This window comes from Globicephala melas, chromosome 1 (assembly GCF_963455315.2).
Source record: "Globicephala melas chromosome 1, mGloMel1.2, whole genome shotgun sequence".
NCBI lineage: Eukaryota > Metazoa > Chordata > Mammalia > Artiodactyla > Delphinidae > Globicephala > Globicephala melas.
The window spans coordinates 160,413,118-160,557,296 of record NC_083314.1 but is presented as its reverse complement, the minus strand read 5'-3'; the positions used below and the strand labels follow the sequence as shown (position 1 = coordinate 160,557,296).

Genomic DNA, 144,179 nt, shown 5'->3' with positions numbered 1-144,179 from the left:
TGGTCTGATTTCACTAATAGACTCAGCAGGCACTTATCAGCCATGAGTGATTCCAAGTACTGAAGACATAGCAGTGAAAATGAGAGATAATGTCCCCACTCTCAAACTTACAATCTAGTGGGAAGAAGACAACATCCAGGAAAAAATAAATAGCAACATCTATACCAGATAGTAAAAGATGCTATGCAGAGAGGTAAAATAGAGTGATGAGATAGAAACCAGATGCCTAATTTATAGCTGATGGATCTCTCTAAGTTGTTGACATTTAGACGAAAGTAGGAAAGGAAGATGGAAACCTGTCATGATAAGATTGGGGTGAAATCGTTCTAGGCAGAGGGAACAGATAATACAAATGCCCCAGATTGGGAACAAGTTTGTCAAATTTGAGGAACAGAAATCAGACCAGTACAGTGAAAGCACAGTGGAAAAGGAGAGAGGCAAGTCATGTAAGGATGACTTCCTTATCAGAAAGATAAGAAAAGTTCAAATCACATGAAATTTTGAAAAGAAGATAAAATGTCAAATGTTGTTCTCATACCATGGGAAGATGTAAAAGGATTTTTAAAAGAGGGACAGACATGATCAAATGTGTGCTTTAAAAATCTAATTCTGACTACCAAGGAGACCAGTTATGAGATGCTTGCAGGATCCAGGCAAGAAATGAAAGAGGCTTGAACAATGGGAGATACTGGAGATGGAGAGAAATAGATGAATGGTAAAGTCTGAAGAACTTGCTATTAGTTGGATTGGGGGATAAAAGAAAAGAGTTAAGGATAACACTTCAATTTGGGATATGAACAACTGAGGGATATACTGCCATTTTTCAAGATAAGGAAGAAGAGGAAGAGTTTTAGTAACAAAACATGAGTTTTATTTGGGCAACTTTTAGTTTGAAATGCCTTTATTAGACATCCATTTGGATATATAAGCTGTTGGATATAGGAGTTTGGAGTTCCAGCGAAAGTACAGTACTACAAGTAAAGATTTATAGGTCATTAGCATATAGGTAAAACTTAAATCTTGGAACTGGATGGGCTCACCTAGAGAGAGTATGTAAATAGAGAAATGAAGAAGCATATCTCTATGATGTTCCAACATTTAAAAGCAAAATAAAAAATGAAGAACCAATCAAGGAGATCATGGTATCATGGAAGGTAGCAGAAGAAAGTGATTCAAAGATGAGAGAGGATCAACTGTGTTAAATGTTGCTTAGAGGACAAGATAGAAAGAACAAATAGTGACCAGTGAATTTTATTAATGGCCTTGACAAGAGCCATTGCAGTTGAGTGGTGGGGGCAGAATGCTGAGAAGTGTAGGTTGAAAGGAAGGGAAAATGAGGAATGGAGGCAGTGGTCAGAATCAACTTCTTCAAGAAGCTTTCTGTAAAAGGAAGCAGATAAATGGAGTATAATTGGGAGAGATTGGGGTCAAATGATGGTTTTGTAAATAGGAGATATGAGATACAGTGGGAGAAGGTGGTAATTCAAAGAGAGGACATACTCTGAAATTCACCTCACATCCTATATTTGAAACCTAATCTTGACTGTGGTCCTCACAGTCTAACCACTTAGGGTGGGCCCACGGAAAAGAAAGCTTTCTTCCAAAGTCCTAGAAAAGGAGTCTTTCCCAGGATGCACACATATTTTTAATCAGGACGCAGCTCCAGGTCCACCTTAGTGCAGCATATCCACAGGAAATAAATACTCAAAGAGCAAGCCAAAGGGAGGTCATATACCCATAAGATATGCCCTATGTTTGCAATTGCTCTTAATCTTTATCTGCCTTCATGGAAAGCTGCCCATATGCCCCCCTACCACAGGCTCTTAAGCATCCTATTCCACTGAATATCCTGGCTTTTCTTTGGGTGAGGTGCAGGGAAAATAGAGGAGTTCTCCCTAGAGGTCAGAGAATGATGTGTCATCTTATATAGTTGCCACTCATTCACTTAAATACTCTTACGAGCTCAATAAATGCCAGTCACTGTGCAAAGGGCTGGGGAATATAGCTATAAGCAAGAAAAATAGCAACTCTGAGCATCCTGTGCATCTTTCATTCTATTGGGGAATACAACCTGGAAACAAATAATTGTGTAAGTAAATATTTATTACAATTGAGATAAACTATAGGAACAAGAACCAGATGTTTTAAAAGTATATAATAGGTGAAAAAACAAACTAAACTTTTGTTTGAAAAAAATTGTTTAATATAATATATGGTTGTGTAGTATTAAACAGTTTACAAAGAGCTTGATCATTCATGAAATTATTAAACCTAAGGGTAAAGAATGAAGAGATGAGTAAGAGCAGAGCTCAATTTTACAGACAGGAAAGCTAAGTTTCAAAGAGGTTAAGTAAAAATCAACTATCTCCATATTTTTGAACATATGTTTCCCTTTGTCTATTGATTAAACAAATCAGCCAGAACTCTAAATTACAACTCAAACCCAGACTAATGCACATAACTGAAAAGGTCAAAAGTAATAACAACATACAGTTCTTCCTTCCTCCATAGTGATGTAATTTCAGCTTGGCACATGGCAACCCAGCTAGACTTCATTACTCAGCTCTCCTTATAACTAGGTGTTACTGTATGACTAAGTTCTGACAATCAAATGTTAATAGAAGGGAGATGGGAAAATTCTGAGTCTTGTGAGATGGGCAACTTCTGAGTCTTGCCCTTAAAAGATTTTTCCTTGGAGGACTTATGCTTCTTTTGTATAGAGATTACCTTCTCACCATAAACAACTAGAAAAACAGACAAAATATATAAGACAACTTTTATAAGACATTGGACAACAGACCGAACAGGATTGTGATCCCTGAGGGAAGGGAAATAAGCAAGCTTAGCATAATAGTGACATTATTTACTGTCTAGAAGCATTTTCCAGGATATAGCACAGTGAGGGGCAATCAGAATGGATCAGTGGTCCTGCTGAGTTGAGAAGACAGAACAAAGATTGGGGAATCTGAAGCAGCCAAATTTTTTAAGGCACAGTATCAGAAAGGAGGAAGCTGCACTCAGAGCCTCAGACGTCAGCCAAAGGGTCCTTTTCAGTTTGGAGCTGAATACTAACCTAGGAATCCATGGGATAAGACTCCTCAAGGCCAGAAAAAGAACCACTAGTAATCAACAGGCCAACGAATGGTCAGAACTCACACAGGCTTGGGAATAGTTCACATTCCCAAAAGCCAGAGTGGAGAAATCATGGGTAGAATCCTCAGAAGTTTCAGGACTTCATTATGAGGTTAAATTAGTCCTCAAGTAAAGCTATCCTGGACTTTAAATAATAAAGCTTAAAAGCAAACCACAAAAGATCAAACAGATCCTCAATAACTTAAATTTGCATCAGAAAAAATCTAAATTCTTTAAAGGAAAATAACAAAATCTAGCATTCAAGAGTATAGTATAGCCAACATCCAGAATCCAGTCAAAAATTACCAGGCATGTAAATAACAAGTAACTATAACTCATAATGATTACTATAAATTATAAATCTTATAATAGCATGTGCTCAGAGATGTAAAGGAAAATACACATAGAAAGAGAAACATAAGATATAAAGAGACTCAAACAGAACTTCCACAGATGAAAAATACAGTATTTGAAATAAAAAATAAAATAAATAGGATTAAGAGCAAATTAGATGGCAGAAGAAAAAAAATCAGTGAACTTGAAGATATACCAGTAAAAACTATCTCGAAGCAAAGAAAGAAAAAGAAAGACAAAAAAAATAGCTTAGTAATCTGAGATAACAGCAAATGTCTAACATTCTAGACTCAGTAAAAAAAAAAATTAAAAAATGGGGGGGCAAAAACTATATGAGGAAATAATAGCCTTTTTTCTAAATTTGACCAAAAATTCTATAGATAAAGAAGATCAATTAACACCAAGGAATATGAAGAAAACAATACTGAAGTACATAATAATCAAATTGCTTACAACCAGTGAGAAAGAGAAAATCTTAAAATCAGCTACAGGGAGAAAAAAAGACATTATGTGTGTAGGACAAAAGATAAGAATAACAGCAAACTTCTCAACAGAAAAATGCAAGCTACGGGATAGTGGAACAACATCTTTAACATGCTGAAGAATATGTCACTATACTCAGGGAAAATAGCTTCCAAAAATGAAGGTAAAACAAATACTTTTTTTAGACATACACAGCATAAAAATTCATCAACTTATGAGCACTACAAGAAATATTTAAAAAAACGCTTCAGACAAAAAGAAAGTAGAAGAAGTAAATCTGAATCTACACAAAGGAATGGAGAGCCCAGAAATGGTAAATATATAGTTAAATATAAAATACTTATTTTATTATTTAACATTTTTAATTTTTTAATCACTTTACAAGATAATTGACTGTTTAAAGCAAAAACAATAAAAATGAATTTCTGGTTTATATCACACATAGAATATATAACAACTGTGCACAAAAACCAAGAGTTCTTATGTTATATGTGAAATGATATAATACCTTAAGTTAGCTTGTGATAGGAAAATATGTACACTCTTAAAACAATTGGTAAAATGAAATAAAACATAGGCATATACTAATAAGTCAAAATTGGAAATAAAATAGAACTATAAAAAGATACGTGATCTAAAAACAGGCAGGAAAAGAATAAAGGAGAACAAAAAATAGATGGGATGTATAGAAAACAAATAGTAAAATGGTAGTTTTAAATCCAGCCATACTGACAATTATATTAAACTTAAATGGCCTAAACACTCCAATTAAAAGCAGAAATTGTCAGCTTAAGGAAAAAAGTAAGACCCAATGACATGCAGCCTGAGACAAACTCACTTTAATTGTAAAGACACAGATAGGTTGGAAACTAAAGATGGAAAAAATTAGACCCTGAAAACTTTAATCAATATAAAGTTTGGGTGGCTATATTAATAGAAGATAAGAAATAGAGCAATGACTAGTCCAGGGACAAAATGTGACAATTCATAGTAGTAAAGGGACAAAGTCATTAAGATAATATAATAATATTGAATGTTCATGCACCTATTGGTGTTGCTTCAAAATACATGATGCAAAACAGATATAACTGAAAGGAGAAAAAGACAAATCCATAGTTATAGTCAAAGATTTCAACACACCAATTTGAGTCATTGAAAGAATAAGTAGACCACATAAAAAGCATAAAGATTTTAACCTCACTATCAAAATTTTTATTTAGTTGACATTTATTGAACACTCCATTCAACAGCTGCATGCACATTCTTTTCAAGTGAACAATGAATATTCAAAATATAGACCACATTCTGTGCCACAAAACAATTCATAATAAATTTAAAATGGGCGGAATCTGACCATACTGAAATTAAACTAAAAATCAATAACAGAAAGATATCTGTAAAAACTCAACTACTTGGAAATTAAACAACATATCTGAATAACACACAGTCAAAGAATAAATCACAAAGGATAACAGAAATTATTTTGAACTTAAAAACATAATATATCAAAAAGTGTGGGATACAGATAAAGTAGTGCATAGAGAAATTTTCATATTAAAAAATGTTTATATTAGAAAATAAGAAAGGTCTAAAAACAACAATCTAAGCCATTACCTCAAGATATCAGGAAAAAGAACAAAAAAGAGAAGAGCCAAAACCAATGAAAAATAAAACAGAAAAAAATAGAGAAAAATCAATGAAACTAAAATTTGTTTGGTTAAAAGAGCAATACAGTTAATAAACTTTGGCTATAATGATCAAGAAAAGGAGTGAATACAAAAAATACCAATATCAAGGATGAAAGAGAGGTATTACTGCAAACATTAGAGACATTTAAAGCTTAAGAGAACATTACAAACAACTTTATGCCAATAGATCAACAACTTTGATGAAATGGAAAAATTCTTTGAATGACACAAACTGCAAACACACACTCAAGAGAAAATGTGTGTCCTGAAAAACCCTATATCTATTAAATAATTTGAATTTGTAATTACAAATGTCACCACAAAGAAAACTCCAGGTCAAAATGCCTTTACTGGTGATTCTACAAATCATTTAATAAAGAAATAATATTAATTCTACACTAGCTCCTTCAGAAAATACAAAATGGGGAACACTTCCTAACTTATTCTATGAGACCAACATTATCCTAACATCAAAATCTGAGAAAGATATTACAAGAAAGGAAATATAGAATATCCCTTATAATTATACATGCAAAAATCCTTTATATATTAACAAATCTAATTCAACAATATTTAAAAGGATCATCATCCATTTAGCATCATGACCAAGTGAAGCTTATCCCAGAAATGCAAGATTGGTTTAATAGTCAATCAATATAATTCAACATATCAACAGACAAAGGAAGAAACATTATGATTATTTCAGTAGATTCAGAAAATCATTCAACAAAATTTAACTTCAATTCCTGTTTGTTTGGTTTTTAATGTTCAGCAAACTAGAAATTAAAGAGAACTACCTCAACCTGAGAAAGGGCACCTATTAAAAACCAAAAACTAACATTATACTTAATACTGAAAGATTAAATGCTTTTCCTCTCAAATTAGAGACAGGGCAAGGATGGTCATTCTCACAATTTCTGTTCAGCCTCATACAGGAGATTCTAACTAGTGCAATTAGGCAAAATCGACAAACAAGAAAACAAATAAAAGAAAGAATAGAGAGGAAGGGGCTTCCCTGGTGGTGCAGTGGTTAAGAATCCGCTTGCCAATGCAGGGGCATGGGTTTCATCCCTGGTCTGGGAAGATCCCACATGGTGCAGAGCAACTAAGCCCGTGCACCACAACAACTGAGCCTGCGCTCTAGAGCCCGCAAGCCACAACTACTGAGCCCACGTGCCACAACTACTGAAGCCCGCGTGCCTAGAGCCTGTGCTCCACAACAAGAGAAACCACCACAATGAGAAGCCCATGCACTGTAATGAAGAGTAGCCCCTGCTTGCTACTAGAGATAGCCCATGCACAGCAACAAAGACCCAACACAGCAAAAATAAATAAATAAATATAAATTTTTTTAAAAAAGAATAGAGAGGAAGAAACAAAACTGTTTCCACACAGATTATTTATTTAGAAAATTCCTAAAAAATTACCAGAAAAAGCTACTAGAACTAATAAGCAAGTATAGCAAGGTTAAAAGATATAAGGAAAATACACCAAAAATCAATCTTATTTCTATAATATATAGTAGTAACCAACAATGGAAATTTATTTTTAAAGTACCATTTATAATAGCACCATAAAATCTAAAATATTTAAATACAAATCTAACAAAATATGTGCAAAATCTGCATGCTGCAAACTACAAAATATTGATGGAAGAAAAACAAGAAAGACAAATAAATAGAGAGATATACCATGTTCATAGATTAGAAGTTTCAATTATTAAAATTTTAATTCTCCCAAATTGATCAACATAGTCAACACAATTTCAATTACAATTCCAGCATAGTTTTGTATAAATCTACAAGCTGTTTATGAAATTTACATGAAAAAGCAAAGGAAACAGAATAGCCAAAGCAATAATAAAAAGGAAGAGCAGAGTTGGAGGATTCATACAACCTGATTTCAAGACTGACTATAAAGTTACATTAACCAAGAACTGTGCTGTGTAAATAGATATAGGCATGTAGATCAATGGAACACAAGAGAAGCCAGAAATAAACCTTGAATATATGATCAATTTATTCTCAAAAAAAGTGCCAAGGAAATCCAATGGAGACAGGATAGCCTTTTCAACAGCTGGTGCTAGAAAAATTGAAAATCCATAGGACCCATTTTTGAGTTAATTTTTATATATCATATGAAGTATGGATGAAGCTTTATTTTTTGTATATGGCAAAAGATTTGAACACCAAAGATATATAGAGAGCAAACAAAAACATGAAAAGATGCTCAATATAATTACTAGGGAAATCAAAATTAAAACCACAATGAGACCCCACTACATAGCTATTAGATTGGCTTAAAAAAATCATAACAATTTTTAAAAACTGAAAATATCAAGTGCTGGCAAAAACGTGGGGCAACTGGAACACTCATATATTGATGGTGGAAATGCAAAATTGTACAGCCATTTTGGAAAACAGTAGAGCAGCATCTTACCAACTTAAACATACACTTATGACAGAGTAAATTCATTCCAAGGTATTTACTCAAGAAAAATGAAAGCAAATAACCACACAAAGACTTCTACTCAAGTGTTCATAGCAGCTTTATTCATAACAGTCAGAAACTGGAAATGGCCCAAATGATTATCAACTGGTGAAAGGAAAAATAACTTATGGTAGATGTTTACAATGGACTATTACTCAGCAATAAAAAGAGACAAACAATGAATGATACATGCAATACTATGGCTGAATCTCAAAAGCATTATGTTAAATCAGAGAAACCAGATAAAAATAATACATATTGTGTGATTCCATTGATATGAAATCCTGGAAAATACAAAGCTATAGTTACAGAGAATAGGTTGGTATTCCTTGGGGCTGGGGTTGGGGAATGGGATTGACTGTACAGGGTGGAAATGTTCTATATCTTGATTGTAGTGGTGGTTACATGACAGTATCCATTTGTCAAGTCTTAGATTTTTAATTTTGGATGTAACTTATACCTCAATAAAGCTAATTAAACATTTTTTAAAGTTCCCCTGCTCACTTTCTCTCTCCAACGAGGGAGAAGACAAAATACTGGAGTAGCTGCCTTGGACCTAGGGAGAGAAACCGTGAATTGAGGATGGATCCCTGGATCACTTATCTCTCAGCTATGACCTGAGAGGGGAATGTATTTTGTTGACACCATTGCATATGTCAGCCTCTTTATTACGGCAGCTTAGTCTGCACACTAATGAATATGCCAGCTCAGGTTCAGCATAGCTGGTTTCAGAGGCTCAACAATGCCAGGACTTGAGCTCTGTCTCCAGCCTGACTTGGTCCTCCCCATGCATTGGCTCTTTTCTCAGGCTCCATCTGGAGGCAAACTGCTCATGCAGCCCCAGATTCCTACTCTTTCATGTTTCACCAGTCATAAATTGAGTATCCACTTCTGACAGTTCCATCCAAGCCTCCTTACATCTCATTGGTTGTGTCTGGGTCACATGACTATCCTCGGGCCAGTCACTGTGGCCCGTAAACACAATGCTGTGATTATCCCCATCTGAGTCAAATGCTCTATCCAGAGTATCAGGGATAAAGCACCACAGAGAGTGCCATATGGGGAGGGAGGAGTGAGTTCCCCAAAGAAATCTGGGGTGTAGTTATGAAGGAAAGGTAGCTACTGGAGAGCCAAAGTAACAGATGGCCCTGTCAGAGAGTGAGTAAATGAGCAAATGACTTACCCACTGTCACCCAGCAAGAAAGTGACAGGTGTTTGAGGCTTGCCTCCTGTAGCAAAGCATAAACAAAGATTACATTTTTGTTTCTTTTATATCACACCACAATATCTGGCACAGAGCAAGCCCACAGCAGCGATTCCATCAGTAACTCCTGACTTGACTTTTTGTCTGGATTTGTTTGCCCTTGATTGGAGTCAAAAGTACCATGGCTGAGGAGAGATTACCAGAAGGAAAAGACCAGGGCTTGACTGTGGATGTGTCTGCGGAGGAAGAACATGGCGACTCAAGTTACTAATGACTTTTTACAAAAGCTACCTCAGGCTGAGACCTTACTCAGACTTCACCTGTTCAATGCAAATCAGAGTCATTCCTCCAAATTGCCATCCTGCTCCAGCAGTTCAAAGCTGTGTGGCCTTGGACAAGACACTTAACCTCTCTGAATCTCAGATTTGTCACCTATAAAACATGAACAGTGCTGCTTCCCAGGATCGTTGTGAGAATAAAATTTGATGATGTATGTGAAAGCACTTTATAAGCTACAACCACAGCTTGAGGAACAATCACCGCCCAGCTGCTCCCGTGGGCACATACCACTTGTTCCGTTCCATCACTTTCTTCTACTTCACACTCTCCGCCTGGGATTTCTCAAAGTCACCTCAGCTTCAATCTCCTACTCTCCATCAGATCTACAGCATGGAGTAAATGCCCTCCTTTGGAGAACATGTGGCCTGTTTGCTGTGCCCACCCTGTTTGCAACATACTAAAATGGTTTAGTGCATTGCAAAAAGTTGCAGACCAAGACGGTGGTGATGGAGGGGCAGGATCCCAGGCTCAGTCCCTGGTGACCAAATCCAGAAGGAATCTATATAGACCATGTTCCCTTGCTCGCCAGGAGGCACCAGCTGAGATAGACAACCTTCCTGGATCTGGTGTGCACAGTGGCTTCCCAGGCCAGAAAGCTCTGGGGGAGGGCTGCTGAGAGCACTCTGGCCAAGTTAAGGGTCTAAATGCAGCTGCACAACCATGGGGCTGGGATATAAGAAACTTGTGGCCCAACTATCAAGATCTTTTGCTGAACGGCCTTGTTGTTTGGGCATCACTGAAATTGTGCCCGGGAGGCTTGGTCATAAAATACCAGGCTCTGCAAACAGGAGCCGGAGAGACAACATTGAGTCTGTTTAATCAGGACCGTTCACTGAGATACAGAGCACGGAGATGCGGAATACTGCCCTGCTCACTCCCACCATTGCACACACACGTAAGCTCACACCTGGGCAAGCACAGTCACATAAATCCTCTCACCGTGCACACATGTGTTCTCACTCCCCAAAGCATGTGTTTTTACTCTACCCCACTATTCATGCATAAGGCACACTCACCTGCACTCATGAAAGCACACTCAGCACACACTCAAACACACCTATGCACACACTCACACTCCAAAGCCATTCATTCACCCACTCAGAGGTTCACATCAGATTTTACACACCTCACAATACACAAGTAGTTGTGGAATTCACCTGTGGTCACACAGACATATTCCAACACACATGGTCAAGCATGCGTTGCACACACTTAGACACACACACACTGGAAGTTCTACATTTGGAGGCTAAGGGCTCTTCTGTGCCTATCCCAGCCTTCACTTCTTTGCAGATTTATGTTTTCACTTGAAATCTTGGTTCAAATGGGTTCCCACTGAGCATGTTATCTGAGGGTTCCCAGCCATATGCTTGCTACAAAAATTCTGCCCATGTGTCAGAGTCTGGCAGAAATGCAGCTCACACACGTGTATCCATTGCAACAAGAGCCAGAATGTAGTTCTCGCTGTGGGATGGATGGGAGCCTGAGAGAGAGCCCTGGTACCTGGCCAGGAAGGGTATTCTGGTTGGGCATAGCTTCCAGGCAGCTCTCCCAAGGCTGCCCTCTCTGCTTTGCCTGCTAGGAGGCCCAGCATCCTAGCAGAGCTGGAGTTCTTTTTACTACGTGCAGGAAGGACTCATCTGGGGGCTCTGCGGCCTGAGCCCCTGCCTCTGGGAGAGGCCCCAAAGCTAAGCTTCTTCCAGGTCGGAGAGAAGACGATTAGAAAGGAGTTCAAGTAGGTCAAGGCTTTGACTTGGGCAATTTGGCCCCAGCAACAGGCAGAGCTTTGCTGATAGAATAAAACAGCCACAAGGAAGCATTGAAGTTTGCTGAGAATAGAGAAGGGGCAGACGGGTGAAATGTGCAAAGGCAATCCTCCTAGGATAAAGGGAGAATCCAACCACGTGACATAAAAGTTAGAGACAGACGGCAAATCCAGGCTCTGCCGCTCACTAGCTGTATGATCTTGGGCAAGTGACTTAACCTCTTTGTGCCTGTGTGTTCTCATTTGCAAAAAGGGCTTAATAACAGTGCTCACAGAATAGGGTTGTTGTGAGGATTAAATGAGTGACCAGAAATAATGGATAAGTTTCTATAGGTAAGGCACTTTGAACAGAGCCTGGCACCTAGCAAGTGCTTGTATTAGTTTCCCATTGCTTCTGTAAAAAAAAAAAAAAAAAAATGATTACTCTTCATGGATTAAAACAACAGAAATTTATTCTCTTGCTGTTCTGGAGGTCTGAAGTATGAAATGAGTCTTACAAGGCTAAGACCAAGGTGTCAGCAGGGCTGCTTCATCCTGGAGGCTCCAGGGAAGAATGCATGCCTTCCTCACCAGCTCCTGGAGTCTGTTCGCATTTCTGGCCTCGTGCCCCATCACTCCAGTCTCCGTTTCTGTTATTATATTACCTTCTCCTCTGTCAGATGTTTCTCTCTTCTTCTTATGAGAACTTAGGTGATTAAATTGTGCCCACCCAGATTATCTCCCCACTAAATATCCTTAAATTAATCACATCCACCAAGTCCCTTTTGCTGTATAAGGCAGCATATTCACGGGTTCTGAGGATTGGCACATGGACGTCTTTGATGGTGAAGAGAGCGTTATTCAGCCTACCACAGTGCTCACTAAGTGTGAGTGATTATGACCAAGTCCTCCCAGCTAACTTGCCCAAAGTCACACAAATGGGAGGTACCAGTGCTGGGAGCCCCAATCTCCCTGATCCCAAAGCTGTTTTCCTTTCCACTAAGCCAATGGGCTTCAAACTTAAGGAACATCACCCAGAAGGCATGGTTGCTGGGCCCACCCCTAAAGTTTCTGATTCTGGGGTGGCACCTGAGAATTTGCATTTCTAAGAGGTCCCCAGGTGACGCTGAAGCTGCCATACAAAGTTGCATGTACGATACTTTGAGAACCGCTGCACTATATAGTATGCAGTCTGCTGGGAGGAGTGAGTTCCCCGTCTTTGCAAACATTCAAGCAGAGGTAACAGAGGTGGTAGATGGGCAGAGTCCACCAAACGTTCTTTACAGAGAGTCTGGGCCCTCGATGGGAAGGGTGCCCAGGATCTCCTGGGGACAGGTGGGCTCAGCTCAGCCTGTTAATTGAATGCCCATTTGAGCTCGGGTCTCTCTGACTCCTTTGAAGGCAACCTGGTACCATAAATAGTCTGGAGTCCTGGTACCATGGACTCTGGGGTCTGAGCAGACTGTGTTCCAGACCCCTCGCTCCGTCGCTCACAACAAAATTAGTCAACCTTCCAGAATCCAAATTTTCTCCTCTGTAACATGAAAACCTCCATGCCTGCTTCGTCGGGTTGTTTTACGGATTAGAAAAAAATAATGACGTTGATACGACTTACACAGTATCCGGCACACGGTACAAGCCTTAATAAAATGTTAGGTCCTCTCTCCTTGAAAGAACGAAATGGAGTGTCTGGTCACATCATAGTGAACAAGACTTCACATACAGCAGGGCAGGGGATGTGGAACATAGGAGAAAGCATAGAGCAAGGCTGACAGAGGCACACAGACAGTGAAAGCCCAAGATCTAGGAAGCAGAGAGCACTGAGCTGGGCAGGGAGCGGTCAGAAGCGGAGGAGATAGCACTTGAATGGGAGGCATCCCCTTAGCCTTTGGTGACACCCTCAATTATTTTCAACTGGCACATTCAAGGGGCCAGATCTAACCCAAGTGCTTCCCCTCGGGTTTCTCCTCTTCATCTCTTGAAAAAGCATCATTGGTTCCCTCTTCAGGGCCTGGGAGAGGAGGCCAGGAAGCCGGCTGGAGGAAATGCAAACTTTAATTCTTGGCACATGCCTAGAGGAAGCGAGCTGGTATGGGGCAAGAGGAGGCTGACCGGTTGCTCCAGGAGCAACTTAAAGAAGGGATGGAGACTGATGCCATGGCCATGAGCTCTATAGACCAACATCCTCAGCTAAGACACCAGACACCAAGTGGGGAGGAGAAAACACAGAAACTGCAATACTGCTGACAGAGCTCCTCCTGGGGCCCTGACCACCACCTTTCATGTGTACATTGCCACTGTGCCTTATATATCCCAGCACCTGGCTGCAGGGGACATGCCTGGGAAATTGGTGCACAGGCTTTGGAGCCTGAAAGGCTTTAAGAAGAGGCTGGGGTCTGCCAGCCTCTTCTTAAAGGCCCAGATGGTACGTATTTTAGGGTTTGCAAGTCAAGAAGTCTCTCACAACTACTAAGTTCTGCCATTGTAGAACCACAGCCACCATACACAGTATGTAATTGAACGGGCATGGCTGTGTCCTAATAAAACTTTATTTACAAAAACAGGCAGCCTGCCCTCAGGGCATAATTGGCCCCTCCCTCCCATCATCCTTCCAGTTCAGATGCAACTCACAAAACTGGTTATAGCCACAGGCGCTCAGCCCAGTTGCTCAAAGGAAAAATGCAAAATTGTGAGAAAGCAAGTACACATGGTACAGCCTAGTGGTCAAAACCGTAGGCTAGGTTCAAGCCTGGCTTTGTCACTTACAAGCTCCGTAACCTCAGAAAAGTCACTTACCTGTTCTGTGCCTCAGCATTATCTGTAAAATGAAGATGCTAAACAGCGGGTGTGTGTAAGGACTTGATTATTCAGCTCATGTGCTAAAACAGCATCTGGAAGATAGTACGAGCCTTATTATCAAGGAGTCTGGTGAGACTGCGAGATGGGTAACAGAAGGAGGCTTTCATGTGACGGCAGAGGAAGGCCTCTTAATCTAACCTTAGGAGGGCTTCCCAGAGGAGGTGCCCTTGGACCTGAGGCACTGACAATAAGTAGGAGTCGCTCAGGAGAAGAAGACGGAAGCATGTTTGTGCATCTCATTAAAGGCAAGAAAAAGTAAGTCTTTTTTAAGGCCTCACAAGGAGGCTTGGTATTCCCAGGATTTGCTGCAAAGCAACCAGGCAGAGGCCAGGCTGGAGAGATAAGCAGGGGCCCAATCATGCGAGACTACGTGTGCTATGCAGCAGAATGTGGGTTTTATCTTCATGACACCGGGGGCTATGGAAATGTTTTAACTGGAGGAGATTTGTACCTAGATGTGTGCTCACTGTTGCTGCGGTCTAGAGGATGGATTAGAGCGGACACAGGTAGAGGCATGGGGACCACCAGGAAGCCCTTGCATAGATTAGGGCAGGGAGGAGGTGGCTGCCCTAAGTCAGGGACCTGGGAGGAGAGAAGAGGCACAAGCAGGAGATGTTAAGGAGATAGAAGCAACCAGATACGGAATCCTGTTGGACATATGGAATGGTAGAGAGGGAGGAGGCTAGAGTGACTCCCAGGTTTTGACCTAACTAAAATCATGACCAGCAGAAGCAATTGACATCACCACTCGCCTTTAAAATTCTGACACAGCAGAGCTTTATCACAGACTGATTTGGGGCCAGAGCTCAAAAACCATCATGCAGACATCTCTTCAAGATCCTGATATCAATTATTTTGGACATATACCCAGAATTGGGATTGCTGGATCATAGGACACTTCTGTTTTTAATTGGGAGGAACCTCCATACTGTTTTCATAGCTGCTGTAGCATTTTGCATTCTCACAAACAGTGCACAAGTGTTCCAATTTCTCCACAACCTTGCCAACGCTTATTATATTTTGATTTTTTTAAAAGAGCCATCCTGGGCTTCCCTGGTGGCGCAGTGGTTGAGAGTCCGCCTGCCAATGCAGGGGACACAGGTTTGTGCCCCGGTCCGGGAGGATCCCACATGCCGCGGAGCGGCTGGGCCCGTGAACCATGGCCGCTGAGCCTGCACGTCCGAAGCCTGTGCTCCGCAATGGGAGAGGCCACAACAGTGAGAGGCCTGAGTACCGCAAAAAAAAATAAAATAAAAGAGCCATCCTAACAAGTGTGAATGATATCTCCCCGTGGTTGTGATTTACATTTCTCTGGTGAGTAGTGATGTTCAGCACCTTTTCATGTGCCTGTTGGTCATCTGTATGGCTTCTTTGCACTCCCACGTTCAATGACGTATAATACGCAATAGCCAAGATATGGAAACAACCCAAAAGTCCATCACCAGACAAATGGCTAAAGAAAATACACATCCAGTGGAGAATGACTTAAGCTTAAAAAAGAAAGAAATCATAGCACTTGTGATAACATAAATGGACCTTGAAGACATTATGCTAAGTGGAATAAATCAATCACAGAAGGACAAATATTACATGATTCCACTCGCATGGGGAATCTAAAGTAGTCAAACTTACAGAAGAAGAAAATAGATTGGTGGTTGCTAGATGGTGGGGTGGGGAGGAGGGAGAAATGGGAAGTTGTTGCTCAATGAGTATAACATTTCAGTTATACAAGATGAAGAAGTTCTAGAGGTTTGCTGTATAACATAGTACCCATAGTTAACAATACGATATTGTGCACTTAAAAAATAAAAAGGGTAGGTCTCATGTTAGTTGTTCTTATCACACAAAAAAGCAAAGGGACACAAGGAAACTTTTGGAGGTGATGGGTGTGCTTATTACCTTGATTGTGGTTATTGTATCACAGGTGTAGGCATATGTCCAAACTTAAATTGAATATATTAACTATGTGCAGTTTGGGGTACATTGATTATACCTCAATAAAGCTGTTTTTTAAAATAACCTGAGGTAGTAAGGAGCCTGTCAGAGGCCGTTTTATACATCCCTCTGCCTCAGGACCCATCTGCATTCAACCCATCTAAATGGTCAGCCACGGGTGCAGTAAAGGACAGATGCTCCGTGAACACACAGGTTGGCTCTGCTCTCAAGAAGGAAGCTGCTCCTACATGGAGGTGAAGGTCTTGAGGACCTGGAGAGTCAGAGCTTTTAACTATTAGGCACTACCGTGGTCGCTCCCGCCACGGAGCACAGGCTCCGGACGCGCAGGCTCAGCGGCCATGGCTCACGGGCCCAGCCGCTCCGCAGCATGTGGGATCTTCCCGGACCGGGGCACGAACCCGTGTCCCCTGCATCGGCAGGCAGACTCTCAACCACTGCGCCACCAGGGAAGCCACCCGTTTCCTTTTATTTCTTGTAAAATTAGCCAGCCAGGTCAGCTTCCTTGCTGTAGGGGGAGGGAGGGTCTGGCAGATAGCCACCCCAACTGCATCACAGTTAAACTCCATGGCCTCAGCCACGACAGATGCAATTTATCTACAGCCAAGGCAAAGAGGGAAAAAAGAGGCCGTTTCTTCCCTTCCTTGCTGTTAGAGGCCATTTATCACTTTCGTTATTTTTATAGCAGTGTGGAGTGCTCAGCCCTCACCGCTGCCCCCCAGGAAATGTGAACAAATGAGGAATCTGGAACCCATGCTATCAAGGAAGGCATCAAAGCACAGAGGGTGATTAAGAATGGGATGTCAAATTCCCACCCCCCGCCGCCTCTAGTTCTTATTTTAACTCCCTCCCAAGCGCCGGAATTCCCCAGAGAATCTGAGTTGTGGACCAGAATGGAAGAGTTGGTCTAAAACACCTGGCGCATCAGTAGACTTTGAAAACGGAGTTTATTGTAATGCTCATGCCAAGTGACCTCTGATTTAAGCCAGCAGAGTAAGCAAAACTGACTCAATGAGAAAATTCGGTGTGAGGGCTGTAGGACTTAAACTTTTGCTGGAAAGATGGAAAGGTGGAGAAAGAAAATGGAACCTACTCTCATTTGGGTGAAGGTTGGTGTTGCTCACCTCAAAGCAGAAGTGAGTGCTTTAATGCATTGAGAGATTCTATTTGCCTTGCTACAATGGGGAAGGTGTGTATAGTGGAGCTTTGGTATTATATGAACCTGAAACTGAATCTTGACTTCTCCAGTACCTCAGGGATTTATAAACTGGGAATAGTTATATCCATATCATAGGGTTGTTATTTTTTTAATTAAAATACCAGCATTATTTTTTTGCTGCTCAAATGGTTCAAGCTTTAGCCATTGGGAGCTCCATCAAGTTGGCTCCTATCTTCTTTCAACAAGCCTCCAGATATTCTAAGCTCATCTTGTATTTTCCTTTCCTCACTCCTGGAATCAACCACTTCTTCTAGGACCCCCAGTTCCTTTTAATGGAAAATGGTGTTTAGAGACCAAGATCTGAGCATTACATGTGCTCATGGTTACTGAGGTGTCATTGATTCTAGGCCCTCTCATCAGACAGAGCTAAGAAATATAGGTATGTATGCCAACCCATGCATATATGCATATCGATATTTCTTCATCTATCTATATTGTGGTTTTGCAAGAAGAAAATGAGGTAGGTAACTTAAGAGAATGTTTTATCTTTGCAACTTTTCTGTTCACTCAAAATTAAAGGTTTTTTGAAAGTATATGAAGAATCTAGAATGTAATAGGCATGCAATAGCTTCAGATTCCCTTTCCATCCCTCCACTTCTTGAACTTGACTGCTCTACCTCAAGAATTTATAAGTGGCCCCATAGGATTGTTGCAAAACATACTGGATGTGTTTCTGGATGTGTTTCAGGATGTGCCCTATTACAGCCAACTAGCAGCAGGAACCATTCTGGCCAAGCTCTTTGAGCAATTAGCTGACTCTATCCAAAGTTTGAAGCAGAGTCTTTTATAATCTGGAGGGGGATATAGTTTAGGCTCCCCTAGAAGCAGACCCTGAGACAGGATTCAAGTGCTAATAATTTATTTGGGGGGCACCAGGAACACTATATGGAAACGGGAAATCATCCAGAGAGAGGAATGCAGCCAAAATGTGTGCATTAATAAGCCAGCTTCCCCAGTGAGGATCTGCAACATAATCCCATAAGGAAACTCCAGGAAATGCTATAAAGCACACGCCTCAAAATTAACCACACACACCCAGCAAAGTAGCTAGGGGATTTTACATACAAACCCACATTCATCATTGTTTGAAGGCTGCTCCCAGGGTTGTTGCTTCCCCAGCACAGGCAGAGTGGCCTCCTGTGGTTCTGGGGAAAGATGGGCCTTAGCTTGCCCCAGACACCAGTGGCCATGGCAGGTCCAAGTTCAGTCTGCTTGTCTCCATATCCTCAGCTTCTCCAGTTCTCCTGAGCTTCCTTGAGAAGACTATGTAATGGGAAGAGAATCACGACATCTCCTGAGCTTTTCGCTTAGGAGGAGAAGATTTGTCATGGAAGAGCCAGTTTCATCTAACCAAATATTCAGTAAACTGTGACAAGGTAGCCAGACCCACAAATTTCCTCAAAATGATATTAAAGTGTATTTATATAGAGAGCTAAGTGGCATTTCTCTATATATGAATGTGTAAATTTCTGGATTTGTAAGTGTCTGTGGTTGAGAATGAGAATGAGAGTGAGTACAGAGCCGTGAATTCATAAAGACGTTTGAAAGAAGCTCTTTCCAACCTTTTGGTGTGTTACGTTATTAAGGTACAGTAGACTTGCAAAGTATCTTGTAAACTTAAAAGTTTAATGCATCATTTGCAGAAGTTTTCCACCGAGTTTGCTCTAAGAAAAGTCAATGAGGGGAAAGGGATGTCATCTCAACCTTTCCCCTTAAGAAGAGCTGCATGGTTGGCTTCCCCAGCTGGAACCAGCATCCCTCCCTGCAACCTGAGGGTCCAGAGCTTCTTGCATGGCAGGCTTGCCATGTAAAGATGCAGACTGTACCCAGCACAAGCACACCCAGCCTAGGGATGATGGAGCACTGAAATCTTGCCCACACCCCCGTCACCAAGCCAAGCACCCTGATGCAGGATTGCAACTGCCAAGAAGAAGAGATATCTTTTATTAATTTGCACAAAAGCACCATGTGGGTCAACAGCATTCATATGTGTAACATGCATTATATACAAGCACCAAAGACAAGGAGTTATCAATTTAAGCATTGCAAGACCAGGACACAGAGAGGAAAAAGACTTGTCCAGGGTATATTCGTTTGCTGCGGCTGCCATAACAAAATGCCACAGACAGGTTGGCTTCAACAACAGAAATTTATTGCCTCACAGTTCTGTAGGCTAGAAGTCCAAGATCAAGGTGTCAGCAGGATTAGTTCCTTCTGAGGTTCTCTCATCGGCTTATATATGACCGTCTTCTCCCTGTGTCTTCATATGGTCTTCCTTCTATATGTGTCTGTGTCTTCATCTCTTCTTCTTATAAGGACACCAGCCGTATTGCATTTGGGCCCACCCTAACGACCTCATTTTAGCTTAATCACCTCTTTAAAGACCCTATCTCCAAATATAGTCACATTCTCAGGTACTGAGGAGTTAGGACTTCAACATATGGGTTTTGGAGGTGGGGGGGGGGCACAATTCAGCCCATAACACAGGGCAACACAGAAAGTCATTAATGATTCCAGAAATTGAACTTAATATTTTCTGACTTCCTATCTATGAAACTCTGGGGCTTATTCCAAAGTTGTCGCGTCCCAGTCAACCCTTGTTTTTGACAGAGGTGTAAATGGAATTGCAGACACTAAGAAGAAAAAAAGCAGTCTGCTTCACTGCTGTTCCTGCTTAGCAAGTCATGTTGCCATCCCTAAATGGAGCCAGGATCTCCTGTGACACCCACGTAATACCCACCTCCACTGGTTCCTTCAGCAGAGGAGGGGAATGTCATTCCAGAGCCAAGAGCTCACAGGTGCCTGTTAGATACCCACTTCCCTCCCCTGAGCAGCCACATCCCACCTGGTCTACACAGAGAATGGGTTTCCACAAACCCAGCTTTCAGAGACATTTGTGTCATTTCTGCATGATGAAGAGGTCACCACGGTGAAGCCCCTTCCATGTCAAACTTCTGCAGGGAAGAGGCTGTGCTCACCTCCACTCAGGGCTTTGGATGATCTATGTAAATGGAACCTCCTAAAGTAGTGCAGTGCACAACCAGCATAACTGTATGGGGCAGCCCTGCCACAGTATCAACACCTGTTACCCCATAAGTTGTTTCTATCTGTTCCCTCCTTTTCCCCTCCTCTCAACTTCTTGCCCCTTCCCAGTCTTTTGTTATGGTAAAACTGCTTCTTCCTTACAACCAATCAACCAACGGACAGCATTGTATCCAGTCTCCCAGACTGCCCCCAGTTACCGCCACCTCCTGGAATTTATACCCCCAATTTGTACCAGGGTGATTGATAGAATACTGCAGAAATGATGGCATGTCACTTTCAAGATCAGGTTATAAAAACAATGTGGCTTCTATCTTGATCAGTTTCTCTCTCTTACTCTCTTGAACCTTTTGCTCTGGAGGAAGCCATGTCATAAGAAACCATTTGGTAAGATCCGCCTAGCAAGGAACAGGAGCTTCCTGCCAACAGACACATGGGTGAGCTCAGATCCCCCAAACACAATCTTCAGATGACTGCAGCCCTGGCTGACTCACAGCTAAGCTGCTCCTGGATTTCTGACCTACAGAAACTATGAGATAATAAATGTTTATTGTTTTAAGCTGGTAAGTTTGGGGTCACTTGTTACGCAGCAACAGATAACGAATGCAAGCAAACCACATGTGGAGTCAGATCAACTCAGCCCCTCATAGAATCACCTTCACTGAGCTGAGTTTGGATGTTCTGCCCCAAATTTTATCAGAAGTGGTTACAAGAAACAGCCACATAGAATGTGCCACCAATTCTGCCGCACACCTGTGATTAAGCATATTGTTTACTGCTTCATTAACTTCGTGGTTCTCTTTGTAAAGGGCCATATGAGAAACACTTTAAGAGTTTAGAACAGGGTTTGCCTTTATCCAGGTATTCATTATCTGAACTCCTACAGTTACATGTTTACCTAGGGAAGCAAAAGTCTCCACATATAATATTAGTCCTCTCTCCTTAATATTCCTCCCACATGCACACTAGGATCTATGCCTTCCTTTCTTATCAACATCTTTGGTGCTCAACCTTTCCCTGGTTGACAGAGGATCAATACCCTGGGAATACAATGCAAACTGATTGCCAAGTATAATTGCAAATATTGCAGAGGAAGGGGGCAGGATTTCATAAAGTCTATGAGAGTGAAGTTGAGGAACTGCTGGCATCGTGTGCGAAGGCTTTGACGAATGTGTATTTGGGAGCGTTAAAGCAGTTAACAGCTGAAGAGGGGAGAACAGCAAGGACGATGATACCATGAAGACTTTGAAAGGGATTGGTTTGAATATGAAAGGAATAAGAGAGGCTCTGGAGAAAATTTATAAAGCGCTCAAAGAGTTTTTGCAAAAAATAACACTTTTATGATCATGCTGAAAAAGTCAAACATGAATTTGAGAATGTTATTTCATTCTACCATATACTTTTGTTGGGAAAATTCCACCAAAAAGTCAGCCCTTGGTTTCTGCTGTTCATTCAAAGAGCAGACTGATAGTATCATGTGCAAATCCAATTTTGTTAAGTTTACAATAAAATAAACTTACTTTTAATAATTTTTGCTTTCACATTTCAAGGTACAGTCTAACAAAGCTCTGTTTTAAATATTAACTGTGAGATGTTTGTCCCATCTTTAAGGCCAATTTTTTTTTGAAATTTATTTTTTTTATATAGCAGGTTCTTATTAGTTATCTATTTTATACATATTAGTGTATATATGTCAATCCCAATCTCCCAATTCATCTCACCACCACCACCGTGCTCACTTTCCCCCCTTGGTGTCCATACGTTTATTCTCTACATCTGTATCTCTATTTCTGCCTTACAAACTGGTTCACCTGTACCATTTTTCTAGATTCCACATATATTTGTTAATATACAATATTTGTTTTTCTCTTTCTTTTTTTTTTTTTTTTTTTTTTGCAGTACGCGGGCCTCTCACTGTTGTGGCCTCTCCCTTTGTGGCTCCAGATGCGCGCAGGCTCAGCGGCCATGGCTCCCGGGCCCAGCCGCTCCAACGGCATGAGGGATCCTCCCGGACCGGGGCACGAACCCGTGTCCCCTGCATCGGCAGGCGGACTCTCAACCACTGCGCCACCAGGGAAGCCCTGTTTTTCTCTTTCCGACTTACTTCACTCTGTATGACACTCTCTAGCTCCATCCACTTCTCTACAAATGACCTATTATATTCCTTTCTATGGCTGAGTAATATTCCATGGTATATATATATATATATATATATATATACCACATCTTCTTTATCCATTCATCTGTCAATGGGCATTTAGGTTGCTTCCCTGACCTGGTTATTGTAAATAGTGCTGCAATATACATTGGGGTGCATGTGTCTTTTTGAATTGTGGTTTTCTCTTGGTATATGCCCAGTAGTAGGATTGCTGGGTCCTATGGTAATTCTATTTTTAGTTTTTTAAGGAACATCCATACTGTTCTCCATAGTGGCTATATCAGTTTACATTTCCACGAACAGTGCAAGAGGGTTCCATTTTCTCCACACCCTCCCCAGCATTTGTTGTTTGTAGACTTTCTGATGATGCCCATTCTAACTGGTGTGAGGTGATACCTCATAGTAGTTTTTTTTTTTTTTTACATCTTTATTGGAGTATAATTGCTTTACAGTGGTGTGTTACTTTCTGCTTTATAACAAAGTGAATCAGTTATACATATACATATGTTCCCATATCTCTTCCCTCTTGCGTCTCCCTCCCTCCCACCCTCCCTATCCCACCCCTCCAGGCGGTCACAAAGCACCTAGCTGATCTCCCTGTGCTATGCGGCTGCTTCCCACTAGCTATCTATTTTATGTTTGGTAGTGTAAATATGTCCATATCACTCTCTCACTTTATAACAGCTTACCCTTCCCCCTCCCCATATCCTCAAGTCCATTCTCTAGTAGGTCTGTGTCTTTATTCCCGTCTTACCCTTAAGTTCTTCATGACATTTTTTTTTCTTAGATTCCATATCTATATGTTAGCATACGGTATTTGTTTTCTCTTTCTGACTTACTTCACTCTGTATGACAGACTCTAGGTCCATCCACCTCACTACAAATAACTCAATTTCGTTTCTTTTTATGGCTGAGTAATATTCCATTGTATATATGTGCCACATCTTCTTTATCCATTTATCCAATGATGGACACAGGTTGTTTCCATCTCTGGGCTATTGTAAATAGAACTGCAATGAACATTTCGGTACATGACTTTTTTGAATTATGGTTTTCTCAGGGTATATGCCCAGTAGTGGGATTGCTGGGTCATATGGTAGTTCTATTTGTAGTTTTTTAAGGAACCTCCATACTGTTCTCCATAATGGTTGTACCAATTCACATTCCCACCAGCAGTGCAAGAGTGTTCCCTTTTCTCCACACCCTCTCCAGCATTTATTGTTTCTAGATTTTTTGATGATGGCCATTCTGACTGGTGTGAGATGATATCTCATTGTAGTTTTGATTTGCATTTCTCTAATGATTAATGATGTTGAGCATTCTTTCATGTGTTTGTTGGCAGTCTGTATATCTTCTTTGGAGAAATGTCTATTTAGGTCTTCTGCCCATTTTTGGATTAGGTTGTTTGTTTTATTGTTACTTTGCTTCATTTGCAAATATTTCTCCCATTCTGAGGGTTGTCTTTTGGTCTTATTTATGGTTTCCTTTGATGTGCAAAAGCTTTGAAGTTTCATTAGGTCCCATTTGTTTATTTTTGTTTTTATTTCCATTTCTCTAGGAGGTGGGTCAAAAAGCATCTTGCTGTGATTTATGTCATAGAGTGTTCTGCCTATGTTTTCCTCTAAGAGTTTGATAGTTTCTGGCCTTACATTTAGGTCTTTAATCCATTTTGAGCTTATTTTTGTGTATGGTGTTAGGGAGTGATCTAATCTCATACTTTTACATGTACCTGTCCAGTTTTCCCAGCACCACTTATTGAAGAGGCTGTCCTTTCTCCACTGTACATTCCTGCCTCCTTTATCAAAGGTAAGGTGACCATATGTGCATGGGTTTATCTCTGGGCTTTCTATCCTGTTCCATTGATCTATCTTTCTGTTTTTGTGCCAGTACCATACTGTCTTGATTACTGTAGCTTTGTAGTATAGTCTGAAGTCAGGGAGCCTGATTCCTCCAGCTCCGTTTTTTGTTCTCAGGATTGCTTTGGCTATTCGGAGTCTTTTGTGTTTCCATACAAATTGTGAAACTTTTTGTTCTAGTTCTGTGAAAAATGCCAGTGGTCGTTTGATAAGGATTGCATTGAATCTGTAGATTGCTTTGGGTAGTAGTGTCATTTTCACAATGTTGATTCTTCCAATCCAAGAACATGATATATCTCTCCATCTATTTGTATCATTTTTAATTTCTTTCATCAGTGTCTTATAATTTTCTGCATACAGGTCTTTTGTCTCCTTAGGTAGGTTTATTCCTAGATATTTTATTCTTTTTGTTGCAGTGGTACATGGGAGTGTTTTCTGAATTTCACTTTCATATTTTTCATCATTAGTGTATAGGAATGCAAGAGATTTCTGTGCATTAATTTTGTATCCTGCTACTTTACCAAATTCATTGATTAGCTCTAGTAGTTTTCTGGTAACATCTTTAAGATTCTCTATGTATGGTATCATGTCATCTGTAAACAGTGACAGGTTTACTTCTTCTTTTCCAATTTAGATTCCTTTTATTTCTTTTTCTTCTCTGATTGCTGTGGCTACGACTTCCAAAACTATTTTGAATAATAGTGGTAAGAGTGGACATCCTTGTCTTGTTCCTGATCTTAGAGGAAATGCTTTCAGTTTTTCACCATTGAGAATTATGTTTGCTGTGGGTTTGTCATATATGACATTTCTTATGTTGAGGTAGCTTCCCTCCATCCCCACTCTGGAGGGTTTTTATCATAAATGGGTGTTGGATTTTGTCAAAAGCTTTTTCTGCATCTATTGAGATGATCACATGGTTTTTATTCTTCAGTTTGTTAATATGATGTATCACATTGACTGATTTTTGTATGTTGAAGAATCCTTACATCCCTAGGATAAATCCCACTTGATCATGGTGTATGATCCTTTTAACGTGTTGTTGGATTCTGTTTGCTAGTATTTTGTTGAGGATTTTTGCATCTATGTTCATCAGTGATATTGGTCTGTAGTTTTCTTTTTTTGTAGTATCTTTGTCTGGTTTTGGTATCAGGGTGGTGGTGGCCTCATCAGATGAGTTTGGGAGTGCTCCTTCTTCTGCAATTTTTTGGAACAATTTGAGAAAGATGGGTGTTAGCTCTTCTCTAAATATTTGATAGAATTCACCTATGAAGCCATCTGGTCCTGGACTTTTGTTTGTTAGAAGATTTTTTTTTTTTTTCACAGCACGTGGGCCTCTCACCCCTGTGGCCTCTCCCACTGTGGAGCACAGACTCCGGACGTGCAGGCCCAGCAGCCATGGCCCACGGGCCCAGCCGCTCCGCAGCACGCGGGGTCCTCCCGGACCGGAGTACGAACCTGTGTTCCCTGCATCGGCAGGCGGACTCCCAACCACTGCGCCACCAGGGAAGCCCTAGAAGATTTTTAATCACAGCTTCAATTTCATTACTTGTGATTTGTCTGTTCATATTTTCTATTTCTTCCTGGTTCAGTCTTGGAAAGTTATACCTTTCTAAGAATTTGTCCCTTTCTTCCAGGTTGTCCATTTTATTGGCATAGAGTTGCTTGTAGTAGTCTCATATGATGCTTTGTATTTCTGCAGTGTCTGTTGTAACTTATTCTTTTTCATTTCTAATTTTATTGATTTGAGTCCTCTCCCTCTTTTTCTTGATGAGTTTGACTAAAGGTTTATCAATTTTGTTTATCTTCTCAAAGAACCAGCTTTCTGTTTATTGATCTTTGTCATTGTTTTCTTTGTTTCTATTTCATTTATTTCTGCTCTGATCTTTATGATTTCTTTCCTTCTGCTAACTTTGGGTTGTGTTTGTTCTTCTTTCTCTAGTTCCTTTAGATGTAATGTTATATTGTTTATTTGAGATTTTTCTTGTTTCTTGAGGTAAGATTTTATTGCTATAAACTTCCCTGTTAGAAATGCTTTTGCTGCATCCCATAGCCTTTGGATCATCGTGTTTTCATTGTCATTTGTCTCTAGGTATTTTTTGATTTCCTCTTTGATTTCTTCAGTAATCTCTTTGTTATTTATTAACGTATTGTTAGGCTCCATGTGTTTCTGTTTTTTACGTTTTTTCCCCTGTAATTGATTTCTAATTTCATAGTGCTGTGGTAAGAAAAGATGCTTGATATGATTCCAATTTTTTTAAATTTACTGAGGCTTTATTTGTGATCCAAAATGTGATCTATCCTGGAGAATATTACATGTGCACTTGAGAAGAATGTGTAATCTGCTGTTTTCGGATGGAATGTCCTATAAATATCAATTAAGTCCATCTTGTTTAATGTGTCATTTAAAGCTTGTGTTTCCTTATTAATTTTCTGTCTGGATGATCTGTCCATTGGTGTAAGTGAGGTGTGAAAGTCCCCCACTATTATTGTGTCACAGTCAATTTCTTCTTTTAGAGCTGTTAGCATTTGCCTTATATATTGAGGTGCTCCTATGTTGGGTGCATATATATTTATAATTGTTCTATCTTCTTCTTGGATTGATCCCTTGATCATTATGTAGTGTCCTTCCTTGTCTCTTGTAACATTCTTTATTTTAAAGTCTATTTTATCTGATATGAGTATTGCTACTAAAACTTTCTTTTGATTTCCATTTGTGTGGAATATCTTTAACCATCACCTCACTTTCAGTCTGTATGTGTCCCTAGGTCTGAAGTGAGTCTCTTGTAGATAGAATATATATGGGTCTTCTATTTGTATCCATTCAGTGAGCCTGTGTCTTTTGGTTGGAGCATTTAATCCATTCACATTTAATGTAATTGTCGATATGTATGTTCCTAGTACCATTTTCTTAATTGTTTTGGGTTTGTTTTTGTAGGTCCTTTTCTTCTCTTGTGTTTCCCACTTAGAGAAGTTCCTTTAGCATTTGTTGTAGGACTGGTTTGGTGGTGCTGAATTCTATTAGCTTTTGCTTGTCTGTAAAGCTTTTGATTTCTCCATCAAATGTGAATGAGATCCTTGCCAGGTAATCTTGTTTGTAGGTTCTTCCCTTTTATCAGTTTAAATATATCATGCCACTCCCTTCTGTCTTGTAGAGTTTCTGCTGAGAAATCAGCTGTTAACCTTATGGGAGCTCCCTATGTTGTCATTTTTCCCTTGTTGCATTTTTTTTTTTTTTTTTTTTTTGCAGTATGCAGGCCTCTCACTGTTGTGGCCTCTCCCGCTGCAGAGCACAGGCTCCAGACACACAGGCTCAGTGTCCATGGCTCACAGGCCCAGCCGCTCCGCAGCATGTGGGATTTACCTGGACCGAGGCACAAACCCATGTCCCCTGCATCGGCAGGCGAACTCTTAACCACTGCACCACCAGGGAAGCCCCCTTGTTGCATTTTATAATTTTTCTTGGTCTTTAATTTTTGTCAGTTTGATTACTCTCTGTCTTGGTGTGTTTCTCCTTGGGTTTATCCTGCCTGGGACTCTCTGTGCTTCCTGGACTTGGGTGGCTATTTCCTTTCCCATGTTAGTGAAGTTTTCAACTATAATCTCTTCAAATGTTTTCTCAGGTCCTTTCTCTCTGTCTTCTCATTCTGTGACCTCTATAATGTGAGTGTTGGTGCATTTAATGTTGTCCCAGAGGTCTCCTGGGCAGTCTTCATTTCTTTTCATTCTTTTTTCTTTATTTTGTTCTGTGGCAGTGAATTCCACCATTCTGTCTTCCAGGTCATTTATCTGTTCTTTTGCCTCAGTTATTCTGCTACTGATTCTTTCTAGTGTATTTTTCATTTAAGTTATTGTATTGTTCATCTCTGTTTATTTGTTCTTTAATTCTTCTAGGTGTTTGTTAAACATTTCTTGCATCTTCTCCATCTTTGCCTCCATTCTTTTTCCAAGGTCCTGGATCATCTTCACTATCATTATTCTGAATTCTTTTTCTGGAAGATTGCCTATCCCCACTTCATTTAGTTGTTTTTCTGGGGTTTTATCCTGTTCCTTCATCTGATACATAGTCCTCTGCCTTTTCATTTTGCCTCTCTTTCTGTGAATGTGGTTTTCATTCCACAGGCTGCAGGATTGTAATTCTTCTTGCTTCTGCTGTCTGCCTTCTGGTGGATAGGCTATCTAAGAGGCTTGGGCAAGCTTCCTGATGGGAGGGACTTGTGGTGCATAGAGCTGGGTGTTGCTCTGGTGAGCTGAGCTCAGTGAAACTTTAATCCAATTGTCTGCTGATGAGTGGAGCTGAGTTCCCTCCCTGTTGGTTGTTTGGCCTGAGGTGACCCAGCACTGGAGGCTACAGGCTCTTTGATGGGGCTAATGGTGGACTCCGGGAGGGCTCATGCCACAGAGTACTTCCTAGAACTTCTGCTGCCTGTGTCCTTGTCCCCACAGTGAGCCACAGCCACCCCCTGCCTCTGCTGGAGACCCTCCAACATTAGCAGGTAGGTCTGGTTCAGTCTCTTATGGGGTCACTGCTCCTTCCCCCTGGGTCCTGATATGCATACTACTTTGTGTGTGCCTTCCAAGAGTGGAGTCTCTGTTTCCCCCAGTCCTGTGGAAGTCCTGCAATCAAATCCCATTAGTCTTCAAATCTGATTCTCTGGGAATTCGTCCTCTGATTGCTGGACCCCCAGATTGGTATGCCTGACATAGGGCTCAGAACCTTCACTCCAGTAGGTGGGCTTCTGTGGTATAACTGTTCTCCAGTTTCTGAGTCACCCACCCAGCAGTTATGAGATTTGATTTTATTGTGATTGCGCCCCTTATACCACCTCATTGTGGCTTCTCCTTTGTCTTTGGATATGAGGTATCTTTTTTGGTGAGTTCCAGTGTCTTCCTGTCGATGATTGTTCAGCAGTTAGTTGTAATTCCAGTGCTCTCACAAGAGAGAGTGAGTGCACGTCCTTCTCCTCTGCCATCTTGAACCAATGTCACAGCCAATTTAAAGTAGGCCTTTTCTACTTTCAAGTATACCAAGGTATCAAAGGCTGAAGCTAGCAGAGGGAAAAAATCATTCTTGTCCTGAGGAACTGGTCTGTGGCCTCATTTCTGATCATCTGTGTTTTGTAACTTCCATATTTGACTTTTTGCCTGGACTTCTGGGAAGCTAAGTATGGTTCTGCTCCCAGTTCCAGTGTGTGGGTTTTTCCCACACCACCAAGCAACTCTGGGACATCAGCAGGCTGTCCTACAATTCTACTCAATTCTGACATGATCTATCAAGTGATACCATTAGATCCCACAGGTTAATGGCTCAGTCCTACAAAACTGCCCCCCACCCTGACACCAATCACAAGTCCAAGTTGTCACCTGTGCTTCCAACTGACCAACTATAGATTGGAGGTTTCAACAACCCCTTCCTTGGATTCAATCAATTTGCTAGAGTGGCTCACAGAAACATTTTACTTACTAGGTTACTGGTTTATTATAAAAGGCTATAACCCAGGAAGAGCCAGATGGAAAATATCCACAGGGCAAGGTACATGGGAAGGGACTTGGAGCTTCCATGCCCTCTCTGGACATACCACTCTCCAAGTATCAACACAGTTAACTGGAAGCTCTCCAAACTCTGTCCTTTGCATCTTTACAGTGACTTCATTACATAGGCATGACTGATTAAATCACTGGCCATTGGTGATTGATTCCATCTCCAGCCCTGCTCCCCTCCCCTGAGGTCAGGTGCGTGAGACTAAAAGTTCCAACCTTCTAATCACCCAGCTGATTCTCCAAGCAACCAACAACCCCCATCTTTAGATGCAGTCCAAAACTCACCTCATTAACATAACAAAAGAGCACTTTGTCTCTCTCATCACTTAGGAAATTCCAAATATTTTAGGAGCTTAGTGCCAGAAATGGGGACAATATCTATTTCTTATTTATATCTATATTTCTTATTATAAATCACAATATAACACTGTCAAGCTTTGCTGTTGTCATGTTTAGTTTCTCTTTTATCCTTGGTCCCAAATTTTCCTTAGTGTCCATCCTTCACTAAAACAATTGAATATGTATGTTGTAGACAAAGTGCAGCACAGACTTTCATCAGCCTTCTCAGCCTCTTTACTGCCTTTGACTAGGTTAGTCCCACGGCCCTTCCCCCAGCCTCCTTTTTTGCTTTTTCTAACACATGGTACTCCAGCTAGTTTTCTTCCTACATTTCTATCCTTTCTTTCTGGGTCCCCTTTTCCCAATGTAGAAATTTCCTTGCCTGAAACATTTGCTCTCTTTTCATATGTGTCCAGTGGTGTCTAGAAAGCTAGGATGGTCCAAAAGCCATCTTGTCACATCAACAAAGTTTATCTTAAGTCCACTCTAGAGTTACTTATTCTTTTTTTTAATTTTTATTTTATATTGGAGTATAGTTGATTAACAATGTTGTGTTAGTTTCAGATGTACAGCAAAGTGATTCAGTTATACATATATCTATTCTTTTTCAAATTCTTTTCCCATTTAGGTTATTACATAATATTGAGCAGCGTTCCCTGTGCTATACAGTAGGTCCTTGTTGGTTATCTATTTTAAATATAGCAGTGTGTACATGTCAATCCCAAACACCCAATCTATCCGTCCCCCCCAACCCTTCCCCTCTAGTAACCATAAGTTTGTTCTCTAAGTATGTGTGAGTCTGTTTCTGTTTTGTAAGTAACTTCATTTGTAACATTCCATTTTTAAATTATGCATATAAGAGATATCATATGATATTTGCCTTTCTCTGTCTGACTTCACTTAGTATGATAATCTCCAGGTCCATCCATGTTGCTGCAAATGGCATTATTCGTTCCTTTTAATGGCTGAGTAATATTCCATTGTATATATGTACCACCTCTTTTTTATCCATTCATCTGTCAATGGACATTTAGGTTGCTTCCCTGTCTTGGCTATTGTAAACAGCACTGCAATGAACATTGGGGTGCATGTATCCTTACAAGCAATTTTTTTCTCCAGATATATGCCCAGGAGTGGGATTGCTGGATCATATGATAGCTCTATTTTTGTTTATTAAGGAACCTCCATACTGTTCTCCACAGTGCCTGTACCAATTTACATTCCCACCAACTGTGTAGGAGGGTTCCCTTTTCTCCACACCCTTAGAGTTACTTATTCTGATGCCCATTCTCTCAACCTGCCCAGACTCATTTTATTTTTTAGCCTATTATGTAATATTTAAGGTAGACAAAAGGTTTAAAAATAATGCAATGAATGTTGTGCACCCTATCCAGCTTAAGCAATAAAACATGGCTACAGAGGTAATGCTTTCTACCTCCAGCTCATTTTCAATTATTAGAAGAAGTGGGGAGGGAGTCAATATGGCATACTAGGAGGATGTGGAACTCGTGTCTCCACACAACTAGGGCACCTACCAGGCACCAGTGGGGGACCACGGACACCTAAGGGGACGGGAGGAACCCCCAGTGACCGGGTAGGACATGGGGCATGGGGGGAGTGAAGGGGGAGGAGAAGTGTAGGCAGGAAGGGACTGGCGCCCCAAGGGGTGGCTGGGGGAGGGGAAGGGTTTCCCACAGCCGAAGGGGGAAATTGGGGAACCACTGGGAGGGCAGAGGATCAAAAGGGAGCATGGCCAGGTTTCCCCTGCCCACTTGGTCCCCCAGTAACCTGCTGAGATCCCAGGCCTGATCCTCTGCCCACCAAGGCCCCCTCCAGCCGGGCATGTCCTGAGGGAGTGAGAGGGAGGGAAGAGGGAGCAAAAGTAACGGCTGGACCTCCAGGACAGCACCCCTGAGGGATGGCTGGGGGAGGGGAGGAGCTCCTATACCCAGCAGGACCCACCCACGTTCGGGGTCCAGCGGCAATGGGGGAGACCCTGGGGGAGGGAATGCAGCCAGTGCTTTCCCTGTCCATTTAGGCACTGGGGAGCCTGTTGGGATCCTGGGCTTAATCCTCTGCCCTCAGAGCCTCTCTCCTGCCGCACAGAACACAAGCCCTGTCCCTACACCCCCAGCCAGGGCCCTACCTCTACATTCGGAGACCCCCTCCAACGATCTGGGCCTAAACCCCACCCACACACCCTCACTCAGGTCCCTACCTCCGAACTCTGGAACTCCACACTCCATAGGCCTTCCTTGCAACCGGCTGCCTCTCCCCTTCTGAGCAGGTCCTCAGCAGAGGCCCCGCCCCATGCTTGAACATAGCCCCACCTAGGCCCCGCCCCACAGAGCCTTTTCCGGCTCCATGGGTCCTGAGCCTAGGCCCTGCCCCACGCTCAAACGTGAGCCCCCCACCCACCTAGGTCCTGCTGCAGCCTAAGTTCCACCCCCGCCTAAACGCTGCCCCCATAGCCAAGCCTTTTTTTTTTTTTCCTCTTTTAGATTGGGGCTCTGTTTTACCTTGTTGATTCATTGTTGCTCATTCTTTTATATTTTTATTTTTCCTAATAAATCTTTTATTTTTCTACTTTTATTTTATTCTTTATACTTTGTTATTGCTCTCTCCATTTGGTTTGTTTCCCCCCACCCCTTTATTTATTTCCTTTTTTCTGTTCAGGTTTTGCTATACTTTGTTGCAATTGTTTCAATTATAGTTTTATTTTTCCTAATATATTTTCTATCTTTCTAATTTTATTTTGTTTTTTATTCTTTGATATTGTACTGCTTTCTTTCTTTCTTTCTTTTTTTACCATGCCACAAAGTATGCAGGATCTTGTTTCCCAGGCCAGAGGTCAGGTCTGAGCTCCTGTGGTGGGAGCTCCGAGTCCAAAGCTCTGGACTAACAGAGAACCTCAGAACCCAGGGAATATTAATTGGAGTGAGGTCTCCAAGAGTTCCTAACCCAGCTCCATCCAACTGCCTGCAAACTCTAGTGCTAGACGTCTCAGGCCAAACAATCAGTAAGACAGGAACACAGCACCACCCATCAAAAAAAAAATGAAATGACAAAACAATATGTTACAAAAAAAGGAGCAATGTAAAAACTTACAAGACCAAATAAATGAAGGAAAAATAGGCAAACTACCTGAAAAAGAATTCAGAGTACTGATAGTAAAGATGATCCAAAATCTCGGAAATGGAATGGAGAAAATACAAGAAATATTTAACAAGGATCTAGAAGAACTAAAGAACAAACAAACAGTGACAAACAACACACTTACTGAAATTAAAAATACTCTAGAAGGAATCAATAGCAGAATAACTGAGGCAGAAGAATGGATAAGTGACCTGGAAGATAAAATGGTGGAAATAACTACCAGGGAGAAGAATAAGAAAACAGAATTGAAGACAATCTCAGAAACCTCTGGGAAAACATTGAACGCACCAACATTCGAATTATAGGGGTTCCAGAAGAAGAAGAGAAAAAGAAAGGGTCTGAGAAAATATTTGAGGAGATTATAGTCAAAAACTTCCCTGACATGGGAAAGGAAATAGTCAATCAAGTCCAGGAAGCACAGACAGTACCATACAGGATAAACCCAAAGAGAAACATGCCAAGACACATATTAATCAAACTATCAAAAATTAAATACAAAGAAAAAATATTAAAAGCAGCAAGGGAAAAGCAACAAATAACATACAAGGGAATCCCAATAAGGTTAACAGCTGATCTTTCAGCAGAAACTTGGCAAGCCAGAAGGAAGTGGCAGGACATATCTAAAGTGATGAAAGGAAAAACCTACAACAAAGATTACTCTACCCAGCAAGGATCTCATTCAGATTCGATGGAGAAATTAAAACCTATGCAGATAAGCAAAAGTTAAGAGAATTCAGCACCACTGGCCTTCCCTGGTGGCACAGTGGTCAAGAATCCACCTGCCAGTGCAGGGGAAACGGGTTTAAGCCTTGGACCAGGAAGATCGTACATGCAGCGGAACAAGTAAGCCCATGTGCCACAACTACTGAGGCCACATGCTGCAACTACTGAAGCCCAGGCACCTAGAGCCCATGCTCCACAACAAGAGAAGCCACCGCAATGAGAAGCCCGTGTACCACACAGAGAGTAGTCCCCCACTCACCACAACTAGAGAAAGCCTGCACACAGCAACAAAGACCCAACACAGCCAAAAATAAAATAAATAAATTTTTTAAAAAAGAGAGAGAGAATTCAGCACCACCAAACCAGCTCTACAACAAAGGTTAAAGGAAATTCTCTAGGCAGGAAACAAAAAAGAAGGAAAAGACCTACAAAAACAAACCCAAAACAATTAAGAAAATGGTAGTAGGAACATACATATCTATAATTACCATAAATGTGAATGGATTAAATGCTCCAACCAAAAGACATAGACTGGCTGAATGGATACAAAAACAAGACCCATATATATAATGTCTACAAGAGACCCACTTTGGACCTAGGGACACATACAGATTGAAAGTGAGGAGATGGAAAAAGATATTCCATGCAAATGGAAATCAAAAGAACGCTGGAGTGGCAATTCTCATATTAGACAAAATAGTCTTTAAAATAAAGACTATTACAAGAGACAAAGAAGGACACTACATAATGATCAAGAGGCCAATCCAAGAAGACATAACAATTGTAAATAGTTATGCATCCAACATAGGAGCACCTCAATACATAAGGCAAATGCTAACAGCCATAAAAGGGGAAATCGACAGTAACACAATCATAGTAGGGGACTTTAACATCCCACTTCCACCAATGGACAGATCATCCAAACTGCAAATAAATAAGGAAACACAAGCTTTAAATGACACATTAAACAAGATGGACTTAATTGATATTTATAGGATATTCCATCCAAAAACAACAGAATACACCTTCTTCTCAAGTGCTCATGGAACATTCTCCAGGGTATATCTTGGGTAACAAATTAAGCCTTGGTAAATTTAAGAAAATTGAAATGGTATCAAGTATCTTTTCTGACCACAATGCTATGAGACTAGATATCAATTACAGAAAAAAATTATAAAAAATACAAACACATAGAGGCTAAACAATACACTACTAAATAACCAAGAGGTCATGGAAGAAATCAAAGAAGAAATAAAAAAATACCTAGGAACAAATGACAATGAAAACACAATGACCCAAAACCTATGGGATGCAGCAAAAGCAGTTCTAACAGGGAAGTTTATAGCAATACAATCCTACCTCAAGAAGCAAGAAAAATCTCAAATAAACAACCTAACATTTCACCTAAAGCAATTAGAGAAAGAAGAACAAAAAAAAAAAAAACCAAAATTAGCAGAAGGAAAGAAATCATAAAGATCAGATCAGATATAAATGAAAAAGAAATGAAGGAAACAATAGCAAAGATCAATAAAATAAAAGCTGGTTCTTTGAGACAATAAACAAAATTGATAAACCATTAGCCAGATTCATCAAGAAAACAAGGGAGAAGATTCAAATCAACAGAATTTGAAATGAAAAAGGAGAAGTAACAACTGACGCTGCAGAAATACAAAGGATCATGAGAGATTACTACAAGCAACTCTATGCCAATAAAATGGACAACCTGGAAGAAATGGACAAATTCTTAGAAAAACACAACCTTCTGAAACTGAACCAGGAAGAAATAGAAAATATAAACAGACCAATCACAAGCACTGAAATTGAAACTGCGATTAAAAATCTTCCAACAACAACAACAACAAAAACTTCCAACAAACAAAAGTCCAGGACCAGACGACTTCGCAGGTGAATTCTATTAAACATTTAGTGAAGAGCTAACACCTATCCTTCTCAAACTCTTCCAAAATATAGCACAGGGAGGAACACTCCCAAACTCTTTCTATGAGGCCACCATCACCCTAATACCAAAACCAGAAAAAGATGTTACAGAAAAGAAAACTACAGGCCAGTAGCTCTGATGAACATAGATGCAAAAATCCTCAACAAAATACTAGCAAACAGAATCCAATAGCACATTATAAGGATCATACACCATGATCAAGTAGGGTTTATCCCAGGAACGCAAGGATTCTTCAATATATGCAAATCAATCAATGTGGTACCTCGTATTAACAAATTGAAGGATAAAAAACATATATAATCTCAATAGATGCAGGAAAAGCTTTTGACAAAATTCAACACCCATTTATGATAAAAACTCTCCAGAAAGTAGGCATAGAGGGAACTTACCTCAACATAATAAAGGCCATATATGACAAATCCACAGCCAACATCATTCTCAATGGTGAAAAACTAAAAGCATTTCCTCTAAGATCAGGAACAAGACGAGGTTGCCCACTCTCACCACTATCATTCAACATATTTTTGAAAGTTTTAGCTACAGCAATCAGAGAAGAAAAAGAGATAAAAGGAATCCAAACTGGAAAAGAAGTAAAACTGTCACTGTTTGCAGATGACATGATACTATACATAGAGAACCCTAAAGATGTTACTAGAAAACTACTAGAGCCAATCAATGAATTTGATAAAGTAGCAGGGTACAAAATTAATGCACAGAACTCTCTTGCATTCCTATACACTAATGATGAAAAATCTGAAAGAGAAATTAAGAAACACTCCCATTTACCATTGCAACAAAAAGCATAAAATACCTAGGAATAAACCTACCAAAGGAGACAAAAGACCTGCATGCAGAAAACTATAAGACACTGATGAAGGGTAGTTTTATTTTATTTTATTTTATTTTATTTTATTTTATTTTATTTTATTTTATTTTATTTTATTTTATTTTATTGACAGTGAAATAATTCTTTATTTGGGCCAGTTGGGAGAGGGCAGGCGAGGCTAAGCTGGACCCCCATGGGGGGTGGCACCCAGGAGCTCCTCAGGGGGCCAGCCCCTGTGCCCCTTGGCTGTGTCACAGGAGCAGCCACAGGCAGCCCCCTAGACGGACGTGGTGGCTCCCTCTGTCCTTCCTACTTGTGTGACCAGGCCTCGGGGGCCCTCTGCAGGCAGTACTGGGTGGCAGGCAGTGACAAAACCAGGCTGCTGGCATGGCGCCCCATCCAGTACAGGCCGTAGCCCAGGAGGCCCAAAAAGGTGGCCTTCATGGTCAGCCAAGACACTCTGCCAGAGACGGAGAGCAGGGGGACCATCATTGTCTCCTGGATGTTGAGGTCAGTGGTCCAGTTCTTCTCGATGCCAGGGACATGGCCCATGCCCACAATGCCCACCACCATAGAGGGGACGCATTTTCTGCACTCGGCATCAGAGGCATGCAGCAGCTCCAGGCACCAGGCCGCCTGCCTCAGCATGTAGGTCAGATAGATGTCCCGCTCAGACACGGTGCAGTGCAGGTCGGGGAACTCGCCGATCATCTCAGCCATCATCTGCTCCAGGGAGTCCTGCTTGCACCACTCCACATCATCCTTGCTGATAGGGTCTGACAGGAAACATAGGCCCCAGGCCAGCTTGATCTTCTGCAAGAAGGAGAGGGTGGCAATGTCCCTCTTGAAGGTGATGGGGATAGGCTGGTCACCCAGGTGGAACTTGCAGAAAGGCACCTTGCTGGCCTCCTTGAAAACCTCCCTGAACTCACCTCCAGGGGCCATGCCCAGCTTCTCAGTGATGTGGGCGGACACCTTCAGCAGCAGCATCTGCATGAGTTCCGACATGACCCCGTTCTGCCTTATGGCCTACTGCAGCTTCTCCAGGCTGATGTCCTTGGCCTCACGCAGCAGTGTACACTAGTTCATCTTCAGCACGTCAGGCTGCACCTCCCAGATGGTCTTCACCATGTCCTTTATGCTGTCATCGCTGAAGTGCGCCATGCCCACCATGTGCACCCAGCTCCCGTCCTCGACCACCAGCTCGGTCACCAGGGAAGATGATACAAACGATAGAGAGATATACCATGTTGTTGGATTGGAAAAATCAACAGTGTGAAAATGACTATACAGATTAAACGCAATCCCTATCAAACTACCAATGGCATTTTTCACAGAACTAGAATAAAAATTTTCACAATTTGTATAGAAACACAAAAGACCCCAAATAGCCAAAGCAATCTTGAGAAAGAAAAACAGAGTTGGAGGAATCAGGCTCCCTGACTTCAGACTATACTACAAAGCTACAGAAATCAAGACAGTATGGTACAGGCACAAAAACAGAAATATAGATCAATGGGACAGAATAGAAAGCCCAGAGATAAACCCATGCACATATGGTCACCTTATCTTTGATAAAGGAGGCACGAATATACAATGGAGAAAAGACAGCCTCTTCAATAAGTGGTGCTGGGAAAACTGGACAGCTACATATACATGAATGAAATTAGAACACTCCCTAACACCATACACAAAAATAAACTCAACATGGATTAAAGACCTAAATGTAAGGTCAGACACTATAAAACTCTTAGAGGAAAACATAGGCAGAACACTCTATGACATAAATCACAGAAAGATCCTTTTTGACCCACCTCCTAGAGAAATGGAAATAAAAACAAAAATAAACAAATGGGACCTAATGAAACTTCAAAGCTTTTGCATAGCAAAGGAAACCATAAACAAGATGAAAAGACAACCATCAATCCAAAAATGGGCAGAAGACCTAAATAGACATTTCTGCAAAGAAGATATACAGATTTCCAACAAACACATGAAAGGATGCACATCACTAATCATTAGAGAAATGTAAATCAAAACTACAATGAGGGGATTCCCTGGTGGCGCAGTGGTTGAGAGTCCGCCTGCCAATGCAGGGGACACAGGTTTGTGCCCCGGTCCAGGAAGATCCTACATGCTGCAGAGCAGCTGGGCCTGTGAGCCATGGCCGTTGAGCCTGCGCATCCGGAGCCTGTGCTCCGCAACGGGAGAGGCGACAACAGTGAGAGGCCCACGTACCGCAAAAAACAAAAACAAAAACAAAACTACAATGAGCTATCATCTCACACCAGTCAGTGGCCATCATCAAAAAACCTACAAACAACAAATGCTGGAGAGGGTGCGGAGAAAAGGGAACACTCTTGCACTGTTGGTGGGAATGTAAATTGATACAGCCACTATGGAGAACAGTATGGAGGTTCCTTAAAAAACTAAAAATATAACTACCATATTACCCAGCAATCCCACTACTGGGCATATACCCTGAGAAAACCATAATTCAAAAAGAGTCATGTACCACAATGTTCATTGCAGCTCTATTTACAATAGCCAGGACATGGGAGTAACCTAAGTGTCCATCAACAGATGAATGAATAAAGAAGATGTGGCACATATATACAATGGAATATTGCTCAGCCATAAAAAGAAACGAAATTGAGTTATCCGTAGTGAGGCAGATGGACCTAAACTCTGTCATACAGAGTGAAATAAGTCAGAAAGAGAAAAACAAATACCATGTGCTAACGCATATATATGGAATCTAAAAAAAAAAAAAAAATGGTTCTGATGAACCTAGGGGCAGGACAGGAATAAAGACACAAGACCTAGAGAATGTACTTGAGAGCACGGGGAGGGAGAAGGGTAAGCTGGGTCGAAGTAAGAGAGTAACATTGACATATATACACTACCAAATGTAAAATAGATAGCTAGTGGGAAGCAGCCGCATAGCACAGCTCGGTGCTTTGCGACCACCTAGAGGGGTGGGATAAGGAGGGTGGGAGGGAGATGCAAGAGGGAGGGGATATGGGGATATATCTATGCATATAGCTGATTCACTTTGTTATACAGCAGAAACTAACACAATATTGTAAAGAAATTATACTCCAATAAAGATGTTAAAAAAAAAAAAAAAAAAAAGCAGGCAGTGACTTCCCCAGTGGTACAGTGGTTAAGAATCCGCCTGCCAATGCAGGGAACATGGGTTCGATCCCTGGTCCAGGAAGATCCCAAATGCCACAAAGCAACTAAGCCTATGTGTGCCACAACTACTGAGCCTGCGCTCTAGAGTCCATGAGCCACAACTCCTGAGCCCACGTGCCACAACTACTGAAGCCCATGCGCCTAGAGCCCGTGTTCCACAACAAGAGAAGCCACCACAATGAGAAGGCCACACACCACAATGAAGAGTAGCCCTCACTCACCGCAACTAGAGAAAGCCCTCACACAGCAATGAAGACCCAGCGCAACCAAAAATAAATAAATAAAAGCAATCATTTATTTAAAAAAAGAAGAAGAAGAAGAAGAAGCAGGCAGAGGGGTTGTATTTGAGGGTAGCCTGGGGATTGTAGCTATCATGAATAATGAACATAGGGAGCATAATTTCTGGCTTACATGTACTCCCACAGATATTTAATCTTCTCTACATTCTGATGAGGTGTCTATTGTTCTTCCCACTTAGGGATGAGTAAAAAGTTCAGAAATCATCTGATGTGATAGATGCAGTAGGAAGATATAGACCATGGAGCAGATGCTTGGGTTTCAGCTCTGTCTCCAATAAGTGCTGGCAGTGCAATACAGGCCCAGCTACTTAAATGTTCTATGCCTCTAGCTTTCTCATCTCTAAAATGGGGTAATAATATTACTTACTTCATGAGATTTTCCTAAAGATTAAATGTATGCTTAGAAAGAGAGCTTGGCACATTATAAGTGCACATTATAAGTGCTGTTGCTGTCACTACTACTATTACTACTGTGATTATTATTATTACCTGAATTGCCAACTAAGGAGAGCTGTATTCTCCTACATAATTCTCTGTCCCCAAGAGTCTCAAATGCCTACAGCTATAGCCAATCAGCTTCCACCACAGATTTAGCTACACCCCAGGCTCAAAATCCAATCGTCTGGTACTTAGAAGAATTTAAGAAGCCCATAGCCTGCTGTTCAAGATTCATCTTGTCAGCCTTGGTGCTTGGACCTATTCTGATCTTGTGCCCCATGAACACTGGGGATCTGTCTCATCCATTTTCCCAAGGCTATGAGGGACCGAGGTGCAGGGGGTGTCCTGCAAGCAGCAAGCTAACCACCTGCTGAGACTACTCCATCCTGGCACGTCCTTGCCTGGCTGGTGCAACACCCTTGAGCTTCTGATCATACCACCACCAAGTGAATCTCCTTCCCTGGTAAACATGCCTGCCCTCTGGATCTGAGACCTCCCTGGCCTACATCAGCCCACCACTAACTAGGTCTTCTTCCAACAAGAGTCACCCAGTTTGGGAATGGCATTTCTTCATTTCTACCAAGTTCCACTTTCCCTTTTAACTACATAATTTGATGTTTTTTTAAATCAATGGCCTCTTGCTAATCAACCTCCTGCCTTGGCATTTGTGCACTGAGCTTATACAGCAATCCAAAGCACTAGGCTACGTTAGGCCTTCACACAAATGCAATTGCACTTTTACTGCTGCCATAATTTTGAGTTGCTGAGTAACGAGACTGATTTCTCAGAGAAGTGAAAGGCAAATATGTGGCCACTCAGCAGCCAACTTCTTCTTCTTTTTTTTTTTTTTTAATTTTATTTTTGGCTGTGTTGGGTCTTTGCCGCTGTGCAGGCTTTCTCTAGTTGCGGTAAGCAGGGGCTACTCTTTGCTGTGGTATGTGGGCTTCTCATTGCAGTGGCTTCTCTCGTTGTGGAGCACGGGCTCTAGGCGCATGGGCTTCGGTAGTTGCAGAATGTGGGCTCAGTAGTTGTGGCGCACGGGCTTAGTTGCTCCGCGGCATGTGGGATCTTCCCAGACTAGGGCTCGAACCCGTACCCCCTGCATTGGCAGGCGGATTCTTAACCACTGCGCCACCAGGGAAACCCATCAGCAGCCAACTTCTATTTCTTTATAATTTAGTGCCACCAAGGACTATGTCTCGTTTTTCCTCCTTTCTGGTCACAGCAACCTCAACTGTCGAGAATAGCTGGGTGGTGTTCAACCCAAGCAAGCTACACCTAGTCCTACTTATTCTTTTAAAAATATACATGAAGGGGAAATACTTCCTGAAAGGTGCAAAAGGAGCTTGGCAGACTCTCTCTCTCCAGCAAAACAACTATTTAATTGGTGAAAATTATTTTTAAAAAATTATTTAAAGTCTCTAGAAATTGTCCTAAATATGTACAGCAATGGGAGAAACATTCACTCTAGAAAATCTACTAAACCTCAGTAAGAACAGTGAGAGTCTATAGTATCTGAGCCACAACTCACTCCCTTACCCCCTACCCCACAGCTCTACATTACAGAAGCTCTGCCCCAAGTCAATGTGTCCAAGAAGAAGAGGGCTCCCTCTCCCTCCAGCTCCCAGTGTGGAGCTCCTGTTTCATCTTGTCAGGGGGCAGTCCACTGGTTTTGCTCATCCCCCTCCCCAGCCCCAGGTTGCAGAAGTTCTATTCTGGTTGATGCTGCAGAGAGGACCAGTCTCCCTTCCCTCACTCAGCCCCTACTTATAGGGGAAAAGCTCTACTCTAGGCTCAGCAGGCTGAGATGACTGGGGACCCAATCACTCTATTCCCAGTTTGCCTGTAGGGAAGAGGTTTCATGTTACTAGAGATAAAGAAGGACTTTTTTTTTTTTTTTTTTTTTTTTTTTTGCGGTACGCGGACCTCTCACTGTTGTGGCCTCTCCCGTTGCGGAGCACAGGCTCCGGACGTGCAGGCTCAGCGGCCATGGCTCACGGGCCTAGCCGCTCCGTGGCATGTGGGATCTTCCTGGACCGGGACACGAACCCGTGTCCCCTGCATCGGCAGGCGGACTCTCAACCACTGCACCACCAGGGAAGCCCCAAAACTATTTTTTTAAAAATGAGAAAGAACTCAAATTAATAACCTAGTCTTTCAACTAGAAAAATAAGAGTAAACTAAACCCCTAAAAAAAAGCAGAAGGAAAGAAATAATAAAGATTAGAGCAGAAAAAATGAAATAGAGAATAGAAAAATGATTTTAAAAAAATAAAAACAAAAATTTGGTCCTTTAAAAAGACTAAGAAAATTGACAAACCTTTAACTAGAGTGACCAAGAAAAAAGCAGAGAAAGAATACTTGACACTAAAATTAGGAATGAAAATGAGAACATCCCTACCAGCCTTACAGAAATAAAAAGAATTGTAAAGGAATACTACAAATAACTTTATGCCAACAAATCAGATAAAATAGATGAAATAGGAAGTTCTTAGAAAAACACAAATTACCAAAACTGACCTGAGAAGCAATAGAAAATCTGAATATACCTGTAACAAGTAAAGAAATCAAATTTGTAATTTTAAAACTTCCCACAAGGGAAAGCCGAGGCCCAAATAAGTTCACTGGTAAATTCTACCAAAACTCAAAGAAGAATCAGTACCAATCCCTCATGAAATCTTCCTAAAAAATAGAAGAGAAACATTTCTCAATTCATTCTATGAGGTCATTACTACCCCGATATCAAAACAAAACAAAGACGTCACAAGAAAACTACATACCAGTATCCCTTACGAATATATTTGCACAAATCACTAACAAAATACTAGCAAGCTGATGTCAGCAACATGTGAAAAGGATTCTATACCATAACCAACTGAGATTTATCCCAGGAAGGCAAATTAGTTTACTCTCTGAAAATCAATTCATGTAACGCACCATATTAATAGAATAAATGGCAAAAAATATCATTTCAAAAGATGCAGAAAAATAATTTGACAGAATCCAATAACCTTTCAATATTAAAAAAAAAAAACCTCAAGAAATTATAAATAGAAGGAAACTTTTTCAACTTGCTAAAGGGATCGAAGAAAACCCACAGCATCTTACTTAACGGTGAAAGTCTGAGCGCTTTTCTCCTAATGTCAGGAACAAGACAAGGATGTCCACTCTTGCCACTTCTATTCAATATTGCACTGGGGCGGGGGGGGGGGGGCACTCAGCAAAGATGCAACACACATGATTAATTTATAAAAATGTTTTATTTCTATACATTGGCAATAAACATTATGGAAAAAATTAAGAATTCAATTCCATTTACAATAGCATGCTATTTCATACTAAGAAATAGAATGAAAAAGAATAACATAGTCAGGAAAAGGAAGTACAAGACTTGTACACTTAAAACTACAAAACATTGTTGAAAGCAATTAAAGATATAAATGAATGGAAAGACATTCCATGTTCATGGATTGGAAGGGTTAATATTAAGATAGCAATACTCACAAAATTCATCTACAGATTTAACACAACCCCTATCAAAATCCTAACTTCCTTTTTTGCAGAAACAGAAAAGCTGATCTTCAAATTCATATGCAAATTAAAGGGACCCAGAATAGCCAAAAGAATCTTGTAAAAACAAGTTGGAAGACTCACACTCCCCAAGTTCAAAACTTGCTGCAAAATTACACTGCAATCAAGACTGTGGTACTGGCATAAGGATAGATCAATGGAATGGAATTGAGGGTCTAGAAATAAATCTTTACATTTATAATCAGTTGATTTTCAACAAAAGCGGCAAGACAACTCAATGGAGAAAGAACACTCTTTCAACAAATGAAGCTGGGACAACTGGATATCCACAAGCAAATGAATAAATTTGCACTCCTACCTCAATTATATACAGAAATTGACTCAAAATGGATCATAGACTTAAATATAAGTGCTAAGTTATAAAAGTCTTAAACAAAAACATAGAAGCCAATTTGTGACTTTGGATTAAGTAATGGTTTCTAAATACTATAACAAATGTACAAGCAATAAAAGGGGGGAAAAAAGGAAATTGGACTGTATCAATATTAAGACTTTTGTGCCACAAATGATACCATCAAGAAAGTGAAAATGGCACAGGGATATTGGCTCGGTGCTTTGTGACAGCCTGGAGGGGTGGGATGGGGAGGGTGGGAGGGAGGGAGACGCAACAGGGAAGACATATGGGAACATAGGTTTATGTATGACTGATTCACTTTGTTATAAAGCAGAAACTAACACACCATTGTAAAGCAATTATACCCCAATAAAGATGTTAAAAAAAAAAAAAAATAAAATAAAATAAAATAAAATATAGGGAAAATTTCAAAAAAAAAAAAAAAAAAAAAAAAAAAAAGAAAGTGAAAAGATGACCCATGGAATGAAATAAAATATTTGCAAATCTTATACCTAATATGGGACTTATATTCAGAATATATTTTAAAATTCTTAAAACTAACAATGACAAAAACAAATAACACAGTTTTTAAGTGGGTAAGGATCTGAATAGATATTTTTCCAAGGAAGATATACAAATGATCAATAAGTGCATAAAAAGATATTCAACATCATTATTCATAGGGAAATGCAAATCAAAACCACAATTGGATACCACTTTACACCCACTACAGTGGCTATAATTTAAAATACAGGCAATGACAAACATTGGTGAGAATGTGGAGAAATTAGAAGCTGCACACATCGCTGGCAGATTTTTAAATGGTGCAGCCACTTTGCATAAGAGTTTGGCAGCTACCCAAAACATTAAATATAAAGTTACCATGTGACTCGGCAATTCCACTCCTAGGCATATACCCAAGAGAAATGAAAACATATATTCATACGCTTGTACACAAATGTTCACGGCAGCATTAGTCATAACAGCCAAAAAGTAGAAACAATCCAAATGCCCATCAACTGATGAATGGTTAAATAAAATCTGGTATATCTATATAATGAAATATTATTCCACAATAAGAACAAATAATGTACAGATACATACTACCATATGCGTGAACCTTGAAAACATTATGTTAAGTGAAAGAAGCTAGTCTCAAAAAACAACACCTTGTGTTTATATGAACTATCCATTTATATAAAATGTCCAGAAAAGTCCAGAATTGGAAAGTCTGTAGAGAGAGAAAGTATATTAGTGGTTGGGCTGGAGCAGTGGTTGGGAGGAAATGGGGAGTACTAACAGGCATGGAGTTTATTTTAGGGAGACAAAAAGTTTCTAAAATTAGATAGTGTTGATAGTTACACAAACTTGTGAATATACTAAAAAACATTGAAATCTACACTTTAAATGGTTTAATTGTGTGGCAATGTGAGTTATCTCTCAATAAAGCTGTCTAAAAATCATCATCGTTCATGTATAGGAAGACAACATTGTTAAGATGTCAGTTCTTCCCAACTTGACCTAGAGATTCAATACAATACAGTCAAAATCCCAGCAAGTTATTTTGTGGATATCAACAAAATGATTCTGAAGTTTATATGGAGAAGCAAAAGGCCTACGATAGCCAACACAATACTGAAGGAGAGCAATAAAGTCACAGGACTGACACTACTTGACTTAAAGACTTACTATAAAGCTAAAGTAATCAAGATAACATGGTATTAGTGAGAGAACAATAAATTAATGGGACAAAATAGAGAACCCAGAAATAGATCCACACAAACACAGCCAACTGATCTTTGTCAAAAGACCAAAGGCAATACAATGGAGAAAAGATAGTCTTTTCAACAAATGATGCTAGAAAAACCGGACAGCCACATGCAAAAACAAACAAAGAATTTAGACACAAACTTTACACCCTTTGCAAAATTTAACTCAAAAATGGATCACAGATATAAATGTAAAGCACAAAACTATAAAACTAGAAGATAACATAAGAGATAATCCATGTAACCATGGGCTTGGAGATGAACTTTTAGATACAACACCAAAAGCACAATCTATGAATGAAAAGAATGCCTATTAATTAAACTTCATTAAAACTAAAAATTTCTGCTCTGCAAGACACACTGTTGAATGAAAAAAAAGAAAAGCCACAATGGAAGAAAATATTTGCAAAACACATACCTGATAAATGATTTGTACTCAAAATATATGAAGAACTTTTAAAACTTAACAAGAAAAAAACTACCCACTTTAAAAATGGGCAAGAGATCTAAACAGACACCTCACCAAAGAAAACATAAAAATGGCAAATAAACATAGGAAAAGATGCTAAATATCACATGCCATTAGGGAACTGCAAATTAAAACAAGATACCACTTCACACCTATTAGAATGGCAAAATCCAAAACACTGACAACAAATATTGACAAGGATGTGGAGCAACAGGAATACTCATTAGGTTCTGGTGGGAATGCAAAATGGTACAGCCACTTTGGAAGACAGTTTAGCAGTTTCTTACAAAACCAGACATACTCTTAATACAAAATCCAGTAATTGCACTCCTTGGTATTTACCCAAATGAGTTGAAAATGTCTATCCACAGAAAAGCCTGCACACAAATGTTTATAGCAGCTTTATTCATAATTGCCAAGATAACAAATATGTCTTTCAATAGGTGAATAGTTAAACTGTAGTATATCCAAACAATGGAACACTATTCAGAGATAAAGACAAATGACCTATCAAGCCATGTAAAGACACGGAGGAAACTTAAATGCATATTGTTGAATGAAAGAAGCCAGTCTGGAAAGGTCTACATACTGTATGATTCCAACTATATGATATCTGTAAAAGGCAAAACTACAGAGACAGTAAAAAGATCAGTGATTGCCAGGAGTTGGGGAGAGGAAGGGACCAATAGGTGGAGCAAAGGGAATTTTTAGGGCAGTGAAACTATTCTTTATGATTCTATAATGGTAGATATTTGCCATTATGCATTTGTCAAGACCCATAGAACGTACAACACAAGAGTGAATCCAAATGTAAACTACGGGCTTTTGTTAATAATGATGTATAAATATTGTCATCAATTATAACAAATGTTCCAGAATAATGCAATACTTCAATAACAGGGGAAACTAGGGATGGGGAACTCTTTGTACCTTCCACTAAATTTTTCTATAAACCTAAAACTGCTCTAAAAAAATAATAAAATCTATTAATTAAAAAAGAAAAAGTTCGGGGCTTGCCTGGTGAAGTAGTGGTTAAGAATCTGCCTGCCAGTGCAGGGGACATGGGTTCGAGCCCTGGTCCGGGAAGATCCTATATGCTGCAGAGCAACTAAGCCCGTGTGCCACAACTACCGAGCCTGCACTCTAGAGCCCACCAGCCACAACTACTGAAGCCTGCACACCTAGAGCCCATGCTCCACACCAAGGGAAGCCACTGCAATGAGAAGCCCATGCACCGCAATGAAGAGTAGCCCCAGCTCGCCGCAAGAGAAAGCCCGTGCACAGCAACGAAGACCCAATGCAGCCAAAAATAAATAAATAAATACAAAAGGAAGAAAAAAGAAAAAGTTTCCCAGTCATTTCTCATGTGCAATCCTGTTGCATATCACCAATTCAAGCACACAGAGATGCTTGATTCTTGAGAGTGAGTGTTTGCTCTTATCTCTTTCCACAAGGAAACAAGTAAATAAATTATAAAATAATAATAATTTGTCATGTAATATTTGGTACATCCAAAAGAAAATACGTAATCTGGGTGTGAGTTATACAGTGTATAGTAAAGTGAATACCGCCTTAAAAACTAGGATATCATCAGTATTGCTACATCCACCTATATGCTCCTCCTCATCCTATCTCCTTCCTCCCATCAAAGGGAATAACGATTTTCCTGAGTTCTGTGTTTACCATTCCTTTGCATCTTGTGAAACAGCTTGGTGTTAGGAAGGCAGCTCTGGAACTTCACTGCCTACATCATTGCCATGGTGGTAGGCAGCTTCTAAAATGACTGCCAGTGATTCCAGCCAGCTGGCATATTTACTCCTTTGTGTAATCTCCTTCCCTTGAGCAAGGACTGGACTTGAAGGCTTGCTTCTCTTCTGAGGAGACTATGGCAACCATCATGGGATGTCATTTCCAAGACTGGGTTGCAGAAAGATTCTAGCAGCCATCTTGTTCTCTCTCTCTTGCTTTTTCTCTAGCTGGCCCTGATGGAAGCCAAGTGCCATGTTTTGAGCTGCCCTATGGTAAGAATCACATACCCTCAGTCCAACAAACCCAAGGACCTGCATCCTTCTGACAGCCACGTGAGTGAGCTTGGAAACGGATCCTCCTCTAGTTGAGCCTTGAGATGACTAGCAGCCCTAGTGGACACCTTGACTGCAGCCTTGTAAGGAACCCTGAGCAAGAGGACCCAGCTAAGCCATACCTAGATTTCTGACCCACAGAAACTGTGAAATAATTTTGTTTTTTTAAGATACTAGATTTGGGAATACAATACTCTCCCCTTATCCACGGGGGGATATGTCCCAAGACCCCCAGTGGTTGCTTGAAACTATGGATGGTACCAAACCCTACATATACTATGTTTTTTCCTATATATAATACCTATGATAAAATTTAATCTATAAATTAAGCACAGTAAGAAACTAACAATAATCACAAATAATAAAATAGAACAATTATACTGTAATAAAAGTTTTCTGAATGTGGTCTCTCTCTCTCCCTCTATCTCTCTCTCTTTTTGTCAAAATATCTTATTGTACACTGGACAAACAGCTGACTCATGTCCTGGGCAGGACAGAGCAGAATGGTGAGAGATTTCATCACACTACTCAGAATGACATGTACCTTACAACTTATGAGTTGTCTCTTTCTGGAACTTTCCATTTAATATTTTTGGACCACAGTTGACCATGGGTAACTGAAGCTACAGAAAGTGAAACTGCAGATAAGGGGGTACTACTGGTAATTTGTTATGCAGCAATAGATAACTAATATGGGCATTTTATTAGCTATGTGATCTTGGGAAAATAACTTATAATTTCTGTGCCTCTGTTTCATAGCTATGAAATAAAGTTATCTTCTCATGGTGTCTAGAGAGGATAAAATAAGTTAATCTACAAAAGGCTTAAAGTGGTTTGTGGTGCATAGTAAGTGCCTAGTAAATGTCAGCTATATGTCTGGGTTGACTGATATATGTATGGATTCCTCACTGAAGGTGCAGAGAAGACCCAACCTCTCCTCACTTCAGCATGAACAGGCACTGCTGATGTTGGGATATTGGAGAAGGGGCTGCAGGTCCACAACATTTATGCCTGTTTATAAGAGCTTACCCCCCTTTTCTGAGGTGGGGGGACTAGTTTCAGGAGCTGGTCCTCCACTGATAAGATGAAATGTATTGAAGTTTGTCTAAACTGACTGTGTTCAATGTTCAGGGAGCTTCCATATCAATAACTTGGTGAGTCCCCACTGAAGACACTGATGTTACAAAAGGAGAGAAGACATCTCTGTTCAACCCTCAGTTTCCCTGACTGACAAACACAGATCTCTATAACTTCTTTTCATGGGTTATACCTACCATTCATCCCCAGCCTCTCTAGAGCACCTCAGACCAGAAGTGCCAAAAGCAATACACAGGGATCTGGGTATGAACACATGGAAGTTAAACAAGATACTGAGGTGTGTAATTCCAAAATTTAGTGATTTGCTTATGCTTCAGTCATTGATTTATGCCCACTGCAAGCCAGGCACTCTGCTAGTTCATGAAGTTCAACACCAAATAAGTTAAGGGGCTTCGGTTGGGATTTGAGGATTCATGCAGATCTCTCACCTAAGTGTAGGGGTCTGTAGTCCTGTTTGCCTGGGTTCACCATTCTTCCTTTCTTTCCCTAGTAGCAATACTGGGAAGTCACTAGTCCATAAAGCTATACGCATGGAACTTCCATTGAGCATTTTGGTGCCTCCCTTTTAAATACGAAAGGCACTGGGGCTCACCAGATGTTTGAGGAACTGCTCTATCATGGAAGAAAGACTAACATAAGCAAAGCAGGGGGAAAAAAATTGGGAAATAGAAACAAGGTATTGATAGATTTTTAAAAAACAACCTGTAACTGATATCCCCAGAGATATAGGGAAAACTATTGTATCCTTAAAACAAGAACTTATGAGATGGCTGCTAGTCATCTCAAGGCTCAACTAGAGGAGGATCCGTTTCCAAGCTCACTCACGTGGCTGTCAGAAGGATGCAGGTCCTTGGGTTTGTTGGACTGAGGGTTGTTGGACTGATTAAAGAGAAATATTAAAAGAACTCTTGAAAATTAAAAATATTATAACAAGTAAACAACTCAGTAGAACGGTTGTAAGAGTAAGTTAAGGGAACCTCCAAAGAGATGCACAGAGCACCAGAGAAGTGAAAAATGGGAGAAAGTACAAGAAGATTATAACACCAATGAGAACAGCCAATATTTGAATAACAGAGACTCCTAATAAGTACCTACTGTACAGCACAGGGAACTCTATTCAATACTTTGTCACGGCCTATGTGGGAAAAGAATCTAAACAAGAGTGGATGTATATACATGTGTAACAGATGCCCTATGCTGCGCACCTGAAACTAGCACAACATTGTAAATCAACTATACCCCAATAAAAAGTTTAAAAAAATAACAGAAGCTCCAGAGAGAGAGAAACCAAGAGGGGAAATTATTGAAGCAGTAAACCAGGACATGAATTTCCAGATTGAAAGTGCCCCCAAGTACCAGAACAAAGGATGGAAAACATCGCCCACCAACTGACACTGAAAAAATCAGGAAAAAGAATAGCATCAGACTTCTCAATATCAACACTGCAAGGCGGAAACAATGGAGAAATACGTTAAAAATCCTGAGAGTCAGGGGAGAGATGATCTCCATTCTATAATTTTATATTCAGTCAAACTGTTAAGAAAGTGGGAGGATATAATAGAAAATCACCTCACACATACAAGATCTCAAAAATAGTGCTACCCATGAACCCTTGCTCAGAAAACTGCTAAAGGATGTTCTCCACCAAGATGAGGGAGCAAATCAAAAAAGAGAAAGCCTGGCATCCAGGGAATCAAGAATTGAATACAGGAGAGAGTCAAGGGAATTTCCAATGTGATGATGAAGGGAAGTTCCAGGGTGACAGACGAGCGAGAAACCAAGTTGGAGCAGGAGGACCAAGAATTAAATCAATACATAATTTTACGTGTCAACATATTTAAGAGAAAATTATAATTCTGCCAGGGAGCTTGGGGATGAAATAGTGATAAGTACATAGAAAACCAAGTAAATGACAAATCAGGGCAATTATAACCCAAGGAAAACAACAAAGTTGTACAAGAAAAGAAATGTAATCATGATACACTATGTAACTCAAGCTGAGATTAATACAACCATAATAACATAAATATTGAATACTAATATTACCCAAAAATGATAATATAATCATATTAGGAAGATAGAAAGAAATGTGTTTTGGGAGATAAGAGAGATAAATCCTCTTCTTACACAAAAAGAAGTTAATAAATCGTAAGTAGATATTTTTAAAAAAACAGAGTAAACATGTTATTTAGAAACATGGATAATACTGGAAGAAAACAGCCAAAAGAGTTGGAAATGGTTGCCTGAGGGAGAAAAATAATTAGGAGAAAGGAAAAGTGCTGCCTTCCCTTCAAAGTCTTATATGGATATTTATTCTTTTAAACTAAGTACATGAAATTTAAATATGGACTGCATAATAGATGATAGCGTTGAATTAACTTTGAATTCCCTAGTTGTTATAATGGTATTATGATTATATAGAAGAATGTCTTTAATTCTTAGGAGATACATGATGAAGTATATAGGTATAAAGCAATACAATATCTGTAATATATTTTTAAATTATTCAGCAAAAATAAATAATAAGATAGGTAGATGATAGATGGGTAGGTAGATAGAGAGATAGTTGATAGACTGACAGAGATGAGAAAATAAACAAATGTAACAAAATGTAATTGGTGAGACTAGATAAAGGGTATGTAGATGTTCACTGTACTTTTCTTTCAACTTTTCAATCATCTTTTTTTTTTAATTAATTAATTTATTTATTTATTTTTGCTGTGTTGGGTCTTCGTTTCTGTGCAAGGGCTTTCTCTAGTTGTGGTAAGCAGGGGCCACTCTTCAGCGTGGTGCACGGGCCTCTCACTGTCGCGGCCTCTCTTGTTGAGGAGCAAAGGCTCGAGACGCGCAAGCTCAGTAGTTGTGGCTCACAGACCTAGTTGCTCCGCAGCATGTGGGATCTTCCCAGACCAGGGCCCGAACCCGTATCCCCTGCATTGGCAGGCAGATTCTCAACCACTGCACCACCAGGGAAGCTCTTAATCATCTTTTATATTTTTCAAAATAATATGTTTGTGGGAAAACCACAACATTTTATCAGGTACATTGTTACTCTGATAAAAATAAAACACTTGGCCCAATGCCTGATATATTTATATAGGCATGCTAGCTATCATTAGTATTTTTATCATTATCACCATCATTATTTCTCACTAAGTGGTCCAATTTAACAGATAAGAAAGTGATAGACCACTGATTGTTACTCCTGGATAATAAGAAAAAATATTAACCAAAGACAATTTTTACTTCACCATTCACCCACCCACCTATCTACCCAGGGTCTAGGGCCTAATGTGTAGCACTAGAAACGTAAGCAAATATGCTCTTTCCTCTTACGTAACGCTCATGGTCCATACCTGAGTGATAGTTGTGGTCACCTCTGGTTGGAGATGGTCCAGAAAATGACCGATGGCCTGGTTAAAGAGATATAAAAGAAGCAGAATCACAAATGTTGAAAGGAAAGGTAGTTTAAGGTACCTCTCAGGTGTCCAACTTGGTGGATCTGGGTGAGTGATAGGATGTTGCCTAGAACGAGACCAGCCACCTTGACTTTTACAGTACCTTGTTCAGAGTTGCTTAAGGGTGTACGCTGACTTCCCACCCCAAGAGCCATCCCGAGACCTGGAGCCTGTTGTGTCATAACTATGTATTCTAAATGTATTACATTCACACCTGGCCCTATTCCATGTTACCATTTTCTGTCCACTTGAGAAGAGCTGAAGGTCTTCCCAGAGTCTAGCCAAACAACTTAATGACTTATGTCCTAAAAAAGCTCAGTACAACTGCAGATTTAGAAACACCAGTGTGCCCCTCCCCACCCTGGTCACTTATAAACGCTTAGAAGTCCAATATAATAATGAGACAACCTCAAAGGAACTCGTCTTCACGTGTCTCTGTTCTGAAGCATCAGGTCAAATCTAACTGGTGTTTTCTGCCTCTAGGTTGAGTCCCTAACCTCTGAGTAACATGTCATTTGTGTGTGTGTGAGTGTGAGTGTGTGTACACAGATAGACTAGCAAGTATATATACAGTCGATCCTCACTATTCACAGATTCCATGTTCATGAATTCCCCTGCTTGGTAAAATTTATTTGTAACACCAAAGTCAATACTTTCACAGTCATTTATGGACATGTCCAGAGCAGCAAAAAAATTGAGTGGCCTGACATGCACATTCTCAGCTGAGGTTGAACAAGGCAACACTCTCTTATACTATAAACAAGTGTCTTATCTGAAGTCTATTTAATGCCCCGCCCCATTTTTCTTTTTTTGCATTTTTGTGCTTTTTCTGGTGATTTTACTATTTTAAAAGGCCCCCCAGGCATAGCGATGAAGTGCTGTCTAGTGTTCCCAAGCACAAGAAAGTTGCGGTGGGCCTCAGGGAGAAAATACGTGTGTTAGATGAGCTTCATTCAGGCGTGAGTTATAGTGCTGTTGGCCATGAGTTCAATGTTAGTGAGTCAACAGTATATATTAGAGAAGGCGTCTTTAAAGAGAAACACATAAAACAAGGTTATGTATTGATTGGCTGACAGAAATGTTGCAACCTGAGGCTCGCAGGAACCTGACCCTTTTATTTCCCCTAGAAGCAATGATTCAGTATCCACTAAGTCAGAGTTTGTGGCAACTTTGTAGACCACAACCCGCATAAATAATAAGAATCAACTATGCAATATGTGTTTGTGTGTCTATAGGTTTATGTACATATATTATGTATGTATATATATATATATACACACATATGTATATATCTTTCCAATGGCTCTTTGAAAAGTAATATCAACAGATCCTCCTTTGTTGCTTGATTTTTTTCAAAACAACCACTAAATGCACTTCCCCCAAGGTCACATGTTAAAATTCTAGGATGGGGCTTCCCTGGTGGCGCAGTGGTTGAGAGTCCGCCTGCCGATGCACGGGACACGGGTTCATATCCCAGTCCAGGAAGATCCCACATGCCGCAGAGCGGCTGGGCCCGTGAGCCATGGCCGCTGAGCCTGTGCGACCGGAGCCTGTGCTCTGCAGCGGGAGAGGCCACAACAGTGAGAAGCCCGCGTAACGCAAAAACAAAAAAAAAACAAAACAAAATTCTAGGATGTAGCTGAAAAGGGGCAGGAATTCAAAAGACACGGCTGACAAGGGATTAATCTCCAAAATATAAAAACAGCTTATACAGCTCAATATCAAAAAAACAAACAACCCAATCAAAAAATGGGCAGAAGATCTAAAAAGATATTTCTCCAAAGAAGACATACAGATGGCCAATAGGCACATGAAAAGATGCTCATCGTCACTAACTATCAGAGAAATGCAAATCAAAACTACAATGAGGTATCACCTCACACTGGTCAGAGTGGCCATCATCAAAAAATCTACAAATAATAAATGCTGGAGAAGGTGTGGAGAAAAAGGAACCCTCCTACACTGTTGATGGGAATTCCTTAAAAAAACTAAAAATGGAGCTACCATATAATCCTGCAATCCCACTCCTAGGCATATATCCAGAGAAAAACACAATTCAAAAAGGTACATGCACTGCAGTGTTCATAGCAGCACTATTTACAATAGCCAAGACATGGAAGCAACCTAAGTGTTCATCAACAGACGAATGGATAAAGCAGATGTGGTATATATACGCACAATGGAATATTACTCAGCTATAAAAAGGAATGAAATAATGCCATTTGTAGCAACATGGATGGACCTAGAGATAATCATACTAAGTGAAGTAAGCCAGAGAAAGACAAATATCATATTATATCGCTTATATGTGGAATCTTAAAAAAAAAAGATACAAATGAACTTATTTACAAAACAAATAGACTCACAGACATAGAAAACAAACTTATGGTTACAAAAGGGGAGGCGGGGAGAGGGATAAATTAAAAGTTTGAACTTCAAATATACACACTACTATATATAAAATAGATAACGAACAAGGACCTACTGCAATAGCACACAGGGGACTCTACTCAATGTCTTTTAATAACCTACAATGCGAGAGAATATAAAAGAAGAATATATATATTTATACATATATGTGTAACTGAATCACTTTACTGTGCACCTGAAACTAATACAACATTGTGAAACAACTATATTTCAATTCAAAAAAAAATTTTTTAAGGGGGCAGGAATGATATAGGAAAAGTGTGGAAATGATAACTGTGGCTAGATAAGTCAGAAATCATCTCCCTTTGCAGAACTGTTCAGGTCCCCTCACTCTGAGCTGCACCCCTCACAACCAGTACCTCTAAGAACCCCACAGCTCTGGTCTGCAATCGTGTACCTATCATGGTCCTTCACACTGCCCTCAACCTAGGCCTCTATAGATTATGGGTAATGATTGTTTCCCATGAGAAGAAAGGATGAACAGGAGAATCTTCCCCACCCTTCTGGCCTCAGCCATGGAGCATTCACTTATAGTGGGTAACAAGTACACAAACAACCCCAGGTACTTTATCTTGAGCCCTGGTCATCTAAGTATGATTATTTATACATTGTCTGGCACATAGTAGGCATTCAGCAAGTATGAACAAATTAACATCTTAGCATAAATAGTCATTCTTTCCCTTTAAAATGTGATCCTGAAAGATCTGTCCCATGCCTAATGATGGTTTTATTATTCTTAAGGACATTTTCTTTTCTTTACATCAGAGAAACACATCTTCAATTCTGCATCAAAAGTCACTGGGTGCTGGTGGGAATGTGAATTGGTTCAGCCACTATGGAGAACAGTATGGAGGTTCCTTAAAAAACTACAAATAGAACTACCATATGACCCAGCAATCCCACTACTGGGCATATACCCTGAGAAAACCAAAATTCAAAAAGAGTCATGTACCAAAATGTTCATTGCAGCTCTATTTACAATAGCCCGGAGATGGAAACAACCTAAGTGCCCATCATCGGATGAATGGATAAAGAAGATGTGGCACATATATACAATGGAATATTACTCAGCCATAAAAAGAAACGAAATTGACCTATTTGTAATGAGGTGGATAGACCTAGAGTCTGTCATACAGAGTGAAGTAAGTCAGAAAGACAAAGACAAATACCTTATGCTAACACATATATATGGAATTTAAGAAAAAAAAAAGTCATGAAGAACCTAGGGGTAAGACAGGAATAAAGACGCAGATCTACTGGAGAACGGACTTGAGGATATGGGGAGGGGGAAGGGTGAGCTGTGACAGGGCGAGAGAGAGTCATGGACATATACACACTAACAAACGTAAGGTAGATAGCTAGTGGGAAGCAGCTGCATGGCACAGGGATATTGGCTCGGTGCTTTGTGACCGCCTGGAGGGGTGGGATAGGGAGGGTGGGAGGGAGGGAGACGCAAGAGGGAAGAGATATGGGAACACATGTATATGTATAACTGATTCACTTTGTTATAAAGCAGAAACTAACACAGCATTGTAAAGCAATTATACCCCAATAAAGATGTTAAAAAAAAAAAAAGTCACTGGGTAAAGACAGTTTGATTCAGTGACCTGGATTTATTGAAACTGCTTGAAGAGAACCTCAGTGCCATAAACAGTGGTAAGCATGCAGCCGAGATGCCATCCAGTCTCAACTTGGCCCATGCTGGCACCCCTGTTCTCACAGCTGGCAGCCCCAGTCCACACAGTGAGCACCTAGTGTACACAGCTGGCTGCTAATCCAGTCCACACCTGGCTGGCATCCCAGTGCACACAGCTGGCACTCCAGTCCATTCAACTGGCTGGCACTTGGATTCTCACGGCTGGCACCCCAGTCCACTCAGATGGTGACCCAGTCCACACACCTGGCTGGAACCCAGGCCCTCACAGTTGGCACCCACTCCACACAACTGGTGCCCCAGAATGGCAGCTGCTCCACTGGGAATGTTCTCACTGTTCCTTGCTCTTGACAACAAAGTCTGTACTGGCCTCTGAACACACCTCAGGTGACTACTCTGTTCTCACTAAGCAAAACAAGCTTCGATGACACTGAAAGGGGGTTAGGTAAGACACCTAGTAAAGCTTTCCAGGCAGAAGAGTTTAAGACACGACCACAAGGAACCTCTTTTATTGAGGATTCCCAGAAAGGAAAGCACTTACAGTTTCCCAGATGGTGTGAATGTAGTTCTAGTAAGGGGCCTCTTGGAGCCCCTTTGACCTGCGCCGGGATGGAGGTTGTTCTCTTCAAGGTGTCCAGGCTACTCCAGGCACAGCAAAGTCAAAAGCATGGCTCAGGCCTGCATCAGGAGCAAAGGCCCTGTGAAGTCAGGCCCTGACCCTTGTGGAGGTATAGTGACCATGGTGTGGGGACTCCACATTGTCCAGAAAACCCACCAGGCAAGCCTAGCACAGACGAACACTGGAGTCCAACTGCAGGTAGAAAGGAGCATCATGGGAGTCTCGGATACTGGACCAGACAGTGCACAGTGGGTCTGGAACAGTGCTCTTCTCAGATGGAACATACTTAGAAGGGCACACACACCCATTCCTAACTCTTTATGATCTTATAGAGACACCTGAATACAACACCTGTTGGAAACATGTCGAAGGGGAAACGCAGAAAGTACTTCTCTAAGCCCAGGCCAGGAATGTTGCTGAGAGAATATTCAGGAAGGGCAGCTCCCCGAGCTCAGTGGCACTGCCACTCGTTATCTTGGGAGTGCACCATCCCCCTCTATCAACCTTGGTTTGTTCAACTTGGAAATGAGAATGATGGTGCTTATCTCTCAGAAGCTCCTTCCACCATTGCCTCAGTCTGAGCTGATCCAATTAGATTCTCCCTCTTGGGCATTTGAAAGTGAGACGGAAAGACCACATAAGTTAGCCATGGATATCCTCCATTTGCCCCTCCAAATCCACACCCTATCCTTCTCTGCCCTGCTCTGTGCCCTGGGAAGCTGACCTCTATCTGGATTGTATCTACTGGCCTCCCTGACCTCCTGGATTCTAGCCTGATCTGTCCAACATGAGGCACCAGCAGGAGAGAGAAGAGTGGAAGGAGAGAAAGGTAGGGGCCCTTATTCCCACAGTTCCCTCTCTGCCAGGTTATGGTTTGGCAGGGGCTGAATTCCTCTACCGAAGGCCGTGACTCTTGTCAGTCAGCCTTTCTCCCATTGCCACAGGCTTTGCCAGGTTCAAGGGCACCACTCCCTCCCCTTGCCCCTTCTGATCTACAAAAAGAAATGGTTTCCCACTTTGCCAGCCCCAAGGTGCTTCAGGGTCCCTTGTTGGTTTCCCTGAGGCCTTTACTGGTAAATAGTCTCTGCCCTAAGCTCTCTTTGACCTCCCCTTTCGAGCAGACCATCTGTGTCCTGCTGGACCCCTGACAATACAGGGAGCCAAACCGGAAAGCCTCAAAGATTTAATGACCTGAGGTCACAACTTGGGGGCATCATGATAGCCCTTGTAGAAGCAGGATCATGTAGCCGTAGAGAGCATCCAAGGAGCAGATGGCTGCCTGGTGACTTTCCAGGACCCACACGGCATGACCACGCACCCCATGCTCCAGAGTCCCTTCCAACAACCTCTCTGGCTGAGCTAGTTTGAGCAGGTTTCTGATTCTTGTGTTCATGGATCCCTGACTGAAACACACGCCTGTCTTTATCCCACTCTAGGACAGCAGCTGCCTGTTAACTTCTCACAAGGACTGGAATTCCTACTGGTGAAAAGGTCTATCCCTTTTTAGGTACGAAGAGCCAGATGGGTGGGTTCTATGTCTGCTCTTGAGCACGCTGGATGATCAGTACCCAGCTTAGCACGTGGCAGAGTAGACACTCAAAAATATATCATATTGAATGACTAAAAAAATAATCTCCAAGCAAATGTGTTTGTTGGGTGCACAAACACAAGATTATTTCAGAGGAGACGCTTAGTTGAGAAGGACTGTTGGGCATTTTGCTAATTGGCTGAATAAACACGAGTCCACTTTTCTCTTCCACCCAAACCGCCTTTGATTTATCGATGTTCTGTAAAGCCGGCTGCCACAGATGACCGGGAATGCCTTCCCAGGCACGTAGGGGCACTGGAAGAGGAGGAACTACTTGCCTCCGGGTACACAAGACCTGAGCATTTTGCTTTCTGGTTTTGAAATGTAGGAGAAACAACAAAGGGTTGAAGGACGACATTTTGGCTGGATGTAGAGGATAAATATTCCTAGAACTGTAGATTCTCAGAATTGGAAGGAATGTTCAAGGTTGGCAAGTCCAGTCTTCCACAAGTGGTAAAATGGCCCTCAGCAAAGGCTGGGGACCCCTCTTGGCCGGCCCAGAGAGGTGCTGTGCCTCCCTAGACTCCCCCCTCTCCCAGCAAAGGCCTGGCATTCCAGAGGAGGCAGGCAGGGGGGTGTCCAAGGCTCACCTGCACCTGTGGAAGATGGGGTGATGGCATCCTCACTGTGGGTTCCACGGGACACAGGAAGCACGTGGAAGTGGCAGAGACAGGGTCGGGGTGGCAGTCACGGTCATGCTCTGTCCATGCCCCTGTGAACACGGGGTCTCACAGGGCAGGGGCTTTGGCTAAGCAGGCCCAGTCATGGGTGCCCACACCAGCCCAGGCAGGTCCTCTTCACAGAACTCAAGTGTTCGTCGAATGTTGCCACGTCTCTGTCTCTCGGCTTGCAGTGGGCAGGTGCGGCCTCCACCACCCTCAGGAGCCTGGACTGGAGGTGCTGCCAAAGAACGTACCCCCCCACCCCCCAGGTTGCCATCCAGAATGAGCCGGCAGTGCCAGGTCCATCTCAAAAGAGATGCTCAGAACTGCTCTATCGTAAGTATATATCATATCATACTGTATCATATCATATTGTATCATGTATCATGTTGTATAGTATCATATGTTATTACATCATATCGTATTATGTCATGTCGTGTCATATATCATATCGTATGGTATCATATTATATCATTTCTTCTTATCACCTCTGTTTTACAGATAAAGAAACTGAGGCCCAGAGGGACTAAGTCACTTGTCAATGGCTAGGAAGAGGGGAAGCAAGAATGTGAATCACAGTTGGGCTCAGATGCACGTGAGCTTTCAAGAGCAACAGGTGTTTGGTGGAGAGTGAATGGGGGGCAGGGCAGGGAAGATCAAAACCTGCCTGGAGAATAGGAGAGGCTTGGAGGAAAACATGGGCCAAGCTTTCAAGCTTAGGTAGAGGCTCTCCTGGTATCAGAGAAAGGGCATTCCAGTCAGGGCACAAGTTTGCCTCCTGGGTGCCAAACTCTGTTCTAGGAGTTGGGAATGCAGCCTTCAACAAGATATACAGAATTTCCTGACCCGGGGAAGCTTATACTCTGGTGAGAAATATAGACAACAGGGGCTTCCCTGGTGGTGCAGTGGTTGAGAGTCCGCCTGCCGATGCAGGGGACACAGGTTTGTGCCTCGGTCCGGGACGATCCCACATGCCGCGGAGCGGCTGGGCCCGTGAGCCATGGCCGCTGAGCCTGCGCGTCCGGAGCCTGTGCTCTGCAACGGGAGAGGCCACAACGGTGAGAGGCCCACGTACCACACACACAAAAAAAAGACAACAAAAAATAATAATAATTAACTCTGTAGTGTGTTAGGTGATAAATGCTGTGCAGAAAAATTAAGCAGGGAATGGGAGTTAAGGAAGGAGTTCTGGAAGAATAAGATGGTCAGGGAAGGCTTCAGATATCCATTTGAGCAAATACTTGAAGGGCTAAGAATGAGCCATTCAGGTATGTACAGGAAGGGCATTCCAGGCAGAAGAAATAGCAGGTGCAAAGGCCCTGAGGCAGAGGCATTCTGGGTATTTGCAGAGCATCAAGAATCCAGTGGAAGGAGTGGGAAGAAGGTAACTGGACTGAATGGACTCTAGGGTTACCCATTGGGGGAACCTTTCTGTGCCTCAGTCTTTTCATCTATATAAGGAATGCACCCTCCCCAGGTATTCAGGGACCAGGATGCTCCAGGCAGGTTTCCACTGCCTTCTCCCCTGAGGTCTGAGTCTTCTTCTGTCTCAGTAAAAAGGACCTCAAGTAAAAGCCAAGGGGCAGCTGGCTGGGAAGCCAGAGCAGGCAGCACAGGGAAGGGGCAGGACAAACAGGGAAGTGAGGGCGTGCACTCTGGGGAGAGGGGGCAGCAGACAACTGCCATGTCCCCTGGACAGGACTCGTGGTCCAGGAGGAGGGAGTGGGGAAGAGGGCAGGGAGGAGGCTGAGTCAGCTTCTTCAGTCCTGGGGCTGCCATCTTGCCTGGGGCAGGAGCCCTACTCAGGAAACCAGTGTCGGGAGGGTCTCACCTGGAAAGTGAGTACTCCTCCCTTCCCCAGGCCAAGCCAGAAGGAGGGAGGCTGGTCCATCAAAGGGCCACCAAAGGAGTCTCTCAGAGATTCCCACTGAAGCCCCGACTCTACAGTTGCACCTTGCCTTTCTCCGCCCATGTCCACCCCAGGCCCCTGCCCTGCCTGTCCATGGGGGCTGCAGCTTCTAAAAGCCACCAACCCTCACCCCAGCCCCGGGACTGGAGAAAGGGCTGTCATTTCCAGGGGCTTGGCTTCTGACTTTTAGAAATGCCCCCAGGGAATGGGGCATGGCAAGAGGAGGAGAATTTCCCAACAATGGGTGGGGATGCATAGATTCAATTATGTCCCGCTGTTCCCCTCACTCCCCTTAGTTCTCCAATAGAGAAACTAGGAGACCCATGTCCTGTGCAGAGAGGCTGAGACACATAGAGAAACAGGAAAAACACACCAGAGAGGTAGAGAACTAGCACGACAGACACAAGAAGAGGCAGCAAAGGAGAGAGAGAAACAGAGGCAGAGAGAGGGACACAGAGAGGGAGAGATGGAAAACAGAGTGACAGCCAGACAGATAGAGAAATAGGGGGGAAGACAGACAAAAGTGTGCGGGAGGGAAGCAACGAGTCGGAGACAGAGAGACAGAAAAAACAGGCAAATTCTGGGCTTCAGCAGGAGAACCAGCGATGGCTGTCCCTGCTATGGGAATCCCTTCATCTATTTGTAGAGAACACAGAAGACATAGGATAAAGGGACCCCCACCCAAGACTCCCAGTAAAGCCTCTTAAAGGAGAGCTCTCACCCCAAACAGCCTTTGTGTCTCTCCAAATGCAGACGGATCCCATCACCGGCCCTCTCCCAAACCTTGCCCCTCCCACCCATGCGGGCTCTGGGCTCACTCCCCCTACCAGTGGGTACCTGGGGCAGGGCAGTGGGGAAGTCCACCCCAGTGCAGGAGATACAGGGATGTGTTGTCTGTACAGATGCCTAAAACAGTAATAAATCCAACTAAAAGTCCGTCTCTTTTTATTATCACCAGGAACTGACAATTCTAAACATTGCAGTGAAAAAAATACTCTTCCACGAAAAATTCTTTTGTTGGTAAAATGCTAAAAATTGCTGTGGTTACTGTTGAGTTTTAACATCTATATTTAATATAGATACAATATATTTTCAGATTATCTCCTTTTATTACTTGTCCTTTAATGAACATTGTATCCTTCATGGATGGTAGTTCAGAGCCCTTTCATTCATAGTTGGCTCCCATACGTGGGGCCTCAGTTACACGTGTTTATTTTCAGAGTGTTCCAACATTCAGAATCACTCAAGCCCACTTCGGGGGCACTTTATGTCTCTAACTCCCATGATACTACATATCCCTGTGTTTAAATGGAAGCTTCTAAATAAACAATGATAGCACAGTGACGGTAAAGATAGTCTTTGGAAAACAAAGAAACTGAGCTTGAGTTACTTCCATTCTGTCTTTCCAAGGGACCACATAGAATTTTTATTCATATATAAATTTTTAAAGCAGTGAAACAGAATGCAGACTGCGAGTGTACTATCTTTTGTCTGGAAAGTGCAAATTTTAGCTCAAGAACTATTTTACTGGATTTGGATCATATCTTTAATATTGAGGTGAATTCTTTTTCCATTGTTGCCTATTTTAAAGCTAAAAAGTGAATCAAGAAAACAAATTGTAGTGTTATCATTTGTTATTGCAACAGACCAATAAGTAAGTCGAAGTTTCCTCTTTCTTTCAAACCATATGTTAACACAATTTAAAAGTATTAATCCATTACTTCTTAAAATTTTTGTACTGTAGTATTTTACTTTTTTACTGGCATAATGGTATATATGAAGTTCAATACGAGATAACTTTTACTGAGTTTCTTCTCTAGTCATTATCATCATCATTATTATTATTATGGTTTTATTTCATAATTAGTACTAAAAATAACTTTATTAAATAGAGGAGGGAGACTGTTTAAAGACTGATCTATCCCAGGTGTCAAAATGCACCATTGCCCCTGACCAAATTTCAGTGGACTGGATGGACCCCCATCTTGCACACCTCACCCCTGCATCCCCTCCCCTTCTTAGTTCCCCTCCATTTCCTGGAGGAAGTGAGACCAACTCTGCTCCAGGCCTCATACTCTTAAGCCCCCAGGGCTTCAGTGTAGAGGGGTGGGCAGCATGGGAGGAAGTCTCCACCCTCCTCACCATGGTTACCATCTCACACAGGGATGCCTTCCTAGGGGCTCGGCCGCCCCACCCCCTCCTCACTGCTGCCACACCTGACCTCCCAGTCACACCTTCACCTCCCTGGAGGACTCTGACCCTGGCTCAGGGTCTTCCTCTCTGCTCAGCCTCAGCCAGGCCGACCTCACTGTCCACGTGGGCTCCACAATCCCTATGCCTTTGCAGCAAGTTGATAATCTCAAACCCAGTGAAGGTCTGCATCCCACACAGTACATCTCAACTAATGGCACCCACATTCACTCAAATACTCAAACCCACATTCACTCCCACACCTAACCCAGCAGCAAGTCCAGACAGCTGTACCCTGGACTTGGCCATCCTCTGGAACTATCCAGTATCTTCAAATCTTAAATTTTAGTATTTCAGGATCTGGCCAATCAGCTCTGATTTTTCCAGCTCTCTCCCACCCTCTCCTGCCCTTTCACACACTCCTCCTTCAAAGTTCCATTTTTAGCCAATGGGCCACCATCCGTTAGTTCCAGAGGTCAGAAACTTGGGAATCGGGACTTCCTTGGTGGTGCAGTGGTTACGAATCTGCCTGCCAATGCAGGGGACACAGGTTCGATCCCTGGCCCGGGAAGATCCCGCATGCCGCGGAGCACCTAAGCCCGTGCATCAAAACTACTGAGCCTGCACTCTAGAGCCCATGAGCCACAACAGCTGAGCCCGTGCGCCACAACTACTGAAGCCCACGCGCCTAGAGCCCGTGCTTCACAACAAGAGAAGTCACCACAATGAGAAGCCTGCGCACCACAACGAAGAGTAGCCCCCACTTGATGCAACTAAAGAAAGCCTGCACGCAGCAACGAGGACCCCAAGCAGCCAAAAGTAAATAAATAAATTTAAAAAAGAGAGAAACTTGGGAATACTCCTTACCTCTTCCCCCTTCCCACCTTCTATGTCCAAATCTATTTCCACATCCCACCCATTCTACCTCATACATATCATTTAAATTCATCTACTTCTCTCCACCTCATTGTCACCATCCGAGTCCAAGGCATTTTATCTCCAAGCTGGAACACAAAAGCTTCCTAACCAGTCTCCATCCCTCCACATCCCCTACCCCCAGGAAGCTATTTGTCCCATAGAATCCAGAAAATTCTTTTAAAATGGTAATTTCATCACAATACTCCCACTCTTCAAAACCTTCAGTGACTTTCCATTATCCATAGAATGAAGATGAAACCCTTGAATAGAGACCATTATTATCCAACAGTGCCCTGGCCTCCACCTACCTGTCTCACCTTTTCTCTTATCATCCGCCCTCTCGCTCATTAAAATCCAGCCATACTATTCTCCCTTCTATTCCTATATGTACCTTGGTCCTTTTAACTCAATAATTTAATATATATTTATTGAGGCAAACTATATATTGGACACTGGGGTGGATATACAGTGGTGAACAAAAGAGGTGAAAATAGTTGCCCTCAGGAAATTTATATTCTAGTGAGTGAAGACAAATCATAAACAAATCTGTATATAATACAAAAGCATGGGATGAGTAAGTGCTATGAAGAAACACGAAGCAGGGAAAGGGAATAACAAATGTCCAGGGATGCTGTGCTAGCCAGAGAGCCAGGAAAGGCATCTCTGAGGATGTGATCTTTGAGCAAAGAGTGAGCCATCAGGGAGCTTCCCTGGTGGCGCAGTGGTTGAGTCTGCCTGCCGATGCAGGGGACACGGGTTCGTGCCCGGGTCCGGGAAGATCCCATGTGCCGCGGAGCGGCTGGGCCCCTGCGCCATGGCCTCTGAGCCTGCGCGTCCGGAGCCTGTGCTCCGCAATGGGAGAGGCCACAACAGTGAGAGGCCCGCGTACCGGAAAAAAAAAAAAAAGAGTGAGCCATCAGATTATCAGGAGAGAGGGCTTTCGAGGCAGAAGAAACAGCAAAGACCAAAGGAAGAAAAGTGCTGAACACATGTATATGAAGAACAGCAAGAAATGCCAGGGCATTTGTAAGGGTCTGGAACCCTTTCCTCAGCTCCAGCTTTTCCTTTTTAAACCTCCAAATCGCCTTTAGATGTCCCATCAAAGATCATTTCCTCGGGCAGCCTTTTCTGAACCCTGCCCTAGATCAAATCCACTGTCCCAAACTCCCAAGTTTCCCTGCTCTCTTCCTTCGTAGCCTTAAGCACCATTTAGCTTATGTATGTGGGAAACTAATTAAGGTCTGTCTACTTCGCTAGACTCTCTGGCTCACACTTAACATTATGCCACCCTGTGCATTGGCCTCTTTCACTGGCCAGGGCAGAAGAGAGTCTGTCACATCTTGCTCTCTGATTGACCACTTGCTATCTCCTGCCTGCTAGTTAAAACACCCTATTTTCAAGCACGATTCAATATAATTGATCAGGCTACAGCTTGCTTCACCACGATCACACCTTCCTGGGATTACTGCTTCATTCCCTTGATTGGACTCAGATGTTCTGTCATCACTCAGGATGGGTCTCTACCATCTCAAGATGCTGATTTAGTCCATCAAATGTTGCGTCTTCATAGTTTCTGGCTCAGAGATTGTTGAATTTAGCAGTCTCCTTGTTTGCCCAACCATACCCTCTTCTAAAAGAGATTACGCCCATATCCCTGCTACACAACTTCCATGCTTTCTTTTACCTGACCCTTTTCTTGACCTGCCATATTCAAGTGGGTCAGAGAGGGAACCCATGAGCAAAGGCCAGAACCACCTTAGGTCAAGAAGTAGCCACTCCTTCCAAGCCTTGTAGAGCCCAGTCCACTATTCCCCCTCTTCTTGGATGGCCTTGAGAGTTCCCATCTCTGCATTTATTCTTAAGATCCATGGGCTATCCAGAGACTGTGTGGCCCGGCTTTAAAAAGAAAAAAAAAAAAAAAGCTGGATCAATTTAATGCTTTCTTGAGACTGACGCAAAGGAAAAAAGTTTTTCAGTTAGTGGCCAAGAAAGAATTCGAAAGGATGCCTTGAGGTGGGACAATGGCAAGCCAAGGCCAAATGCAATGGAAAATTATAAGGAAAGAAAGGAACTAGACATTGGCTGGAGGTAGCTGATGCATATTAATGGCTGAACAGGGGAGGGATTCTGCTGCTTGAAGAATCCAGAACCACATCAAATCCAAAAGCAGCCACCAACATTCCACCCCTATGGGATGGAAAATAAAAGGAGATGTCAAGGTCAAGGTCGGTTTCTGACAACCAAAATGGGACTTGACTTGAATAGAAGGTCACTGATATCCAAACCACAAGGCTCCTTGACCGGACAGCCTCTACTGAAGGTAGAGGACACTGACTGAAGGTCTACCTGACTGAAGGTCTCTAATCAACTCTGGGGACAGGTGGGGTGCGCACGCCAAGGTAATGGGCTGTTCCCTTCTCCCCCACCTCCATCCCAGCTGGGCTCTGAGAACTTCAGCGTTACTGAAGTGACCTGGAAATACTTGGAGCAAGGCTCTGCAGTGCAGTGACGGCCTGAGCAGACCCCACCCCTTCATCACCCTCTGCGATCAGGGCAGGGAAACTCTGCTCAAAAGACGTGTGCAGTTGATAAAGTGAGGTAATGTGGAGGCACTGCTATCTGGGGAGAGGAATAATTTTATTATTTCCTGGTTCTACTAGCAGCCCAGTGTGAAGGCAGAGACGGGGTGAGAAGCAGAAAACACAATCTAAGCTACCCCTTGAAGGGTTGACAAAGTAAAGGACAAGCCTGGAAAATTTTCAGCAAATATTCGCAGTTGGTGAAAACATCTGGCAGCTGCTCTGACACAGATCCAGGGAAAGGGAAACCGAAGCAGACACAGGGCTGGACCCCCCCGCACATGTACCAGGCTGTTGATCGTCACTATGCTGGGTACTCTGTACACACTTTGTCATTTAATTCCCACAAACTCTATGCCAAGGGTATAAATACACTCATCTTATAGGCGTGGCTCGTAAGTGAAGGGTTGCCAATAATTGAGAATTAGCCATTTATTGAGAATTTAGAACATGCAGATCCCAGCCTATTGCACTGTGTTATTTCATTAACCCACAGAGCAGCTGTGTCAGTTAAGTACCGCTATCTCCACTTTACAGGTGAGGAAATGGAGGCACAAAGACTCTTGCCCAAGGTCAACAGGGAAAGAAGATGCTTCGAGGTGACTTGGTATAGTAGAAAGTCTCCACAACTCCTAAAGAGCAGAGCTTGGGTTTAAACCCAGAGAGATCTGACCCTGAAACTCATGCCCTTCCACTACACTGTGCTGCTTCCCGCCATGACCAAGAGAGGTCATGTGATGACTGAGTATGTGGGCCTGTGAACGCCAGAGCTTTTGAGCCCTGAGTCCTGCAGACCTGAATTCTCTCCCTGTGGGGCTCCAGAAGGGTGTGGGAGGTTGTGCCAGCCCCCAGGAGCTGGAAGGCTCACCCTCCCTGTCTGCCAGCACAGGGTTGCCCGGGGCCTCTGCAGCTGCCCTTGTCTGGGCTCCAGTGTGTCTTCCCCAAGCAGCACCCAGGGCCTGGGATGACTCTCTTAGGCAAGAGAAGAGTTCCTCTTAAGTTTCCAGAAATGACCTAGAAGAATCAACTTGACTTGCAGCCCAGTAATTGGGGGAAAAATCCCAGTTGTACCACTCACTTGGTGTTCTTGGAAAAACTGCTTCACCTCTGAGGTTAGCATCCTTATCTTAAAATGAGGATAACCGTCCCTATCTCCTAGATGATCAGACAGATTAACCGCCCCCAGCTCTGTACCTAGAATGCAGAAGGGACTCCACAATGTCAGTGTCTGCCTCTTCCTCTCCCCACTTATATCTAAAATGAGACTCCTTTTTTTTTTTTTTTTTTTTTTTTGCACGCCTCATAAGGCTGCTGTGAGCATGAAATGACATAATCCAGCCTGGCCAATTTTAGGCACTCAGTAAATGTTAATTAAAACCGAATATTCTAAAACGATTGACTTGATGCTGTCCCCAGGAAGCCTCAGCGTTTGCACAGCGAGCTGGAGTGGCTGGAAGGAGAGTCCAGCCCATTTTGCCCAGGCCTGTGATCTTGGGTCCTGGCCGCACTTTGCTGTCTTTCAACATCACCACAGAGGCTCTGAAAGGGCCCTGGTTCTCGGAAAGGACTCAGCATGCACAGTGAAGCCAGAATGATCTTCCTAGAAGGCAAAACGAAGCATGCCCCTCCCAAAAGCTAAAAACTCTTCAATGGCTCCCTGTGTGCTCAGGATCAAGTTCAAATCCTTGAACATATTTTCAAGCCCTGTGTGATCTGGCCTGCATCCATTTCCAGCCTGATCTGTCACTCTCTTCCTCCTTCTCTACAACCCCAAACACTCTGAGTCTCTTTCAGGTCCTTTAAGGGGCTGGGTTCCTCCCCTTATCACACACTCTCAGAGCAGCCCAAGTGTCCTCCTTCATAACGTACATCCCATGTACCAGGCATGTTTTACGTCTGTCGACACCATAAGAACATCGGGTGTATGAGGGCAGAAGGATCGAGTCCATGCCTCCTTTGTTCATTGTTATATTCCCAGTGTCTAGCACAGAGCTTGGCACATGGTGAAGACTGAGCATATTACTTTTACAAGCAGAAATATATGTTCTTATTCAGGTTTACTGAGAAATGTCACTTTTCTCTGTGTACCCCACCATCTTGCTCAGTCTGGTACGCCAATACAGCGTTCTGAGCTCCACTTCTGCAAACCTAGCAATTCTGATCCCAGCAGGGTCTCGTGGTGTGGGGGAAGTGCAAGGGTGAAGGGTTAATACAGACTACACGTTCATAAGGCTTAGAGAGCAGCTGTCTCATACACACACACACACACACACACACACGGATTCACTTGCAAGCACCCAAATAACGCCATGCCTGTATGTGAGGATGTACATGTCTCAGTGTAACATCTCTAATACAAGGATGCATCTCTGTGCATGTATATTTATGTGAGTAGCCCAATGCCTTTTTTAAGTCCCTCTGAAATGCTTCCATCTTTTCCTCAAAGTCTCTTCTCTCTTGGGCCACCACTTGACTCTTTCTTCTCTCCCAAAGCCCCATGAATGTCCCTCTCCCCTACCATTCAGACTAATTCAGCTCTGCTTCCAGACTCACACGCCTCACTCAGTCTCTGCTCAGCAAGACGAAACTCCTGCAATTAACAGGACCTACCTTCTTTAGAAGGCAGTTTAGCTATAATCTGTTTTACTTAAGGACAATCGCAAAGGTTTCACCCAATCCCCAACCCAAGCCACTTATCAAAGCAGCTCCTCCAAACACATCTATCATTTGGTCCAAGAATCTTTCATCCCAGCTGCTTAGAGGATAACATGAAAGATAACACTTCCTCTTTAGAATTACAAACTCATACACAAAATCAAGGTGGGGGTCCTCCCTAATCCGTCTAGCAGTGCTGTAGGTGACACAGTTTATGTAGGATCTGGGCGTAGGAAGAGGAAGAAAATTCATACTGGGCGTGCACCTATGTTTGCCCAGCCTATTCTTCGGTAATTTATGACACTAATTTCATCTTCACAACATTATTCCTAGGTTTAGATAAAGAGGCTGAGGGTCAGAAAGGGTAAGTAACTTGTCCAAGGTCCAGCAAGTAAAGGGCAGAGCCAGGCCTTGAACCCATGCTTGTCTGACTCCTGGGTCCATACTCTTTACACTACACCAGGATGCCTCCTCTCCTCCTCTCCTCTCAGTATAACAAATGCACTGACTTACTTCACTCTGTATGACAGTCTCTAGGTCCATCCTCATCTCTACAAATGACCCAATTTCGTTCCTTTTTATGGCTGAGTAATATTCCATTGTATATATGTACCACATCTTCTTTATCCATTCATCTTTTGATAGACATTTAGGTTGTTTCCATGTCCTGGATATTGTAAATAGTGCTGCAAAGAACATAGGGGTACATGTGTCTTTTTGAATTATGGTTTTCTCAGGTATATTGACACATATGTGAATTCTGGAAAAATGGTACAGATGAACCTATTTGTAAGGCAGGAATAGAGACGCAGACTTAGAGAACGGATGTGTGGACGCAGAGGGAAGGGGAGGGTGGGATGAATTTGGATATTAGGTTTGACATAAATACACTACCACGTGTAAAATAGATAGCTAGTGGGACCCTGTAGAGCACAGGGAGCTCAGCTCGGTGCTCTGTGATGACCTAGATGGGTGGGATGGGGGGAGAGGGAGGTCCAAGTAGGAGGGGATGTGTGTATACCTATAGCGGATTCACCTCACTGTATAGCAGAAACTAACACAACATTGTAAAGCAATTATAGTCCAATAAAAAAATGCACTGAGGCCAACATTGTAATAAGATGTCTTCAATATGTGTAAAATACGTAAGTCATATTTGGAGAGAGGGATAGATAGAAAGAGGGAAGTTTGGGGGGCATGATCAGTAAGGAGACACAGATCACAGCACATTGGAAGTAGGCAGGACCTCAGATTCTTTTGTCTAACCACCTCATTTTACAGGTAGGGAAACTGAGGTCCAGAGAAGAAAAGTGACTTGCTTGCTAATCACCACACAAGTGCCAAGTCAGACAAGGTCTCAGGTGCGATAGCAGCCTTGCCAAGCCCTTCCAACTATACCCCCTTGCTGTTCTACAAATAATTTATATCTTATTCTGATGTTGACTTGCATAAAATCTCCAGTGTCATCCAGAACTTGAAATCAAAAATGTATCAGTCCCACCCAGGAAAAAACTGCTGAAAGATCTCTTCTCTGGAAGCCCCTATATTTCCTGCCCCCTGAGCTCATCACTTCAGGACTGGAAGCCCCACCAGGAAAGTCACACCTAGTGCAGCCTTTGGATGGTCCAGCAGCTGATGAGGGTCATGACTGATGCTAAGGGTGCTAAGTCTTGGTCAACATCCTGTCTGGAGATGCAGGTATCACACTTTGCTTTCCAGTGAAAAAGGCTGGAGTGTTTCCTATCCCAACAGTTAAATCTTTCCCATTTTCATGGGGCAGATTTAAGGCTGCTCCTGGGAGGACTGATGATGGGATGGTGGTTTCTATCCTGCAGGCCAATTTTGGCGGCAGCCTAGAACCCTCCATCTCTGGTGCAGTGCGGTTCTCTTGAAACCAAAGATTGAGTACAAAAAGATATGCCTTTGGCTCAATATGTAAAAACTCTTCAGCAATAAATTTAATCAGTTCCATTTGGGGCTCTCACAATTTCCTCCACTCAGACAAACTGCTTTTTATTTCGAACGTTCCTGAAGGAAATTGGCCAATTGCTTACTTCAACTGTCAATGCCATTATGCTGAGCCTGGAGGCAAGACACATATACAACCTGGGGATTTCTCTGAGTTGAATCCTTGCAAAACTGGCCACTAGAACAAGGGTCCAGCCCAGACAGTCTGTGGACATTGACCCCCTAGGAACTCCTCAGAGAAAGAGAACAAAGGTGGCCGGGGCAAGGACAGGGCTCTGGAGAATGAGGAATAAAGGAATGTAGCATCCAGCTTGGCTCTTCCAATTGACAGTCATATCCTAAATCCAAGGGGGTGGGGTGATCTCTGGCCACCCTGGGATGGCATCAGCAGTCAAGGAGACTGGCTAGAAGAGGCAGGGGTGACATTAGTGTCCGAGGAGTCCGAAATTAACAACTTCATTATTGATCACTTCCATGTGCCAGGGACTGTGCTAGGCATTTTACATGTATAACTGCAGTAAATCCAAACCCCTTACCGTGTTCCCTGGAATGGTGCCTGGTACCTAGTAAGTATTATACAAGTGTTAGCAAATGTTGTGGCTGTTAGCAGGAGACTGCCAATGAGCCACCAAGCCAACCCTCTCTGGCTTGGAGTAGGCAAGTTGACCCTACAAGTTCCTGCCACCACACCATCAGAGATGAACTTGACTGAAGGCAGTGATCAGCTTGGGTCAGGAACTGATGGGTCAATTGTGTGATCCCTGGCTTTTGGGTCAGGAACTGATTGGTCAATCGTGATCCCTGGCTTTTGGGTCAGGAACTGATTGGTCAATCATGTGATCCCTGGCTTTTGGGTCAGGAACTGATTGGTCAATCGTGTGATCCCTGGCTTTTGGGTCAGGAACTGATTGGCCAATCGTGTGATCCCTGGCTTTTGGGTCAGGAATTGATTGGTCAATCGTGTGATCCCTGGCTTCTTGAGCCTGACGGATGATGCGCTCTGAGCACCTCTTTCCCTGGGTGCTCATGTAGGCTGGCTCAGAAGTGGTGCATGTCCAGTCACCTGTATCAGTAGGCGTGCTTCTCCCAGCCTCACCCCACAGCAGGAAAGGTTTCACCTGACACTTCAGGAGAAAGGAAGGAAGAGTTTACTTTTTACAGTCAAAGCAGAGTCCTGGGGAGTGACTCCTGATTCCAGCATTGCCATGACAACACCTGGAAAACATCCCTGGCTGAAAGCTGAAGTCTGCAAAGCTGAGTGGTTGTCTCAGGTGAACAGGTTCTGGGAAGGCTAGTCCAGACTAAGGAGAAGGGGGCAAGCAGGGACTTCGTACATTAACCACTCCCCCTTCACAGGGCTGGCCGGGAACACTGGATGTTAGAAGCAGGTCTCCTGGTGATCAATCCCTTTTGAAATGCGCCATACACAGAGCTTCTCAGTTCGAATCCCCATTTCCCTCCCAGAGGGCACTCACTGCTTGCTTTCCCTCCATTGCCTTCCAACCTTCAGAGTGAGTCTTGGATGACTGATCTGACACCCCCCAATACCAAACCCGGATCATAATCACAAGAATACACTGAGCACCTACTATTTTCTGGCTCTAGGCCAGACACTAGGGATACAGTGATTTTTTTTTTAATGGGCATGCCTGGGTTCTCTAGAAAACAGAGCTTGAGACCAAAATAAACACCAGAGACTCCATTGACGTCAACGTCCAAGGAAAGAGTGGAGAAGAATAAATGAAAAGGGGGCGGGCTTATCAAATCTAACCCAATGCATTAGAGACTTGGACGCATTGTTAGATATGTAATGATATGGAGAAAATTATGTTCTCAGAACTGCTCTTGGGGAGAATATCCTCTGCTTAGAGAAGACTTTGATAGCCAGTTGTGCAATTGAGCGTCAAGGCACACGCTTAAGAAATAATAAGTGCCTCACCAGCTTCTCAGGAGGCTGGGCCTACTCGCTGCAGCACTTCTGCTGTGCTGAGTGGGGTGTGAGAGTGTGGGCAAGAGCTGAAATGCTCAGGACCCATTCTTCCCTCTACCCTTACCCCCTCTTCCCTATGGCTACTGAGCAGACAGGTAAACAGTGCTGATTTGAAGCAGGGGCCAAATTTTCATCCCCTCTGGGGTACCCACAGTCTGATTCCATTGTGGGGAGCCACCCTAAGGCTGGGAGACAAAGCAACTAAAAGGCAGGTACCTAAAGGGTGACCAGCTACAGCGTCCTAAGGACGGAAGTGGCCTGGGGCCTAATCTGCACTGTTCACGTGGGCCAAGTGGCCAGAGATGCTTCAGCCTTTAGAGGGAAGCTCATCCAGTGGCTAAGCATACAGGGCCTGCTCTGGGCCAAGGAGGCACCAATGCTGAGGCAGCAGCAGTGACCTTTCCAGCGAAGTGGGCTTTGGTTCGGTTCACAAAGCAGGTAGCGCTGTCTTCACCATCTGGGGCACAGAGGTATGTAAGTTAAGGACTCCCCTGCCCCTGAGTTGCTCATAATGATCGGGGGAAACAGCTAGGCCAACAGAAAATTACCATACACCAAGACGATTAGGGACTCTGGTCACATTGTACTTGGTGCTGCCGGAGCACAGAGGAGCCCTTTCTGGAAAGGGAAAGCTTCCCAGAAGAGGTGAGGCTGGGGACAGGGCGGGCGTGGGGGGGAGAAGGGAGCAGGGAAGGGGAGGGGAGGAGAGGCTGAGCGAGGGTGAAGCTGTCCCAAACCAAAGGAACAGGATGAGCAAAGGAACAAAGGCATGTAATACCATAATACGGACAAGGAAAAAGTCCTTCTGAATGTTGGATCAGAAAGTCCGTACCCGTGAGTGATGGAAGATGATTCTGCAAACAGAAGAAAGAAGGAGCCGGGTCATGAAGGAGCTTGGATATCATGTGATACCTGGACTCTTATCTTGAAAGATGATAGAGACCACTGAAGGATTTTCAACTTGGGAATGACACAGTCCCATCTTTAAGACTTATCTCTCAAACTTCCTGACCTTAATGCCCTATTTCTTTCTTCCACCTGCCTGAACCTTGGCTATTCTTCAAGACTTCCCTGAAACCCCACTTCCCTCAGCAAGACTGCAGGACTTACACAGGAATCTCACCATATTTCATTTGACTTTCAATGGGTCTTAGTGGACTCATTTCTGGATCTGGCCCTCTCACTAGACTGTGCGGTCCTAAAAGACAGGGCTTCACCATAATCATTCCTGTGTTCCAGTTGCTTTGTGCAGCCGGAGGAAGGCACTCTGAAATGCAAAGCATGGCATAAACGTCTACGACTGCCATGACTATTAGGACAACAATTATTAGCGTCAGTATTATTTGCATTATTGGAGTTCTTTAAATACTGAGTAATCCCTTAACCATGGAGACCCCAACTTCTACCAGTGAAGCCCCATTGGAGTTGATTCATCTGAATGGAAAGAGTTCAGGATTTGTTGTCTGGAGGTGAATTAAAATTCTGATTCCACCACTAACCGAATGAGGAGACCCCAAATTACAAAAGGTCTGTTGAAGGAGAGCAAGAGGGTTAAGGAGGCTCTGCAATTCAGATGCCCCAAGAGTAACACCTGGTAAAAGCCTGGCCCCTTATTCCAGATGGTCAACACGATGTTTACGCATCAGAAGCATTTGGGGAAGCAAGTCCCCAACCCCAGTCAAATGGGAGAGACTCCAACCCCAGCACCTGGCAAATGAAGCCAGGAGGCTGCCCCTCTGAACCCCTTTAGAAGCTTCCATGCATGTAAAATGGGCACTGTGGAAGCCCAGCTGTGAGTTCCCCAAGAATGTATTAGGACTAGTCAGGTCAGAAGTGTCCACGAGATCAGAAGAGGCCAAGAAGTCAAGGGATCCCCGTGACCTGTGTCTTCTTCAGCCACTCAGAGACTGAGCAACTGGGAAAACAAAGACAGCACAGTGGAAGTACTGAGTCTTGACACTCCATAGGAGCAGGTGCGAGCTTGCTGACCAGCCCTACCTGCAGCTCCAAATCATCATCCCCCCGGGGAACTCGTGGTTTCTGCAAGAGATGAAGCAACCACAGCTTGGATGGAAATTGTCAACAAAGGCCTGACCTCCCTCTTCCTCCCAAAGCTACTGACTTGTCAGAATCTGTGGCTTTCTCTGATAGAAGAGCATGCCCACTATGCCATTAAAATAAAAACGAGTACATGCAGGGGACTTCCCTGGCGGTCCAGCGGTTAAGACTCTGATCTTCCACTGCAGGGGGTGCAGGTTCGATCCCTGGTTGGGGAACTAAGATCCCGCATGCCCTATGGTGCAGCACACACACACACACACACACACACACACACACACACACACGAGAAAAAACAAGTACATGCAATATGGACTGGAGGAGAGGGGAGTGCCTATAAGAGATGGAGGAGTGATGGTGGATCACATGACCCAGGACTGCCCTTCCTGGCTCTCCTCCTACTTCTCCACCATCTCCAGCCCTCTTTAATGAACACTTGCTTAATTACAAGGGGCCTTTTCAGACTGCCAATGAATCTGAGTACCATTCACGTTGAATCGTTGTGTCGTCTTTTTGTTTTTTATGTGAAGGGTCTCAGGAAAAGTCTAAATTCTTTCTGAGTTAGAGTGGTCCTGATTTGGTGCCTGATTCTCATACTTACTCTGGTATGTTTGGGCTCAAGCCTGGTAAAATGACCCAACTGCAAAGGGACCTGATGAACTGATTGGTGCTGACCTGGAGCAGGAGAGATTACAGGCCACTATATGGGACACTTTTCTAAGTATCTTTCTTCAGAACTGCCTGAAGAAAGGGCATGCTGAGTTCACAGATAGTGATCTCCCCGTCACTGGAGAGGTTCAAGGAAAAGCTGGCTAACTACCTGATGGAAAAGTTGTAGAAGAAAGGCATGGATCTGTAGGGGTCTTTCCCAGCCCTGAGCCCGTGATTCTGTGTCTCTTACTACCTCTCCACTTAGGATGCACTCCTCCTGCCGAAGTTTTGTGAGCCCTTGCCACTCTGAGGATCCATTTCTTTGGCAGAAAAGATGGTGCCAAATGGCAGCAGAAGTCTGCTTTCTCTCTGTGTGTGATTCCTCCCCAGTGGCAGGCAACACTTCCCTTATTCTTCCTGATCCAAACACAACTAGGGTTTAGTCCAAGGAAGGGCGCTTTATTTTTCTTTAAAGCCTTGTTCTTCACCAAGAAATAAATAAAGAGGATGTGAGTAAGCAGAAGAGGAGGAATCCAGGTAATCTGCAGCATTCTCCCAGGATTTCACTTCCTAAGGAAATAACCAGTGGGATCACTGTAGGCTGTCCCTAAATATGCAATGTTCCACTGAGAGGAGAGAACTCCTGTGACTCTGCCCTGTATCAAAAGCAGACCTACTGCTAGGGCAAGAGGTCCTTCTGGCAGAGGAAAGCAAGGGTACAGCCCAGCTACCAGCTACCGAGCTACTGACTCAGAAAAGAACCAGGAGTCATCAACTATACCCTACCACCATAAAGGATTTAGACAATTCCAGAATGTGTGCAATTTCTCAAAAGTTGGTTAGATTTTTTTTTTAACCTCTTCCAAGTTCCTGGTAGGCATTATCAGTAAAACCCTTAAAATGTAAAGGCCCTACTTACTTGCTTTAAGGGACAGGAAGACAATGTCCTACTCGAAGGCTAATTTTAGTAGGGAGAGTCCCAAGGGCTAGAGTGGAACTTAAAGACAAACGCCACAGAATGAACTCCAGAGCCGAAGACTCAGACACCTGACTGCACCAGTTGAGAGAAGTGGAATCACAGACACCTTCTGGTACATCGACCAAGCCCTACCTATCTCTGAACTGTTCCTGATACACGCTAGAATGGCCCTCAGACAGCCGCGGCTGTACTATGCGGCTCCACCCAGTGGCCATCGATGACTGGACGAGAGGAGGACATGTGACTAAAATGAGCCAATCCATTCTCCACTCAAAAATTTGAACTAAGGGACAGGGCTGGGAGTTGAGAACTGAGTCAGGCTAAGAGCAGTGCTCTTGGGCCAAGAGCAGCATCACCTGGGACCAGGGGAGAAATGCAAGTTCTTGCTGGGCGTTGGGTCCAGCAAGTCTGCCAGGTAATTCTGATGCTAGCTAAAGTTAGAGGAGCTTTGCCCTAGAGGAAAGGAAGTCCAAGAACTCCTACTGCTAAATCCCTCTCTCAACTGAATTCTGTGAGACATTCAAATATATTTCCAATAAATAGAATATATTTTCCCTTAAGCTACTTCAAATTGGTTTCTATTACTTGCAACCAGAGAACCTTAACAAATACAGTGGCTTGAGCCTGAGATAACAGAGGCAGACCCTCCATCCCCCAAGTCATCACCACCACTTCCCAATACTAGTATCCCATTCCCATTCCCAGTTCACCCTATGCTCTTTCAGTGGGAATGGCCCTAATCCCACCCCTTTCCCACCCATAGTTCTTTGGGTTTGCTCTTTTATTCACTTGCTTTTTTCAGTTCACATTTTTTCCCTAATCCTTTATTTACCATCTCAACCTGGAATCTGACATGTTACTGTAACATCTTGATTTCTCCTCTTATGCCAGAAAGCCTAGGCCCCTCCCAGATTCTCCCTCTGTTCTCCAAAGCACAGGCATCCCCTATTTTTTTCCCAGCAATGCATTTCTCTTTCATTGCCTTGAAGGAGTGGGAAGCTTCTCTCACAGTGGCAACCAGGTTCACACAGTAAGTAAGGGACACATTCAGACACCAAACCAAGTCTGGCTGACTGCAAAACTCACGTTCATTCCAGTCTATCTCAGCTTTTCATCTGCAAACTGTCTCCTTAATCCTCCCTCCTTCCCCTGAGTGAGAAGCAGGGGCTAAACTGAGAGCCTCTCCATCCCTCCCCCAACCTGAAGACTGTGCTCTGCAAAGCAATAGATTCTGCCCTTTATTTCTCTACCCTCTCTTATGGCTCTGTGTGTGTGTGTGTGTGTGTGCACGCGCGCACGTGCATGCAGGCATGTGTGCCTGTGAGTGTTAATAACAAGTTCAGTTCCAAACAGCTGTTTGTAAGGCCATTTGTTTGCAAGTCCAAAGAACCTCGTGAAGGTTAAGTTTGTAATTCCCAGGTAGGTTTTCCACCAAATAGAAAAGTGAGTTGATGCTTCGCACAATCTTCTGTTTTGCTCGATATGTGTTCTTTTTCCAAAATCTCCTAGTTCCCCCTCTTTGAAAATCTGTTGAAGCAGGCAAAGCCCTCCTTCAAGATCTTTACAAGAGAAGCCCTTGGCAGCTATAGTATCAACATCATTTTGGCCCTGGGGAGACATTAGGAGCACTGAGCCTATGGAATCATTCCTAGCTCACAACAGCAGTAAGACTTTAACCGTGGCCAAGTTCTCAACTAGATTCCTAGGTGTCTCCTGGACTCATGTTAGGCTAATGAGCCTCCCTTGATGCCACTCCTTTCTAGCCAAATACTCAAACGTTTTTCTACTTTTTTGATTTGGTCAATTTCTTCTCATCATATTTTACTGGTTATTGTCAATAGCATGGGTGCAGCATTTTTTTTTTTTTTTGTATGTTGCCTGATTCACTCTGGGTCCTTCACAATCATACCACTGTCAACAAGTGTAACCCATTTTCATTTGCAACATCCATTTTCTCACCACTTTCAATTTTCGAAATTATTATTCCACTTTGGTTTCCATCGTAACCATATGTCTCTTCTAACTAGCATTTTCAGTGCACTCTCACTCACTGCTTCTCCACTTATCGGTCATGATGACAACAATGTTTGTAAAACACCTTCATTCTAAGCACCAACACTGCAAACAAGCCCTAACAAATCAAGTGACAACCAACTACAACCACTGTCGCCATCTGTTGGTGGCAGGAAGAGCTGAAGCGCTTTTGCTGTGGAGCAGGGGTCAGCAAACCTTATTTGCAAATAAAGTTTTATTGGAACACAACCGTGCCTAGGTATTTATTATTGTATATGTTAGCTTTTGAGCTACAATGGCAGAATTGGACAGCTGTGACAGAAACCGTATGGTCCTTAAAGCCAAAGTATTAAGGATCTTTATAGGAAAAGTTTGCCAGCCCCTGCTCTACAGCACTTGTGGAAATTAATAAATTTAAAGTTTGCAAGGAAGGAATATACAGCTTGAGTCCGTGCATGACTCAAGTAGACGGTCCTCATGAAGCTCGTTTGCATGAGAGCCTTTGACAGAATTCACCCTAAGTAAAGAACGGACCAAACCCAAATAGCCTGACCCAGTCAGAAAGTTTAAGTCAGTGTACAGAATAGAATTTCTCATTACTCGTAGTGGCTATAACTCCAACCTGTCCTGAGCTCATTTCCATTTATGTATGTCTGGGTCTTGGAGGGAAGAGGGCTTATCTCAGTCTGCTATAGTCTAAATAATGCCGCATAAGAAACCATCTCAAAACTCAGTGGCACAGAGTCATAAGCATTTATTCCTCACTCTAGCATCTGCAGGTCAACTAGGGAGGCTCTGCCTCAGTCACAGGTCTGCTCTGTCTGGCTCAGTCCCCCATGTCTCTCATTCTTCCAAGACAGTGGTCTATCTAGGAGGGCATGTTCTTCTCCTGACAATGGCAACAGTCCAAGAAGGTAGCTCCAAATGCACAGGCACATTTCAAGCCCTTCATTGTTCTACATCTGTTAACGTCCCATTAGCCAAAGCAAGTCACATGGTCAAGACCAACGAGAATGGTTGGGAAATACACACCTCTCACAGAGGTTTGGGGGAAGGAAGTGAATATTTGCTGAACAATAAGATACCTAAGTAAAGACGGCGAGACTGTTTCATCAGACTCTATAGAATTGGGGGATGATTCCAAGACAGTGCAGCACAAAGGAGGAAGAGGCTTTCTCCTTTGCTCTCCACTCTCATTCACTATAGACCACCTTTCAGCTTTGACATTCAGACTGTGTCCCTTGAGAGATGGCAGCAATGAAATAGCCCAGGGAGGCAATGGTGGTGCCTGGTGGCCACTGCTGGGCCTGGCAGATCAGCAGCAGAACTCGACAGGTTGCCCAGGAGTACAGAAGGAGAGGCTGCAGTGCCCAGCAGAACAGCGACAGTGCCCGGAGTTTCCAGTACCTGCAGGGGTGAGCCGTACCCATCGGAGCAGCAGCACCCCCTAGAGTGGACATGGGACTCAGCAAAACAGCCACATAGCTGTCCAGAGGCGCCAGGGACACTGCGGGGGATTCTCAGGAAACAGTGAGATCTTTTACAGGAGTCTAAGGTGAGGGCACATGGCAGTGAAATCTGAGTCACCTCATTGATACCCACAAACCGGTGGATGCTGCAGAAATTTATATTATACAAACTGGAATGTCTAACCCTAAATCCCAGAGAACACATTCCCTTAAATACACACACACAATACAGAGTGAAGTAAGTCAGAAAGAGAAAAACAAATACCGTATGCTGACACATATATATGGAATCTAAGAAAAAAAGAAAAGGTCATGAAGAACCTAGGGGTAAGACGGGAATAAAGACACAGACCTACTAGAGAATGGACTTGAGGACATGGGGACGGGGAAGGGTAAGCTGGGACGAAGTGAGAGAGAGGCACGGACATATATACACTACCAAACGTAAAATAGATAGCTAGTGGGAAGCAGCCGCATAGCACAGGGAGATCAGCTCGGTGCTTTGTGACCACTTAGAGGGGTGGGATAGGGAGGGTGGGAGGGAGATGCAAGAGGAAGGAGATACGGGGATATATGTATATGTATTGCTGATTCACTTTGTTATACAGCAGAAACTAACACACCATTGTAAAGCAATTATACTCCAATAAAGATGTTAAAAATTTTAAAAAATTTTTTTAATACACACACACACACAAACACACAGCACAGACACCCTTAGGTCCCACCCATTAGAAAGAAGCAGGAGCATTAGATTCTCATAGAATTTCCTTCCTTCCTTTGGTAGAATCATCAAACAGAGATTCCTACCTATTCTAACCAAGACAGAACAGTGAGCTGTAACTAAGCCTGTGCCTGAGGGCAGAGCAGCCTCCATCCTGGAGTCTCTGGAGAAGCAGCGCTGGAACACCTCTTTATGGAGGAAGCTCCTCCCCGCTCTCCATCTGTCCAGCCCCACCAGTCCCTGGAGCTTCTGATCCTTAAGCAGTAAGTACAGTCCTAATGGGGGCTAATGGTGGGCTTAAGTACTTGTTACGGAAGGAACTCCTAAGGTTGTCTGACTTACATGTATCGAGTGGTCCGGCAGACCCATGGAACAGTTCCTCCTAATGAGACAAATGACTAAATGCTGAAATTGAGACCAGGAATCGGCTGGGGAGAGGGAGGAAACCCTGCCAGTGCCCTCTGTGAGGGCCCAGTGTGAAAGCACAGCCTCCTTTGCTATCCCCCTGGGGTCCTGTTGGACGAGCAGCCCTGTAGGAGTTGAAGAGCTAAGGTGCTGTTAGTAGTTAATAGGCAACAGTAAGGCTGCCAGGCTAGTCTCGATTTTCACCTCTGCTGCACCCCAGTCACCACGCCCAGGACACCCCTGTGTTCATGCTCACCCAGAACTGCCCTGCCCGCCTCAGAAATTCATTCTGCTCACGGTCCCCTGCCCTCCGGCTCTCTCCCCGCTGCCTCCCACCACTCCTGCCTTTCCTTTGACATTCTCCAACCCAGCAATGACCACATATATCTCCCAAGTATTTAAGCCGGAAAGCCAGAATCCTAAGAGTCACTCTAAATACCTTCCTCTCCCTTGAACCCCTATATCAATCCATCACTAAGTCCTACTGATTCTCCCTCCTAAATGTTTCTTAAATCTGCCCACCCCTCTCCATCTTCCTTGTCCAACTTCCCATCATTCCTTGCTTGGACTACTTTGATGGACCCCAATGGCAGGGACTCCATTGTACCCATCTTTGTATCTCAAATGTTGCACCTGGGTCTGGCACAAGCTGAGAACTCAGAAAATGCTTGCTGAATGAATGAGTAAGTGAATGAATGAATGAATAAAAGGGCCCAAATATATTCATGTGTAATTATTCTCAGCTTATCTCTCCTTTCCAGTACTAGCTGTGTGCAATTGGACTAGTCACTACTCTGAGCCCGTTTCCTCACCTGTTAAACAGAGATAATCCAATCTCAGGTAGAGTTGCTGTAAAGATGAAAGGAAATAATACTAAAGGAATTATTTTTTTGCTGCTGATAATAATCTGAGAAACAATGACCTACGCCAAGCGGGCTTTTTCTCTCTTCTCTGGTAAGAAGCTTAGAAAAGGCTGTTGCTGGCATTGGCCCAGAGGCTCAAGACATCTAGGCCAAGACCTGTATAATATTCTTGGTTTTTTCCTTATGATTAGATTACAAAATGGTGGCTTTACAAAATGGTGGTACCTCCAACATCAGCCCACATTCCAAGTAAAAAGAAGAGGAAACATCAAAGGCAAAGGGCAAAAAAGGTACATGTAAACTCTGTTTATCCCTTTTGAAGAGCTCCACACACTTCCAATTTGGTTAAAAAGTAAAGAAAGCTTTGGATCAGACACCAAACATCTGCTTGAACGGCTGTTTCAGTCAGGGATCTTGGTTGCAAACACTGGAAATATCTTTGGCTATATTAATTTTTTTAAAGAATTTCTTAGAAAGATATTGAAGGTTCACAAAATTATTAGGAAACTAGGTGCCAGGGTTGGAAAATAAGCAAGAACCAAGGGCTCCCCCAAGGGCCCAACACAGGAAATGATCTGGCCAGTGTGCTATGGCCACTACAGCAGGACACCACTGACACTAGCCACAGCTACTGCCACTACTAGGCACCACAATGGCTACCACAGATGAATTCCCAACCATAGTTCTTCTTTGAATAATTTGCTCCATTTTCAAAGTCCTGGGCAGAACAACCAACTGGCCAAGTCCATTGTATCAGTAAAGGTCTTGGCAGGAATTGGGTGATTAAGAGTTTAATAAAGGGGCTATTTACAGAGGGGAAGGGAGGGTATAGGGAAACCACAGGAATGGTTCAGCATTCTGAAGTGTGTAATGGCACGGGGCCATGATAAGCCTGAACAGGCAAGGGAAGGGAGTGGTTACAGAAACCCAGAAGGGTCTTACAGAGATAGAGGGCCACCTACAGGGGCTGTGACCTTAGGGAGAGGGACATAGTCAGCCCAAGTGATCCAGCAGTGAGGGATAAAGAAAAATAAAGACTCAGACCTCACTCTCTTCTCTATTTCTCTCTCTCTCTCCTCTCTCTCTATAGTCTCCTGCAACAGTCCTCCATTGGACACACTCAACCAGAACCCAGAGAGCAACAGGCCCATTGATGTGGATAAAAGTCAGCCTCTGGGAGCACAGAGCAGAGCAGGGCAGGATGGCAAAAAGATCTGAAGAAGTAAATGTAAGATATCTGGCAAGAGACACTCTTTCTATCTCTTAGCATCCACTTTTGTCATTCTTCTGGGTCAAAAGCTCAAAAGTTCATGTCTTCGATACAGAGAACATCCAAAGTCCATCTGCCCCTATATCATTGCAGGGCGATGTCAATTCATTCAAACTCTCTACGGAAACCTAAAAATTTAGCCACCACAAGTGTTCTTCATATAAGGTAGTAGAAGAAGAAGAAGAAAAGGGGGAAATTTTTACATAAAACTTAGCTGCTACTGTCCATACTTTTATAGCTGGACGTGAGACCTAAGTTGGTAATAACAGTGGCCCTCTTCTACTACCAATCCGTGTTCCCTTGGCCTCTAAGAACACCCTGAATGGATGGGGTTTATTGCCTGGTGGGGCTACCCAACCCTCATTCCTGTTAGATCTGAGTCCCTGGTAGTCTTGTCTTTACTGGTTTGCCACAGTTTTACTTTGATCAGGACTATTGGGTAAGGGAATATTAAGAGGAGTTCCAGTGACCCTGGGGTTCTAAATGGGTCTGTCTTACCCCAGGATGTGGCAAGAAGCAAATTTTCCTCTGGTAGCCAGGATCAACCACCTGGGCCAGTACAGATATGCCCTCTTCAACCTGGTGTCTCAGCAGCACAGAGATCCCGGAATGGCTAAGGGACTCTCTCAGCTTCTAGTTCCCAGTGAAGCCCAGAGTCAAGGAGACAGCAAGCAAAACATTTTCAGTTAAGTTACTGGGTGTAATAGTGAAAGAACTACTTCTGCCTCTACCTTGGTGCCCAGACCCATGCATTCTGGCTACAAGAGAGGCAGCAACAGACATTGGCTACTGGTTTAAGGCCTACACTGTACCCTGTAGAACCCCACCCAACTTCACAGATGCTATCCCCCAGTTGGTGTTGCAATTTAACCTTCAACAGACCTCTCCACCATATTGTCAAGCCAAGTGCTTCTGGGTGATGGGCCACATGGTAAGAACAGTGAATTCCATGGGTTGAGTCCATTGTCTTACTTCTTGGAAGCCTTGAAAAGTGTCCCCTCGTTGGAGATATGATTGTGTAAGATACCAAGGAGATAGATTAGGAATTCTTTAAGTCCAGAAACGATAGCTCTGGAAGAAGTGCTGTGGGGAGGAATGGCAAGTCCATACTTGTGCGACCTACTCAGTCACGCTGCATTAGCAAACCACGAGAGGGCTTTGGTTTCACCAAAGTATTAGGAAGTGCATTGGCCAGAGGACACCAGGCTTATCACCTGCCCCATCTCCCAGAAGTCGCTGTCCTGACAGGAAAGTGAAACAGCCTGATGAAAGTTCCGGGTAAGCATCTCCGTGTTGGGTTATTGTGGAAAATGCACACACCTTGTCTCTGATGGTTCAGCATCACCATTCGGCCTCAACAATGCTAGGATCCCATTATTCCCACTAAGAACAGCGATCCTGGTTCCACACCCAGCTTACAGATGAGTCAAGTACAGAACTCTTTAAGGATTTCAGTGCCTGTTGACAATGTATTTCTCAATACTTTGGTGAAAGGAGCTTCAGGCCCTCCCAGGTTATAGGGGCCAGGGCGGGGGTGGGGTGGGGTGGGGGGTCGGGAGTAGGAAGTGCTGGGAGGGTGAGCAGTTTACATATCAATGATCCCTTCCTCCCTTCCCATCTCACGAGGCTTCGGACACCTTTTGCAGCAGTAGTTCTGAGCCCCCCATGGGACATTTAGCAATGTCTGCAGACATTTTTGGTTGTCACATCTTGAGGAGTGCTACTGGAATCTAGAGGCCAAGGATGTTGCTAAATATCCCTCAGTGTTCAAGACAGCCCCTGCCACCACACACACACATACACACACACACACACACACACACACACACACAATGAAGGATGCCAGAGAAGTTCTGGCTCCTTGATCTCATTCACTGTAGGCCACTGAGTCCAGCTTTCCCTTAGCCAACCCAGTAGACAGTTCTTCTCAAAATGTGGTCCCTGGACCAGCAGCATCAGCAGCAGCTGTGAAATTATCAACAGTGTAAATTCTCAAACTCCACCCCAGACCTACAGAATCAGAAACTCTGGGGGTGGGGCCCAGCAGTCTATGACTTAAAAAGCCCTCCAGGTAATTCTGTTCCTAAAGTTTGAGAAGCACTCCAGTAGACCAGGGGGTGGCAAACTTGGTAAAGGGCCAGATAGTAAATATTTTAGACTATGAAGGCCAAATGATCTCTGTTACAACTATTCAGCTCTGAAAAAAAAAAGCAGCTATAGACAACACAATCAAATAAGCATAGCTGTGTTTCAATAAAACTTTACTTATAGATACCTTAATTTGAATTTCATAGAATGTTCACATATAACAAACAATTCTTCTTTTGAATTTTTCAAGTATTTTAAAATGTAAAAACCATTCTTAGCACCAGGGTCATACAAAAACACACAGTGGGCTGGATGTGACCCACAGGTGTAGTTTGCCAACCCCTGGAATAGACTATTAACACCACCCCCAGTGCTCAAGCTGGCGTGTTCAGTTCTGAATCCCAGGAGAATACATCATGTGGATGAATCTTGCCTGAAGAAACAGTTCAAACCATATTCTCCGCTCTCTCCCACATCTGCCAGTGGTCCCCAGTGGCTAAACTGCTTCCTGGGACACAGACAGGGTGGGGAGAAGATCTAGTGGGAATTGGGAGTAGCTTAAAGTCAGGGGCAGGAAAAGGGAGCTCCCTAGAGGGGGCGCTGCCTCACAAAAGAAGGAGATGGGGTATTGCAAAAATTTTAATATCAAATGTCTACTACAGTGGTGTATTTTCATCCAGCATCAATTGATCTTCTTAATGTCATATTGATACAACCCAAATTTCACACAGACTGGATCTACAAATGCTCGCTGCCACGGCAGAGTTAAGATAGAAAGATAGCCCCCCGTGTGCCCAGGGGGCATTCACAGAAAGCTTGGTCCCTGCAGAACTCCCAGGCCACCAGCACCGCTGGCTGGGTGGACTTCAGACCCGGTCCTCGGCAGGTAGGCCCATGCGTGCGCATGTGAGTCTTCCTAATGTCCCACCGCGGCAGAAGGGGCAGTGCAGGGTTCAGCAAAGCCAAAACACAACCGTCTCCTTGTGTGAAGTGGGCACCATTTCATTTTCCCTGGGGAACTCAGAAAAGCCACAGTCATAACATCGATGACAGTGCTTTCACACCCGAGGGGGCTCCTTGACAGCGGTTCACTTGGAACGTTGACCAGCCCTCGAGGCTACTGCTAGACTAAGGCCACGGTGGGGAACGCTCGCTGTCAACAACCTCGTACACACATACCTCACACTCAGCGCACAGTCACTGTGGTCACACCTGCACATCTCAGAGTTCCCCCAGACAGCACACCACAAGCAGTGCTGCACACACACTCATACAGAAATACAGATGTGTGTATCTTTCTTTAAAAGAGAACTGAACTGCAGAAAACCCTTTAAACTATCTGCTTAGAAAGCCCAGAGGTGCCGCATGGGAGACAAGTCAGGGGCTGGGTGAGAGGAGGAATCTTGAATCCAGGCATAAACGGAGTGGAGGCAGACAGGTGTATCCTAAAGTTGTTTTATGCCTCCCACAACGGTTATTGATGTCTCAGAGGTTAGGAAACAAAGAAAGGAACAGCTTATACTATCCACTTAGCAGAATGGCTATCTGGAAGTGAGTTTCCCAAAAAAGAGAGAGAGAGGTAAAGGGGTGGGGAAGTCATTTGTCCTCAGAGATGGACTAAGTGGGAGCCCTCTGGAACGAAGACAGCCCTGGTCTGATTTCCAGCTGCACTGATCAACTGTGTGACCTTAGGCAAGCTACCTCACCTCTCTGAGCTCAGTTTCCAGGTTTATAAACAGGGTTAGTGTGCAAGTTCAGTGAGATAACCTACAGGAAGCAGCTGGTGCAATGTCTGACATGAAGTAGGCATTCAACAAAGGCTGCCTCTCTTGTCTTCCCCCTTCCCATGAAACCTCCTTCCAGGAAACGCTGAGCCTTACCTGCCACACTGTCACCACATCCTGGACATTCTGTCATAATTTCCTTTCTGTTCCTGAGTTGATTCATCTCGAGATAGGTGATCTCCTTTTGCCCCTGGTATTTTGGGTCCCTGTCTAATTTGGGGCTCCACACTGGAATTTCATTTTCTGTCTGTATCTCCTCCTGTGAGCCCCTTTTGCTTCCCCTGCTTCCTGATTCAACTCCATCCTGCCTTTTTCCTGTTTGTTTCTCCCTCCCTCCATCCTTCCTTCCTTCCCTCTTGCCTACAATAGCTATAGAGAATCTGCTGCATTCCCGGTACTGGGCTGGGCATGCAGCCTAATAGGTCAGCCTAGAAACAAGACAAATGCAGTCCCTGATCTCAAGGACCTTCAGTCAGGTAGGAGAGACAGTCAATGAACAGATACATTACAGGATGTTTAAATGGAAGTGTTAGCCAGGGCATCGAGACAGTAGCTCTCGTATTTCAAAGAAGGTACTAAACCATATGCAGAATTTACAAATGAGGTTGTCAAAACCAGTTTCACATTCAAGTGTACATACAGGTCAAAAGTTGGATTTGGGGAAAATATCTTAACAAAGAATTTCTTGAGATAAACTGTGCTGTGAATCCCACTCCCTTCCAGGGGAAGGAGTGGGAGGCTGTGGTAGTCGTTACTACTCTTCACTGATGTTTGGTTTTTCTCTACTTCTGGGCACCAGAGATATTGTATCCCAGCCACACACACCCCCTTGAAATTAGGGATGACCATTAATTTGCTTTGGCCAATGAATTTCATGGCAATGCACATCCTTCCAGTCCCATCTTCCCTTGTTGTGGCAATGGTAGAAGAATTTTTTCTTATTATTTAATTCTATTAAGGTTATTCCACCCATCAATTTACACCAACTGCTGAAAAGAGAAAATATTGATAATGTCCAAATGAATATCTAGCATCTAGTTAAGGAAAAATTATTTTCTCTTACGAAGCAAAAGTTAAGTTCACTGAAAATAACGTTTTTCTCCATGCAACATTTTTTTTTAATTGCAGTAAAGTATATACAACATAAAATTTACCATTTTATCCATTGGTAAGTGTACAGTTCAGTGACATTGAGTACATTCACTTTGTTGTGCAAACATCACTACCCTCCGTCTCCAGAATTTTTTTGTAGAAGCGTTTTTGACATGGAGATGCCATAGATCAAAGCAGCCTGGAATGCTGGGTCAGCACTTGGAGGACCACTGCCCGTAACGGTTGTCTGGATCCACGGGGGACTGAGAGCAGGAAGTGAACTTGTGTGGTATTAAGTCATTTTGGTTGGATGCTGTTAACTCAGAGTAACCTAGCTTAGTCTTATTAGTGCACGGATGCTACCTCCTACCAGCAGGGTGACAAGAGATTGGCTTTGAGAGACTACTTGGAGAATTTAAGTGGGATGCCCGTAGTTTCACTTGAGAAAGCCAAATGTCAAGAGGCTGGCTGCAGCAGCCTGTAGAGCAAAGGAGAGAGCTACAGTTTGGGAAGTAACTTACTCCCAGAGTTCACCAAGCAAAGAAATGACAAAGGCAACGAAATGTAAGTCAAGTGCAAGAGTGAGCCAGTGTGGAGGTTATCTTAGGTCCTGTCGGTCCTGTCAAAGGGAGAAACCAGAGGCACTGTTGGATTCCCAGGAGAAAGCAAATAGCCAAAATAGAGATGCATGTGTTCTAGACCTGTAGGCTGAAAGATCCCCAGTGATGAGATGACCGTTTCCAACGGCCCACAAAAGCACCCAGGAGAGAAAGAGTTCACTTTTAACATCTGCCAAGTCCAAAGAGTGTTGAAACTGGTCACCACCGTGGAAGCAGTCCCTCCTCCCCTTACCTCTTCTAGCACTCCTCCATCCCATCCTGGAGGTGTCATACATGGCTAGCAAGATGGCAGAGGAGAAGTACTAGATGAAGACAGAGAGAAAACACAGTCATACATCTCCCTTCCCCAACAGCTTCCAGCCTGCAATAGGCCTCAGTGGAGGGCATCTTTAAGGCAAAATTGCAGGGCTGCATATTTTAATCACTAAGTTAGAAATACAGTAGAAACATAAAGTATACATAATACTTTTTCTTGCTGGGCAACAATCAGAGATGTCAAGTTTTCATCCAGAGGCAGGAGAACTAGCCCCACAGAATGGATCTAAACTGGGACAGTGGGAGACAGAAATGAAGTCGTTTATGATGACATCCCACAAGTCATCATAACTCATTCAACATAATGATACAAATAAATCTACAAATATTTTCTGAAATCAGCAAAGTCAGGTTAAAGATTTGACAGGGATTTTGTGACTAAAGAAACTATTTGTGAATCAAAACACGAAGTGGTCAGCCACAGGCACAGAACAAGAAGAGAACCATGGCGTGTCCATCTGAGCCTCGACGGCTCAGGTCACTGTGTTCCATGGCTTTGATCCTCCAGTTTCCAATGGCATATGGGTGGCAGATGTAGAGGTTAATTGTTTATTATGCGTCAGAGTCACACTATGCAGCTTTCAAATCACATAATTAAATCCTATTATTCTAATTCCACACGTGTCAGATGTAAATGGTCAGTTGGCTCTCAGTAGCCGTCCCCATCTCCTTCCTCTACTGGAGAAGCTGAAAAGATTTTTTATGTATATACTTACATTTCCCACACTCCCTCGAAGATTGGTTCTGGGTAAGAGATGGGTTTCAACAATCAAGTGATGAGACAGGCTGGAACTCGGGACCCTTTGCTGCAGTGCTGCAAGGCTTGCACCTGGGCAAACGTCTCCTTGAGCTACAAAATACAAAGAAACTATAAGGGACTAAAAATAACTGTGGGGCAAATTAGAGACAAAAAGATACAAAAAAGACCAAAAACCTCAACTGCCACTTCTGAAGAGCCAGGAGCAAAAACAGGGTGTCGGGAGCAAAAGCAGGGTACTGCACATGCCCCCTGCACTCAACACCACCTAAGGGGTGGGCAAAACACCTCCGGCCAGATCCCTGGACACACCCCTACCCTCACCCCATATAAGGAGCCAGCTAGCCCCACTTCGGGGAGTGAGAAAGCAAGGGAACCTGTTACTTGTTGTCGCTTCCCCCTGCTACAGCAGGGGCTCCAATAAAGCCTTGCCTGAGTTTCTTGATTAGGGAAGCCCAAGAACCCTGGTCAGTATCACTGAGATATTTGCAGATGAAAATAAACCAGATACTATCTTCCTGGTGACAAGCAAGAGGGTAGAAACACCAGTAGGCCTTTTTCAGATTATGTTTCAGTGCCCAGGAAATAGTGGTGGCAGCAGCAGATTCCTGAGTCCTGGATCATATCGCTGTGTACTCTGTGCCTCTGTGATTTCAGGGTCAACCCTCGATCTCCCACAGTCCAGATTATGTCAAAGGCAATAGCTCTCCTGATGAGTCCCTTCTACTGGGAGTCATTCTCGAGGCCCATTTTAGAGTCTCTCCTCCAACCCTTCCAACAAATTTGGAAGTACCTAATCCCTCATAATAAATGAATCTCTTTCTTCTTAAACTATCCAGAGTTTCTGTTTCCATCATTGAACACTGACTGATACACAAAAGCACCTTCTGATTGTAATCTCACTTCTCACTTGGCATGGCCACAAAGAGAGAATGCTCTAGTTAACCTATGAGTAACCATTCCCCAAAGTGGTAATATTTTTCAATGAGGTCTGATGTCATACATCAGATGCTTATGAAGTTCATGGGCATTCCTGAGTTTGAGTAATTCAGGGGCATGCACTAAACTGTGTTTCTATGTTTAAGGCTTGACTAAAGTCTGGATATGGGTGAATTCACCGAGAAACGCGCCACCTTGGAAGATCTTGGGGGAAGAGGACACCCAGATTTCTCTGGCGGCACCTCAGCTTCATAAATATCTCAACATTCAAACACCCCTTCTATGTTTCCAGACCAGCCGTAATAGGCTCCATTGCCCATGTAGCGAATCTGGACACCTAATCATGTTCTCCATGCCTGTCGTATTCCTCCCCTTCCTTCTCCTCCTGCTGCTCCCTCCTAGGAAATAATCACCACACAGTTAGTGGCTCGTCAGGAAAACCTTTCATTTTAGCTGGAAAAGTCCAGTTTTAAGGCAGTTCCACCCAGGTGTAACATACCCCAAGAAACAGAGTGGTTGTGCTTCCCTCAGCTACAGCAGGGAGTTATGCATGAAAGTCAGTGAGTTGGCAGAGACCACCTGGACAATATTCTCTTAACCCTTCCTTTGTGGTCTCCACTTGAGCTCCCTGGACAGTAGATGATTTTGAAGGCAGAAACTGTCCTGTTTGTCTTTACATTCCCAACACCCATCTCTGGACCTTGAAGAGCAGATGCTTAGGGATGGTTTGTTGAATGAATGGTTGAATGAATAACACTTCTATTTCTCTGCCTCTTTTTTTCCCTACACTCCTCTTTGCGCTTTACATAGCAGCCACACAGGATAGCTTTCATTTCATACTCTCTCTTACCGTCTGCCTCCATATACCCTTTTCCCACTATACTATGCATACATCCATCTTCAAGTTATGCTTGGACCTCCACATTTTCCAGGTACCTTCCCCAACCACTTAGACTAGTTTCTCCCAGTAGACATGCCCATAGCTCCCGTATATTCTGCTTCATAACACTCATCACCCCTGTATGTCACTACTTGTCCAAGTGTCTGTCTTTTCCACTATAAGGTAAACTGCAAGGAGGCAGTGGACCACATGCTCTACAATTATTTGTTGAATGAATAAATAAATGTCTCTTTCAAAGGCATGCATTAAGAGTAGAACCTTTCTCCCAAGAACTCTCAGCCAGATTTTCTAACCACAGAGCACGGAAGGGAACTCCAATCTACATCTCTGCCCTTCTAAAGGATAGCACACCTTGTCTCTCACCTGCCACCAGGTTTGTAATGCTTAATTCACCCACCGGGTCCCGTTGGTCCCTTGGAGGTTGGTACCTGTGTTATCTTCTATACTGTGTTTACTACAGCAGTTTTCTTTTGTTCTTTCTCTATTTTCCTTGTATTGTGTCATTTTTAGACTATTTTATTCCCTTATATTATGTTTTCTCCTGTTTTCTTCATTACTATTTAAAAGGAAGTTCCATTTTAAGAAGTCATAGCTTTAAGCAGCTGATTTATCCTAAGTCAGGAACACTAAATGTCACCCCCATCTCTACCCATCACTCCCCACCAGCTAGTGCTACAGAGCCATTTCCTGTGTCCAAAGGAGAACTTCTGGTCCAGTCCTGGGAGAGCCCCTAGACTATAAAGACTTTTCAGTAGGGTCATGAAAATTTTCCCACCAAAAGTCATTATGTCTGATCACAAAGGAGAGCAAAAGAGACATAGAGATAAGATTTGTGGTTGCCAAGGGAGTGGGGCGGGGGGGGGGGGGGTGGACTGGGAATTTGGGGTTGGTAGAGGCACACTATTACATTTAGAATGGATGGACAACAAGGGCCTAATGTATAGCACAGGGAACTATATCCAATCTCCTGGGATAAACCATAATGTAAATGACTATTAAAAAAGAATGTATATACATGTAAAACTAAGTCACTTTGCTGAACAACAGAGATTGGCACAACATTGTAGATCAATGTTATACTTCAATTAAAACAAAAACAAAAACAAAGGAGAGCAAAAGGCCAGGATTCTCTGGGCCCAGAGTGTGAATAAGTCCAGCCTCCAAATACAACCCTGCTGCCTGTGCATTCATCTGTGTTTCCCCAGAGCCAGGCTCAGAAGCCTTAGTCTCTAAAGTGTCAGAAAATGGCTGAAAAGTGGATAAATCAACAAATAATGAATGTATGAGCAAATGACCGAGAGAGTAAACGGATGGACAAATGGATGAACTAATGGGCAACTGAATAAATAAGAGGAAGGAATCAGTGAATGAACCAATGAGTAAATAAATGGATAAATAGACAGACAGGATGGGCAGAGGAATGGATGAATGAATGAGTGGAGGACAGAATAAGTGAATTAGAGGATGAGTGATGAGTGAACAAATAAATGAGTGAAGTAATAAATAAATTTGAGTGAAGCTTGTAACTCAGGCATCAACCAGGCATGAATTCCTGTCAGGAACCATAAACCAGTCAGTTCCAGAAAATGGAACTGGATACTAAAAATACAATAAAGAAATTAAAAACAAAAACCCAATACGGAAGATATTGATCAGGGCCCAGAATCAATATTCTCCTGGATAAGCCTTCAACATGGCCTCAGCCCCACTCATTGACTGTCACTGGCGCTGTAGACATTCTGAAAAAGACAGACTGAGAGAGACAGCCTGTGTGTTGAGAGTCTGTACACTTGATCAAGACAGCAGTACTTTACCCTTTACCCATAATGCTTGGTCCCCACCCCCAAAGATTCTGACTTACCTAGATTGAGGGCAGAGGACAGGGAGCAGGAGACAGGGGAAGGCAGACACTGCTTTGTTTGATCTTTTTAAAAACTCCCACAGGAATCTAAAATGCAACCAGTGTTGAGAACCACAGTTTCCACGACAAATGAAATTTTAATATGGGCACTTGGATGCAGTCATTTAGAAGCTGGTGACATCCTCATGTCACCAAAAAAAAAAAAAAAAAATTAGCCTTTCTGTTTTTCACCAAGTAATATGTGAAACTTACGACCCGGCCCCCAACAAGACTTGCTTCATTGCCTACCCTACTCACACCCTCTGAGAGGCACAGCTTGACGACGTGACTCCTCTTCCTGCACCCACACTAGGCGGATTTCCTGGAGGTGGACCGTTGGCCTAGAGGCAGAGTTCTGGGGTAGAACTCAGATGGAGTAAGGCTCAGGAAAGGGGCACAATTCCAAGAAGGAGAGAGATACATGGGTCAGAGGGTTCAAAGATATCCGGATTTCAAACTACCTGGTCATTAAGAATATACTTTTCTTACATTTGATGTAGCCACCTTGACATGGTAACATCAACATGGATGAACAAAATGTCACCTCTGTCAAAATGTCTTGCTTGGAGACAAGATGGCAGACAAGCCTTTGTGACTCAAGAAAACAACAAGATCCCTGGCAACCAACCGCCTGACCAAAAGACAAGCAAGAAATCAGGTGGAAATCAGCAAGCCAACCACTTAGAAAATAAACGCAGTGTTTTTGGTGCCTGGGAACCAGAGGCCTGGGGAGGTGCCTCTCTTCTTCAGTTGCGGGGGCTTAAGCACTGTACTTTCTGCTTCTTTCTTATCTGGGTTGCCTTCGTTTTTAGGAAAGTTCTTTTTAGAAGGCCATTCTACTATCTCCATCATGCCAAAGAGATGAAAGGAAAGGTTAGGAGGAAAATGAGAACAGAGAAAATCTTCAGATCCCTTGGGATGAACAATAGGGTTGATGCAAGGCTGGCGTAGAACGTAGGAAACTGCTTATCTATCCCCAGGTTCTCGTTTTAGCAGAAGATAAAGGAATGGGGAGGGGAGGAACCTTGGAACTTGAAATTTGCAGGAGGTAAATTCAGGATCAATAAAAGAAAGTGTGCCTTCACTCAGCAGGGAGCAAGCTTGTAGAGCTTATCATCCCAAGGGGGGATGCAGCTGGAACATAAAGAGGTTCCTCAAACTTGTAAATATATTTTGGGTTATTGAAAGAAGAGAGTCATGTTAAGTTGACATCTAGGAGAACAATCCTGTTTTCTCCTAATTTACTCTTTCGTGTCCTGGACTCAAACAAGATCCTGGACTGCAGGCACCATGGAGATGACCTAGTGTGGTGATCCAATGATCTCATGTTTGATCTGGGGTTAACAATTGCCTAGGAAACTAACTTCCTTCCTTCTCGCTTCCTTCTTATAAGTGCCAGTGACAGACTCCATCTGTTAAACACCTTCTATTTTCCAGGCACTATTACTTTACACCCACTGTTTAATTTAAATCAAGCATTCAGAGTGCACTTATTGAGTACTTCTTTGTGCTCCCCACTCTACGAGGTTCTATGGGTAGTGGAGAATTAAAAGACTCCACCAAGGTCTTTAAGGAGTCCATGATATATTTGAGAAGGCAGAATAAATATGCATCATTAATTAAACAATTGACAGATACAGGAAACCACTAGAAATGATGGATAGATACAGGAAACCACTACACATGTGAGGCATGTAAGATAAGGGACCAGTGGGGGCTGAGGACTTAGCAATCATGAGTTTAATAGAGTTATAGCAAAGTGATTTAAGAGCAAAGCCCTGGCCCCAGATGGTCCGATTTCAAATCCCAGCTGTTCCATTGACTAGCTGTGGCATTGGGGTAAGTTATTCAATCTCTCTGAACCTCAGTTTCTTTATCTGTGAAATGTGGATGCTAACAATACCTTCCCCACAGAGTTGTGGATTAAATGAATCAGGGCACCGAAGCACTTAGACCAATGCCTGGAACGTACTGAGTAATGTTCATTATCACTATGTTTATCTCTGGTAAGGGTCACCACGAGGGGAGTGGTGACCAGGAGGTACATTAAGAACTTCCTTGCCTGTCTGGCTGTGGTCAAGGTGAAGTTCAGATACCTTAAACAGTCTGCAAAGCTCCAGATGCTCTACCCTCAGCCTACTCTTAAACCTTATCTCATGCCCTTTTCCCCTGTCGTTGTGCCCTAGACACACTGCCCTTCTCTCTCTTCTGCTCCTTGAACATGAGGACGAGCTCTTTTCCACCTCAGAGTTTCACATGCGACTTCCTTCTGCCTGGAGCCTCATTCCTCCTCCGTTCTTCACATGGCTGGCTCCCTCTCATCCTACAAGTCTAGCTTAAATGTCACTTCCTCAGAAAGGCTTTCTGTTGCCATCTGTATCCGTCGGGGTCCTGGCGGGAAACAATGGCACACTCACATAAGGATAATTCAAGGAGGCTTAATAAAAGGAGTATTTATAAAGGCACAGAGAAGCTAGGAGAACAAATACCCCAACCTCATCCTCCTCTCTAATATCCTGCTGGAGATCTCCTTTGGCAGAACCCACTAGAAGCAGAGGACAAGAGAGCCCATTGACGTGGTCCATCCAGGTCAGCCTGCCAGGGCAGAGACCAGGGTAAGAAGGGTGGAGGGAGTGCCTGGAGGAACAAGAGGAAGACAGCAGGTGAGTTCCCCTTATTACCCTCAAAGTTGGAACCTTAATCTTTTTCATATCAGAGAACAATTTACTTTTAAGATTCATCTCTAGAACCATATTGGCTTTGCTTATCACTGATGTATCCATTGGGATACATCCTTGCAGACATAGTGTATAATTGGTAAATGCTTGAGACAAATTAATGAGTGAATGAAATTGTTGCTACCCACGAAGTGATACTAAAAGGTCCAAACTGTATTGTCCAAAGACGTGGGGCCATCTCCAGCTTGGGCCAGACCAGTAGCCAAGAATTTCAGTGTGCAAGAGACCCAATCGAGTGAACAGAGACGCCCTATAGGTAGAGACTAACCCTGCAGTGGCAGGACCCTAGTTCCAGGTCACTTATCCATTTTGAGCAAGACCTGAGTCAAGAGCTGAGAATAAGAGACAGAGTCCAGCCCCCAGCAGGGGGCCTGACAAGAACTAGGCAGAGGGTCCAGCACAGGTGAGAAGTGGGATGCTTGGGAAGAGAAGTGAGGCCGACTCTCTGTCGTGGCGGTGACAAACCAGCCTCCCTCCGTTCTCCACACCGCAGCCAGTGTGATTTTTCTAAATTATAAATCTGATCATGCCATTCCCCCACTGAAACACTCCCACTCACTTTCTCAAAAAAATTTTATTGCATGCCTATGATGTGCAAGCCCAACCTTCTAAAGACAGTATATATAAGTCCCTGCATATCCTGGCCCCTGCTGCCTCTCCAGCCTCATCTCACACTTCCACCTCCAATGTGCATGCGCTCTCTCGCTCTCTCTCTCCCTCTCTCTCTCTCTTTCTCTCTCTCTCTCTCTCTCTCTCTCTCTCTGTGTCTCTCTCTCCATCCAGCTTTCCAATACACTATTCCCTCTTTCCCCTCTGTATCTTTTCACATACAGTTTCCTCAACGGAAACACTCTTTACCTGTAATTCCCTTTCACCTGGCTAAATTTTGCTCATTCTTTGAGTCTCAGGTTAGACCTTGCTTCCTCTGGGAAGTCATCCCTGATCTTCTAAGGAAGAGTTAAGAGATTCCCCTTCAGGCTTTTAGGTTATCTCAGCACCCTGTACTTTCCTCATCCGAACGCTTGCCTCTCTGTATCATAGCTGCCTGCATAAGTGTCTGTCTCCCACCTAGACAATGATTTTGTGAAGGTGGGACAGAGTCTGTCTTGTCCAGCCTGGTATACCCAACACCAAGCACAGTGCCTGGCACATAATAGGTGTTCAAAATATTGCTGAATGATTGAGTGAATGGATTGATAGGTGGATGGATAGATGGATGGTACATGATTGATGTTAAGGAAAGCTTTGATTCAGCCCTGTTCAGTGGAAACTCAGCGAAACACATTGCATACTGAGACAAAATTAGACAGAAAGCACTAGTCATCCCAGGCCCACCCATTGGGTCAGACACTCTGAAAAGACTCTGATGGGATTCGCCAGGTGAGGTTTTATCCCCTGTGAGTGAGCAGGGTCAGGGAGGGCTACACTGATGTTCCTCAAGAAAGACTTTTTGAAAGAAGTGAATACTGGGATATATGTATATGTACGGCTGATTCACTTTGCTGTGCAGTAGAAGCTAGCACAACATTGTAAAACAAATACACTCCAATAAAAATTAATTTAAAAATCAGATAATACATTAAAATTTAAGAAAAGAAGAAGTGAATAGTGACACTTGAAGAAAATGATGCATGGAGGTAGTAAATACTGTCACCGCCTGCATTATGGAGCACTTATTTCATATCAGGCTCTGTGCTGAGAGCTTTATATATTTTATTTCATGTAAGTGACAGAGGTAGGATGTGAACCCAAGGAGTCTAACTCAAGGTCTACACATTTAATGGATATACTACAAAGTCTCTCAAAGCTTGGGTGGAGAGGACACAGGAAGATATCCCAAGCAGAGACATCTAACAAAGACAAAGATGGCAGTAAACAAGTCTTGGACAGGATCTGGCAGAGTATCAGCCCTGGCAGGTGTAGGGAAGCTGAGGGCAAAAGACAAGGGAAAGACTGATGCATAAGACTATCAGGCTAAAGACTTTGGCATTGGGCCCGCAGGCAATAGGATGTTGGATAGAACCATAATTACCTGGGGCTTGAAAAAGAACATTCCATGGGTGATGTGCAGGAGGGGTCAAAATGGAGGGAAAGACAGAGGACCACTTCAGAGACTTCAGGGTGACCCAGGTGACAGGTGACAAGTAACTGAACTTGGAAGGCAGCCTGGGGAAATAAAGGAGCCCTGGCAGAAGGACACAGGGGAGTATGTGGGGTAGTGAGTGGCAGTGGGCAGCCCCATTCAGTCCTGTAATTCTGTTTTTACTCTCAACACAAGCTAGTGACTCGATTCTCCTCCTGCCCCAGACCCAAAAGCTGCTTCTGTTTTCATTTGTCAACTTAAGTGGAACAAAAGTCATCAACGTCGGTTAATCACCTTGCAGCTGCATGGAGGGGTCCTTGGATCTGAAAGTCATTAGCCAGGTCTGGTTTTTGGAGTCACTGACCTCCAGTCTCTCTAGGATATGGACAGGGAACCTTAATTTAATTGACCTGATTAAAACAACAATTTCTGTGATGACTTTCATGGAAATAGGCCACTAGCAGAGAGATCTTGGTGACACATTAAAAATTCAAGTGCCTGGAGAGCTTCAACAGTCAACAGGTCCAGCACTGTGAGCTTGAACTCCCTGGCAGCTTGGCTGGCTCCCAGGGGTACTAACTCTTCTCCTAGATGTGCCGCCTTGACCAAGTGGGAACAGCCCTCCCAGTAAAAGGGTCACTTTGGAATTAGAGGTAAAGGGCAGAGCATGATGGAGACACACGGGAATGTGAAAGAGAAGATCCGAACCTTCCCCATGTTCCCTGAGTGGAGGGAACCGGCATTTACTCAAGTACACAAGCCAGAAACCTAGGGCTCCTCTCCCTCCCTGGCCCATAACACCATATGGATCACCAAGTCCTGCCTATTCTAACCCCTCAGCATCTCTCAGAGCACATACTTTCTCCATCTTTCTATCATGTCTCTCTTGGTTACTACAAAATAGCTTCCTACCCATATACTCTTATATTTTTTACTGAGCCACAGTGAATGGCTTTTGCATTTCTCCAGGGCACCAAGGCTCTGTCATTGCAACTGGAGGCCACACGTGCACTGGGCATCGCGACAGTGGGGGCAGATGGAGCCCCAGTAAGTGTCAATGTCTTCACACTTAACCCTCGAGTCCCTGTATTCATTTCCAGGAGCTGCTGTAACAAATTACCACAAATTTAGTGGCTTAAAACAATAGAAATTTATTCTGTCATAGTTATGGAGGCCACAAGTTCAAAATCAAGGTGTTGGTAGGGCCACAGACCCTCCAAAGTCTCAAGGGGAGAATCTGTCCTTGCCCCTTCCAGCTTCGGGTAGCTGTAAGCATTCCTTGGCTTGTGGCTGCATCACTCCACTCTCTGCCTCCTCCTCTTCTCTCCCCATGTCTTCTCTTCTTCTGTCTCTTACATGGACACTAGTCACTGGATTATGGCCCACCCAGATCATCCAGGATGAGCTCATCTCAAGATCCTTATTTACATCTGCAAAGATACTTTTTCCAAATAAGGTCACATTCACAGGTTCCGTGATTAAAACATGAACATATCTTTTGAGGCCTGACCAGAGAAGGGCACGATAGGGGTAACTCTTGAGCAAGAGGGTGACTAGAGACTGGATGTCTGTGTCACCTCAAAATTCACATGTGGAAACTTAATCCTCAATGTGGTAGCATTTGGATTTGGGGTCTTTGGAAAGTGAGTAGGTCGTGAAGGCAGAGTCCTCATAAATGTGATTAGTGCCCTTATAAAAGAGACCTCAGAGAGCTCTCTCAGCCCTTCTGCCACGTGAGGACACATCGAAAAGACCGCCATCCATGAACCATACACCAAATCCGTTGGCACTTTAATCTTGGACTTCCCAGCCTCCAGAACTGTGAGAAATACATTTCTGTTGTTTATAAGCCATGCAGTTTATGGTAGTTTCTTTGTTTTGGTTTGGTTTGGTTTGGTTTTTTTGGCTGTGTTCGGTCTTCATTGCTGTGCGGGGGCTACTCTTTGTTGTGATGCACAGGCTTCTCATTGCGGTGGCTTCTCTTGTTGCGGAGCACGGGCTCTAGGCATGCAGGCTTCAGTAGTTGCAACACGCGGGCTCAGTAGTTGTGGCTCGCGGGCTCTAGAGCGCAGGTTCAGTAGTTGTGGCACATGGGCTTAGTTGCTCTGCGGCATGTGGGATCTTCCCAGACCAGGGCTCGAACCCACGTCCCCTGCATTGGCAGGCAGATTCTTAATCACTGCCACCAGGGAAGCCCTGTGGTAGTTTGTTAAAGCAGCCCAAATGGACTAAGACAAGGACCTTTCTGGAAATATAAGTCACAGGTGAGGTGTGGCAGTATGACCCAGGGAAGCGCCAGGAAGGGCAAAGGTGTCAGCCCAATTGTTCTTTAAAATGCAGCCCAGTTTTGCACTGAAACGCTGACCCCCAAGGAACCCTGGAAATGACCAGAGGTCAGTCAGAGCCTGAAGCTTGAGCCTGTCCCTGCTTCCTGTGGATTTGGGATCCCTTGACACCACCTGCCCATCATCAGCCCTTGTCCTAAAAGCTCTGAGACCCCACGTCCTTAAGCCTATCTCATGAGCATAAGGAAAGGAGCTGATAGAGGGGGAAAACCATAAACTTGAGAGTCAGCAGACTGGATTTGAATCCCAACTCAGCCACTGCCTAGTTGCTTCCGTTGCCTTTGCCATAAAAGAGGGTAATGACAGCCCCCTCTCAGGGCCGTTTAGAGAATATGAAGTAGGAACACTGTACGCGGCACAAAATGGAGGTTCTAAAAACAGTCTCCCCACCACTTTCAAAGTCACCCATTCCTTCTGTCCCTATCCAGGAAAGATGGTCTTACACCTCCCCATCCTGCAAGTATCCAGTCTGATGGGGAGGCTTAAGAAGACAGATAATCGATGAGAAGGGGGAAGCTGTAATAGACTCCACTGAAGCAGCACCAAACAAGCTTGAGCGAAAACTCCTCCTCCTTTGTTCTTTACAACCAGCAATGCTGCAGCCCCTGCCATCCTGCATTAAGCAATGTTTCAACTCTCTGTCTTTCTTTATCTAATAAACGGGGCCACTGGGTGAAAGCCTGCACTCCCTTGGTACCTTACTCTGCTTTCCTCTTCCCCCCTGGTTCTTATATATGATTTCATTCACTTAATTTACTACTGCTGGACCAATAAGGGACTGTCCAGGTCATACCCTTGGTATGGAAAAAGTCTAACAAAGCTCATATCCTTCAGGTGTGACAGGTGCAAAAAATCCCAAGATCTCATGAGATGTTTGTAAGCAAAGAGACAGAAGGGGACCAGTGAAAACCAACATCACCAAATTGCGCATGAAAGTGCCCTGATGTTCCACCACCACAGCCCCATCACCCCTACCCACTGCGGTGTATTGGGAAATATCACAGTATCAGAAGATGACTGACATTAGGGAGAGTGTGCAATTCTTGGCAATGACTATAAAATATTGACTGTGGGAAGGATTTCCTGCATCTTATGTCAGTCTAAAGGGGGATCATCCCTCTTTAGACTCAAGGCTTCACGTTGCCTGCCTCCATGCAACTGGCTCTTGGACCCCACCTGGATAACAGTATTTCCCAAGTGACAGCAGGCCAGAGAGTCTTTGTCATCATTTAGCTACCCTAGTGCCTCAGGGTCCACAGTGACTGAAAGGTACCCTTGTCCAGCTGGCGCAATGCACCTTTATTGAAGGGAACTCTAGTCTGGCCCAGTGGGTCTCAACTGGGGGAAATTTTGCTCTCCCCACCCCACCCCAGGAGACTTTTGGTAACGTCTGGAGATATTCTTGATCTACATAGTTAGGGAGGTGCTAGTGGCATCTAATGGATAGAGCACCCTACAATACACAGCACAGCCCCCCACCACAAAGAAGTATCCAACCCCAAATGTCCATAGCCTGAGAGGTTGAGAAATTAGTCTAGACCCTTCACCCAGAACAATGCAGAAATGCTTCTCTGAGTCGGATCCAACTTGCTCCATCAGCACTGGTCATGCTCCAGCAATGCAGGCTTGTTGGGTGAGCTGGTTTTCCCTCCCAGCGCTGGGCCCACCCCGCTCTGCTGCCTGCAGCCCCAACCCCTCAGGGACAGCACTCACATGGCTAAGATGAAAGACTGGTGCCGCAGGCCCCCATGCCAACTCACCACTTGATTGCTTTTAATTTAATTCTGTTTGATTACAGCACATGGGAGTCGCATTGGAGAGATAAGACAGGCCCTTTATATTCTGTCTTCATTAAGAAGTTTGGATCCAGAAGCTTTTTCAAAGAGCTATGTGTCTCCTTTACTTTTGTACCATTTTTAATTGAGGAGGGCACAGAGAGATGTGAAGAGACTTCGTAAATGAAAGATGAAATGTCTGAGGCCCGTTTTAGAGGAGAAGCAGCCAGGATTGGGATCCAGTTGAGATAGCCAGGACAGGGCCAGCCTGCTGTGGCTGAAAGAGGTGTGGGAAGAGAAGCATCTCTCTTAGTCCATTACCAATAGTGCGTTAGCCCGGATCTATGGAATGACATGGCCGGGTTACTTCGCAAGGCGAGAAGAACTCTCTGGGAGGAGCTGGGAGATTGTGCAGTGGTGATAAAAGAAAGGAGATGGGGAGGATGAATCACCACAAATTATCTGTACCCATCTCTAGCTAGAGGACCATTCCAGTCACAGGGAAACCTTGCCCAACTTCTCCATGCAGATTTAATCACTCCTACCTCAGTACTCCTACAACACATACTTTATCTCTTGAGCAAAGCATCAGGTTGTATTAGTTACCTATCGCTGCATAACAAATTACCCCACAACTTAGTGGCTTAAGACAGCAAACAACACTCATTATCTCACAGTGTCTATGCATCAGGAACCTGGGTGTGGCTTAGCTCGGAGCATCTGGCTAAGTGCCTCGGGATGCTGCAGCCAAGAGGGGTAGGATGCGCCTCCAAGTCCACACACATGGCTGTTGGTAGACCTCAGAAGATCCATTTCCAAGCTCATTCCTGTGGCTATTGACAGGCCTCAGGTCCTCACTAGCTATTGGCCAGAGATATCAGTTCCTTCCCCATGAGCCTATCCATAGAGCAGGCCTCCCTCAGAGCAAGAGGTGGAGAGAGGGAGGAGGGCAGCCCAAGACGAAAGCCAGAGCCTTTCTGTAACCTGGTCACAGAAGTAACATCCCATCCCTTTTCCTGTATTTGTTAAAAGTGAGTTACTAGGTCCAGCCCGCACACAGGAGAAGAGAGTACACAAGGGTATGAACACAGGAGTCAGGGACCACGGAGGGCCACTGGAGAGGCTGCCTACTGTACATGCTGCATTGTAATAATCTGCCTCTTCTTCTGGAACAGTTGCTCCTTGAGGTCGGCACCACTGTTGACCTACCTCCGAATCGCCAACAACTAGCCCAGTGTCTGGGACATGCTGGGCATTCCAGGGGTGTTTGGTAGAGTGAACAAATGCATAAACACATGCATTCATAATTAATAAATGAATGAATGCACAAATCAACAAAATAATCATTTCTTAAACCTTACTTATACTCAGCAAACCAGTCCTCAGCAAAGAAAACTTGTTTGCCTCCAGAACGACCATAGCAGGAGTAGATATATCCAGGTCATCTAAAAATTCAATTAGATTATTTAAACATAAATTTGAAATAACAGAATGTAATCATATTTTATTCCATTGAACATGGGGCCATTACTATTCTCTCCTATTATGGTTTAATCTGCATCCACTCAAATATTTTCTCTTTGGGGACTAATGACTGATAGTAAATCAATAATGCTGGAAAAAAACCAAAGTTTTTCATTATTTTAAGCTGCCATCTGGGTGACACTAAACAGTATAGCAATGATCAGTATTCAAGCAGTTCTGTCTAGACCTAGTTAGTCTTCATGCAAGATCGATCAGCAGAGGAGCTGGAAACCAGGGAGCAGGGGTTTGAGTGGGACCAGGAGAGGCTGATATGCCTGAAGACCCAGAATATCAGGTAGAATGTGGCCAGGGCCAGAAGTTGAGCCCAGCTGAAGCTGACTGAAATAAGTCAACCCATGCCAGGGGTGCCCCAGGATCCAGAGAAGGGCTAACAAATAATCAACAGATGAACAGTTTTCCAAGCAAGTTCAGCTGCAAAAGGATTTAGGCAAAAATAAGTGCTTCAAAGGTGAGTGGAACAGGCCAATGCAAAGAACCTGGCAGGGAGTAAGGAAGATTGAGGTCCCAGAGACCAGGGCTCAGAGACAGAATCCCATACCTACAAAGATGGTCTGAACCAGGTAAGACCTCAGTGTTAGTAGGACTGGGGTACAAGGCAAGAACATAAGGTGAGGAGGGAGGAGCAAATTAAGCCCTAGATACCAGGGGTACAAAGGAGGGCTTTGGTTTGAGGATTAAGCAGAAGGCTTCTCTCCAAGATTGGACTGAGTCCTTGAGATACTGAACCCTAAATTAGAGTTCCTTCGAGTCCCCTTCCTCAGAACTGAATTGGGCCCAGGGCCTGGAGGTGGTGGGAAGGAAGATACTGGGATCTAGGGAGAGATCAAAGAACCTGTACCTTCCCATCCACCTGGTTCCCCACCTCCTGGAGGAGGGGTGTCGCTCAGCAGAGTTCAAATTCAGGGCCGCCATAGTCCCATTGAATGGGGCTTTAAAGGGGTTGTGCAAACATGGGTGTGGTCATTTCATGGATGTTCTCTCTTCTCCTATGAGAGTAGTTAAGAGGGGTACAAAGGAAACGTCCCAGGGGAAAAAGCCTTGGGTGATCTAGGCGAGCTCAGCTCTAAGCACCAAGGTAAATCCTCTCTCAATCCTTCTTCTGGTTCCACTCCCTGACTCTGAAGCTTTGGACTAATCTGTCCCCCCACTGAAATCATAGGAGCTGAGATGGGGGTCCAAGCTTTGGGCAGAAGAAAATGAAGCAGACAAAACGTTTAGGTCATTGCTGCCCACATAGCTGAGGCCGAGGTGGCCCCTCACTGCCAAGGCTGCTGACTCATGCATCACACTGGGTTTACAGCCAAGGCCCCTGGTAAGAAAGCCTTCCTGTGCACAGAACACCCTCAGGTTTTCCTGAGTTCCTAGCCTACGACCATCACACTATCGTATCTCAGTCACAATGCAGTATCACTGCTGGGAGTCAGTGAGGCCACAACTCCTGCCCAGGCATCAAGCTGGGAGCCCAGGAGGGCCCTCGGCTTGCAGAGCCCAGCCGGTTATTACAGTTCAGGTTGGAGAGACCTGCATGGGTAGTTTATGGAGACCAATGACATAGAACCTGGAATGACCATAATTTGGTGCAGATAAAGGGTAAGCCTTTTAGAAGATGTGAGAAACCACATATTGAATCCATCCTGAGGGAACTATTCCCAAGGAGTTAATTAGGATAAATCATTCCGAGTGGGTTATTTATTTATTTATTTAACAACCCTTTATTGATGTCTGCCTGTGATGTGGCAGGCACTGTGGGGAATACAAACATGCCCAAGGTATGGTCTCTGGCCTCAGAGGAGCATGTAAGCTGGCAGGGGAGACAGATGCCTACACAGTTAACACAGGGAGGAAGGAAGCAGGGGAAGGGGGTGAGCCTGTAACTAATCAGCCTTCCCATTACAATTAGAACACTTGGGCTCAGATGCCAGGGACCAATCTAGAATTCCAACTCAGTGGCAGAGTTGATAAGATGAAGCCCTCCCAGGTCTGGGGGTAGGAGACATCCTGAATTATGAAGAGCTCAAAGGCAAAGTGCACGTGGTTCTAGTGTGAATCTGATCCTTCCTGGTAGATTTCTAAGTCACATGGTCTGGTTTTGCATAGTGTGGCTAGGTCTTACTCCAGACAAGAGGTGTTATGGGTAAATTGAATGATTGAGCTACTGTAAATACCGGGTGTGGGATAGGCATGAAGGAATAGGGAGCGAAACAGAGAATATTCACTCATTAATTCAAAAATTATTTCTTGTTTTGCAATATTTAAAAGAGTTCTGAAGATGGATGGTGGTGACAGTCACACAATATGAATGTACCTAATACTACTGAACTGTACGCTTAAAAATGGTTAAGATGGTAAATTTTATGTTATGTGTATTTCCCCATGATAAGAAAAATTGAAAAAAAGAGTATTGAGTTAATTAATATGTGCACTGTGTTACATGCTGGCCCAGATAAAAACATGAATGGTACAAAACCCTTACCGTTAGGAAGCTCGCAATCTGAGGGAGAAAGGCAAGAAAAAAGTAAATCTCAGCTCAGACATCACCTCTCCCAAGAAGCCTTCCCTGATCCTCCCACACTGGGTTAGGCCTGCTCCAATTGTCCCTCAATAGTCTGTGCTGGTTTGTTTCATAATTATCTTCATTTATTCAGCAAACATTTATTAAGCTAGGCATTAGGGATATAAAAGCAAATGAGGGGCTTCCCTGGTGGCGCAGAGGTTGAGAGTCCCCCTGCCGATGCAGGAGACACGGGTTCGTGCCCCTGCCCGGGAAGATCCCACATGTCGCGGAGCGGCTGGGCCCGTGAGCCATGGCCGCTGAGCCTGCGCGTCTGGAGCCTGTGCTCCGCAACAGGAGAGGCCACAACAGTGAGAGCCTTGCATACTGCAAAGAAAAAAAAAAAAATGCAAATGAGGCTTTCAATGTAAAGGAAGAAACAAACATGCAGATGGCTAAGTATTAAAAAAAAAAAATTACTGCACTTCTCTAAACCGTAGACTGAGCTTCTACAGGCTGTTTTCAGTAAATGTTTGCTGGATGGATGGATGGATGGATGGATGAATATCTGTGGTATGGAGAAGTGAGTTACAAACTACGTGCCTGTGAATATAAACAAGGATCATTTAAACTGGGTTTCAAAAGATGAACAGGAGTCTGCATGGAGAAAGAGAAGAAAGGCACCCCGCCCAAGGACATGTGTGTGGGAAGAAGTCTGCAAGTCTGGGAAGCAGTGGAGAACTTGGTGCTGAGAGTTCTGGGAGAGACGCAGAGGGACCCTGATCAGGAAGGCCCATGTAGGCCATTCTAAGGAGCATGCAGTGTGTTGTGATGATAATCAGAGGCTGTGAGAGGTTTTTAAGCAGAAGGATGTTGCCTCGCTTTTTATTTCAGCTTGCTCACTCTGCTGTGGGTTGGAGAAAGTGAGACTGAGTCTACATAGGCTGGTACAAGGGCCCAGATAAGAGATTATCTTTACTTATGTGGTGGAAATAGAGAAATGTGGCCAAAACTAAGAAATGTTTATGAAATATTATAGATGGATTTGGCAACAAATTGGACTGGAAGGCTTATTCATTTATTCAACAAATATTTATGGAACACCCACTCTGTAGTAGGCACCATTCTAGACACTGGGAATCTAGCAATGAACAAGGGAGCCAAAGTCTTATCCCCGTAAAACTTATGGTGGGGTGAAAAAAGAATAATAAAATAAAGAAGCAAACAAAAACAAACATGATTAAAGATGTGTGAGCTTAGGGACTTCCCTGGCAGTCCAGTGCTTAAGACTTCATCTTCTAATGCAGGGGTTGCAGGTTCGATCCCTGGTCGGGGAGCTAAGATCTCACATGACTCACAGCCATGCCAAAACATCAAAACATAAAACAGAAGGAATATTGCAAAAAATTCAATAAAGACTTTTAAAAAAAAAAAGATGTGTGAGCTTGAACAAGTGAATTTTTCTGTGCCTCCGTTTCCTCATCTGCAAAATGAAGGTGTTAATAGTATCTACCTCACAGGATGGTTGTGAGGATGCAATGAGTTGATATACATAAAGGACTTCAAACTGGCCTGGCCCATAGTAGGCACTATGTAAGTATTAGCCATTATAATTAAGAAAAATAACACGGGACCCATGCATTAGAGAGAGGCTTTCATGGTGGAGGTAGGGAAAGATGATTTTGGTTAACAGGTTAAGAAATGGATTTCTGGGCTGCTATTCTTGAACTGAAACCTAAGAAAGGGATGAAGGAACCAAAATGGCTAAGTTCTATAGATCAGCTTTCCAGAGGGACATGTCCTGAGGCTGGAATGAGCTAGGAGCATCCAGGAAGTAGAGAAGAGGCCAGTGTGACCAGAGCACAGTGAACCAAGGCTAGGGGTGATGGATAAAACTAAAGAGGTCAGCAGGGACCAGATCATGAGGGCCTGCAGGGCCATGTGTTTTTATTTCAGTAGCAGCAGGAAGGAAGCCATTAGAGTGTTTTACATAGGAGAGCGATATTCTCTGATTCCTACTTTTAAAACATCATTCTGGCTGCCTGTAAAATGTTCCAAAATATGGCTCCAATTTCCTCCAATCCCTGTATACACATCCCTTTGCTGTGTGATTTGCCACTCCCCCAGCAAGAGGAGAAGCCTGTTTCCCCATCTCCCTTGAACCTGAGCTGGCTTATGACTTACTTTGATCAATGCAGTGAAATGTTTGTGAGTTCCAAAGCTAAACCTCAAAAGAAACTGTACAGTTTCCTTCCACCCTTACCATCTTGCCACCCTGTGTACTAATCGTATTTATTACTTTCTATATTTTATGAGGTCTAGTCATCTGTAGAGGGCCTTGCTGGCTGGGGAGTGACTGCCCTCCCAGGGCTGGCTAATTCCTAGACAGTAAACAACTTGTCAGTGAGCCCAACTTTCATTTATAAACCAACCAGTCCCAAGTCCATAACCCCAACCGCCTCCTTTATCTAATTCTCATACCAGACCAATATTTCCCTTGTCCTAAATCAACCAGGACCTGCTACCAGACAAGTAAAGACAGCTCCTATGCCTCAAAGCCTGCTAGAATTATTCAAACCAGCCAATCCTAAACTGTTTGCCCAGGCCGGCCTTGCTTCCCACAGAAATTCCATAAAGGCTGGGGCTGATGCCTTCCCTGCATTCCTTTCTGCCTCCTGAATGACACTGGTGTTTCTCCCTGTGGCCCTACATGGAGTGCTGTGCCTCTCACTTCTAATGAAACTGTAACTTTAAATTATTCTTTCAGGGCTTCCCTGGTGGCGCAGAGGTTGAGAGTCCGCCTGCCAATGCAGGGGACACGGGTTCGTGCCCCGGTCCGGGAGGATCCCACATGCCGTGGAGCGGCTGGGCCCATGAGCCATGGCCGCTGAGCCTGCGCGTTCGGAGACTGTGCTCCACAACGGGAGAGGCCACAACAGTGAGAGGTCCGTGTACCGCAGGAAAAAAAAAAAAAAAAAATTATTCTTTCAATGGCACTGACTTCTCCATGTCATCACCCGGTCATCTTTATAAATTAAGACTCAGGCACAAATCACCCTACCATGTGAAGAAACTCAGACTAGCCTACTGGAGGATGAGACCACATAGAGTAGAGAAAAGATGCCCCAGCTGACTGTCCCTACTCCAACCAACCCCAGCTGATCTGTCAGCTGACTGCAGTGGAATGAGTGGCCCTGGGTCAGACCAGCAAAAAAACCACCCAGCTGAGCCTGGCCCAAACTGCTGACCCACAGAATTGTGAGCAAATAAAATGATTATTGTTTTATGCCACTAAAGTTAGGGATGACTTGTTACACAGCAGTTGATAACTGATACGGTGCTCTATGGGGACAGGGCTCTATAGGAATCAGAGTAGAGGCCAATGTTAGGAGACATCGGTCCAGGCAAGAACAGACATGACTTGGCCTGGAATGGTAGCAGTGGAGATGGAGGGGAGTGGCCGGAATAAAGATATGGTTTGGAGGTAACACTTGCTGGTTAGATGTGAGTAGGAGAGGAGGAGCAGACTCAAGAAAGATGCCACGTTTTCAGCTTGAGTAATTGGGCAAACAATGGGGGTATTTACTGAGATGTGAAGAAACTGGGGGTTGGGGGGGTGTTTAGGTGTGGAGGGAGATCAGCAGTTCACTTTGGGATGGATTCAATTCGAAATATCTATTAGATAACCAAGCGGAAATGTGGAATTCCAAGTTGGACATTCACACTGGAGCTCAAGGGAGAGATTTAGGCTGGAGATAAGAATGTGTGAGTCACTCAGCTTAGAGAAAGTATCTAAAGCCATGGTGTTGAAGCCAAGTCTTATGAGATCACCTAAAGAGAGCATAGAAAGAGGAGAAAAAGAGGGTACAGAAACCCTAGGGTTTCAATGTGGAGTTGAGGAGGGGAGAGACCAAGGCAGACTGAAAAGGGGTAGATCGCGAGGTAGGAGAAGAACCAGGCCAGCATTTCAGGGAGAAACAGGTGATAGTGGTTATGCTGCCGAGAGCTTGGGTAAGAGGAGAAAGAGAAAGAGCCATTTGATTGGGCAACGTGTGGGTGTTGGCTGCGATGAGAGCAATTTCAGTGACCTAGGGAGGACAGAAGCCAAGTTCACGTATGTGGAGGAGAGAACGGGGGATGTGGGCGTGAAGACAATGAATCCAAACAACTCCTCTGAGAAACTTTGCTGTAAAGGATGGTAGGAAAATGGGCAACACAGGGATGGGATGTGGGATCAGGAGAAGGAACTTTTGTTTTATTTTTTATGATTGTGAAGTGCATCCGACATTCAAAAGAATAACTATAGGATCTATGTGCTCTTTGAAGGGAGTTTTTCTTCTTTTTTTTTTTTTAAGATAAGAGGTACTACAGCATTTTGTATGCTAATGGGAATGATCCAGTTGAGAGGGGAGAAACCGATGATGCAGGAAAGAGAGAGGATATTTACAGGAACAAAGTCCTTGAGAAGGTTAGAAAGAACAGGATCCACGGCCGCGTGGTGGTGTCAGCCTCTGTTAAGGGTAGGGACACGTCTTCCATTGCAATAGGAGGAGGTATGTCAAGGTAGTGATGGGAAGGTACAGGAGTTCTTGTCTGATGGTTTCTCTGTCTCAGTGAAGTATAAGGCAAGGTCGTGAGCTGACAGTGAGGAAGTGGGGGAGGGTTGGGGGTTTGAGCAGAGAGAGGCTGCTGTCTCCGAGTGGGAAAGGGAACACAGGGAGGCAGTGTTGTGGCATTGCTGGGCAGTGTCAAGTGCCCATCTGAGGTCTGTGGTCATGAATTCAGAGCGAGACCGCTCAGCAGGGTTATAGGGTTTCTATAGCAATGCTCAGAGGTGCGAGTTCATGGAGGACCAATGAGTGGAGTTAGCCAGGATGGGGCTCTTGCCAGGATGGAGGTTTTGCTAGGAAGGCAGTCAAGGACATTTAGAAGGAAATGATTATAATACATCCTGAGCAGTAAGGAGGGGGCAAGGGAGATGGAGGGTGACTCCTAGGTTTCTGCAGGACACCTCCAGGTAGGTGCCATTTGCCAAGATGCCGTCCCCATCCAGGAGGAAGCCCAGGTTTGGGGAAGGGAAGACTCTGAGTGATGACACTGATAGTTGTGTCTGTGGGAATGCAGGCAGGCAGGATGCCACCTCCCCTTCCTTCGCCCTGTCACCTGCCCTGGGCCCCTACCTGGGAAGGTGGAATCCAACCTCAGTGGCCCCGATGCCCACTGCCCTGCACAGCCAGCTGCAGCTTCCCTCCTTCTTTGGGAACCTGCCAAGGCCTGTTTGCTGGTTTTTTTAGTTTAATACATTTTAATCAGAAAATTAATCAGGAAACACCAGTTCAGCAGATAATTGAACAATGAGGAGACATGATAATTGCTGTTTAGTCTAATTAACTTTGTTAAGTCTTTATTGGTAACAGACACTTCCTGAGTGAAACTTATTAAATGTCCTCCCCTGGAAAATTCAATTCCTTTTCAAAGGAAAAGTCATAGGTTCTGCCTTTGTCTGCCTTATTTCAAGGAAAAGGACATCAGCCTCCCAGCAGTCCAGAACATCTCTCCTCTGCCCTGGGGGCAGAGGAGACCTGTCAGTCTCTCCTTGGGCTCTGGCCAGCTTCCTTCTCCTGAAATCACAAGCAATCTAGCTCCGAGGGGCAGGGCTTGCTGCCCCTGCCTTTCACTGACCCTTTACCTACTTTTTCTTTCTTTAATCTCCTTCCCATGATGACTCCGCTTCTCCTGTATCCACTGCCTTGATGTTTCATTTTGCTGCTCTCTCTTTGAACCCCCTCACCTTCCCCGTTCTCCCCCTGCCATGCATTCAAGGGGCTTTTGGGGTGAGCTCTGGGGTTCAGGGCCTCCTCCATCCTTCAGCTACTCTTTGCCTAGCTCATCCTCAGATTCCCCACTGCAGGGGCCATAGCCCTAGTCCAGGGCTGTGTGTGGATGCAGGGAGAGGACAGGTTTCCACCCCTTCCTCCCTTCCCACCCCCTACACATCACAAAATTCTTTCCCACACCCTTCTCTGCCTTTATTTTTTGATTTATGCAACTTGTAACTAGGTGTTTGTGGAATAAAGGAGAATGGGGAAAAAAAAGAGAGAGAGAGAACCACTGCCCTAGGTCACCAGGCTCTCTCCAAACCACATGACCTGCAGCCCATTAGTCCTGTTCTCCTTTTATGCTTTGGGGATCTTCTTGAATAGAGTCACCCAGAGTCATGGAGAGAGCACCGAGGCCCCACCCAGGGGCAGGAACCACCCATGCAAATCACCTGTAGGAAGCAGCGGGCAGACATTCTACACCAACAGGCATCCGGCTCCAAGTTTGAAAGCAGGCTGTTGATCTGAATTTTCCAAGCAAAGTGCTGCTTGGGGCTTCCCTGGTGGCGCAGTGGTTGGGAGTCCGCCTGCTGATGCAGGGGACACGGGTTCGTGCCCCGGTCCGGGAAGATCCCACATGCCGCGGAGCGGCTGGGCCCGTGAGCCATGGCCGCTGAGCCTGCGCATCCGGAGCCTGTGCTCCGCAACGGGAGAGGCCACAGCAGTGAGAGGCCCGCGTACCGCAAAAAAAAAAAAAAAAAGTGCTGCTTGATCCATGCAGTCCCTCTGCAAAGGACATGGTGCCTTCAGGGCTCCAAAAGTGTGCGAAGGCTTGGTTCATGCACTAAATGTTTTTCTCCTTAGAGTGTCTTCTCACCCTTTCCTCTGTGATTATTTCTCATGTAGGTCCTCTCAGACAGAACTTCCTTCTAATCTACTGCCTTGCTACACAGAGCTAGTTCCTACCCAGATCCCATTTCCCCCACAGAGAATGATCCGGTACCAGGAACAGCAGACACAGTCAGGGAGTTTAGCTCATGGAAGCCCTGGTGATTTGACTGAATGATGGGAACTAGAAAATAGGTGTTACCTGCCAAGCTCAAAAAAGTGGACATTCAGAAGATGCTTCAGTAAGAAAGAGAAAGCTACCCTCTCCCGTTGCAACTTTGCACAGCCACCTTCATTTTCAACGCCCTCTCACCAACACGACACTCACCCTGGGCCCGTGCTCCAGGGACGCTTGTCCTGAGAGGTCCCCTCCTCCCTCCACCTTGCGAGCCCTTGGCACCTGACCTTGAGCGCCTGTTCACACGTGCTGAAGGGCTTGGTTGCTCCAGACACTCTGTCGCAGGTGGTTTTATTTATCACAAGCGCTCTCTGTCAGGTCTAACATCAATAGGCCAAACAGATTTTAAATGTATTTAGATCCAGCCTGTCAACCAGGGGGAAGGTGACAGTGAAATATTCCAAGGCAAAAGGAAGTACAGATCATCACCAGGTGGTTTGGGTTAGCAGGCAAAGAAATGAAGGGTGACAGACTGCTGTTCCTGCCTAATCTGGGAGAACATGCCCCTCACTGCTGGAAATGAACCCCTCAACCTGTCCTCCAGCTCCTTCCGAGAGTCTCCCCAGGTACAGCCCAGCGTGTTCCAGAACAAGCTGTCGCCTCCAGTGAGGTCAAGAGGCTGCTGAGCCCAGCTGACCTTGCCTGATGCCACAGGATGGCCGCCTCTGATGCCCTTGCTCGGGAACTGACTGCTCTTCCGAACCTGGGTCATCTCCTCCCCCGATTTGCTAATGCCGATTACCTATGTTACTGCTGCGAACAAGCTAGAACTTCAGCAGGACTTTACTGAAGATTTGGGACTAAAGAAAAGGAAGTACAGCCCACTGTACTTCCTTTATATAAAATAAAATAAAATAAATAAATAAAATAATAAATTATTTATTAATAAATAAATTATTTATTATAATAAATAAATAAAAACTAGAGAGACACCACAGGCCTATCTATGCACAATTTAGAGCTACTTCTAGTAGTGGCCACCCTTGGAACATCCAGGCCCAAACCTGACCTCAAAACGTCTTGTGGGACTGGCTCCCTGCTTGAATGCTGGCCAGCCCTTCCTCTCCAAGCACAGATCTGCATCCCAAGTCCTCAAACCCTATCCCAAAATGGTAGACAATGGGGACCCCTACCCACCCACAGGGGTGAGGTCTGGCACCAGGTCCCCGACAAGACAACCCTGCGAGAATCCCACGGCACATTTCCCAAAATCTGGGTCTCTGGGAGAACCAGGTTGTGCTGGCTGAGGCCAGTCCAGACCTTTCCCCACTCCTTCCCTGGCAGTGCCCAGAAGTTCAGGCTACACAGCCCTTCTATGCTCTCCACTTTCCCAGTTCCACCTTCGCTTCCAACAAGGGCGCTAAGAAAAACTTCACCATCTTGGTACAAATGCAAAAATTTACAGGCACGGGGCAGTCTGGATTCAGAATTAGAAAGGAAACATTTCTCTAAAGGGAACATAATTTGCAGAGGAATGGTTCTGCTAAAATACCCTTCTGATTTACATTACTAAGCAGTACACCTAACATCACATTTAGGCCTTCTCCAAGAAGCAGGGAGAGCACTTGCTTCTCATTTACATAACCACAAGGGCCCACTCAAGAGGTTTTGCCAAGAACAAAGCGACAGTCTCCACCCTAAAAGACAGACACTGTGCCTTATTTTTAAAATAAGTTTTTCTGCTTCAGAAATTGTAAGGTCCGATCTACCAGGAGCCCTGTTATATAAGGAGGGGAAGGAGGGCGATAAATTTGAAGGCAGGGATGATGTCATATTTATCTCTAGACATGAGAATGCTCAGCTCAAGAGTTTCTGCACACATAGTAGGTTCTCAATAAATAGTAGTCAAAGGAGATGGCACAGACAGGGGCAGGTGTGAGATTCCAGGTCTAGGGCAGCCTGGAGATAAAAACTAGAGAGACACCACAGGCCTATCTATGCAAGCCAGAAGGAGCCAGAGAAGATCTTCTCAGGCCAGAAGATGCTATGGGTTTAGAGAAGCTGAGGTCCTCCAGCAAGGCTGTGTGCTCGGGCCTTGGGCCCTGATTGCACCCCTAGCTGAGAGCACAGGGCTCTGAGTCCATGGAGTCTGGCTACAGTTTTGTATAATAATAATACTAATACGTAATAATTATACTCATAGCTAATGCAGCATGGTGTGTATCAGATCATTAAATAATCATAACAGCTCCATTGTCATAGGAGGAAGGTACCATGAGGAAGGTATCGTTACCGCTTCCAATTAATAAATTGCAAAGTGAGGCACAAGAGGTTAAGATATTCGCCTTTTTCCATAACAAGCCAGATAGTATTTTTAGCTTTGCAGGCCATATGGTCTCTGTTGCAAGTATGCAACTCTGCATTTGTAAAGCAAAAGCAGTCGTAGACAATATGTAAATGAAAGGGTGTGGCTGTGTCCCAATAAAACTTTACTTACAAAGTCCGGCAGTGGGCCACAGATGGCCCATAGACTGTAGTTTGCCAACCCTTGAGCTGGGAGGTAACTGGCTTTAGGGTCCACGTTCTTAACCCTTATCCACATCCTCTTTTAGAGGCTGAAGTGAGCAAGTCCCAGAGTGAAGATCATCAAAGATGCGGGAGGCGGGCTTCACTTAGCAGCCAGGACCCAGCAGCCTGGACCTGTGGTCCACACACCTGATGATCTCAACCTTTCACGCCATTTATCACCGACCCTTTCTGTGTTGAGGATAGCGAATGACTCCTCAAGTAAGAAAGGAGAGGAGATAGAAGTTAGGGTGGGAATGAATAGGGTAGGAAGCATTGGGGAACAGGCAGGATATTGGGGCTAAAACAGAGCATGAGATGGGGGGTAGAGGTTAGGGACTGTGGTGGTGACAATGATGATGATTTACAGCATGCTTAGTCTGTACTATCTAACCCCATTCTTGAGTGTCTTGATTGCAATATCTCAAATCCGATCCCAGAATGGTAGACAATGGGGACCCCTACCTACCCACAGGGGTGAGGGTGGTGTTTAACTCTCAGTTAGGAGTTAAATTTTGTGCCTCCCCTGAAATTCATAAATTGAAGCCCTAACCCCAAGTACTTCAGAACATGACCTTATCTGGAGATAGGGTCTTTACAGAAGTAATCATGTTGAAATGAGGTCTTTAGGGTGGGTCCTAATCCTGATGTCCTGACTGATGTCCTTATAAAAAGGGGTAATTTGGAGACAGATACACATAACAGGACCTAATCCTGGTCCTAATCCAGGTCCTAATCCTGATGTCCTGACTGATGTCCTTATAAAAAGGGGTAATTTGGAGACAGATACACATAACAGGACAATGCCACATGAACGAGAAGGTGGCCATCTACAAGACGCCTGGAGAGAGGAAAGGAACAGATTCTCCCTCACAGCCCTCAGAAATAACCAACACTGCTGACACCTTGATTCAGACTTCTAGCCTCCAGAACTACAAGACAATAAAGTTCCATTGTTTAAGCCATCCAGTTTGTGGTACTTTATTATGGCAGCCCCCGCAAATGAATACGATCTCATCAAGTCATTGCTGCCATTCTGGGAGGTCAGCTCTGTTATTATCCCCATTTCACATAAACTGAAATTCATAGGTGTTGAGTAACTTGCCTACAAGAAGTGGAATTTGAACCAAGGTTTGCCAGATTTCAGACAGAGGTTCCAAACAGACATCTCCAAACAGAATATGCCACCCCAGAGAATGCTGCTGTGACATAAGGATTATTTTGAACCGAAGGCAATTGAGAAGAAGCACATATGAGAAAAGCTCTCTGCCCTCCTCCATTTGCCTAAAAGCAGGATGTAAATTTACAAATGTGTCCCTCCTCTGCTCTGGACCAGGAAGAACAAAGGTTACTCCATGGAGACAACTTCAGACCCCTACCAGTGAAGAAGGTGCCAACTTAAATCTGCATAACAAACTTTACTCTTCTTTACTGTGCTTTTCCTCGTCACCACCCCAGAACTGGCCTCCCCCATACCTTTCTTTCTTTTGCCTTTAGCTGAAGATGGCATTTAGGCTTGAGTTCTAAGCCACCTCCTGGAGTTACTCGTTTTTCTCTGGGTCTCTCCCATGTAAACATGAGTATACAGGTTAATAAACTTCTGTTTATTTTTCTCTTATTAATCTCTTTTATTCCAGGAGTCTCGGCCAAGCATTCAAAAGAGTAGGGGGGATTATTTTCCTCCCCTATACATATTTTAACCACTAATCTACACCACACTGCATACAGTGCTGGAGTACATGAGAGTGTTGAGTGGCTCTTATCATGTCTTCCATATATCTGCTACCTGTACCCTCTCCCTTGAAGGACAAGCCCTGACCTCTCACATCTCTTGAAGGCCCCACACTTGCTCCTCAACTATCGGTGCTCTGTCTTGGGGGAAGGCTCAGCTCTGAACTCAGCAGAGTTGGTTCCAGGAGTAGGGAGCTTGGTGACTGTGCAGTGCGCTATGTTCCCACAGGAGGAAGGTAATTTCCCCTCCAGTTCTGAGAGAACAGTGGGGCTGTCAGCCTGCCCAGGGTAGGATCTGCCTGGTCCACATGGACAGCCCTGCCCCCCGACCCTACCCCCCCCATCCAGCAGACACCGTGGTTGGCCTGTCTCTTCTCATTAGGCGGGAGGGGACAGGAAGAAGCTCAGCCAGCAGCTTGCTGCAGAGTCTTCTGCCTGGAGACCAGGACTCCACTGTGGAGATGCTGTGGCTGCCAGCCCTGGGTTACCTTGTCTGCTCCAGGAGCCTCAGCCTTCCTGGCTAATCATCCCAGGACCAGCGCTAACCAGGGGCCTTCCGCACAGAGACAACCACATGCTTGGCCTTTCACGGACAGGAGGAGTCTGCTGAGGCTGTTTTAAGAAAGCAGAATTGTCGGAGTCCGAGAGGTAATTAGTACTTAAGAAGCACAAGTTGCCAAGGTTAAAAGCTAAGAAATAAACACACACACGCATGTACACTGTCATACACAATTTCAAATGATTCTTAAAAGCTAAATAGAGAGATACGGCCCCTACCTGGAAAACTATTAAAGAAAGATAGGATTTCACACTAAAGAAGACCAGGGCCTTCTCAGGCATCACTGCTTGTCTGGGCACCTTTAGGTTGCAGAGGTCTACCTTCCCCTAAAACCTGTCCTTCCTCAACCTTCCTTGTCTCTGCCAATGGCTCCACCATCTTTCCAGCACATGACTGACATCCTCAGAATTCTCTACCCCACTGTGCACTCAGACCCCACATTCCAGGGATTTGCCCTTGCCAATGTAGTTCATATCACACTCCCCTCTCCAGACCTGTGGACACTCTGCCCTCACTCTGGCCTCATCCCTAGCATGGACCACTATCACTCCTATCTGGTCACTCCCCCACTCACTCCATCTTCCATAAAGATTTCGATCATGTCGTCCTCCTGCTTCAAATCCTTTCATGGTCCCCTGCCGCCAAGATGCGACATAGAGTGGCGCATTCACCCTTAATCTTCAGCACTGGGTTTGAACTGCAGCTCTCCCTAGTTTCCCTGTGGCCTTGAGGAAGTTACTAAATCTCTCCAAACATGGCTTCCTCATCTGTAGAATGAGGATTATCTTACTTACCTCAAAAGACCATTATGAGAGATTAAAATGATTAGCGCCTTGAAGATGTAAATGACTCAGTAAAGCATAGCTTTTATGATTATCAATCCAGGAAGGAGAAGGGGCTTGTCCAAGGTTACCAGGTGGATTAGTAGCAAGTCCAGATCTTCCAACTCCCATGGCACGCCAGGGCCTCGTGTAGAGACTCTCAACAGCTATTTGTTGGATGAATGGTCATCAGTCAATCAATCAATCAATCCCAGCGTCCTGTGCTAGAGCCTCCTTAATCCCCTCTAGGGATTAAGTACCATGAGTCTGTTAAAAACCACTCAAGACAAAGGTAAGGAAACCCACCTTCCTTTTTTGGCCTGTGCTAATCTTTCTCAAGACTCAAGGGGGCCCCCTGGTGCTCTTATCTGGCATTGCATGAACAAGCCCAGATTGGTTCAGACCTTCTAAACCCTGTCCTGACTCATCTGGGCATTTCAGACTGAGAAGGCGCTGTCCCTCTGGTTTCCACATGAGGGTGCCTTTCTCTGCACTGCAGCCCAGCAAAGATTGCCTGAGCTCCTGTAGCTGGCTCAGGTGGGACTTCAGGTGGCCTGACAGAGCGACCAGAACTGCTATCTGTAATGGGATGATGTCTAGCTGCGGAGGGTGGAGCTCCTGAGCCCTTGAATGTGAACCTTATCAGGGGCCCAGCTCAGAGCACTCCTCTGAGATGCGTAAGAGGTCAAGAGCCCTGAGGGAACCAGACCTCCACCTGCCACTGAGCATTAGCCTGGACCCACCACACCCCTGCTCAAACCCTCAGCCCTTTGCTGCCTGGGCTACAGACCCAAGTGTCTCTCTCCACCCCTTTCTCAACTCAGCCCCACACCAAGTCCCATCCATTCTATCTCCCAAATGTGTCCATTTCCCTCCAACACCACTGCCACCAACCTATTCCAAGCCACACTCATCCCTCTCCTGGAATGGTGCCACAGCCTCCTTCGTGGTCTCTCTGCCTCCAGCCTCACCACTTGCTACAGCCAGAACAATCTTGCTATAACACAAATCCTACCTCGTCACTCCCCGGCTTGCAAAATTTTCTCACTGCACCTGGGAGAAAGTCTCAAATCCTTAACCGGGTTGACGATGTCTGAACCATCTGCCCTTGCCTTTGGCCCAATCTGACCAGACCCTTGACTTGCCTGCTTTTAGAGTTTCAGATTCCTTCTCTCCTTTGGGCCTTGGCATGTGTTATTCCCTCTGCGTGGAACGCCTTTCCCCCCTCTTCTCCACCTGCTGAGGTTATTCAGTGGGTGTCTGTGGAGTGCCAGGGATGTGTCAGGCACTGTCCTGTTGAGGCTTTGAGTCTCATGGAAGAGTCATAGATTCATCAAATAACCACATGGTGTATAAGTTAAAACTGTGATCAGTGCAATGGAGGAAAATGACACGGAGACCTAACCTTGCAATCTGGGAGGGCTTCCCTGAGGAAGGGATCTTTGAGCTGAGAGGTGAGAGTAGTTCTGGAACTGGCAGGATAGGCACCTGGGGCTGTGAGTGGCCCTGTTCCCCACTAAGTGGGAAAAGCCCACCTGCCTTGAGAGTAAAGGAAGCAAAATATGAGATGAAAAGAGGATCGTGAAGGTCAGTGCGGCTCTAGTTCCTGGCCTGAGGCTCCTGAAGCTTCTGCCTCTAATTTTCTGAGGCGACCCCCATCTTTCTTTCATAGACTAGTAATGAGCAACCCCTGAACAACATAATAATAAGGCTCCCGGCAGACAGTGGCATGGCCTTTGAGATCATAGAGGCTTGGACTCAAATCTTAGAGTGTCCACTCTTTATTGTGTGTCCCTGGGCCAGTTACTTCCTCTCTGTGAGCTTCAGTCACCCTATCTATAAAATAGGACCACAGACCTCCCTTTGCAGGGTTCTTGTGAGAATGAAGTGAGATGGAAGGCACATCCCTTGCATAATGAGCTGCAAAGGGATGGCCGGGCTTGGGCAGTTTGCCATCTGAGAGGGGGTAAAAGAGTGAGGGGACCCTCATGTTCTGGGCCACAAGCCAGACCCAGAAGCTGTGTGGGCTCAGAGAGGCAAAACTCAAGAGTTCGAAACTTCTCATCACAGAGAAAAGTCAGCAATGCCATTTAAATTGTTGATGTATTCCATTAAAATTGGTTCACTTTCTGGTAGAAAAAAAGTATGATTGAATCTCTGGACCTCCCAATCTTAAAGAGGTTCCCAGACTCCTTTCCCGCACTCCCAACCCTCCATCTATGAAGGAAACACAGGTTGTATTGAAAATACCTGCTGGCCCTCCAAACTGAGAAAGACTGGACTCTGGGCCAGAGAACGGAGAAAGGGAGGGTGGCTGATGAGGACTTGTAAGTGACACCGCTTTCTGATTCTGCCTGAACACAGAACTTAGGGAGGCCAGCAGATGGAGGGTGGAATACCAGCTGTACCATCTCGAGTGTTGGGGACTCCACTGGGGACTGTGGCTCAGGTGGCAACACTGGGCTTCCTGATTCCACCCTCCACATAAGACAGCCTCACACCTCCAGCCACAGGGAGCAGTAGGACCACAAGCTTCACCCCACAGGGGCAGAAGATCCCTAAAGGAGACAAAGCGGGGGGCAGAACACTCAGCCCCTTTGCCCAAACTCACTAGTCACTTGTCCTCTCTGAGAGGAGGGAGAGAGGACATGGGGCAGAAGGAGGCTGGGACTCACCAGGTGTGGAAAATAAGAACAACCGCCAACATCATTCACCCCATTCTATACCCTCTCTGCACTGGTCTTCCTTTTGGTTCTACAAAAATACATGCTTCTTCCCACCCCAGGACTTTTGCACATACGTGTGTGTGTGTGTGTGTGTGTGTGTGTGTGTGTGTGTACTTAGAACACTCTCCTCTTTTCTCCCTTTGTCTATTGACTCCTTACTTGTCTTTCAGGTCTGAGCTTAAACATCACTTCCCCAGGAAACCCTTCCTGATCTCCCGCACAAGGTCACATCCCCCTGTTATATGTTCTCCTAGCTTCTGTACGTCCTCTTTGTAGCATTTGTCATGAGTTTAGGTACATAATTATTTCTATGATTATCTGACTAATGTCTGCTTTCTGGAGAAGACTAAGTGCATTGAGAGCAGAGGCTATGTCCATGAGGGTGTCTGCTATATCTCCAGCAACAGTTCCAGCAACAGCACATGGTGGGTGCTCAAAATAGTGGTTTTACTGTTTATTTATTTGTTTGTTTGTTTGTTTTAATGATACTTTCCTGTTGTTTTGAGTTTTATTTCTTTTTAACAACTATATTGAGATATAATTGATATACAAAAATTGCACATAGTTAATTTAATGTATACAATGTGATGAGTTTGGGCATATGCATACACTCATGAAAGCACTACCGCGATCAACCTAATAAACGCATCCAACACCTCCAAAAGTTTCCTCATGCCCCTTTGTTCTCTAATTTTTTAGGGTTTTATTTTTGGTTTTGCTTTCACTATCAAAACACTTAACAAAAATTTTAAGTGCAAAATACAGTATTGGTAAGTACAGGCACTATGTTGTACAGCAGACCCTGGAATTGATTCCTCTTGCAGAAATGACACTCCATACACACTGAGTAGCAACTCCCCACTTTGCCCCCCTCCAGCCCTGACAACCACCATTCTACTCTCTGCTTCTGTGAAATCGACTATTTTAGATACCTCACATAAGTAGAATCATGTAATATTTGTCCTGTAACTGGCTTATTTCACTTAGGAGAATGCCCTCCAGGTTCATCCATATGGCAGCATGTTGCAGAATTTCTTTCTTTTTTTAATGGCTGAATAATATTCCATCGTATGTACAGACCACATTTTCTTCATCCATCGATGGACGTTTAGGTTGCTTCCACATCTTGGCTATTGTGACTAATGCTGCAATCCATATGAGAGGGCAGATATCTCTTTGAGATCCTCAATTCAATTCTTTTGGATATATACCCAGAAGTGGGATTGCTGGATCATATGATGGTTCTATTTTTAATTCTTTGAGGAACTCCCATACCATTTTCCATAGCTGCTGCATCATTTTACAGTCTGTGACTGCTCAAAATATTAATGAAGTAAAAATAGTTAACACTAAAGTCATTTTAAGCACTTTACACGCATTAACTTCTCGAAGGTTTATAGTAATTCTAAGGTGGATACTTTTAGTACCTCCATTTTACAAGTGTGGAAGCCAAGGCACAGAGAGGTTAGATAACTTGCTCAAGGTCACACAGCTAACAAGAGGAGCTGGGATTACAAGGCAGGCAGTCAAACTCCAGCTGCATGTTATTCACCGCTGCACTATGTTGCCCCTTGAGAAAGGGGGCATTGGAGAAGCGTGTACCTAGGAATAGAGAGGTGGAGGAGGGCTGTGATGTAGAGAGCTTTTGTTGCACAAGAGGCTAGCCAGAGGAAAACAAAGACTGTGAGAAAAGACATACAAGAACATCCCAGCTGCTACATTGTGGTAATGAGTCAGGAGACACCTCTGATTTGGGGACCAAGTGTGGGGCCATAGAGAGCCCCAATGCTCACTTCTGCCTCTGGAATCTTAAGCCTGGTCATCAGCTCCTGTCCTTAGAGTAGGTACATGGGCATGGCTATCCAGTTGCCATGGCAACTGGCTCTCTCAGCCCTTTGGAGTGGTCCTGCTGTGGCGACCTCTGCCTCCTGGGCATTCTCAGTGCACCTGAGAGATGATACCCACCTCGTACCAGTTGTTGTGAGATGATGTACACAAAACACTCAGCACAGCACCTGATATAGTAAAAGTTTGATAAGTGTTTTTAAATCCTTTTAGAAGGGCTCATGTGGGTGGCACAGCCCTGATAAAGGCCTAAGAGATGTCAGGGGGTGTCTCTTCCTGGAGGGAACTCTCCCTGGGGGGCTAATGTTTCATTAACTCCGCCAAAGAAGCCCAATGGAGATGAAATGCTGCCGCCTCCCCCTGCCCACACCCGCGTGGTCAGCAGCTGGCAGGCTCATTGTTTTAAGTGATGAGCAATTGTCGTTTTCTGTCACCGCCATGATAAATCACTTTAAGAACTCCCTTCTCTCGACAGCATAAGTAATTACATCCCTGGTGTCTGGGGCCCTGGCACCGATTAGGAGGGAAGTAAACTACGCTGGAGCTGATGCTGACTCATTTTTCTTTTTCACAAGGGCCTAGAGGTCACAAGGGTCAGAACCGGCTGACTGGACCTTTCCTGGGCTGAAAGACCAAGCAGCCCTTCAGCACTTCCAGAGCTAAAGTCTAGAGACTGAGCCCCCCACCCCCTTTTCCCTAACTGTCTTCAAGACATGATTCCCAAATGGACCAGTGATTAGGAGGAAAATGTATTGTACTATAACAGGGAGAAATAATTAGGGTAGATAATAAGAAAGGGAAGCGTACCTTGTAAGAGGTTCTGCATGTGGTAACACGAGCTTGGTATATTTTATCTATCGTGTTTCCTTGGTAGACAAGGAATGTATTGTATTGAATCGGTAGAATTAATAAACATCTTGGTCAGCAAGAACAACATGTCTCTAAGAATCTTGGTCACCCAGAAATGACAATGAGGAAAAGATTAGATGGCCTGGATGCTCTTGTAAACTGAGAAGGAGATCCGGGAACCAAACTGGGCAACGTTTGCACATAGGATAGAGAACCAAAGCACAGGGGCAGGCTTGAGTGGTATAAAGGATAAACAAAACCCAAACGCTCAGCAAAGTCATGGGCTCGGTGCCCGCTGTCATTTCCCCTACTGCCATGTGGCTACCGGCCTAAATAAACCCAGAGAACGCACATCTTGCACCTGCATGCCTACCCCTGTCCAGGAGTTGGGGAAGGTCATTCTCTTGGTAGTCCCTGTGATTCCACTTGGGTGCTAGCTATCATGACAGCCTCCTGTCTTGATTATTCTCCCTGCCCTTTATCAAGAGCCAGGGAGGTCTGAGCTTTCCCAAAAGTAATTAGCTTAGAGAGTCAGCAAACAGTCCTGAGCAATGATGCCAAAAATAAAAGGATGGAGAGATGTACATGATTAAATAAATTTGGGGGTGCTGCATACCTTAACCTTCTTTAGGAGCGTCACAGTACTCATTAGCTGTTTTTTTTTTTTTTTTTTTTGGCTGTGTTGGGTCTTCATTGCTGCGCGCGGGCTTTTTCTAGTTGCGGCAAGAGGGGCTTACTCTTCGTTGCGGTGCGTGGGCTTTTCGTTGCGGTGGCTTCTCTTGTTGCAGAGCATGGGCTCTAGGTGTGCGGACTTCAGTAGTTGTAGCTTGTGGGCTCTAGAGCGCAGGCTCAGTAGTTGTGGCGCACGGGCTTAGATGCTCCACGGCATGTGGGATCTTCCCAGACCAGGGATCGAACCGGTGTCCCCTACACTGGCAGGCGGATTCTTAACCACTGTGCCACCAGGGAAGTCCTCGCATTAGCATTATAAAAGCTCTGAGAAGTCCCGCAGTAAATAACCTACTTAGCTTTGTTTAACCCATTGTTTCCCAAACTGCTTTGATTAAGGGATCTTTTTCACGGATACCTACCGACATCCTGCGGAACCCTCTTTGAAAAACTGCTCTTGGCGCAGCTAAGACTTGACTGCAGGTAAGAAGAGGGACTGGAGCCTGATTCAACCCAGGACCACAGTGACCTAGTCTAAGAGGAGATGCTGACATCAGCTGTGTTCACCTGAAAATAGCAGTAGCACATATTTGCTGGGCACTTACAGAGTTCATGGGTTTCCAGTCGCAGAAACTGAGATTAGAGGAACTAAAAGTGACGTGCCCAGTGACATAAGACGTGGTCAGGCCAAGACTGAAACTTGGCCTTCCTGACTTGGGTCTGTCTCATAAACCCTCTGGGCTTTAATTTCCTTATGTATATAACATGATCATTGTCCCTACCCTTATAAAGTTGCAGTGAGGAGTAACTGAGATGATAAAGGGCTCAATGCAGGGCTTAGCACACAGTAAGCTTTTAAGAAGTGTTTTCGGCACAACAGACCCCACAGAAGGCTGGACTTACCCTCTCCAGTGACAGTGACGGGGAGCTCAGTACCTTACAAAGCCCTCTGGGGCAGCTGTAGCTATTATTAGAATAGTCACCTGGATATTGAGCCAAATATGTGTCTCCCCTTCCCCCTAAGTCCTAACTCCGCCCTGAGAGCAGCCCCCAACTCTTGTCCACAAGAGTAGCCCCACAGGGACCTCAGACCAGGATGGCATCCCTGAGTCCCTTCCTCTTGCCCACTCATCCCCTCCCCCAGTGCATTGAGCTTGGAGGACAAGACATTTTGCTTAGGACCTGTGACATTTCTTTCACTTTATCCCTCCCTTGGGCAGAACCCCTGGTTTGTCTACCTGGAAAGGTCGGCCTCTGCCACAGCGCACTCAGCCCATGAGGAGAGGGGAAGGACTTCAATCTCAGCTCACCTGGGATACCCTTGAGGAGAGCCAAGGTCAGGAGCAGGGACATGCCGGCCAGCCCTCCCTGCGCACTTCATTTCAGGCCACCTGAGATCCACCGACCATTGCCGAGGCCCGTGGGGGAAGGTCCAGCCTGACTGCTGGACCCGGAGCCGGGAGACGCAGGTTCAGGGAGGATGAGAGCAGGACAAGGCACCCATCCCCAACGGCATCCTGAAGGTGAGGAGTCCCTGAGAGGCCCAGAGGGTGGAGGGAGAGAGCGACATTATGTGGTTTGACCCCTAGGTGGCCCGTGCCATGTACCAGCACTGTTCTTTATCTGTAGATTATCTCATTTATCTTCACACGACCCTATCTGCTCCCTTTTGAGAGATGACCAAAGCAGGCCAAAGAGAGGTTAAGGAACTGGCCCAAGACCACACAGGAAAGAAGCAATACAGCTGACGTGTGAACCCAGGCCGTCTAGCTCTAGAGCCTACAGATCTGAACTACAGATCTTCCCAACGCTATTCCATCTGGAACAGTCCAGGGAAGAAAGCACCAGAGGAAGAAAAGGTTAGAACAGAGACTAAAAAGGTACAGAAAATTCAGAACATTGGAGACAAAACGAAAGCCCATTATCCAGGGGAACATAACGGCAAACAGCATAGACACGGGCCTGGATGCACCGTGGACCGCAGATGCCGGCTGGACAAGCAGAGGCCAAGGGTAAGTTGGTTTCACCCTCCCTCCAAGCTGAGGATTATCACCACGCAGAGGAGACAGGCTAGAGTGAATGGAAGGCAGAGTCCCAGCTATGCCTCTTCTGGGACAGAAACACAGAGATGAATAAAGCCCCCACCCCAAGGAGCTCACAGTCTGTGGGCAAAGGCCATTGCAGTGGCCATAGCAATGAGATGAATTGAGAGGGCCCCTCCCGCAGGTCTAGTCCCTGTGACTCTGAAAGACGGCATCTCCCCATGAAAGGAGTTTGGTAGCTGCTCGGCTGCATCATACAGCAAGTCAGACTCCGGTGGGAAAGTTTCTGGAGTCCCATTAGTGCCGAAACAGCCCAGTGTCGCCTCCCTCCACACTCTCAATGAATTAACTCGGTGACGGAGATGGAGGAGATGCCAGAGTCCCCCATCGTCTTCCCTAACCTTGGGACAAATTAAATCAAATTCCACTGCAAGGCCTGAAGGCGTAAACTTCGTAGGCTGTACCAATATATTGTGCCAGGCAGGCAGGCTCCCAGGTACTAACTACTTTATTCAGCAAGTTAAACAAATGATATGATATCTAAATTCAAGGAGAGGCACCCAGGAGTTATGGAGTACATACCACTGGGACTTGACAATGAACAAAGCAAAACAGAACTGCTAAACTAATGGCTCAAAGTATTTATCTGTCTATCCTTTAAGATTTAGCTTGGGGCCTCCGTTCACCCCTCCTCCGGGAAGCCCTCCCGATTGACACCATCTCTGTGGATCTTTTGTCTCCAGAAGGCTGTGCAGCCTGGCGGTTAGGAGCATGGCTTTGGTCTTGGCTAGCGGGGGGTTTTACCATGGACTAGTTGTGTGACTCGGCACATTGCTTAACCTTCAAGTCACTCCAAGCTTCAGTGTCTTTAAATGTAAAACGGAGATGATAATAGCTTCCATCTCCTCAGGTGGCTGCCAGGGTTTCCAGTTAATCCATGCAAGGATGTTAGCACATAGGAAGATCTCCATAAATGGGAATTATTTCTATGATTATCCTCATTGTTGTCACCATCCTTTTGTTATCCTATTTATATTGTTAGTAACTATTGCAATGTTGGGGTCTCCAAGGGATGCCCAATGAGTAGCAGCCATCTTTTTCACTTGGTCCAGAAAAAGAAGTTTAATGAAACAAATAGATGGAGATCAAAACATTGACAGTGTTACAGACAGAGGCTGAGTTGGAAAATGTAACTTAATGTAAGAGAGGATGGGTGGGAGAATGAATCCAGGGTTTAAGGGTCACGGCAATGCCGAACAGGGCAGACTTCTGTGTGGGAGGCCAAGCCTGTCTACTGCAGGGTAGAGCCCTCAGGTTCTCTTCCGGAACAGATCAATCCCGTGAGAGAGGAGGCACCACACAGGCATTGTGGGTTTTCTTCCTAAATTTACCAACTGGTAAGATGAGTCATTCCATCTCCCCAGGGTAGAAAAATAAATGGGTGAAAAGGGACCCAGAGTTAGGCTAATAGAACTCCTTTCACAGGAAGAACCATCCGGAGTTGGGGAAAAGCCTTTCCCAATAACACATAGGAGACAATGAGATGTGGTGACTTTGGGGTCCAGCAGGATGGATTTGAACCCATTCTCCCCTCACTTAACGCGTTATGTGATTTGGGGAAAAAACCTTAATCTTTTAGATTAAGGCTCCAATAAAACCTGGCTTTAGCAGCACACAAATCATCCAGAAGAAGTCACCAGCACTTCCCTGAGCTTGGTTCCTGGTTCTTTGTTCCCAGAATCCAGACACGTCCATGGATCCTGAGCCTGGCATTGCCTGGGCTTTGGCTTTCCGACTTCCTCCACTCGTGTCCTCATTGTTGACCCTGCTGCCTACTTCCAGAGCTTCTAGAGCAGAGACAAAGCTCACACTTACCCAAGCAGACCCAGGACCAGACCAGCCACCTCAGATATATGTCCACTTGCTCCCAGTCAAAATGCAGCTTAATAACAATCCTGCACTGGAGGATAAGCGTCCAGCCCCTCCTGCTTCTTCCAGCTCCTGGACATCTCCCTCACTGAGGGGTGGCAAAGTGAGGAATCATGTGCCTCCAGTCCCAGAGAAGAAATGGATACGGGGTAGCCATTTGTATGTGGTGCTACAGAGTTGAAAAAGAACTTCCACATACGTACATTAGCTCCTTTGGCCTTCACCGTAAGTAGGAATTATCACCCCACTTTCGAGAAGAGAAAACTGAGTCTGGGAATAGTAGAGCCTTTTGGAGGATGGTGAGTCCCTTTCTGGATACCCTTGATGGTTGACCATGGCAGCATTAATTGTACGAAATGACTTCATCTTCCTGGTTACAGCTGATTGGACAAAAGTGAGCACATGACTCAAGCTGAGCCAATCAGGTTCTCCTCCCAGTAATGTGTGGAATTCATAATTCACACTGCTGGGGAAGTTGGAAACAGTGGGGCAACCATCTGATGTGTCAAAAGGATCGATGAAACCAGACCAGAGAGAATGAGATTGAAATGTGAAGCACAGTCCCAGAGAAAATCCAAAATGAAAGACTCTCTGGCTCCAGAGAAAGCAAGATACACAGACAGGGTGACTGCAGTGTCTCTTGGTGGCTTCCCGGTCAATGATCTCTGTATCCCTGCAAAAAAATTCTATTTTTGTTTAGGCCAAGTTGGTCTCTGATACTTGCAAGTGAAAGAATATTAATTAAAATACTCAGAATGGTTAAGAGTCAAGCTATCGAGTCTCTAATCTCCTCTAGCTCCAAATCCCACCCTCCTGGTTGGCTATGGGGAAGGTGGGTTCTGGAGGGACCTGTGGCTTCTTCCAGGAGAGAGGAGGGAAATCCTGAAAGCAAAGCTAATGAGGAGATGTACAGACTCAAAGCCTACTCCCCGTGTCCCAGACCCAGTAGAATCTGGAATCCCAAACCAGGAGACAGTTCCCATTCTGTGACTCCTATCATGGCAATTCTCCACTAGGGAGGATGGTGATTCTCAGCTCTCCTGAGGATCTTCTAACTAGTTTTGTTTGTGTTTTACCAGAAAAGACATGATTCTGAACTTTTCATTGGAATACCCAGGACAATCCATGGTCATTCACTTCCATGCTCCTGAATCTGAAGACCTGCTCATTAATCTACCATAAGAGAGAGATTCACCTTTTCTTTTCCTGATTTTGGCATCAACCACCCTGGCGGTCTGGATGCTTCTAGTAGAAGGCAGTGGCACCATGGAGTCACCTGCTCCCCAGTGTGAACACCAAGGAGTGGATGTGGGGACTCACCAGAGTTGTTAGTGGGGGCAAGTCAGAGGCTATGGGGGAATTCTACCCCTGGGCAGGGGACCCGGAACTCCTGATCAAGTCCTGACTCATGTTTCTCAATAAACATTACATCAATAAACTAATCCCATCCATCACTCAGGCCCTCATCCCCACCACCAACCTTCATTGACCCAATCCAACCCACACTCACTCCCTAAACAGCCTTCAGATCTTCTTGCTTTCATCAGAACTGCTATTATTCTTGATTAGATTCTTCATTCTTATCACATAGATTAGCAAAAAAATAATTCTCTGGACTCCCCATCAATCCTCTCTCTCTGCCCCAATCTAGCTTCCACACCAGTGGCTGCCCAGTGGTCTTCCTAAAAGAGTCCTATCACTCCCAGATTAACAGCCACAGGAGCTCCCACCAAGGTCCCCTGGGTCCTGCCCCTGTCCATCGCTCAAGCTCCACCTCTTACCTTACCCCTTGCACTGGGACGGCACTGAGCTGTTGACCTCATGAAGCTCTTTCAAGACTCCATGCCTTTGCACAGACAGCTCCCTTTGCCTGAAGTGCCTTATCCCTCCTCTTCCCTTGGTCTGTCTAACTCCCGCACAGCCTTCCTGACTCACCTCTGGCACACATCCTCTGGGAAGTTTTTCCCAACTCCATTCCCCTGTTCTCACCCATGGGCCTGGGTTCATCTTACTTGGTCCTCAGCACTGCTCACCCATAAGGTAACTTGCCTGTAGCCACCACCCAGCTGTGAGCACCTTGAGGGCAAGGATGCATCTTATTCATCTTTAGTATCAAGAAGAAACGATGATTGCTCTTCAAAATAGAACCAACCATGGCTGCTTTTACATCCTGGAAGAATGGCAAAATTCCTATCAGAGGAGATGGCATCTTATCTAGGAAAATACATGGAGGCAATTCTTTGGACTCAAAGGAATTGTATAATAAGGTAAGGCGATGTTCTAGTTCCCCGGGCAGTCCAGGAGAGGAGGCACGCAGCTCTCGGGAAAACAGAGGGAAGTGGGGGAGTGTGTGAGAAAGGCTATAGGGGATAGTGGACCCAGCAAGTAGGCTGAGGGCCTTAGGAGGAAAGGGGGACAGTGGACATCTCTGGGGAAGTGTGGGCTAAGGGACATGGAGAAACAAGGTGATGGATATTCCAGTTTAAAGTGTTTCTTGTACTGTGCTTTCCCAGGCTGCAATCCCTCCTCTGCCCTACCCTCCCCCAATGACTGCAAACCTTCAGGACAAGTCTATCGCATAACAGCAGCCATGGGGTGATGGTGCTTTGAAAAGAATGAAGGAAACGAGGCCCTGTCCAGCATGGAGAGAGACAATACACAGAGGGAGAGCTACAGAGGGGTGCTGACAGGTGCATGACTGAGAAGTCAGGGAAGCAAAAAGTCAGAAGTGAGAGGTAAGCATGAGAACAAAAACTGCCCCAGGAATTTGGAGAAAGCTTGGGGAAGGCACTGAAGGAAGGAGAGAGCTTATCATTTTCTTTAAATGTTCAACCCATGTTCAAATGAATTGAATCAAAACTGTGGTCAGTTTGGGGACTTCTGAGATTGGCTTGCATGCATATGGGGCAGCTGTCTTCTGTGGCACATGGGAGAGGTGAAGAATGTCCAAAATTCTTAGCAAAGAGTATTCCCCATGGCTGTAGCAGAGGGTGTAAGAAGAGGGAGGCTTTGGAAAGAGATGAGCGCTGACAAGGTTTTCTTAGAAAGGCTGGTGAGAACAGCAGAGGAAACAAAATCTTCAAATGCCTGAGCAAGAGCAAACCTTAGGGAACATCTGGTCCTCAGATGGCAAATAGAGCTCAACGCAAGTACCAACTCTGATCGGCTGGTAGTGGCTGTCAGAGTACTACCTTAAGAATTCTAAGGCTCATCTGGAGTCAGCAATAAAGAATTCAGTGATCAATTAATACTGTCTGCCACTGGTGCAGGAAGGGGAATGAGAGCATGTGTGTCACATATTTGCCATCTCTAATCTAGCCCAACTCCTCGTTTTATAGATGGAAAAGGGGAGGAACTTACCCAAAGTCACATAGTCAGTGGCCAGAGCAAGTCTAGTGTTGAGTTCTGGATTCTTTTGTGCACTGTGCTACCTACATATACATGAAACACAAGGTGGGAAAGTGGGAAAATTAACATCTTGGCTAACTATCTGGTCAGACTAACCAGTGCAGAAGCACAGACTATGCCAGAGGAAGGGACAAAGGGAAACTGTATTAGGTTTATATCAGGAACAGGATTTGGCCAATCTCTTTGTTCACTTTGAAGACAGGTTCACCTGCTTTAGGGTGCAGAATTGTTACAGTTTGGGTTAACACAGCAGTGTGACCAGGACCCAAGCTCAGGTGTAGGGCTTGAAATCCCCATCACAAGGAAAGGAGAAGACAGGGTGACCTGGGTAGTTCGTGTCTTTAGAGTCTTATGCATTCATTCAACGAACATTTTTTGAGCACCTTTGAACAAACTACTGAGCTGGAAGCTGGGGCTACAGTTCTCGAGGCGTTCCCATCAAGGATCGGGCGGAGACAGGCATGAAACAGCTAATTATACAATTAGTTATTTAATTATAAATGGCAATAAATGCCATGAAGAGGTACAGGGAGCTCTGACAGCAAACAACCCAGGGATCTGATGCAATCTGGAGAAGGAGGGAAAGCTTTCCCGAGGAAGTGACATTTCAGCTGAGACTCAGAGGATTGGAACAGGAGTTAGTGATGGATGGGGAGTAGAGGGTGGCAGCATGAGGAAGACAGGGAGACAGAGGGCAGAGGGAAGAACCTGTTAAAGGGCCTAAGGAGGGAAGAAACATGACATATTTGAGGAAATGAAAGGCCAGAAGGGCTGGAACACAAAATATGCATTTTCTCTATCAGATTGCTGTTGTCGGGGAAGAAGAGTTAGGAACCAACAAAGGATAAAGCCGTGACAATGGGACTCAGCAGAAATGGCAGCCTAAGCCCTCCCCACCTCCTCCCACTCCCACCTGCAACCTACGTGGAGCCTCAGCGTGAGTTCTTAGAAGGCACTCCTTCGGGACTGACAGCTCAGGCACACACCTGGGAGAGTGGGGCCCTGGCTGGCTTTGAGCCCTCAGCTGCCCCCTCAGCCAATCACCTTTGCGCAGCATATAATGGCACGGCCATACATGGCAGTCCGTCCCCACCCCCTCATCCCAGCCCCCAGAAAGTACGCTAGATCCCTGTGCATAGGAAACACCTGGAGAGTCTGTTAAAATGCAGGTTCTGACTCTAGCCTGGGGTAGGGGGTCACACTCCCTATCTCTAGACCATGCTTTGAATAGCAAAGAACTAGCAGACAAGTTGTGAATGTCTGGGCTTTAACATCCCAGAGCAAACTGTGAAGAAAAAGAAATCCATGGAAAATGATTCTGCTTGATTAAATGAAATCCTTTTGGATTATTTCCCACTGTGCGCCAGGCCTTTTCATGCTGGAGACAGGCAAACGTGGCACAGCACTTGCGCACAAGAGAAGGCGCCCAGAACCTGTGGGACGGATGAGTATGCACCCAACACCCGGGCAGGAGGTAATCACTTCCATTAAAAGAGCCATGGAGCCCAGAAGGAATGACTAGTGCTAATCAGAAAAATCTGGATAGACTCCTAGGGAGAGGTGACATTTGTGGTATGAACAGGATTTCAGCAGGTGGAAGGTGGGAAAAGGTAAGAAAAGAGCCAAGGTATGCCTCAACCAATCAACCAATCAGTATGTAAGTGCATGAAATTTTTTTAATTAAAAAGATGAATACAAAGAACCGAAATGTAAAGAGATGTGAAGACCCCAAGCATACAGACGTTGACATTCATGGAAAAGGGGGGTTCGTGGGAGGCAGAGCTAAAATATTAGTTCAACGTCAGGCTATTCTGGGCCTTGAACGTCAGGCTTACAGAAGAGAAACAGGAGATTCATGTATTTTTACTAAAGATGAAAACGTGAAGCCCCACCAGGCAGAGTCTGGGGCCACCTGTGTGAGCTGTCGTCCTGTGCGGTCCCCATCAGGGCTCCCAGGACTGACGTGTCCCAGGCAGCTTGCGGAGGCTTGAGGCCCCAGCAGTTCGATATAGAGCCGCTTTCCAGTGTCTGGGCTTGTGCTGTCAACACAAGAAGGTGAGGACAACAATGCTGGAGGACAGACATCACACTGCACCTGTGGGGAGAGCAGGCTGGGGGCACGCAGCTGGAGAGAAGAGCTTTCAGCCACAGAAAAGGCGACCTCTGAAAAGAACTCACTGACGAGATGGGAAAGATAAAGCCCAGGGCCCTCAAAAAGAAATCGTCAAGTTGCGCTTACAAGATAGAAGGCGATGAAGAGGAATGGATGGTTTCACAGGGAGGAGCTCTTCAAGAGGCTGCGTGAAATAAAGGAGCCGCTGCGCCAGAACCGAGCCTCCTCCCCAGACCCCGCCCCCAGGATCTCCGCCTCACCCGTCCCCACCACCAGGTCATGTGGCCCCCTCCTGCAGCCCCTCCAGCCCCGGACCCCAGATCCCAGTCCTGCCCCAGCTCTGACCTTGCGCTGCCTTCTGCCAGTGGCCTCCGTCTTGCCCCAGAGAGGCAACTAGCACACCAGCCACCTAGATCTTGTTTCCTAGATACCATTCTCCACCAAAAGAGACCAGGGTTCTTTAAAGAAAAGGCTAATCCCATGATTCGGGCAGGGAAGATACAAGCTGAGCCCGGAACACCTTGCCTGTGTGCCCTGGCTGTCCTCTCTTCCTGGGCTTCCCTCCCACCAGTTCTCACTCCCTCCAATGACACGCCATCAGATAAACAGCACACCTGCGCCCACGTTCAACCCTCTGGTGCTGATCGGAGACCTGGCAACACACTGTAGGCCAGTACAGCACCTTTGGAGATCCAAAGCAGCTGGGTGCAAACCCCGGCTCTGTCTGCTACTAACTTCACCTGTCTGAGCCTCAGTTTTTTCCTCTAGAAAATGGGGATACTGATACCTTCCTCCTGGGATTCTGGGAGGCCTCAGGTAGGTGATCTGTGCTGAGACACTAGGCTCAGTGCTTACCCAGCAAACACTAAATGGCAGTATTTTATTCCCCATGATGTGTTCACCTGCCCTGTGAGCTCGGCCTCATCTACTCTTCCCATCCCCGGACGCCCAGCACTGAGCCTGGCACCCCAAGAGTGCTCGGTCTGTGTTTCTTAGATTGCTTAATTGAATTTCAGGCTGCTATTTACCGACCAGCCCTCATTGACCAGAATGTACTGACTGGTACCTTCCAGCTGACCTTTGGTGTGTGTCCGCACATTGATTGGGCTTGTCCTGCCAATGTCCACTGATTGACACCTACCTGGGACAGCCCCTCAGAGCATCTCCCAGGGCCCCAGTCTCCACAGTGAAAGCCCACAGGAAAAAAAAAGCTCTCTCTGCCTCTCCCATGTCTCTGTGTCTCCATCCCATCTCCTCTCTGCCTCTGTCCTTTGTCGGCATCGCAGTGTCTGGCTTTCTCTGTGTCTCTGTGACCCTGTTCTTTCGCTGGGTCTCTGCCACCTTTGTGGGCTCCTTCTCTGTGGCTTTTCCGCTTGCCGCCATCTTACCCTTCTACAGAAAAGCTGCCCCCTCCCCTCGCTGGTGGCCTCACTGTTCACCCTCAGGGACACGGCACTCAGTGACACAATCGTGCATTTGTTGTTACCCCTTTATTCTCCTGGTGACAGACTGTCTTTTCATCCCTACTCTTTAGGGATTCGATGCAGATGCTTTTCTTACCTGCTCCATCTGGGATGCCTGCTCTCCCCCTCCTGTCCCCTTCCCCCAATCCTAGAACTTCCAGCTGTGGCATCATCTAGAGATCAGGGGAGGAAACTCAAGATCTGGGAAGGGGAAGACCTCCGCAGGCCCGAGAGAGGATTGTAGGAAGCAGCCTGAGGGTCCCCCAGCTAACACATCAGGGAGGGAAGGATGTGGTCACGTGTGCTACATACACAGGGAGGCACGCCTGCGGAGGAGGAACACATGCTCCACTCCAAAGTCATCACAGACAGTTCATACATCATGTATCTCAGCCACTTATCTAAGGGCACAGACAGACGCTCTATGTATTGGAGGACATGGTATAGGAGGGTGAAAATGTGAATGTTGGAGGGAAAGGGGCACGCACATAGTATTCGATCCTTTGTTCTGATGAAACCAATTAGTGACACGCGCCACACCTGAACAGAGCTTCTAGTGCTATCACATTGCCTGCTTTTGCTCTTTTCCTCCTCCCTAAGGACCACAAGTCCTAGATGGAGGCTGCTCCTTCAGCCCAGCTGCCACAATGAAGAAGACATACAGAGCAAAACAGAGCAGAGACATTGCATCTGACCTGCAGGTAATAGGTAACGAGATGGGAACATAAACACGTGTTCTTTATGAACTACTGAAAATTTAGAGATTGCTTGTTACAGCAGCATAACCTAATGAAAGCTGACTGAAACATCTCACGTAGTCCCAAGGCTTTAAATACTATTCATATGCTGATGGTTCTTGTATGTATATCACCAGGCAGGCCCTCTTCTCTGAGCTTCAGACCCATACATACAACTGCATATTCCCATCTCCACTTGGATATCTAACAGGCATTTCAAACATAGCATCCACCATGTAATTAAACAAAAATTTGAGAACCATTGCTCTTCTACTTGCCATCATATACAAAATGTCCTGAGCCATCACTTAAAACACACTATGTGACATTATAGATGTCTGTTGTCAACTTAGTGTCACACCTACATACATCATGCCACATGCCATTGTATCAAAGTGAACCTATCCTTTATTTTATTTTCAGGTTTTTTGTGAAATATTTTTCAAATTGTAAGAGGAATATAGACTTGTTGTAACAATTGAAATGTACAATAGAAAGGTTATAAATTACAGCTTTCCCAGTCCCCACTCCACTACCTCTCCTCTGATGTAACCAATGTTAATATCCTTTTATGTGACCTTTAAGTGGACATTTATGATGAACAATTTTAGATATCCCTAAAATCATCAGTGCAAAAATCTGCCCTCTATAATGGCAATCGGTATGAGCAAGGCAGGGTGGGAAAATACATCCCTCATTTTCACCCACAAGTTAAGGAACCCCCGGAAGTTGCCTATGTCTCCAACAAGAAAGAGTGATCAGAGCTGGCTGGTGCCCATGCAGTTTAAGTGGATCAGCAAACTGGCAGGCTCCGCCTCTAAGAGGGACGCCCACGCTGATAGTTAACCCCGGGGCTAGAGTTCTGGGAGAGAGCCAGCTTTGCATGTATGAGGTCATGAGTAAAGTTCAAGTGCCTGGATCTCCAGGTTATGTTCAGAAATAGCGGAATCTGGTGATGGAAATCCTGCACCAGGCAGATGAGGGTTTAAATTCCACTCTGCCTTTTTCTGTGTGCACTTGGGCAATTCACTTCTCTAAACCTCAGTTTACTCATCTGACAAACAGAAATAAGAAAAACACCTATGTATTAGTCAGTGTCCAATCAAAAACACAGAAGCCACTCGATATATTCCATGTATTGATAGAAAGGGCTTTAATGAAGGGAATTAGAAGCTTCCACAGCTGTTGGAAGGGCTGGGAAAGCAACCGTTGGGAAAAGTACATTGAAGACCTCAGCTACATCACTACAGCAGGTATTTTTTCCTTGGGAAGCACCTGCTGACCTTCTCAGGCTGCAGGAGGGAAACAGGTGAATCTCGGAAGCTCATCTGGAAGGTGCTTCAAAACTCATGTCTATGTATCTACCTGACTTTCTTCTCCACTTTCCAAATCTCCTATAAGCATCTTTCTTGGCCAACTCAAACCAGGAACCATATGAGGAAGGGCATTCTGGGAAATGTAGGTCCCAGTTTCTCCTCTGCAATGCAAGAAACACCTGATGACAGGTGGCCATGACGCCACATAGACAACAGACAACCCGGTGTGACCTGCCACATAGGATTCTTAGGAGATTAAATGAAATAATGCAGATAAATTCTTAGTCAATTGTTGACACACAGTTAATTCTTAATAAGTGGCAGTTATTACAATTATTTTTATAATTTTGATCCTGGAACTGGTGGCTTTCTACCCAGCCCAGCACACCCACCGCATTTCACGTTACAGAAAGCCCTAGGCATTTAGGTTCCTGTCAAAAGATACATTCCCCATCGCCTCACATCACTCAGCAGGTTCTATCATTTCTTTTTCAGATCCTATTATAATGGCAGCATTTGTAAATTGCTGATCCTTTAATTCCCCATAAGCACACATTCTGACTGAATGTATTGAAATCAATTACACTCAGGGACATGAACTAAATTCTCTACTTCTGCGTCTCATAGTTTTGGATTCCGTGACAACTGTACCCAAAATGACCACCCAAAAAGAGCCTTATGCTACAGGTGTGTCTTCTCCGTCATCCATCAATCCAGGCACAAGGAAATCCAATAACAACCCCATTTGTGAGCAAGCAGTTCTACCCTTATGATTGCTATCACCAAAACAAATACATTTCAGAATAATAAAACGTTTCCAATAAGACTTAATTTTTAAAACCCAAACCGCATGCAAACTTACTCTCATGAAACAAATTCAAGCCATCGCATGGGTAACAAAATTATACTTGGAAAGAATTCAAACTGATTGGACCTCAAAATTCAAAATTCAATTGTAGACAATAAAATCGGTTATAAACCACAAGGGCCTTTGCCAAGTCGTCCCCTGCTCTGAAGCATAATCCAAACATCGCGTGGTCACAGGTCAGTGCTTCCCGCAAAGAAATCCATTTTACAAACAAGCCTAGGGTAATAGCACCCAGATCTGTAATTCCTTATCCTGATTAACGATGGGCCCACACACTGTCACATCCATGGTGACCAAGTAAAGCTAACATTCTGAGGAGCAGCATTAGCCTTAAAATTGCAATAATCTCCAGGGAAAACGACCCAATTTAAACTTATTCTCTCTTTAGCTTAATTTGTTTGGCTCTTTTAAACTTGTTCTGTGCTGTTACCCGTGTCCCGCAAAGACAGGCCCCCTGTTGTTCTACATAACTCTCCTTTCAGTCAGAAGTCTTCAGTGATTTTAAAATCAAGTTAACCCCTGTTTACCATGATGCCTTCAAAGGACAAGTCATTGCCTCTAACTAATCTTAGGCAGTCATCTTCCAATTGGCCTTTTTTTTTAAACCCTAAATTCCTGGGCACAAATATCCTTTCAGACTGCCAGTCCACGTCTAGGCGCTGGGATGAATGAGTCAGCAAACGTCCCAGACCTCAGGGAGCTGACATTCTAATCAGCAAACAAGATCACTTCAGAATGTGTAAGGGCTGATATGAGAGTCTTTTCATTTCCATTGGTCTGTCTACTCTTAAACCAAGGTCACTCGGTCTTGATTACTAGAGGGTTATAATGATATCTATCTATCATCACTATCTATCTATTTTATGTTTGGTAGTGTATATATGTCCATGCCACTCTCTCACTTTGTCACAGCTTACCCTTCCCCCTCCCCACATCCTCAAGTCCATTCTCTAGTAGGTCTGTGTACTTAATCATTTTTAAATGTCTTTCAATAGTTTTCTAATTTTCTGCATAAAGTTCCTGCATGTATTTTTTAGATTTATTCCCAGGTATTTCATTTTATTGGAAGTATTATTGGAAGTATTATACCATTATAAATGGTATCTTTATTTAAGTGCAGTTTTTACTGTTCATTGTTGATACAGAAAATGCAATTAACTTTTTGTACTAGCTTTATATATAGCAAACTTGATAAGCTTTTATTAATTCTATTAATGTATCTGCACATTCTTTGGAGATTTCTATGTTTATAATCAGATCATCTCAAAATAATAACAGTATGATTTTTCTTCACAATTATTATTTTGTTTTTTTTTTAATCTTTGTCTTATTTCCTTGGCTAGGGCCTTTGGTGTGCTGTTGAAGAGATGTGGAAATAGCAGGCACCCTCGTCTTGTTTCTCATCTTAAAGGGAATGCTTTCAATGCTTCACGTTTAAATATGATATTTGGTGTAGGTTTTTTTGTAGCTTCTCTCTATCAGGTGAGGACATTTCATTCTAGTTTTGCTTTGCAGAAACTTTTTTTTTAAATCATAAATGGATGTTGAATGTTATTAAATTGTCACATCTATTAAAATATTACTTCTCTTCTTTATTTTGTTAAAGTAGGAAATCACTTTAAGTTTTTAGGCTTTAATGTTTACCCAGTCTTACAGACCTTGAGTAAACTAGGTCAGGGCATAGTTGAATACCTGGCAAAATTTGTTTACCAATATTTGGTTTAAAATTCTGTATCTGTGTTCTTGGGTGAGATTAGCTTATACTTTTAATTTCTCATACTGTCCTTGACAGGATATACTATCAAGACTGTGCCAGCCTTATAAAATGGATTGTGGTATGTTTCCTCTTTTTCTGCACTATGGATACTTTGTGTAAGATTGGAAATATCTATTCCAATAGATATCTGGTGGCAGAACTCCTGAGTAAAATCATTTGGGAGGGTCTGTTTTTTTTTTAGGGTACATTTTTAAACTAATAATTCAATTTATTTAATAATTATAGGATTGATCAAGTTTTATATTTCTTCTTGAGTCAGTTTTTGTAGTTGATATTTCTTTAGAAATTTTTTTTCATTTCATCTAAGTTTTCCAAAGAATTAGCACAAAGTTCTTCACTATACCTTCTTATCTTTTAGATCTCTGCAGCATCTATAAATATGTTCCCTTTTTTAACGCCTTGTATCATCTTTCTTTCTTTTTTTCTTGATCAATCTCACCAGAGATTTTTCAATTTTATTACTTTTCTCAAAAAAAGAAAAAAAAAAACCTTTTTTTGAGTTGGATCTTTCTACTGTATGTTTGATTTCCATTTCATAAATGTTTGCTCTTGTTTTTAATATTTCCTACCTCCTAATTTTTGGATAATTTTTATATTATTCATTTTTAAATTCTTAAGTCAGATATTTAGTTTGGGGGTTCCCAAACTGGCGCAATTTTGCCCCATAGGGAACATTTAGCCATATTTGGAGACATTATTTGTTGTCACAACTGAGGAGAAAATGATATTGACATCTACTGGGTAGCAGCCAGGGATGCTGCTAAACATCCCACAATGCACAGAACAGCCCCCAACAACAGAGAATTTGCAGTCCAAAATGTCAACACTGATGAGGCTGAGAAGCCCTGTTCTAGCTTATTAATCCTCAGCCTTTCATCTTTTCTAATAAGAGCACTTAAAGGTAAAAATTTCCTGCTGAGTACACTTTAGCTGCATCCCATACATATTTTTTTCAATTTAAATGAGGTAAAATTGACTTTCTTTTTGGTGTACAGTTCTACGAGTTTTAACATGTGTAGATATGTGTAACTACCACCACAATCAGGATACAAAACGTTTCATCTCCCCAGAAGATGCTCTCATGCTGCCTCTTTGTAGCCAAACTCTCCCCCTACCATTGGTAACCACTGATCCACTCACTGTACATCCTGTTTTCCAGGATGTCACATAAA

The 144,179-nt window shown here is 44.2% G+C and overlaps 1 pseudogene; it reads right to left on the bottom strand.

The window, feature by feature from the left end:
- Positions 1-37,372: 37,372 nt before the first annotated feature.
- Positions 37,373-107,185, bottom strand: LOC115866896 (traB domain-containing protein pseudogene; annotated as a pseudogene).
- Between the last annotated feature and the right edge of the window lie 36,994 nt (positions 107,186-144,179).